Source organism: Spodoptera frugiperda, chromosome 31 (genome assembly GCF_023101765.2).
Source record: "Spodoptera frugiperda isolate SF20-4 chromosome 31, AGI-APGP_CSIRO_Sfru_2.0, whole genome shotgun sequence".
Lineage (NCBI taxonomy): Eukaryota > Metazoa > Arthropoda > Insecta > Lepidoptera > Noctuidae > Spodoptera > Spodoptera frugiperda.
In genome coordinates, this window is record NC_064242.1 from 2,197,777 (window position 1) to 2,341,955 (window position 144,179).

General features: G+C 35.1%; 1 protein-coding gene across 1 annotated transcript; it reads right to left on the minus strand.

The window, feature by feature from the left end:
* Window positions 1–23,262: 23,262 nt before the first annotated feature.
* On the minus strand, window positions 23,263–87,451 carry LOC118276476 (uncharacterized). The gene is made up of 9 exons (XM_035594811.2): window positions 87,289–87,451; window positions 61,149–61,457; window positions 46,497–46,597; window positions 36,275–36,483; window positions 34,427–34,567; window positions 32,711–32,913; window positions 30,233–30,417; window positions 25,773–25,896; window positions 23,263–24,432 (listed from the first exon to the last, which is right to left on the minus strand). The coding sequence occupies exons 2-9, from the start codon at window positions 61,338–61,340 to the stop codon at window positions 24,325–24,327; spliced, it is 1,263 nt and encodes a 420-aa protein (XP_035450704.2). The 5' UTR covers window positions 61,341–61,457; window positions 87,289–87,451; the 3' UTR covers window positions 23,263–24,324.
* Window positions 87,452–144,179: the final 56,728 nt, after the last annotated feature.

The following is a 144,179-nucleotide window of genomic DNA, read 5'->3' on the forward strand; positions in this document are numbered from 1 at the left end:
CCTGTAGATCCGCATCTACGTCTTCAGTTCCGCGACATAAGCGGCCTGTCATGGTGATTTTCTCCAAATCTGGAGACGGAATCAGCTGATAGTGCCTCCTTCGCGAATAATCCCTGCTAATACCTTGAACGCGACGCCTTGAGTGCGTTCTCTTGCACGGCTTAGATTATATCTGTCGACGTTTTTTACAAGACGTCGACTTTAGTTGTCAAGTTGCACGATATTTTTCTATAGAGTTCGCGTTTATTTTTGTGTTATTTAGTTTTGTTATGTTGTTATTTTTCTACTTTTTGAAGGTTGATTGTTGAATACAGCTTTGTTTTAAAACAATAATCTTGCATAACAATTTGTAGAATTAGAGTTTTAGGCAGAGTTATTATAATGGATGAATTTTGTTTAAAATATCTTAGTCAATATCATCCAAATGTATTGCATCATCTATTCTAAGTATCAATTTAATAGTTGTGGATATTAGTACATAAACATTTTCACTTTAAATAAATAATTGTCACGATAATATAGTATTATGAATACTAATCTAACAAGATTACTCATTACAGTGTAAGATTGTCAAACCAAACTCTTAATACCTTTTGTCCCAATATCACCAAAGAAATCTTACAGTAAATAACAAGTCCTTATAACGATATCAACATTGACTTTGATATAACACAATCAATCTTACCGGCAACGAATTACATAAACTTCCCATTTTTATCGGGCCGTCCTTCAAAGTTATTCGAAGAACAATAACGGGTCGCCGCAAAATCTGTCCAATAATAAATTATAAGGAAAGTGTTCTGTTATTATTTATTGATTTTGTAAATAAAACGGGAGACAAAGTGAGGATAATATAATGTATTGGAAGATATTGAGGACTTAACAAAGTATTAAAGGACTTGTCGAAGTAATGATGTGCTGTATTATGTTTAGGTACCTAATTAACAAGAAGAGAATTATGTAAATGAGAAGTATGTGTGTGGTGTAAGATTATTTAATTGCGTCGTGTTTAACATTAATTATAGGTTAGTGAAACATTATATGATTTCGGATTACTAATAGAGGAGCTGACAATTGAATTAAGTGCCTATCAAATCTCTACCACTAAAATAAGTAAATAATCATAGGCTGCATCACCACTTACCACCTGGTGAGATTGCGCCCAAACGTCCACCTAAATAATATAAAAAAGCAAAAACAACTCAAACCTTTCTCTCTATCAAATTTACCAAAAACCTAAAAAAAACGCGAGCCACCTTCAATTTTCTTTGGCGCAACCATTTTTTATGTCAATAAACCCCTAAAACCCCTAGAACTTTCTCCTAAGTTTGAAAAATACTAACCTGAAAACTGCAACAAAATCAGTTCAACCAAACACAAAATAATCGTGCTCAAACATACATACATACATACCAAACAGCCCTCCTTTTCTATTTAACTCAGTTAATAACTATCTATCTTAAAGGAGTTCCTAATCAAGATCAAAAACATGGTCGACAAAGAAGCCACTGTAGCCAATAATTAACAATTTTCCTGATACCGACTATAACGAGGAAAACGCCAAATTGGTTTGCAACCAACTGAATGTTCTAAAGAGCTTAAGTCAGAACCAATTAGTACGTTCTTCTATAATTAATTTTTGCACCTTCTGTTAGAAGGATTTTTGTATTAAAGTCTCTTGTGATTTAGATCTTGGGAAAAATCTAGACTAGGATTTTGAGGAAGATTTTTAAATTGTGTGGTTATATATGGAGATATTTTTTACTGATTTTTATATATTTTTTTTACAACCATTGTCTCATTTAGAGTCTTTTAGATAAAGTTTTATACTATTAATAGTAAAATACAGATTAACTAAAAATCACTGTTTACTGAAGTAAGTTAAAAGGTCTACTAGTTTCCAGTCACAGAGGGACTCTTCATCATGACTAGCGTGAGCACAGGCGCAGCCTGTAAGTATTGTATCTACATTTTAAGTCTAGTTCAAATTTTTTACCATTTGATAATTCGAAATATTTTAAAAGTCCCTCCGGCTTAGAATGACAATGTCACCAACTTTGTAATAATCATTACACATGCAAAATCAATAACAGCGACTCCATGTATCATAACCGAACCCCTAACAAACTTTAACACTACCCAACAAGCTTACAGAAGTATATTCCATACACAAAAACCAGTCTACACAGACCCCTGACATTTCAAACTTCAACCTTAGCTCTCTAAGAATAAGAGTGAGGTTAAATGTGAGTGGTAAGTGGTAAACTGGTGGTGTAACAACCTGACTAACTTAGGAATGCTGTTCGCTTGTGTCACTCCTTTCTGTTCCTAGCAACTCTTTAATTGGGTCAAGAACTGTAAGTTATCATGATATTACAAGGTAGGGTAGCAATAAAAACAGTTGTTCAGAAATGTTAATAAAATATACTACAATAAAGTAAACCAAGTCATATTTCTACACTATTTAGATTTGTCCTGGCTCGTTAGTCGAGTGGTCACAATTGCGAAAGGTCGGGAAAAGTATTGCTGGGTTTTTTTCGGCTTTTAGAAACTTTCTCGGTACTAGCACGGTGTCTAGAATTGTGCCTGGTATATGGCAAAAGGCTCACCTCCACTATTACATGGGAGTTATAATACGAAAGATGAAAAGTTTGTGTACATTGTACGATGGCATTACGTGCCGTAATGTATATAATTGGTGGAAGCCAAACGCATCCACAGCAACATAGCATAGAACATCTCATTTGGAAAAGTACCCTTATTGGAGATCTTAAAGGCCAATGAAGAATGATCAAGAATGGTTTTTAATTAGTCCCTATCTTTAGATACATTACAAAAAAGAATAATTTACATACACAAACATCACCGAACACATTCTAAAACGAACTTTATTAAAAACTTTACAAAGTTCCATTTTACTTCTTCCTAACCTGGCAATGCTCTTCGCAGTCACTTCTTATTTGTGGCCGCTTCCTTTTGAGTTTTATTACTGAATGAATGAACCGAAACTGCAGTAAAGGGCTGCTTTTATTACTTAGTTTGGACTCCACAGCTGAAAACTTCAGGAGTTTGCGGACGAAATATGATTACGTGGTGAAAGAGAATTATGGTTATTAAGTGACTTGTTTTTGATTTAGTTTGTGCGATTTTGAAACTTATTGCTGTTTATTTAAATTTGTATTTTGAGTTGCGGTGGATTTGAGAATGTTTATTTGTAAATTTTGTTTGATTACATTTAGTTGGAAATAGGTCAAGTAAGGTAGGTTAGAAATCACGTAAGTGATATATTTTCGGGGGGCTCTGGCTCGAAAAGCAGGAGTAAGAACGGGTGGCATTTAGTCAGTAAGAGTGTCCCTCCCGCCTCGCCCAAGGCGGAAGAAGTTATTGGATGACTTCTTAAAAAAGAGTGATACATTTTAATAATTGACTTTAGCACAAGAATAACTATGGAATCCTGACTTTTAAGCCTTTGATAGTCAAGAATCATTTATAATCGTAATACACATGTGTATTAAAAAGTCACGAAAAATATCGTGCCCACACAAATCCCTTTAGCAAATTTACAAAAAAGAAGAAACTACAAATATAAAATCTCATTGTTCCACTCGCACAACTCAAATAAAATAAGTTTGCAATAAAAATCATCCAAATTATATTGATACATAGTCCCTTGTTTACTCGCATTCTCGACGCGTTCGCTTGAACAAATAGCCGACTGTAGCCAACTTAAATATTAAACGCTAACCCAACACCGACCATTGACACGGTCGGTGGCATTCTGCCAAACCGTCCGCTGATAAGTTCAAATAAACGCCTTCGAAACTATGAACATTAAACATGGAGTATGTTAAAATGGAATGACAATATTATCTTGAGATTAGTACCCTTTTTAAAAAAATTAAAATCATCCAATTTCATCTCTCGCCAGGGTGAGGCCGAGGTGAGGGACTGTCAGACTCTTACTGACTAAAAACCACCACGTTCTTACTCCTGCTTGTCGAGCCGGAGCCCCGGTAAACCCGCTAGGTAGTTAGCAGCTGTGCGCTGTGCACGTTGTGTAAGCTGTGCCTATCACCATTTGTGTTATAAGTCCCATGTAATAGATGCCTATCGCCATATACTGGGCACTATTCTAGACTTCGGGCTACTACTAAGAAATTTTCGAATAAAGCGTTATACTTTGCCCGATCCGGGAATCGAGACCCTTGTGCGGCAGTCACACTTGCGACCACTTGACCAACGAGGCAGTAAAATAGTGTTATGGATAATAATATTGTTTATAATAAAATAAACATAATTATAGATATTAATCACTCCATTAACTCCCTATTCCATGTTCAAGAACATTAACAAGCCGGGCCTAATGTGCCACTAGCAACTTTAATTGCCAGTTTATAACATCGTTGTCTTTAGCACAATTCGGACTTTTAACTTGATGAGAAAAATAAGAAATTAGTCTCTGTTACTGTCGTAAAGTTAATTAGATAGTAGCCATAAAAAACTCATCTGTTCCTTAATGGAAGTGATTCTTTAGAGCCATTAAGCTTAAGGTCAATGTAACAAACAAACAAGGAAAATTTTGTATAGAATCGTTGGATGACAGGATTTTTCTTGAGATTAATGGTAATAGTGTTGCTTTTATGAAGTAGTCATTAGTCGCGGTAATGATGAACAAAGTAATTCTTCGCGCAACAGTGAGGTGTGTTGTGTTGTTAAGGATATGCATCACGAGTAGATGGAATGTTTTATTGTAACTTTCGTGAGACATACTGAATTAATTATTATGTTATCATCATGAGCAACATTCCGCGATATACGACGCGGCGATTGTCGCGGAATGCTGCTCATGAATATGAGCCTTTAGGATGGTTTGAAACTAGTCGAGTTCCTCGTCAAACCGTTACGTGAGTAAGCCGATAACATAATAATTAATTTAGATGGAATGTGTCCGATATAAGACTGATAGAAGTAGGTTGCTCGGGACTTAAAGTTAAATAAGAACGATATATGTAGATATTAGGTACATTCCATAAAATACTAAATGAGCCGAGTATTGATCGTGTGAGAATGTTATTTAACTTTATAGCTCTGATTCTGGATCTCTGGTTGATTTATAAACTTATTAGCCTGCGATGGGGTCGCCATACGCTGTGCGGCATAAAAATTGTTAATGGCGCGTGATGATAGCAGTGAAAATATATTTGTCACCATCTTCCTACTTTTGCTACTGGTCTCGTAAGAGTCGATTAGGAGACTATTAAAAACATTTGACAAAAACTGGCAACGCATCTGTGACTCCTCTAGTGTTGCAGGTGTCCACAGGCGGCGCTGATCGCTTACCATCAGGTGATCCCTCTGCTCGTTTACCTTCTATTCCATAAAAAAACTATTATAATGTTCTACAAAAAATGTAATTTAACTGTCTAAAACATCAGTAAACTACAATTTCCTCATTTCAGAATTTTCCAACACAAATTCGACATGAGGATACAGTTTACAAAAAAGCAAATAACACAAAATACTTCTAAAAGAAATGAGAGTCCTCGAAACTGTTTGATTCTGTCATGCTTGACCCTTGAGGCATAAATTCATGATTGGGGTCAAAAGAAGTCGACTGCCTCGATTGGTGAGATAAACACTTGATAAATTTTCTTTTACCCAACCGATCATGTTCTTAGAAAGAGGATACAAAACACATTTTGATTTACTCGTGAAATAAATAACATAAGCACATCAAAAGACTTTGGTTTTCCACATTTTGTTACCTGAAAAGGTTTCTAAGGGATGTCTGGGCTTACAATGTTAGGGTCGGTTTAGATTGAGGTCCTTGTATGTGTTTTCTTTAATAATATTATTAGTTTAAAAACATCATATTCTAAAACTGTATCCTATTATACTAATGCAGATATGGGCAGTAACTACGCTTACTATTGATTTATTACTAAGTGGATATCCGCAGAAAATACAATACAAAATCATGAACCAAAACTCATTCGACCTCATTTACTATGACCATCACTAAATATAACACCATTTGTTTCGCCAACCGACCATGACAAAGCAAACTAATCTCATAATATTTCCCAATTCCATTATTTCCACCGATACAAAGAAATATGACCTTCATCTACCCAATCAAAAACAAACAGGGAATTCTCGCAATTTCTTACAATCCTAGTATCGGATAACAATGACCATAATTCACATTTACGCGTGATGTCCACGGAGGGCAGGCCAGGCTTCGGCTTTCGGCTTTCGTCATGATTTATGACCGGTCAGAAGATTGTGGGCAGAGAAATAAATCTGGAGATATTAATACCCTCCGGAGGTTGATAGAGGTTACTGAAGAAAATTATGAATCGTCTCGTGTCTCTTCGCATTTTGGTCGTGTGATAGATTGACGGTGAAGTCGAGGAAATAAAATCTGTCTCTTTGTTGTAAGCATAAATACCACGTCGTTTATACTTTGTAATCTTTGCTAAAAAATGCTTTTATTGACAATAAATCTTAGTACTTTTTTCCAACACAAGGCTCAACGACTGACCAATTTACCTAAATGTAGAAAGCACTTCATAAATCAGACTCTTCCATCACCTCTCTCAGAAAATGAGAGAATATTTTCCAAAAAAAATATTCTATTACTCTCCCAATCTTCACATAACTGTCCACCATGAGATATTGCTAGTCCATATATCAGGACCCCATTTTCAATTGGACCCGAAAAAGATCTTACCTCATTAACAGGGTACCATATGTGTGGAATGCTGGGGAATAAAAAAGTTCCGATTGACCGGGCGCGTCGTAAAAACATGATGTCTCAATGTGGTGGAAAGTGGGGGAATGGAGCACTTTGCTTTGTTTAGGGGAATATTCCGAAGATGGGAGATGACCTCCATAAAACGTGTGTAACATTTAATGCTTTTGTTTGTTTCATTGTGATCAAACATCTTGTTTGTATGACTTCGGACGGACTGGAATGGGTGTCGTATTACGGGAGGCTTTTGTTTTTTTTTTATTTGGAAATAGTATGAAAGGAAAATCAACGTCAATCGCAATAAAATGTACACGCACTTTTCACCATTTGTGTTATAAGTTCTATGTAATAGGAGGTGAGCCTATTAACACAATTTTTAACTATCTGTAAATATAAAACAACCGCATCAAATGAGAAGATTATGAATTTTTGCCACCTTTCCATTTAAGAATCTTACAAACAAGACGATTACATTTAGTGTCCTCACTTGACCTCATAAAGGTCCACTATCGGCACTAAATTCTGTAATTGAATTTGAACCCTAATGACATTTTGATCGTGGCAATTAACACTAGCGTATCAGCGATGTACATAGAATCTAAATTAAGAAGAGACGTTAATTTATTTAATGCGTAAGGTTCTGAATACAAAATTGATTCATTTCAAATAATACGTATTTCATTGATTCGAGAATGAATTGAAGAATTACGTTTTTTCTGTAGCAAATTGCAGTTTGATGTATTGATGAATGAAACTATTATTTTAAATGAGCACTGATTTCTTTTATTCGATTGTATTTATATCTGAAATTGGTTTACGGGTAAGAAATGTTCTGATTCGATAGTAATAGTATTTTTAGGCTGAAATATTGAAGCTGTAATGTTAGTCCTATAATTTGGGGATTCGTATTGGATTTACTGACATGATGATATTAAAGAATTTTCAATTTCATTGATGTTATTTAAACACATTTATTGTTAACAATATGTTGTTTAAAAAAAAATAAGTGAATGAAAATGAGAAATGCTCAACGTCAAGTATATCAACTATTGAGACACACACAGATGTTTTGTATGTGTGTTTGTCGCAAAGTTATGACCGGTGTCGTTAGCCGCATATAAACAGTTTATGTACAATTATCTAAATAAATATTATTTAAAGTGATTAAAACTTGCGTGTTAATTTATGCCCTAATATCAACATTATGACACACACCAATATTTAAAACTTCACAAAAGCTACGCAAATGTGTTCACTTTCACTTGATACACATTTTTTATTAAAACAACACAAAAGTGCATCAGCTGCATTTTGTTGCAACGATACTCGTTACTCCTGGTCTACGAGTGCTATCATCATTTCAATATCCGAAAGTGTCGATCGTTAGCATAAAAATTCAAAGGCATAGCAACAAAGTGTCAATTTAACTCTTCTGTATTTATAATCTACTAAAACGAATTTCCTTAATAACAGTCTTTACTGAACATAAACATCATCTAGCATCAGCCCTACTGGCCTCCATCTGTGATGGCTCTTTGAAGCGCGCGCGGAAAGCGTCGCGTTGCACGCACGGGTCTGGTTCTGGTCGGGCGGCGAGCTACCCTTGCTCGCTGTCCGCAGACCTGCACTTAACACGTTAAACGCCATGGGGACACCAGGTGACCGACGTTAGCGGAGGATTTGCCTTCAATAGTTTTCTATTGGCAGTCAAGAACATAGACTGGTTTTAGTGTTATTGAGTATTATATTTTAATTTAGAAGTTATAAATAATATGAATAGTTTTGAATAAGAAATCAAGCTTAGTGAATTGAGCTTAATTATCATAACAAAACCTGCCTATTCCCTTGAAGGACTAAAAGCGGTGATAATATTTTTATTTCAATATAATATTAATATGACATTATTCTCGGTTATTATTCCGTAGCACCGTAGCAGATTTCGTAGCGTCGTAGCTGAATGCGCTACGTCGTAGTAATATTCGTCGTAGCAACTGGTTACATTTACGACAGCCAGTGTTAAAGTGGTATTAAGTTAATAAATAATTCAAATAACATAGGTGTATTAATTTTATGATTATACATATCGTTTTTCGTTATTCTAAACCATAATGGACCGATAATGAGTCATAACAAAAGTTTGAAGATCATGACTATTCGCTTTAAATATGGATTTGATAAAAATAATGCAGTCATAAGACCCTGACCTAATGAAAACCCTCTCGATAGTACTACCTTTCAAACAAAAGTATAATTTTAAAAACGTTTCACAATTGGCTAAGTAATCAGTGAACAAACAAAAATCAAACATCCGAACATGTAACCCCTCCTTTTTTAAAGTCAGTATAAAAAGTTTTTCTTGTACAAAACTATCCACATTCACAAACACCAATCACGTAATGACTTATGTAACATTAGGTCCTTTGCAAGCCATGCAGTACTATGTTTTGAACAACAGAACACACAAACAGGAACACGGAGTTAGTTCCAGTCCAGAACTTGAGCAACTTGTGTTACAACCACAATTGCAGAGTATCGATCCAAGTTGATCCAAGTTGATCCTAGGATCAAAGGACAACATGCTACTTGGCAAGGAAAGTGCTAAAAGTGCAACGTTGACTCGTACGAGTAGTAGAATTGGGAATGTATAGAATTTGAATTGAATTAGATTCTTACATGTTTTTTGGATTTCTTTGCCAAGTTTGCAGAAAGCGAGTTGGTGGCCAAACGCAGACTTCTCAAGCTAAGCAAAAAAAAAGTTTTAGTATTGTGAGTGATTTGTTGGCAAATGATATTTATTTCATTTTGCGAAGAATTTCTGGGTTATGATAAAATATTAGTCATGATATTTATGTATCGCATGTCACAGAACATTAACGTAAAGTGGTGACATGATGTTGCTACATTGTACGTCTATACTCTTAGTATGAGTTTGCTTTACGTTTAAAGTAATGGCGTTCGGCGCTCTGATTGGCCGGCTCGAATAAGCCAACCAATCAGAGCGCTGAACGTGCTTTCGTTTCGATTACTTTAAACGTAAAGCAAACTTGTACTAAGGGTACTGGTTATTAAGAGTTTTGAATGCCCAAGTCACTGTTCGATTTGAATATTATTTTAAGAGAGCCAACGTTCACAAAAACAGTCTCAATAAAACACTTTTATCTATAGTCCACAACGCACTTGACATTAATCATCTATCTATTAGACTAACAAGAATTTTCTTAGAGACATGCTTTTATTGTTTTTAATTTATTAACAACGACGCCGATGAGGATTATTTTTTCGACGCTTTAAGTTATTTTTTATTTCTTTTTAGGTATTTTTAAGTTGTAGATTATTTAAGTTAAGATGATTAAAGTAAAGTAATTTATTAACTAGCTATTTTTTAAGAAACTTTAACTTTACCGTGCAAAGAATTTTCAGTCTTATTTAACACAAAAAACTACCACTTACGAAAATAAATCGTTCGAACAAAGCACCAGGCCAACCAGTAAATCTCGCGAACTGTAATTAGCCAATTATTTTACAGGTGCGAGTACATACATATTTTGTTCAAGTATTTTTATTGCTGCCTGTTTTCTTAATAGTTATTATACACGTAAATCTTCTTAATACGCCTGTGAATAGCGTTAGCTTGATAGATCATTCTGTTTGTTAGTACACCTGGTACATTGGTGGTGTTAGAAAAGGCAATATTTATATCGAAGTGGAACAAAGGTTTCAGATGCTTCTTATGCATGAAGGTGTGTGGGTTTGAAACGCACCAACGATAGGTACCAATGTGACCATTTCCGAGTTACACGCATTAGTTACCACTGACGGTGAAGGAAAACATCGTAAGGAAAACTGGGCTTATAATTAGTAATAATTATAAGTGTAAAATTACTAAGCTGCATTGAGCAAGCGAGATAATTAATGTTTAAACCTTCTCGGTGCGAGAAGACGCCGTGGTCAGGAGTAGCTACTAATAGGCTGTTGATTTGAGAGTTTTAAACACTGATTGTATACTAAATTTCATCAAAATCTTTTCAGGAATTTCAGCGTGATTAACTTATAAACATCCAAACATTAAACCAATTATTCTTTCACATTTATAACATTAGTGTGGATAGTGTGGTGTAATACGAAATTTAAACCTCTGCCTATCCTTCCTTAAAATAACAAGCAATTTATTAAAACATAAACATAAGCAATATAAAACTTGAACCATCAAAAACAAGTGAACAGTTACGTTTAACAACAACGTTTTATTAAAGTATGTACCGAGCGCCGTGAGGCGTGAGATATGACGTCATTTCCGTACGCTGCACGCCCCCTATTTCCGCTAACAAGTGCAGACTTAGTTGGCGGTGCACGGCAGATTGAAAGGGGATATTTTTTGTCGTAGAGCTGTGTATGGAGAAAACTATTTTAGCAAGGTGAAATTGGTTTTAAAGTTTTGCTAAATAAATGAGCTAGCCTACAATACATATTATTATGTGTCCTTTGTATGACCATGAAGTTGAAAAATTATCTTTAGTAAGTGCCATCTGCTCTCCATGAACTAAGAAGGGTTACGATGATCACATTCTTGATTAAAACCGTTGTCAGCTAATTTAAACTACTGACCAACTATAAGAATAGAACTATAAGGATGTACTAGCTGAACCGCAAACTTCGTACAGCCTTAAACATTTTTTTTTACCTTTTACACCTGGACTTCCACAAATAATTCAAGACAAAAAAAACAGTCCAGCCGTTCTCGACTTTTAACGAGCCACGTACAAACAGCAATTGATGGATAGATTTAATTTAACAAAACCCAAGCAAACGGATCAACGTGCTCTAAGGGGCAAATCACACGCATCACCAAACTTCAAACTTCGTGCTAATGTTATGGGTTGTCCTTATTAATAAAAAGTATCAGATAGCCTATTTTTTCCATCGTATATATCGTGCTAATTAATGTTATGGGTGATCCTCATTAATAAAAAGTATCAGATAGCATTTTTTCCCGATGTTTACTTTATACTAATTTCACTATACATAACACAAAAGGTACCACATTATAATTTTCCCGATATTATACTGAACCCACGATACATTACAGAGTAACTTAAACGACCCTCGAAAAGCGAACGTTATTAAGAACCAAAGAGGCAGTAATGCTACTTAATATAAAGCTTAATTACTTAGGCAAATGTTCAAGAGCTTTTAAAAATAATTAAGTACAAAATGTTCCTATTAATAGATTGTGATCTCAAAGTAAACATAAACGCTGGTTTACGGCTGAAGCAAAATAAGGAAATCATCAAAAAACAATTTCGTTCTAGAAAGGGAAAGGAAACTTAAAATATTTAAAAGGTCGTAATTTGTTTATAATCCTTTTCAATTAACTTGGATGTAAACCGTGTTCTTTGTAGCTTACTGTTGTTCCTACTTTAATTTTATACTAAAATTCTAAATTATATTAGCGAGGTGAAAAATGATGTTAATGTATAAAGTTATGCTTATATCCTTGGGAAGGCTTGTTATATTCTTTGGAGAAACTGTTTTGTAGGATCTTGATCTTGAATTAGCAATTACGTCATTCTCTCGTCTATGTATAAAATGTACCTTGAAGTGAATTTCAAATCGATACATCATCGAAAGTATATTTTGTTTCCGTAAGACAAAATAATTAAAAAAAATACTTATCTAATATTTTAAAATAATCTACAAGACGGACATTAAAATAAAAATTAGTCATCCACCCTATGATCAAAACGTCTGCTCTAACACTAAACTGCGCATGCAATTTCAAACATGTCCCACGTCCCATAAAAGTCCTTTTAATTCCAAAGCCGTACGTATGATTTCGAAGACAATTTGCTGGTATCACACTGGCGGCACTCGTCGTGTCTGGCTTGTTGCCACATGTTCGTAACGTGCGCTACTCACACTGTTTACGATGCTATTTCACCGTCATATTTTGTAATACCGTTTTATAGTTTTTTGAGGAGATTGGATTTTTAGTTGGGGTAATTAGTTTTGGTAAAATTTGAGTTACTTACTTACTAACTTAAGTATTTAGAAAGAAAACTTTGATTATTCAACAAAGAAGTTAGTAATATTAACATTGTTTAGTGCTTTTAAAAATACACAGTACCTATGCGGTGATATGCCACTTGTCACATTTTTTTTGTTGAAAGTTTGTTCTAACAGGTTTCGATAGTGGCATAGTTTATATCAAATTGCTCGTTCAACGTCACGACGTTGTTCCCGAAGGCGCAGGCAGAGATACACATTACGACACATATTCCATATTCCAGGCACATTCCCAAATTTACAAACAAAAATTCGAAAATATTCGAAAAACCGAAAACCGCCCAGCAATTATTTATATAGTAATAGTAATAAAATTGCTAAATTGCTTACAATTTTACAAGTCACAAAGCCCGGCTACAATAAACATAATTCCCTAAAACATAACTGAATAAAAAAAGAACTAATATTTATCAGAACAATTCAATCATCCGTAAAAACCTCCAGCCATTTATTTTGTCACAGCAAATTAACGAAAATGCCACAAAACAAAACGATAAATCAAATGGAGCGAGATATCAAGCATGTGTCGAATTCCACATTTTATGCTTGGCATAAAACTGGCATTGTGCCAACAGGACTGGCATGCCATTTTATTTCCAAATTGGCACAGAGCTTATTGAGATCATTGCTTAACTTTGTGGCACATCCTAGTTCATATGAGGCCATAAATTTTGGTGGCCTTTTAGACCACCTGCGTGCAGTGGCGGGTTTTGAAGTCTTTATTCAGTTTTAAGTAGGTTTTAAAATTGTGTCTGCTTTTATTGCAGATATATTCTTTACTCTTCTTCTTTCTGTTATTTTTCTATTTACTCTTTTTTATTTTGAAATACATTATAAAGATCACCTGACCAGTATTTTTGCTCGTACCATTTTCTTGCGCAGCGTAAACTGTAGAAAATTTTTGCCTGGAAGAAAAATTAGGACATGTTACGTTGTTCTTATGTCGAAAAACCATTAGCATTATAATATTTTTACACATTTATTTTTATTTTTTATTTAAAATGCAGTTTCCATTATAATGACAAGATTGGTTTACATATTAAAGAGGGGCCAAATTAAAAGACTGTTGATGAAGTGAAAGAGGTATGTAAGATTTGTAGCAATTGGCGTTCTATTGTCTCTGCCTAACCTAATGGGAGACAGGCGTCAAATTATGTATGTATGTTATTATTATCTGATTCCAGAAAAAAACAAGCAAAAATTGCTGTAAACTTTAACACGGACCAAATTAACAACTTGTAAAAATTGCAAGAGTTTGCAATTTTAAAGCACCGTCGAGTACTGAGGGGTATCACTACATAAGTTCAGTTTTAATCTCCTCACATTCTCCGACATGAATATTTATGAAATATTAACTCGACAACAGAACACAACACAATAGCTCGTTTTTCTCACTTTTTCGAACTTGCATTAAAGTGGCTGGAGGGTTTTTTGTCATTTTTCGTGTCCTCAACGTGATTTTTTGACATTTCATTAACATGGTTGGTGGGTAACTAGCTTTTTGCGTTATTTTTTGGCCCACGTTTTAAATATTACAGAATTAATTTTCATACTAATTTTTACTCTACTAAAAGTTTGTGAACGACATTAGTTTGAGTTTAGTTCTGTCGTTCTGTAGGGTGCTTTTTTGCCAGAGATGTGGTATGCTACGCTGCTGTGAATGCGTATGTCTTCTACATTATATTTGTTTGTACATATAACTTAGCACTGGTGGAAATGGACTCAGTTAAGCTATGTTTTTATATGGAATAATGCGTAATATGAATGTGTTTTATGGATCGCTTCTCCACTATCAAAAATCGAATCAAAACAATCCAAAGTCACTATTCACAGCTAGTTTATAATCACTTTATTCGATCATATAATTAAGTATCAAATAAATTGTTAAATATAAATTCAACAAGTTAATCGCATAAACCCATTGACCGGGGTCAGGCTACAAACAGTAGTTCGGATTAACTAGAAAATAAAAGCCAAATTACGCAGTTGTGGGCTCCAGTTAAAATGATACGTTGTGGTTCAAATAAGCCAGCGTGTAACTGATAGCCCGGTTAATGGATTATGGGGTTAAAAAGTAGGTATAATAGTTTTATTACATGAATACTTGTATGTTTATGTAAAAAACTGGTTGGAATTTGAATTGGACTTAGACTGGGGCAACATTATAAGGGTTCTAAGTCTAGAATCCTAGCCAAGAGGTTATTAAGGTTCTTTTACATTCATGGAGCGGATATAAAAGTATAGGTACTATAAGTATAGAATTTCAGTGTCTATCTTCTAAATGTTTATAATTTAAAGGTAATAGACCAAACCTCTAGACGAATCGAGCTGAAATCGGGCATGCAGATAGATGTTATGACGTAGATCAATTCTAACTCCAAGGGATAAAATAGGCAACTTCACGCACTTCGCTTTACACTAAAAACCTACTCATTATTATAATTTATATTCATTTAATTCTTTTTAACAAAAAACAAACGGTGTACGGACAAAATTACACAGCATATTAATTAACAAAATGTTAATTACTTTCAAAAAACCAATCTTGCTTGAAAAGACAATATATATTTAATAAGGGACCGCAAGTGTTTCGAAGAACAAACTCGTTAAGTACATTCATTAAAACTTTCTTACTATTCAAGTAATACGCGGTGTAGCCAGGCTTTGGCGAAGGAAATTTGGGATACATCAAGCAACTAAAAAATCTTTTGACAAAAATTATTAGTTACCATTTTTTTTATATAATATATATAGAATCCGCTCCGCCTTATAATCCTCGAAGGGGTATTACACATTATGTACGATGTAAACTTACTTTTCAAAATTTAAGTTTTATGTCCTATGTAATAAGGGATAAACCTGCCATGTAATAGGGGGTGAGCCTGCTGCTTTGTACCGGGTCAAACTGTCATGGGCGGTATTTCCGAACCAATACGACCTTCAAACCTTCAAGAAAAGAGCGTATTCCTTTTAAAAGGCTGGAAATACCCCTGTAACTCCTCTGGTGTTGCAGGTGTCCATAGGCGGCGCTTACCATCAAATGACTTGTCTGTCTCTAAATACATAAAATCACGCCTGTCGCCCATGGGGGTAGGCAGAGACAATGGAACGCCAATTGTTTGCCACCTATTCCATAAAAAAGTCGTGATAGCCTACTAGGCGGTCTGCAGCTCCAGGTCAAATCTGTTAATAAACCTTGGCACCTTCCTATAAAATCCCGTCTTTTGGTGACCCTGACGAAACTTAAAGTTTGTGGAGTTTTTGCTTAGTAATCATGATTGTATGACACGCAGCAAATTAACTTGACTCAACTATTTAGTCTTATTATCTAAGGAAGTAAGAAATGGGTTCGCTTAATTGTGTTTTCTTGAAACAAGAAACCTCGACACATCGTTGTAAACTTTACATGTTTTAGTTTAAAACATTATTTTAGCTCTTCACTGGTTTAGTGGTCTATTAAACTCTGACTGAAAAAAAGGCGTCTTGCTTCGAGAGAGGGGGGAATCATCCAATGACTTTTCCCGCCTGAAGTGAGACGAGAGAGAGTGTCAGACTCTTACTGACTAAAAGCCCCCCGTTCCTAGACATGCTTTTCGAGCCGGAGCCCCGATAAACCCGCTAGGTAGTCCGCAGCTCCAGATACAGAATCAAACTAACTTAAAACGTCGAAAAAGTAATCCTTATCGGAGTTATGAGGTAGGGTGCCCAAAAGACTGGCAGCATTGCCACATTAAATGGCAATGCTTAACCTTTGACCAAGGCATTAGCCAGCCATTCGGTCATCCGAAGAGTATGGTTGAAAAATGAAATTACCTAATTAATTAATAAAAATATTGATATAAAGCAAATACAAAGACATTGCAAACAATCCTCTTTAATTACATTTTATACAAAAACAGTCATACTCATGTACCTACCTCGTAGATTTTGAACAAACATATTAACGGGACTACAATCTTGATATCTTGCAATTACAGAGAATTTCCGACATGTTAATTAAGGCTACAACCTGAAGGCACACATTTGTGATCACTAAAGAGACAATTAATTAGCTTTGATGGTAGTAAATTGCATCTTGAACTTAGGTAAATATTCCAGATAGACAAATTATATCAAATTTAGGCAAAAACCCTTTAAATTCGAAGGTTTTGCAAACACTACGTTAGCAATTCAGAAGAGTAAATTGCTGAGTAATTGTCTACAGCTAAGTTAAATGCTAATTTTCAACGTCTTATAAATTCTAGCTTGCAAAGGTGAATTTCAATTCTTTGGTTCGGCAATCAATTAAAGTTTGTACTATTTTAGGCGAAATCTGTGAACATGGTTACTAACATGCTAGTTAAAATATTATCAAAATGAATACCGAGTTTTGATATAAGACGGTTTTTAATAAATATACCCTATGCAGAAAACTCTTATACTGTATAAAATATGTTTTCTATTGTCTCAGGTATAGCACAGACGTCACTTCTAAGTAAGTCCTAAACTATGATTCGTTTTATCTAAGTATTGTTATGCTATATGACAAAATAAAAAAAAGGGACTAATATTTTTTCACCTGACGGACGAACTAGATTTTTAATTTTCATACCCCGTCATCATTCCTATTGTACCTAAAATCCCTAAACCAGCAGTTTCTCCTACGAAACTAACAAAGTGCGAAAACGGGACAGAAGCTAATCTTATAACAACGTAATAAGTCGTAACATGATCCACAATAGGTATTGTGAAAATGAGAGCTTTTGTTAGCCAGATAGATAACAATATTACACTGGTATTGGCAGTGTTGTATCAATATTGTTATTGGGACTTTGTTATTCGAGTTATTCAGTACAAAAGTCTATTTTTGTCAGTCAGCAACAGCGTTTGTGTATGTAACGTTTGAATTTATATTAATTGAGGTTCAGTTGTTTTGTTGTCTTAGTATTTTTAAGGAGTTTTGTTTCTGAGTTTCTGAGACCTAATTTTAACTTTTGGTTATAAAAATAAAAACTCATTATTATTTATTTTTGTCTCAAAGTAGAGAGTAAGAGCAGCATATTACTCTTGGTATTTGTAAATGAGATCATCCATTATTCTTCTGTTGTTTAAGGTGTCCAAGGGCGGCAACGTCATTGCTTACCATCAGGTGATCCGTCAAATCGTTTACCGGCTTATACCATAAAAAACTACGGTAAGTTAGTGCAGGTGATGCATATGTGCATGGAATCTCTAATTTAACACACGCACCGCCTGCACCAGCTTTCAGTATTCTTCCAGACATCAGTAATGTTAACAAAATTCATCAAAATCAATTCAACGGTTTACATACAAAATTTTAACACAAATAAATAGGCTTACATTTACAACATTCATCAAATTCCTTTGTACATGTTATTTGCTATTGTCTACCTCAGTCTCAGCGTATTTTTTATATTTTTTGCGTCAAAAGTCGAGGCTTAAACTTCTCTTATTTACATGGCTTCCATTTTGGTTTTAAAACTTTACGGCACCGTTTATTTTTATTTTGGAAGTTCAACGAGCAAAGCCGGTGGTTCCTGACTCTCGTTATTGTTAGTTGAATTTGCCAATTAATCTGGAACTGTATTTTTCTTTCACAAATTAGCTATGCATTAGGTGTAATTGGATTGTCTCATCAGAAAAACATTTGTGTCTGTATTTATCTATTTTTGTAAAAACACAGTACCAACTCTACCACATTTTGCGTGGTTACCACATGACTGCACGGTTGGCGCAGTCGCTGGGCAACTGGCTGTGGTACAACCTGTAGCAGGTTCGATTCCCGCACGGAGCAACGTTTTGTGTGATTTTTGTTTCGGGTCTGGGTGGCATGGTATGTGTGAAATTGTACACACCCACGGTTCAAAGAATAAAAAAGACAACCTAACTTTTACCAATTGTATTATCAAACCCACTATAGAGCCTTGAGTATATTTGCGAGTGTGCATGTTTTCTACGTAACCCACAGAGCGGCACATGCCCAAGAAAACATCCTTATATACCATTATCGTTCCATCACATTCACATTATTTGGTTACACACACACACATTGTAAAACCTCAAACTCAAATTTAAAAACACATTTTTACTTACAACTTTTCATTCTAAAATACAGTCAACAGCTCTATACAAAATACACACATCTGCTTATAATATCGTCAAACAATTCCGCCATATTAATAAACTAAAGGTTAGCTTCTAAGATTCAGATGGAGAAAACAAAGGCGTACATGTGGACCGTGTTTCTTATCTTAATACTTGAGACATAAAGGTCAAACAAGGGATCAAACTACTAGCTGATAATGTTAATAGTCATGTTGTATAATAGGTTACTATAATGTCTACATGGGGTCTTATAGTTTGTTAAAGTTTAGAGTCAGTTTTGTAAGGTATGTTAGATGATCCGGAGCTGCGGACTACATAGCGGAGTAACCGGGGCTCCGGCTCGAAATGCAGAAGTAGGAACGGAGTGGTTTTAAGTCAGTCAAAAATCAGACAATCCCTCTCGCCTCGCCCTAGACGGGAGAAGTCATTGTATGATTTTTGTCCTCAAAAAAAGCACCTTATACCTACCTATGCACCTGTAATTTACACGTACGTGTTATAAAAACTTCGTTTCTAATTAAGCACTCAATGCCATTAAGAATTTAAGTACCAAAGCATTAAACACGTCATATGAAACTTTAAAAGAACCTTTTTATTAAATCTCTAATAGGATTATTCACGACTTTTTTTATTTCTACTCAAGCAATTAAAGCTTTTCATTGCTATTGAAAATTCAATCAACGTTTTCAATTTTTTTAATGAAGTTTTTACTCATGTTCTTTTCAGTTTAATTTAAATTAAATTAAACTGAATTGATAAAATTTTACTAATCTTGCTTTACAATTAAAAAAACATCTTATCACTTGGTTTTTGATGATTCAATTTAAGATGTATTTAGTGAATTATGTTAGTACGCGAATATATATTCATCTCAGCTTATACCATTTTGCTGCAGACTACCTAGCGGTAGCACCGGGACTTTGGCTCAAGAAGCAGTAGTAGGAACGGGGTGATTTTTAGTCAGTAAGAGTCTGTCACTTTCTCTCGTCTCACCCAAGGCAAGAGAAGTTATTTGATGATTATCTCCTCCCAAAAATAAAATAAGTTTATACCATTTTAACATACAGTGTATATTATTATTTAATGTTAATATAACTCTAAAAAAATAATTAAAACACGTCTGTCATTACAATTTTAAAGGCATTGCCAACGTGATTTATTTGACACAGATCTACGCTCATAAGATCACAATCTCCAGGAGAATTCCAATTACGATGGGAGCGTGCGTGATAGGAATATAGACGCTATATACTTATAGCACAAGAACGAGAAACGTCTAGAATAGGCATTAGTATTGTTAATTCTGTTAGGTGTAGTCTAAAACAGAAGATTGGATGGTTTGAACGAAGTACGTACAAGGATTCCTGAGATCTGATCGAGTTTGGGGTAATTAGAAGACATTTGCGGGGTCTGAATGGATTGTTAATCTTATTAGGATGTTGAAAGGTACATATAATGAACAAGGGTTTTTATGTACAAACGTAAAAAAAATCTAATAAATTAGAGTCAATGCATTGAACTCAAGCCTGCCCCGCCGCATACTAAGCAGGGATTATGGTAAATTCTCTTATGTAGACAAGGGCAATTGTCACGATTTGCGATGTTGTTGATAATTATATTTTTATAGTATAAGCCGGTAAACGAGCAGACGGATTACCTTATTCGTCGTAAGCAATCACCGTCGCCCTGGCTCACCTGAAACACTAGAGGCATTACAAGTGCGTTGCTGGCCTGTTGGGGGATAGAAATCGGGGATTAGGTGTTGTTGGGGAATCGGGGATTGAGAAGATTGGAAATTAGTATTTGGGCCTCTGGTAACCTCACTCACATAATGAAACACAATAGAAGAGATGAATCAAGTCGATTTTCTGTGGCCGTAGTATTGTATATAAGCATTTTCTACATCAACCATTTAAAGTAACTATTTCAATAACTAACTAAGAAAATGTCCATATTTTCCTTAAAACATGAACAGACATGCAAATACTCAAGCACTATCTCCATATCTACTGATACCTTCAGGGAAAACACAGACGCCATTACATTACAGAATATCCAAAAAGAAAATTGTGATCCGACAAAATAACACATCTAGCAATATTTTGAGCATCATAAAACCGATTCGTCTCAGTAATATTTTATTATTGGATTTTCTACACATTCCACGAAGAAAATCTACTAAATCTGAGTTTGTATTTATGACGGGGACGTGTTGCCTACAGTTTTGTTCGTCGATTATGGCCGTTACCTAGCCTAGACGAGCGTTGAATGGCAGAATGAGGTGTGTTGCTTATGTTATACCTATCTGAATATTTTGCCTGTTGACGAGAAAATCGTCTTTTTATTGTTGCTGTATGTAAATCAACTGGTACTTTGTGTTATAAAAGCCTTTAACTGCTAACGGAAAATCATTTCAGGTAAATGAAAATTATCGGTGACTTGTACCCTTCGTCAAAAAATATTACCGTCAAAGTGTGATATTTTAACGTTAATTAGTAAAAAAATATATTGATATTGTAAAAGAAAATATTATAATTAATATGTTTTGTTCCATCATTTTCACAGAAAATTAAATAAAACCTACATTTAAAGTGTATTTATTTAATTTTTGAATGATTTAAAATGGTAATTTAAATTGTCATTTTCGGTAAATTGTCATATGTAAACTTATGCCTCGTTAGCCTTATTGGGTAAATAAATAATGTAACTATAATATTATATAGGTAGAAGAGGTTAACCAAAGGTACACATTAAACACATATACGTTGTAATTGCATTGACGCGATATCAAACATCAAGCACAATTTTCATCACTAAAAATTGTTTGTTTTACGCATTCACACACATCACATCACAGAAATCACTCCATGACTACTCCCGCTTTGGGCGAGGCGAGAGGGAATGTCAGATTCTTACTGACTAAAGTCTAACCACTCCATTTTTAATCCTGCATTTGAAAGCCTCGGGGGAGCCTCGGTGCCCCTCTAGGCAGTCCACAGCTCCGGGAGGTAGTCAACAAATAGGTAACCTACGAACGTGTCTCTTACAGTCGGACTTACAACTTATCCAACGGGTATACAAATTGTATTAATACTAGGTGTAATCCAATTGTTTACTTTTGTCCAATCGTAATTCTACAAAAATGAGTATTAATTCAAAAGCATTAAAAAACGTACAACGCGCAAAAATATCCCGTGTAAGCATTGTTATACAGGTATTTTCCATTTGCTTTATACATTTATTTTCATAATATTGAATTACTCATTTTTGTTTGTTACCTTTCAGGTTATTATTTCAATAGGTACATATTATACTTACGCTGTATATTTACGCTTAGTATTTCAATTCACAGAAGTGCTGACTAAAGCTAATGTAATTGCTTACCTAAGTCTGTACTCACATTGGCTAGAAAATAAACATTACTAGTACAAATTCCTTTAGTTGTTGCTTGGATTTTCTCTACGCTTTTATTTGTTCATACCATTTACCAATTCTCATAATGACGGTGGATTAAGAGTGCACACATTATCGTAAACCATACTTTAGGCCAGTTATCTAATTAACTCATATTCTTACTTAACGAAATTCCTAAATGTTTTTATAAAAACTTTCGTGAGACATACTAAATTAACTAAAACTAACTGTTTGACGTCACCGCGTCTGCGTACGGTGCTCATGAGAAAGCTCAAATTTTATCTTCAGCTCCCTTCAGCCATTTTAACGTGATTGAGAAACAGACATACACACAAACATTCGCATTTATAAATACTACCTAGTAAGATTGACGAAGCAATTTAATATTTTTGTGGGCAACATAAAGAAAGGTCCCTACTAAAGGTGAGCAGGTTTGATTCACGAAAAAACATTGTAATAACGAAACACGACAGGAATTTATATTAATATCTTTACCTTGCCTACTTATATTTCTATCTCTTTCCAAATGAGAATTCCAGAAATATTTTTGTAGATATTATTATATGATACTTACTTTTGTAATGGCTTTACGTATACTTGCCAAGTTTTTTTACAAACTAACTGATGTCCACGGCTTCGCTCACTTCGCTGACTTTGGTGACTTCATTTTCTAAAATAAAAGCAGCCCGAGGTACTCCTCAGTACATCAGCTACCTGCTAATAAAAGTGTCAAAATCGGTTCAACCATTTCACAGATTTGCCGGAACAAATAAACTGACAGACACAAATCGTAAAAAATGTGGTTTTGGTGTATGTATCGTGGTATAGATATCGTATTATAGATAGTTGTATGTATAAATTTGGAAAATTGGGAAGGGGGGTGGTGTAATTGGGCATCTGGTTTAATGCAATTTAAACAACGAAAATCATGTATAATCTTCTTTATTTAATAATCCAAGAGAAATATAAACAGTTCTTTTTATATCATTACTGTTGAATTTAAAGAATAATTTCCAAACATCGTTCTTGAACTAAATGTAGAGATCAACTGATTTGCTAAATAATCGTGTCTCAAAAAGAATTTTCCTATAATTATTTAATTACAATTATTGAAATTCACTAACAAAGTATATTTATTTACATTTTAGGCCAGCTAATGTAAGAAACGCTATTTTCTCAAATGCTATTTCCTATTACAATTATTCGATTTTATTATTATGTTTATAAATGATAAATAATTAATATAAACTTATGCTATAGAATTATAATTATTATTCGTCGTTATTTTACAAAATGCTGTCTCATTGATCTCTCCAGCGTTAATAAATTATAATAAATGTTGCATTTTTTATAAAATAATATTCTAATGCGGTTAATTAGAAAATAATTTTCATTTAAAATAAATGAATACACATTTTATGAATGCATTATTATTAACAAATAATTATTTATCGTAGCAGTTCACATGTAATCTATAGTTTAGTCTATACAGCATTATGGTCCTAGTTTATACAATAATTATTGAGCTTACAACATTATTGATTTATACATTTAAAGGTACAATTATTCGAGAACATTCCGAGCATAATTCAAAGCTTTTAATGAAAAAAGGTCCATTGTTCAAGAGAGAATGTGCTTATGGTAACAGCCATGTTTGAAATCATAAAATGAAAACGGTAAATTTTCATAAAGCATCAATTTCAGCAGTTTTCGTACGATATATTGTGTTCAATGCTGTAGGTAGGTCGTTAACATAACTCTTGTTACCTTGTGTAATATAATCTAGACCCATCCTTATTTGGTTTGACGTTTTTAATTACATATTTTGTTTTATATGGGGTGTTGTAAGATATATTGTCAATTGGTTATCGAGGTTAAATAATACAAAAAAAAATACAACAGTCAAATAAATACATACTCAAAATTCTGACGTAATAACTGTATTGTTTCGGTTGCAGCTTGAGATAATCTCCTAAGACCGGCCGGAGTTACGTCTCGTGTGTGACATAAGGCGTGGAGATGCCGACAACTTGGCTGGAACACTGCTTCTGTGCCTGCCCGGCTTTTGGCACCAAAACCAGCTGTTCTAGGTCGCCCTGTCAGCAGAACCATTGTGTTATAATCCGATAAGAAATTGTTGAAGATAGATTTGTTTGGTGTATCCGTGGAATGAATGAATGAGTAAAATAAAATTGAGTAGCAGCGCGACTGTCGTCGTGTCGTGTGTCGTGAAATGTTGCAGACGAATATGAGCGTCTAGCATGGCTTGAAACTATTCAAGTAAGCCGATAACATAATAATGAATTTCTATTTATTCATTTTTATAATAGCTATCGTGAAACATACAAAATTAACTAAAAATCCCGGTTTACTCACGTCAATTAATATAGAAAAACGTGTGTCGCCGAGTGCTACTCATGAATATGAGCCTCTAACATGGCTTGAAATTAGTCAAGTTCCTCATCAAACAGTTACGTGAGTAAACAGAAAAACATAATAAAAGTTAATGAATAAATAGAAATTCATTCGAAATGATTAAACCGTAAAATTAAAATATGAAGCTAAACTATTCGTTCATACATATTTTATTATAGTGTTATTCAAAACTAATATTTGTTAACAATTAACACTTTCATTTCAAATTAAACAAAATTCTGTTCAAATATTTGCCGTGGATAATAATTTACGCGTAATAAAATGCTTTTTGATATATTAATGATTGTATTTCTAGAAATTGTTTTGTATAAAATTCATTAAACATTTTTAATCCACGATTATATTTTTAAATACTCGTACTAACTATTAGTTTGCCTGACATAGCCTCCAACCAAATGTTTGTCTACAAATAGAGTAGGAAACTCTTTACATGGGATTGAAGTAAATTTTGACACTAGACAATGTCATCCGGCTATACCGGCTCGAAAAGCAGGAGTAGGAATGGGGTGGTTTTTAATCAGTATGAGTCTGAAACTCCCTCTCGCCTCGCACAAGGCGGGAGAAGTCATTGGATGATTTTCCCCTCTCAAACACAAAACAAAAACCTACATTGAGTTTTCTACCGTCTCGGTAGACAAGCGCTAAAGTGGCATTTGGCTGGAGGCTCTTAACTATATTAAATGTGGTAAACTATGCGTCAGTTTATATAAATATATTGCTATCTTTATTTAATAGGTATAAATTATCATTACTTTATTATACAAAGTTACGTCAGCAACGTCACGCCTTTTTTCCCTGAAGGAGTAAGCAGAGGTACTCTTTACGACACGTAATGCCGTTATACTGGACACAATTCCAGACTCCGTGTATCACTGAGAGATTTTCGAAAAACCGAAAACAGCCCAGCATTACTTTGCCTGACCCAGGAATCGAACCCGAGACCCCTTATCCAGCACTTGTGACCATTTGACCAACGAGGCAGTCTCGTTATTATACTTACAGAGAAAAGATATCCTATAATGAGATCAGCATCCCTGGGCGTGTCGAGAGCATCCTTCTCAAGGACATCGGTTCGAAGCCAGCGGCAGTCAACGTATGCGCGAACTGTGTTGTCATCGTGAACACTGTGGATAATATATTGGATTAATATTTGATAGTAATTAGCTATTTAGGAAGGTCCTGAGAATTTCAAACTTTTAGAGTTAAAACTGTTAGAGATAAAACCAAGTCTCAAGTCTTTTCTGGTTTCTTATCGATAAGGAAATACGCTGGTTTTATTTACTTTTATGTTAAATAATCATAAATGTAAATACTAGTCAAAATATGCCTCCACCAGACCCACGGTGGGTGGCAATAAGATCGCATCTAATAAAAATCGAATCTATAACCGCTTTTTACCAGTACTTTTACAAATACAAACTATTTCAGATCTACCTAAGATAGCAGATCACGTTGACATGATCCGCAATAACTTTCCTCAATACCTTACTACTACAAGTTCATGTAACTAAGCCCAAATACTTCAGGTCTACCAAAACTATAAGATAAACCCACAAAATCCTATCGCAAAGCAAACGAAACAAAGTTATTCGATGCCTCTGCTCTTATCGAACTATTTCTCTTACCAAACGTTATGCCTGATAGGGTTATACCTCCCTAGAGAATTAGCCTCGCAGTTCAGTTCCCTATAGTGTGATTCAATCGATGTACTCATGAAGTTATACAAAACCAGTGTAAACTGACCTTCGTATGTGCGAAAAGATCGTACAAAGCCATACCATGATATACTGGATTGTTTCAACTCTATGTGTAGCCATGTGTAGTATATAAACTTAGACTATATAGTAGTTCAAGCTTTTTTGTTCAAACAATGTACTAGAGGATTCGGTTTGACATTAAAACTCTATATCCTCCCTTGAGGACGTTTCAAAGTTCTGGGTATTTTTTTGGTAGGGATTTATTTTTAAAACTCTTTAGAATGTTTTTTTTTTGGTCTAGGACACGGTTTGTTTTTTGAAGTTCTTTCGTTGTTGTAGGGTTTTATCTATGTAATAAAATGGGCTATGTCATGACTTTGAATTCCCTGAAGGCTAGGGAAGGAAGGCTAAGGAAGACTAACATCCATTTTTACCAGCTATTTCACATGGAGTAAGCCTATTGTCATAAACTGGAAAAAATATCAGTCTCCATAGAAATAATGAGAACCTTTAAAAAAAAACGCAAAACCTACAACATTATAGTTCTTCTGTGTTCAAGGAATATGGGGCTGTTCATACAGAATTTAATACTTAATATTTTTTATATTGTGTGAATTTTTTATTTTAATTTTCAGTTTAGTTGCTTCTGTAGACTAGTAATAAGTACTTGTAGTTTCATTTAAGTCATATGAGTGATCTCCATATTGTATAGGTCTCCTATTGTACGGTACCTACTCTTACAAAACAGGTTAGATGGAAATGACGCGGCATTCTCAACACAGACGTTCTACCTAGTGGAGCGGTAATCAAATTATTGGACTCCTAACTGATGCCTTTAGGAGCCTAATAGCTGTCAGAGGTCTCAATACTGAGAAGTACAATGCTGCTACACAAAACACTGATTTAGTAGGTATCTATATATAAAGAGTTATAAAATTATCTGCCACGGCTTTAATGGCAGGTAAACACAACACGTGTTTGAACATTAATAAAATATTGATTTATGAGTATTTTTTTTCATACAAAAATCTACGTATATGTTTGTTTTCAAAGAGGTATCTCTGTCACTGTCTCTATTTATTTATATTATTATTCTTTATGTTCTCAAATTTCACTATTGTAATTTTCAAACACAACACTACCTTCCATTAAAGCCGTGGTGGATAGTTTTGCAACACCTTATGTAAATCACAAAAGAGAAGTCGTAATTTCCCCGATGAAAAGATTTTTTCAGTAGATGCAGATTCATTGAAAACCTTTGTTATCTCTATTAATTTAAATATCAAATTCAAATCATAATACAATTGAATCTCACTTTACCAAAATTAATTGAAAAAATTGCAATTAGAATTTTAAATTAAAAGTTCATATTTCAGCTAAGTAATTACTTTTCTGTCGAGCAATTCATTTTAATTCAAAATAAAAACATGTGCTGACTTAATTTAAAATGCTTTTAATAAAACTAGTTTTTATTGATTCCCTCATTTCTTTAGCTCGATTCTAATATTGTTTTAACACAACATACAAAACCATCGCTTTTTATTAATTAGTTTTTTACTCTTTCGGTAGATAAGGGCTTAAATGACATTTTACAGGAAATTGATTTAGAAATCATATTAATTCCCTCTTATTTAGTTTTTTTTTTTTTTGACGGGGGAAAATCATCTAGTAAGTACTCTCGCCTTGGGCGAGGCGAGAAGGAGTGTCAGACTCTTACTGACTAAAACCCACCCCGTTCCTACTCCTGCTTTTCGAACCGGAGCCCCGGTAAACCCGCTAGAGGCTCACGCAGCGCGCACTCTAGCAGCATGACAATCGCCGCGTCGTGTGTCGCGGAATGCTGCTCATGAATATGAGCCCCTAGCATGGCTTGAAACTAGTCGAGTTCCTCGTCAAATGTTACGTGAGTAAGCCGATAACATAATAATTAAGATTGTTGTTATATTTCATTCATCATATACTTGAACTTGTCTGGTCTGCCGCGAACAGTACAACGTGGTGTAGTTACCGCTTATTAAAAAATACAACATGTAAATTTCGTTAATTAAAACGTCTGAAACACTGAATTCTCTTAGAGTTTTCATTTCGCTGCTTCACACAAAATTAAATGAGGTTTTGCGGCTGTCTCTCAGTTAAACAAGTCTGTCTTAAGTTACTCTTTGTTTTTGAAAACTATGCTTTTGTGTGTTATCTTAAGTGTGTGTTCTAAAGGACTTGTATGCGGGGTTTTGTTGAGAGAATAGGTGTAGGCATCTGTAAAATGTATTCAAGATATTCGTATTGTTTTTTTTTTCGATAATTAACCTATTGCGCTATTGGACGAAGCCCTTTTATCCCATTATTGGGTCATCATCAGCCTATAAATTGGTTACTACTGACCAAAGACCTCTTCTCACACAGAGAAGGTTTGAGCATTAATTGCCACGCTTGCTCAATGCGCGTTGACAATTTCAAACTTATAAGCCAAAGTTTCCTCACGATGTTTTTCTTTACCGTTGGTCAGTGGTGTCTAAATAGTTTTAACAAGTAAATATAATTCGGAAAAAGTTACATTGGCACCAGTGCCAGCCAAAGGCCAGCCATTGTTAGGTTTCGAACCCGCATTATCATGCATAAAAACGCCGCCACGACATATTTTGGGTAAAACCCTTTTACCGCAGGGAAAAAGAACGAGCAGACATCACATAATATGTAAAATATCATTATCAATTGAGCAGTAGAGTTCAATGACATCACAAGTAATAAGGAAAACCGCAAAAATACAGATACACAAAAATAAACAAGTCACATCAAATTTTAGCTTAAAAGGTGATCCTCGCACTTGTTTATTTCGTGCAGAAAATATAAAAATCCGTTAAGCTGCCGAATATCCATAAGTTTATCCCTGATTGGATTACAAACATCGGAACGTATCCGAGCGTATCCGAAAACTGTCTCTAATAAGAGAGCCGCAAGTTTTTGATCTCATAAGGCGGGATGAGAGATCGGATACTTTCGGTAAATTAGAACGAAAATGGACCACCACTATTTGCAACTTCGCCAAACACGTAAAACTTGTTTATGAAGTCCGAGAAAGAAAGAATAGTATAAAAGAAGAAATAAAACAAATGAAATATAACATCAAGCCTTCCTTTTGTTTGTATTGTTGACTGAACATTTTCTCCAATGACCAACAGCTTTTATTATGATGAAATTCAAAATTAACTAACAGTCTAACGGTATAAAATGAAAACAATGGCATGATAAATTATCAATATTACTTTTCAAACTTTTGAGAGTAAAATACATTTCAAATACATAGGTCAAATATATAGCAATGACACCGTATTTTTTTCTTTTATGATGTACAAATTGCAAACGTAAGTGTGGGAGAGCATTATTCGGCACGAATGGGATGGCTCGACTGAAGTGATCCCACGGCTTCACAGTGAAACAACGCTTGCGTTGTGTGAGTGAGGTTACCGGAGCCCCAATTACTCTTCTTCCTAATCAGTGATTCCCCAACAACCCTTAAATTCCTAACCCCGAAAACCGGCAACGCACTTGTAACGTTTCTGTGGTTTTGGGTGTCCATGGGCGACAGCAATTGCTTATCATCAGGTGATCCGTCTACTCGTTTGCCAGCTTAAACCATACAAATGTGGATTCGGGTCTGTGTGTATTTCTCTGTCTCTGTAGTCGGCCTCTCATGACCGAGGATCGTGGTCATCATTGGATTCGTATTTAATTTAGGAATATAAATGTACGTGTTTGTAATTCATACCTGATAGCAATATGATGCCAGCGGAAGTCATACAAAGGTACAGCTAAGTATATGGAGCGTGACGACCCTGAACCAGCATGCACCAGCCTGGCTGCTCCTCTACCAGCCAGCTCCAGGGAGAGGAAGGATCCTGTTCGTCTTCGTGACCGCAAAGAGAACAGCGTCCCTTGCCCGTAGCCGCCGCTCTGTGGATAATTAGTTGTATTAGAAAATTGAATTTAATAAAAACAGGTTACTTTTTTTTGTCAGTGTCATAGCATTATAATTGCAACGTCATGTCTTTTATCCTCTAAGGGGTAGGCTGAGGTGCATATTACGGCACGTAATGCCGCTATTCAATGTACACCCACTTTTCGCCATTTGTGTTATAAGTCCCATGTAATAGAGGGTGAGCCTATTGCCATATACCGGGCACAAATCCAATTAAAATTTTCTCAGTAGTAGCACGAAGTATGGAGTTGTGCCCAGTATATGGGAATAGGCTCACCGTCTATTGCATGGGACTTATAAGACAAACGGTGAAAAGTTAGTGTATACTCTGTATACACTAACTTTTTAATTGCTGTATTTTTTATATATACACTAACTTTTTAATTGTGGCATTAAATGCTGTAATGTATAGGTGCACCTCTGCCTACCCCTTCGGGGTTAAAAGGCGAGACGTTGCATATAATAATAAAAGTGAAGAGTTTGTTTGTTTGTTTGAACGCGCTAAAGTCCGTTATTACTGGTCAAATTTGAAAGATTATTTTTGTTTTAGATAGTCCATTTATCGAGAAAGTTTATATGCCTTTGAAACCTAACGCTACCATACATCTGTTTAGTTAAGCAGCTAACTAAGATTCTTATTACAAAATAAAATATTATTATGAATGTTTTCAACTGAATTATTGTACTGTATAAAGTTGTAAAGGTTTAACAGATTCAGACAGGTTGAACAGCTAGCGTACATAAATGATTGTAATTACGATTCCTGAATGCAAAATACCGCCGCCATCAGTTTTAATCATCACATTATTTATGTATTCGTTGAATGTATGTATTTTAATGCAACGTCATTCTTGTAATTATTTTTTTTTATTGTGATGGTAAAATCTTCGAAGTGTGGAAAAACAATTCGGCATTGCTTTTATGAGAATAAATATTTTCTTCTCGAAAGCAAATGCTTTTATAATAAATTGTTTACTGGCTTCCATGTAAGGATGAGGCCACAAGACTGCGTTCTGGGAATATGATACACAACGGTATATGTACAACAAAAAATAAATTATAGAAATATATATTCAGAAATTATAGAAGAAATTATCATTCCAGGGACATACTAAAATAAATATCATGTTTTTCGCGCGTCATGCTGTTCACGTCGCAGAATGCTGTTAATAAGTATGAGCTTCTAGAATGGCTTGAAACTAGTCGAGGTCCTCGACAAATAATTACGTGAGTAGACCGAAATACATAAAAAAATCAACGTTTGAGTCGGAATGGGATACTTAACAATCAGACAGAAAACAGTATGGTTGCGGTACGATTATCCTTTAATCGTATATTTCGATTCGATGGACTACCATCGATGAATTTGTAATCGGAAATTGGCATTATGTATTTTCACTATTTGTAGTACGTTTTTTGGCTTCCACCAATCATATTCATTGGTACACCCATATAGTTCAGCACTGGTGGAAACGGATTCAGCTAAGTTTTTTATAGGGAAAGATGCGTGCTATAGATGCGTGCTATGGATGATTTCTCTACTATCGATATATCGCATACTCGAGCTGCGCATCTTTCTCGAGCAGTCACTTTGCGGCGGCGCATCTTCATAGCACATCTTACATGCACAGCTACTTAGCTTAGTATGAGTGGAAACGGGCTACATGTTCGTAGCATAACTACAAAGAACATCTCTGGTGAAATGTGAGATAGTTAAAATCCAGCTAGTTTTATTTAATATCATGAAATAACAACATTGGATTTATTTCTTCTATAACATTGTTTTAAATAATATTCAATTTACATCGTAATTAAAATTCATGAATAGCTTTGCAGAATTTGTTTATTGAGTTTAAAATTTTAATTTAATTCAAAATAAAATAAAATGTATTTCATTTATTTAAAAACATTAAAAATATTTAGGAAGGTAACTTTTTAAATTAGTAATTTCAATTTCGATAATATTTTTTATAAAAATTTAAATATCCAATTCATTATAATAATTATATATTCTAATTAATTTTTCACATGGAATTTATGGACTATTATAATGTCGACTGTCTTCTTGGTCAAATCGTCGCCGTAGAAGGGGACTCGGGTTTGATTCCCAGGTCGAGCAAATTATTACTGGACTTTTTTCAGTCGTATTTGCGACCATTTCGGTAGACTCTTCAGCTTTATTATATAAAAATATAAACAATAATACGAGTACAAAATATCATTATTTTACAGCAAAATTCAGTTTACAGCATTGTAATTTGTACTCACCTCCGGCCGCAATCTCAATGAGATGAACAATGTAAATTCTCTGGGAAACGTTTTCCCAGCAGAAAACAGTTCTGATGAAGCGATCCAGATGTAGGAATTTGGCCTGAGGCTAAAGGCATGTGGTCGATCTGATACAGGCCCCCACCTCGCTTGGGCTGGGTGGAAATTACGCCTAGCGCCCGGCGCTAGCGGGTTTATTGTACCTGCGAAGAATTAAATTATAATGTATGTTGACATTATTGCTTGCACAAATTGTTACCGTATTGTGTTGGGTTTTAATTTTAATTTTGTTTTTATGGTTTAATCTTTGTGTAGTAATAAGTAGGTAGTGAAATATCACGATGTCTCCTATATACGCAAATCTGATTGATATCTTATTGTGTTCTTTCATAATAAATAGCTTTTTTGTGTTTAACTGTACTGTAATGACTGCACGGTCGGGGCTTTAGCTGGGCAATCGGCTACACAATGTGTAGCGGGTTCAATTCCTGTACGAAGAAATTCTTTGTGTAATCACAAATTGTTTTTTCAAGTCTGGGTGTCATGTGTATGTAAACTTACTTGCTTGTAAATGCAGCTACGATACAGGAGAAACACCTAGTGTTGAGGCACGTTTAAAAAATATCTATAAAAATAATCGTTTTCATCAGCATTTCCAGCTCCACTAACAAAGTAATTAATTTCTAACATAACAACAAAAACATGTGCAACATAAATCGACACTTGTTTCCTAACTTTACAACAGAAATTTTCACTATACATTGCTTAGTGTTCAAACACACCCGTTCAAACCGTCAATCAGAATGACATGTACTGCGTCAAACTCTATTAAAAATTATACTGCAACAAGCTGTTTTCAAGCTAAAATCACTTTATCAAAATGTCACCTACATCCTACATACTTGTTTGGCAACTCCTCGCCGACCTATCGATTTCATGCTGTTACGATGTCAGTTAACTAGCTAGTCTGGAAATAATTTAAAATCCAATATTCGTTTACGTTTAGATTGAGAACAGTTTTCAAGTGATGTGGAACGTTTACTAAAACGTTTGCTTTACAAAGTTGAATGAATAGTTTGTGGATGTTAAATAGAAATTGCTTTTTAGCTGCGTGTGTGGTTTGTAGGTAAATTTGAATGCCGGGCCTTATTATGTAGTCATGATGGGATGTAAGAGCAGTTTATTGCAGCAGAGCGGGAGTATTACACGTGTTTTCAAAAGCTCGAATTTCCTAGCAATTATGCATCGACTCAAAAACATTTAGTATATGTTTATGAAAAGCGTTCTGTACAAAGAGTAATTAAATGTTTTTCCGCGCACCAATTACTTTGACTAGCATGACTACAAATAAGTGGGAGGACAGTCTGTTTAAATTTGAATCCGTATTTTTTTTAAACGTTGCCCCACTTTAGGATTTTCTCCTGTGTCGTGGGTGCATTTACAAACATATCATTTCACATACACATGACACCCAGACTCGAAACAACAACTTGTGGGTCACGTAAAGAGTTGTTCTGGGCGAGTATCAAACCCGCTACACGCTGTACGGCAGTCGGTTGCTCAACCACCGCACCAACCGTGCAGGCAAATTTTTAATTTAGCATAGAGAGTCACATCTCACCTAATAGTCACTCTAATAGACACACGTCAGAACAAAAATTATCCTCAAAATAAATTAATCCAATTTAAACCTTAACAACTAACAAATAGACTCACCTTCACAATCGAAAGAGTTGCAAGCCCTTCCCTGTTCTCCGTACCCTTCACAGGTAGGTTTCGAGCAGTATCTCCTCCTGGTCTGTCTCCCCACTCCACAGGTCCTACTGCAGGCCCCCCACTCTCCCCACCCTGCCCAACCTGCAATATTGATAGATGAACTCTCCACCCTGAGTTATTGCTACAGTTTTACGTAGTTTTGTTTGCAGAAAACTTTCGCTGGGCGCCATGAAATTACGTCTCGGTTAACGAGTAGGAATGGAGCTGATTTTGTTTTGATAGATGTTGTTCTTGGTTTTGTGAAGTTTTCCATGGTTTGAATTGCAATTGAAACTATTTGTCTTGTCATTATTCGTTTCATAACGTCACGCATTTTATTCCCGAAGGGTTAGGCAGAGGTGCACATTACCGCTCGTAATGCCGCTATACACGCTTCACCATTAGTGTTATAAGTCCCATGAAATAAGGGTGAGGCAATTGCCATATACTGGGCACAATTCTGGACTCCGTGCTACTAGTGAGAATTTTTTTAAAATCGAAAAAAGCCCAGTAGTAACCACTCGCCTAACGAGGCAGTCATTATACTTATTCTGATATTCTACTAAACTGAGATTCTCTACTAATTGTCAGACCTAGAAACAAAAGCCGGCAGTACTGGTATCATATTATAATCGTCACTTTTCTCTGAATATAAGATAACTTTATATAAATACAATGTGAACGCACTGATACATTGACAGCGTAAAAAACAGCGAAATAATTAACAGAATGGACAGATTTAAATCCGCAAACAAAGTTCTAAATGAACAAAGAATTCTATCATAAAACAAAAGCCAATAAACAATTTTTAAATACAAACAACAAAATATAAACTATCGAATCATTAAAACTTCATAAACAAACCATAGCCCATAAATTCAGCGTTTGTTATAAATTGTGATTTTCAGATCTGAAAATACAGACTCATTTCTCTTACTTTACTACTTCAAACTTTTGCTGTAAATCTCCAGAGTTGGTTGAGCTATTTCTTTTATTTCACTGTGTAATTAACAGGTAAATTTTAGTATTCATTAGCAGAATTTGTGTAAGTGGTCCACAGTGTTCCACCCTGGAACATCTCCGGTCGAGATTGAGTTAGGGGCAACGGAATTACGTTATTTTGGGAGCTAACATAGTCTACATTAATATTATGCCGCAAGAATTTAGTATCGTTGCGGACAATTACATTCTTGGGTCTAAACATTCTTCTGGGGACTAGTGACGGGGATTGCAAACTAACATTATTGTTGGTCTTGTTTGTCTTGGGGACGGCAGAGACAATGGAATACCAGAACTCTCTAGTTTGCCCAGACTGTTTTGACATAGTCTACAATGATTAATTGCCTATTTCATAATTTAGTAATCTATTACAATGTATACCCACTTTTCATCATTTGTGTCATAAGTTCCATGTAATAGGAGGTGAGCCTATTGCCATATACTGGGCACAATTCCAGACTCCGTGCTACTGAGAAATTTTCAAATAAAAGGCCAATAATACTTTGTCCCGAGACCCCTTATCCGAAGCTGCACTTGCGACCACTCAAAGTCAAAGTCAAAGCCAAAATTATTTATTTCTAATAGACCGGGAAGGTACTTTAAACATCAAAGCAAATGGCTGTCTGTCAGTCAGTCCTCTAGTGAAGTTATTTGCTCGTTCCAAAGTGTAGATTACTATGGAGAAGAACGAGCAAGAAATTCCATAAAGGTATAGGTATAGGTATTATTCTATTTGCTCGTTCCAAATTGTAGATTCCTATGGAGAAGAACGAGCATGAAATTCCTTAAAGGTATTAATCTATGTCTTACCAACAGCGTTCCATATAGCAATATCAACGCCAAGGCTCCATGGAACAGCGGCAGCCGTCGCCTCCAACCACGGTCCATCTGGTGGCGTGGTCTCCAAGTCTACCGCAGGATCACTGATCCGTGCGAAGACCACCAGCTCACTCTGGGAAGGCGCCATACTCCAATTGAAGCAGTCGCCCAGTTGTGGACTTATTTTTAAATTCACCTGTCTGTTGACAAAAAAGAAAAGGTTAATTAGTATTTTTTTACAATAGGGATAATTCTTAAAAGATTTTTATATTACACTAGACTCCAAAATTAGGACTTAGAACTCCAGGATACGGAATCATAGATTGAATTGAATGAAAGACAGAATTAATTTTGGTAAGAAGACAAATCTAATTAGTTTTTAACTCTACGTATGTCAATACACTGCGGTAATACGTAACAGAAAAAAAGTAAGATGTTTAAGTACAAATATTGCAAAAAAAATCAAATCTTATTTAGGTTATTTTTGAGGAATCATCCAATGTTTTCTCCCGCCCTGGGTAATGCGAGAGAGAGTCAGACACTTACTGACTTAAATTGCTCTGTTCCTATTCCTGTTTAAGACCGGAGTCCCGTTAAAGCAGTGTGTCTCATTGGAACAACTATGTAAACGGATAACAAATAAAAATCCCTCGTCCATTTTCTATCCATAACTTAATTAAGAAAGTCAATATTACACGATCAAAGCCTCGAACGAACACTAAACCTAGCTAAACAGTATACATACATGACAAACTCTCATTTACGTAATTAGGTCACACATGATACACGATATTTTGAATTTTCAAAGCAACGCCAAGATTAAAGCGATACATTTTCTTTGCGATGTAAGTTACTTTGGTAATCTTCTAAATACATCGCGAAAATAATTATCCCGTATATTAAATTACTTTTACAGCGTAGTATACATAAATGAGATACGAATTAATTTGTTTTTGTTGGCTAATTACTTTTCAATAATAATGTGAGCTTTAAAATCGTTTGTTGTGTTTTTTTATGGAATAAGTCGGTAAACGAGCAGACGGATCACCTGATGGTAAGTAGTCGCCGCTGCCCATGGACACTTGAAACACCAGAGGCGTTACAAGTGCATTGCCAGCCTTTTGGGGGTTAGGAATTTAAGGGTTGTTGGGGAATCGGTTTAGGAAGATTGGTAAGGGTGTTAATTAGGCCAATGGTAACCTCACTGACACAACGAAACACAACGCAAGCGTTGTTTCACGTTGATTTTCTGTGAGACCGTGGTATCACTCCGCTCGAACCGGCCCTTTCGTGCCGAAGCATGGCTCTCCCACACCTTGTGTCATTTGAACATCTATGTAAATGGGAAACAAATGGAAAACCGCTCTTCCACTGCCTTTCTATAATTAATTTAAGAAAGTCCATCTTTTGTTTGAATGCGAAGTTACAAATTGCTAACAAACTTCACACACAAGCGCCATATTGTTTAAAACCTTTGCCCACACTATTAAACACACAGAATATCTTGCTACAAAACACTACGTTATACACTCATATGGTTAGCTTTACACTCTACAATGCTCAAAACATAAAAGCTGGTGGAGATATATCCAAGAAATACTTCACAAATGTGCCAAGCATTCTTGGAAATGGAAACTTCAACGTAGATACTTGTGCTGCTTCTAAAAACACAAGTGGAGGTAATATTTTTTAAAGGAATTTTATGTCTTTTTGTGTTTTATATTTTAAACTTTCAAATTAAGTCTTGTGGTAACAGCAGAGTAGAATTAATTAGTCATAGTGTGGGAGAGCCATGCTTCGGCACGAATGGGCCGGCTCGACCGGAGTAATACTACGGCCTCACAGAGACGGACGTGAAACAACGCTTGTGTTGTGTTTCGTTGTATGAGTGAGATTACCAGAGGCCTTCCCAATCTTCCCGATCCCCGATTTCTCAACAAACAACGCGGGAATATGGACGAAACCGCTGTTAGAAGCTAGTTATCTTCATAAATATATTTAATAATATTAGTCCAGCAAAGGAGTGTTATAGATCGTAGTTCAAAAAAATCAGGTTTGTAAAGAGCGGTGCTACATATTTTCCATAAAATGTGTAGTTAACTGGTTCTTACCAAACCATATACGAGAAAAGGGAGAGAAAAGCGATAAATGCAAATAAATGTATTCTTCTTAAACCTTTATCACAATCGTTTTATTCTGCGAAGAAATACAATTTTATCTTCTAAAGAATACAATAAAAATTCAGCACCCGTTGGAATTCGTTTTATTACAATTCCTTAAACCTAAGTTAAATTGATAAAGTAACAATGTGCAACAAGTTTCTCGTTTTATTTAAAAACAAAATAAAAGAAACAAACTCTATTCCACTACTTGTCTGTTATTTGTGAGAATGCAAAAAGAAAATGAACTTTAAAGTTTTAGTTACTAAGATGAAAATTCTTCTGTTTTGTTTTTAGTAAACTAGTTTTTGCTAACAGATTCGCCTGCGTTCCCGTGGGTTAAAAAAGCACTGCGTGTCTTTATAACATGAAAATGCCTAAAACAAGAATACAAGAAAAATTTAAGCAGTCGGGACCCATAAATATTATGAAGACTTAGTGACATACGGCTGGCTTTCTAGAATGGGTCCCGACTGCTTAAATTTTTCTTGTATTCTTGTTTTAGGGTTTTTTCATTTTCATGTTATAAAGACACGCAGTCGGGTTTTTTAGTTTTTTAAATTACCTTTTTTATTTTATTTTCTTTTAGTTTTATTATTTATTATATATTATATTTTCATATATCTAGTGTCACTCTCACAGTAAATACCAATCACACGACACCTCTCAAGCCAAAATCCATCGAGTCGTTCAGGCTAGACAGTGAGCAATATTCGAATCTGGTGCCAAAAATCCGCTATTTTGTTTTTTTTACTATTTTGATACATCCAGTGTCACTCTCACAGTAAATATGAATTTAACGACACCTCTCAAGCCAAAATCCATCAAGCCGTTTAGGCTGCAGAGCGTGCCAAACAATTATACATACATACATACATACATACATACATACATACATACATACATACATACATACTCTCGAAAAACATAACCCTCCTTCTGGCGCAGTCGGGTAAAAAGTATCTTATCACTCAAGTCAGCTCATACCTTGTTCGTATACCAAATTTCATGATATTCCTTTAAGTAGTTTCAACATGATTGACGGACAAACATTTAAACAAACACACATCTTTAATATTAGTGTGATAACCTGAAACCGTTTTTCTGGAACCTTTATGCGATATGACAAATCACCAACCCTAGTCTTCTCGTGGGTTTCTAAAGAACTGACTAAGGGTTTAGACATTACACAGAGATGAGGAGATTGGTCGAAGATATAAAAGCAGCCAGCCATGGCCAGTGCAACCACTTTCATCAATTGACGTAGGTTTCATCGTGAAAAATTAGGCTACAGTAATAATTTTTCTTTTTTATCGAGGCACTAATGGTTTTGATATCTGATAGCAAATAGCATAAAACAGGTATAAAAGCTTGGCTCAAACCAAAATCTTTCTCAGCCATCCCGACGCAGACCTTTTTAAACTCTGTTCGAACATCCACTGTTTAATAAAATTAAACCTTATTATACCCTACAAGAGGGTCTAACTCAAAACTTTATACTCAACAATGGCATTTGTGTTAACAATGTACCAGACAGCAGTGACGTCACTAATAATACATCAGAGTAAAAATAAATTAAAACAAAGAACAAATAATACAATTTCAACTTTATACAAAAGCCATTAAAGCTCAAACGTGAATGTTATAAATTATTCAGAGACACAATCCTCGATAATTATGTTCATTTGTCTGGTAATTACGGAGCCGAAAAGTTTTTTATTATTATACAGGTTGGGTCATAAATATGAAATGATGTTATTATGTTATTGAAGTACCTATACCTTACAGATTTTTTACCTTGGCCTCATGAAAAGATTAATAAAATACTTTTTTCCTAAAAAAAAAAACATTTTAACGATAATCCTAGCCTACTACACTCCCTACTACATTTCGGAGCTGCGGACTACCGGGCGGCTTTACCGGGGCTCCGGCTTGAAAAGCAAAAGTGGAACAGGGTGGTTTTTAGTCACACTCCTTCTCGCCTCGCTCAGGGCGAGAGAAGTCGTTAGATGATTTACATCCCTTAAAAAAAGCCTAAATACACACCTACACGTCTACACTCACAGGTGTAGCTAGTAGGGTCCGCCCCCTAAATGCCCCATCGCGGGAATAATATCATCAGCGGAAAGAATTCACTATAAGTGTGGGAAAGAATTTATTATATCTTATGATAGTTATTATCAACTTGCTGTATAGGTACATTAAAATTGCCCTTTTTGATATTAATGCTATTTATTAAGGACGTTACCGGGGTACTTTAGACCTCCAAAGTAAGAGACGCAAAGAATATTTATGATGGAAATTTTCGCAAGTTTATTATCATAATAAATTGATGGCTTCAAATGATTTCAATGGTTAATGGTAATGACATTTTGGTAGTAAGATTTAAAGTAGCTACGAGATTTACGTTTCACTCTATCTTTGCGATTTTGTTTCATAAATTAATTGGGTATAAATAAACTATGACTGCGGTAACATAGAGCCGCTATACACGTACTGCTCGAGCAGTTATAGTCAATAGCTTGAAGCTGCCATTGATAACTGTTCGTGTATGTACCTATGTACGTAGAAGTCTACCGTTCACTATACAGTCGCAGCTTAAAGCAGTCTCTGAGATGACCTAGCGGGTAACCGGGGCTCCTGCTCGAAAAACAGGAGTAGCAACATGAGGGGTTTTTAGTCAATAAGAGTCTCACAATCTCTCTCAATCTGCCCAAAGAAGGGAAAAGTGATTGCATGAATATCCTCCTTAAATAAAGCTTGAAGCAATCAATACTGACTGCATTTAAAAAAGAATTGATAAATTACTTCAATCTTAAAAATTAATACCCCTTAAAAATAATCTAACACCACAAGTTAACTAAGAATAAATTTTTAAGGAACATAATTTTAAATCCAGTGGTAAAATTCGCAATAAACCTGGTTGAGTAAACAGTAATAAAAAGACAAACGTGCGCATGATATTATACGTATATGTCTATTTACCGTGGCAATGCTAGCTAAAAACTTAACGAGTTTTCCTTGTGTAGAAGACAAAGGACTCGGTTCATAATATAAAAGATGCAGTTACGTTGATTAATCTTGCTTTTTATTATCTTGCCTTTGTTTTAACAGTCGAGAGTTGGTTGGTTGTGATGGCTCCAGCGTGGTAGAAATTATAGTGCCGTCTGGTAATGGTTGAGAAGAATACATTTGTTACCATAGATTTTTTATGGAACAAGCCGGTAAACGAGTAGACTGATCACCTGATGGTAAGTAATCGCCGCCGCCCATGAACACCCGAAACACCAGAGGAACGCCTCTACAATACACAAATTCATTCCAGGAAAGATAAACAGACGGAATCTTAAGTTCCTACCAACGCCAACACTTTTAAACGATACTTTAAATAATTAATCTTAATAAATTTAATTTACAGTCAAAATTATTGATCTTGTTAGAAAACAATCTAACTAAAATTTCGGATATATTTAGACCGTGCTTACAAAAATAAATTGACACAGAGATTCGTCTATTGAAAAAAATATTACTTATTCATAGAATTTTCTTCTTTAAACGCCACATTTTAGAGCTCAAAAACCATTCCACTTCTCAAACCAGTCAAGGAAATAATAAACTATTTCAAAGAAAACGTTTTATTGCTAACCAAAGGTAAGGAAGGGAAGCAAAAACAGATCCTTCACTGAATCGTTACCCTCAAAGCGTTCGCTGAGAAACTGCTTTCCATTATTTTGTATCTTGAACCTTATTTCAATAAAGCTGAGTTTGCGAGCGATAAACATCGACGCCTGCATCGGAACCACATTCCGATCACGCAGCACTTTTGCTGGGAAAATTTAATTATACGGATCGCGATCTCTCAGAAACTTGGTTGCCTTTAATTGAGTTCCGCACTAATCTTTAACTTGCTCCCTCTGTGTGGCAAGACGCGAGCGATAAGCGTTTATAGTTGGAAGTCCTAAGATGTTTTCTAGAATGTTCTGCAAAACTAGTTTCAGTTTATAAATTACGAGATGGTTGTCTAAAGTTTTTTAATGTGTTTAAACTCTTTGTAAATGAGTTTCCTTCTTAACCGTTGTACCGGCTTTTGTTTGTTGCATAACAATTAGAGTTTCAAGTAATTTGTTTCGATTTAATAAATCGCGTTATCATCAAAAGCTATTTTTCTTATCTTGACCAACCTATTTAATCGATTGATCCACAATTCCTTATTTTTCCTTCCTCTATCTCAAATTAGGGTTAAGGTTGCTTTTACAAGTCATCTTTTTCCACAAGTTGTCCTTCAAGAAGTAAGTAGTTTTAATAAGCCGGAAAACCGACGTAAAATAACGCTTGCTTTCTGTTCCGTTGTGAGTGAGGTTACCGGAGGCCCACGTGAAATTACCTTCTTCCCATGTACGGCCCAAGTACCACCATTCAAAATTTCCCAAAATCCCTTAAATTTCTAACCCTCAAAAGGCCGGCAACGCACTTGTAACGCCTCTGGTGTTTCGGGTGTACAGCGGCGAATGTTTACCATCTGGTGTTACGCCCGCACGTTTACCGGTTTATATCGATGAAAAAGAACAATAACTAGTTAGTTATTTTAGTTTGTCATTTCACCACACAACTTAATTCTCATTCAAAACAAAACGAACTCACCAATAAACTAACTACGGAACTGTCCTGTTTTAACTACGATTAACCAGTGTTGTGTTAACAGATTACCAACTAACTACGTACTTACTACGTATATCTTAAAGCTTATAATTTGACCCATACTGGCTAAACTTGTGCGTGTTTGCTCCGGTCTTCTTGGGCAAACTTCAGCACTTTCAATACCACCGCGCTGACTTTCACTTAGTTTGTTTTGCTAACCGTTTTATTACGCTACACGGTGGGATTCACGTCTTACATTGAGGGACAACTCTTCCAGAATTCTCGGAATCATTTGTAATGTTTGGCTGTGCCGAACGGAATAGGGTAGTAAATGTTTTATTCACGGAAACAAATGTTTATTTTAACGTCCGTCTTGTAGATTATTTTAAAATAGAAACAAATACTTTCAAAGATATCTCGATTTGAAATATTGCGTGACGTCACTTTTGAGTACGTTTTATACTCAATAGTGACGTAGTTAACTCCCATTCCTAAACTTTGACACGTTTTAAGTAAGCATTGTAGTTTTTTATTTTGTCATATTATTGTATATGACAAAAAATACGTGTCTAATATTTTTCCATTACTTAACTGACGGACTAAATAGATTTTTAATTTTCATACCCCGTCATCATCCCTATTAGGTATGGCAACATTTGGTCCAAGTTTTGGTCAAATATTTGATGGGAATGGTACGGGATTTGGGCTGTTTATTTATGTTCTTTTCTTATGTAAATGTTTGGTTGATTTTCTTGGAAGATGGGTTGACAAATAGGGGCTTAGGTTTGACCTAGCCTTAAATAAACACTAATACTATACAGATGTTTTATAACCTAAAGTAAAAAAGGTATTGGTAACGGCTACTGTCTGTATTTTTCGAGACAATAAGACTATCTATAGGCTAAAACATTACTTTTAAATTCTTTCTTCTAGACGTTGTGTAAAATACAGTAACAAACGTTTACATCCTCACAAACTGGCTATTATGCTTTCACATTAAAATTACAAATGTGAAAATTTGTTTGTCCGTCAATCACGCTGACACTGCTAAACGGATTTTGATGAAATTTGGTACACAGATTAGAGTATAATCTGAAATGTGTGATAGGATACCTTTTATTCCACGGGAACTGTTGAAGGCAAAACACTAAGCCACTGGCAGAAGCTAGTTTATAATATTAACAGGCTCTCAAAAAATTCTCACATACTAAAAACTACCAAAGCAAAAGTAGTCATTAGTAGCAATGAAAAGATTTCCCAGCTTACGTTAATACTCGTTTCAAAGAGCCATCAAAGATGCCATTTTCGTTATGTAGGCTTAATGTTAGACACCTTAATGAGACAAATAACAATTACTTTAGCGTCTATTTGACGATGGCGACACGAGACTCATATTAGCGCGTAATATGTAACTCGGTAATGAACGCGAACGGTAATTAAATTCACTATCACGGCTCCCTGTGTTCCTTGTACACACTAGACAACCAGTTTACCATGGTCTCGCTTTGTATGATCTTTCCTCATATCGACGATCAATTTATACTGGTTTTGCATAGCTTGTTGTGAAGCCATGTGTTCGTAGAAGGCTGAAAACTCAATTTTAAAGTCACAGTATGAGGAGTTGATTAAATAATAGGCTTGTTTTGACGATAGAGGTACAAATAAGGGTAGTATTCCAAGAATATGTTGTGTTTACTTTAGAATTTCTACAAACTGTTGTTGTTTTTGGATAGTGTTAGATACATGTGTTTACGTAATTTGTATCACCGAGACGTACAAGAATACTATCCCTATCCCTACTCCAACCCGTGCGTCCAGCGTGGAAGGGGGAAAATCATCCAATGACTTCTCCTGCCTTGGGCAAGGCGAGAGGGAGTGTCAGACTCTTACTGACTAAAAACCAACCCTGTTCCTACTCCTGCTTTTCGAGCCGGAGCCCCGGTAATCCGCTAGGTAGTCCGCAGCAGCTATTGGAAAGTGGGGCCAGGATTTACATCCTCTTTTGACCCAAACAAACAAACTCGTCTAAATGAAACCGTTTAATAATAAAAGACTAGTACTAACATGATGGCTAGTAAAAATAAATATTTAAAAACTTTCATTTTTTATTCCAGTGAAAAACGCTTTTCCGCTCACATTCAAAGTTTTTATTAATTGACCTTTAGAGCAACTTTGTTACAATTAATGCTAAAAATACATTTCAAATTGGATTTATTTGGAAAGGTCTGAATAATTACAAAATTGGACATGAATTATCACCATTATTGTAATTATTTGTAATAAGTATAATTAAATAATTATGCTGTTCTAAGAACAATTATGTATTTTTCTAAAACGTTGAATATAATATGATTTATCTACAAATATCGCTTGTATGCAAAGTGTGGGAGAGCCATGCTTCGGCACGAATGGGCCGATTTAACCAAAGTGGCACCAGGCCTCACAGAAAACCAACGTGAAACAACGCTCGTGTTATGTTAGTAACGTTACCGGAGGCCCAATGATCCCCTCAATCTTCCCAATCCCCGATTCTCCAACAACCCTTTAATTCCTAACCGCCAAAAGGCCAGCAACGCACTTGTAACTGATTGTTTACTACCAGGTGATCCGGTTGCTCGTTTATCGGCTTATTCTTAAAAAAAAATGTTGTTTTCCCTTTAATGTCTAATAACTGATAAAATTACTTTTAATATAATCTTATTTTCATCATAACAAGACTATTTTCTTGATAATTTTCTAGATAAACCGATTAACTGTGAACAAAATATTTCTTAATACAAAATAATCTAGGTATAAAAAATAGGTCAGACATAAATTCCTTAAATCTTGAATATCACGGTAATACGGGAGACTTAAGAAAAACAACCGAGGCTTCACCAAAACATTCAGGTTTGATGTCGCGTTAAAACTTCGCAGACGCGTTAAAATTATACGGAGAAGTTAAAATGTACGCCGTATTTTTTTTTTTTTGGGAGCGAAGAAACTCACTAATGATATTTTACCTTGAAATGTTTACCTATTTGTACTTGTCTTGTACCTATTTCATATTTTGGATTTTATTGCTGTGCTACATTTGTAAAGTAGATAGATACTTAGAAAATATTATTTTTGTTACAAATTTACACACACATGCTGACGTGGACACAAATACTCTTACTTTCTCTATTTCTATTTCTCTTACACACACACTACATATACACACACGCGCCTACAAAGAAAGACACACAATCACACGTTGAGGAAGAGTGACAGAGAGAGATAGAGATAAATCTTTTGTTCACTGTACTGTATGCGTTTGTGTTTTATGCCCAAAAGAAAGACGGAAAGAGAGTGAGTAAGAACTCACCTCTTTCTGTCTTTCTTTCTCTATCTCTTACTCTTGTGAGAGATATAAATATTACGAGATGGAAACTTACCTATCTGTAGTGTTGTATGGTGAACCAGCATATTGGCTAATGGAAGCCAACTCTACGCCTCCTCTGTATATTGACACTAAGGCCAAGTCTAGTGTCTTACTCTGTAACAAAAGAGAGATAAGTATTTATTAATCATTAATTTCATACACAATTAAACAATTTATGCTGATATTTAGATACAGTTTTCGAATTTAAAATAATCTATGCAGCGTTTTTTTTTGTGTGAGCTACCGGCTTGTGAGCTAACGAACAGACCGATAATTTTTGACACCCGAAACACCAGAGGCGTTACAAGTGCGTTTTTGGAGGATAGGAATCGAAAGGTTCATGGGAAATCGGGGAGTGGGAAGATTGGGATGGCTAATTGGGCCATCATAACCTCACTTACACAATGAAACACAATGCAAGTCGGTTTTTGTGAGGCCGTGGTATTACTGTGGTCCAGCCGGCCTATACGTGCCAAAGCATGGCACAATTAATTTTATAAGATTCACATATCTATAAGCGTTGTTACGATACGATTGTATCTGGTGTTCTAAAACAAATCGGTAAAATCGAGCAAACTGAACGTGCCACATGAAGTCCACTCCAGAGTTACACGTGTTATGTTTTTGTTTTTTGTAACCTTTTCTGGTATTAAGGTTATACGTGCTCTCAATACTCAGTTCTACGAAAATTAATATCGAATATCCATCAAAATATTGACCATATTAAAGGTTTGTTTATTTAGGACATTTTAATTTCAACATATTATATATTATCCTTTGTTTAACACTTCCTCGATTACATTTTTTATAGAAACAGGAAAATGGGATTATTAATAATTTTACCAGTAAAATTAATGTTGAATTAATTTGCGTGTAATTAATTAAAATTTAATATTTTGGTCATAATTCTAAAGGTATTAATTGGTTTTATCTACTTCCTACTATCTACTAGCTACTTTCACACGGTTTCACCCACTCTGCTCGGCTCCTTTTAATATTAGCATGTTTTATATCCTTTAACCTTCTCTTTCTCTCTTTTTAACAAATGGATTATCCAACACAAGAAGAATTATTCTAATCGGTACAGTGATTTAGACGTAAAGAAGAGGTAGAAACATGAATGACTGACTTTCTATAATTTTTAACCTACTGATCTGCTCCTACTGGTCATAGCGTGGTGTTTTATAGCCTATAGCCTTCCTCGATAAATGCACTATCTAACACACAAAAAAAATGTGATGATAGAATACTTTTTATCCCATGAGAACACGGGCGAAGCCGCTGCCTGGCAGAAGCTAGCGTTTTATAATACGTCAATCTTTTGAAGCGATACCAAAAATGACACGTACTTGTCTTGCTTCTTATAAAATAAATTTTTATTAAAATAAATACATCTTGAATAAGAATAAAAGATATTATGCCTACCCATACTTATGTCACAACACTTATTTGTCTTTACAGGGATAAGGAAACAAAATGCGGATTTACCAAAATGACTGCGACATATCCATAAAACGTGAAGATAATCGCCGAACGAGTAATAAAAGTTCACACATCGGAAAATCTACTTTAACACCGAGTGAGAAAGTCCAAATTTCCTTGGTCACTGGATATCTGTCTTTTCTCATACATTTGGTCGAGTAATATTAATATTTTCTTGTCTGGGAGATATTTCTTTGTTGAAGAACAAAGTCAAGTAAGTTTCTGTTCGTACTTAAGTACTGGCCTTTGGTACTGCGGATGCCAGAAGCAAGATGCCGTCTTTAAGAGTTCCAAGGAATTTCCAGGAAGCATTTTGTTAGAGAACGCTGTTAAAGTAAATTTTTAAGTTAGTTGTTTGTGACGTTGAAATTGAAGATAGTGTTTGTTATGTACTGATAGGATTTTTGTACTAGTGTGTTGGTTGGGTTTTCTTGTTCTTTTGTAGGCTTTATACGGAAGGATGATGAGATTTTTTGGCAAAATATAATTAAATTTCAGTCAATTTAGACTTTGTTCTAGAACCAAAATCAATCTAGTATAATTGGCGAGGATGATGCTACCTACACAATTGAGGATCGGACGTCATAGGTAAGTTAGTCCGATTTATTTAATTTATTATCGTATAAAACACAATTATTGAGTACAAGTTCAAATAATAATTGTTTTTATACAATCAATCATCTATTTATCAGTCAGTAGTTGAGTTGACTGCACGGTTGGTCCGGTGGCTGGGCTACAGCCTGCCGTACGTGGGGAATAAGGTTCGATTCCCGTACGGAGTAACTCTTTGTGTGATCCACAAATTATTACTGTGTCGGGTCTGGGTGTCATGTGTATGTGAAATTGTGTTTGTAAACACACCCACAACAGGAGAAAATACTAGTGTGGGAAAACAGTTGACTCAATTGTTATGGGCGACCATACATTATTAATTTTTATTTTTCTAACATACCATTATTACCTACAACATTAAGAGCAAAAGTCTACGTATATATATAATATTAAGTGCACATAATACATAGGTATCACACAGCACATAGCGAAGTAGTTTTAAGAGAACCAACTTCTGGTCCCAAGTTACAGAGTGTCTGCGATGATGCTCTTAAAGAACTTTTTATAACAACCAAAGTATCAGTTCCGTGCAGACGTAGCTCAAAAACGTACCTTAAATGTTTAGTTGTAAGTTTCATTCTGCCTTGGGCGCCTGTTTTTTGGAGTGATACCTTTTTTGAAGCGAGTTTGTATACAATGTGATTATACTGGAGTGTAAAGGCTTCGGAGTTAGATGTGTTTCGAAAATAATGTCATATTTTCTTAGGAGAGAAATCTCCTAACCATCATAGAAGAAATAAAAAAAAATAAAAAAAATGGTGTTGGTAAGTCTGCGTTTGGCCACCAACCTGCTTACTGCCGAACGGCGAAGCGAAGATATGGCCTAAGATGAAGCACACAGACTTAGAAAGTACCTTTTCACTCTGACCTTGAAAAGACCCGAGTCGCATTTCTCAGAAAAATAGAAGCGGACAGATCGTTCCAATCCCTTGCTGCACGGATTTGTTCTTCAAACACCTATGTTTTACTGAAAATGGTAACATTATTTTGCTGGAATTGGTAACCAGATAATTGGCTCAACTTTTCTATAAAAACAGTTGTAGTGATACTTCATTAATTATTTTGCTAAATAAAGTTTGACTGCTCGGTTGGGGTGGTGGCTGGACAACTGGCTGCCGCACAGTGTGTAGCGGATTCGGTTCCCACACGAAGCAACTCTTTGCGTAATCCACAAATTGTTGTTTCAGACCCGGGTGTTATTTGTATGTGATATACGTTTGGTAACGCAAATTATCTAGTCGTATAGTACACGCAACTTCGCAACGTCACGCCTTTTATCACCTAAGGGGTAGGCTGGGAGGAGGAGATGCACATTACGACCAACAACATAGATAACTAATCTTTTTTTACAATAATATTAGCTATCTATTAAATTATTACTATGTCCACTACACCTGTGCTATGTACATTTAAACTCTAGTCTCATAGCCTAGCACATAGGTACTCTTTATTGTAAAACTCTCTGAAAATTGTAGACGCGATAAAAAATTTTGTCCTTTGAGAGATGAAATTTACCAAAGTTTTAGGTTTATGACTAAGAAAATGTAAACGACTTGTAGTTGTGCCTTCTTTGGATTTCTAAAGTACTGTATATTATGTATGGTAGATAGTTGATAGGTGTTTGGCCAACTTTTCAACGATTTGTAAAAAATGTGATAAGTAAGAATTTCGATAAGCTTTCTAAATATGTACAAGAGTAAAACTACGTTTAAAACTTCAAAAAAACATGAGCTAAAAACACATGCAAAAGTGCGAACCAATTTTTTTTAAATCGGGTAATTTGCCCAAAAGTCTTCCCATAAGTATGTAAAACACTATGCTTAAAACCGCATCAAAATCAATTCAAATATACATACATCATACATACATACAGGTCCAGATAAACCTCCTTCTTTTGAAGTCAGTTAAAAATAACCCTTACGTTTTTAGCCTTTTCGTGGTTACTTGATTTCTCTAATAAATAACCAGAATGAACATACACTTTCAAAATAAATTGCGTTACTTTAAAAGGCTCAAATATTTCTTTTCTAGATGATTGAACAGATGAAATCCATTATTAAAACGTCAAGAGATGACAGTTTTCACTAACAATTTTGTCATTCTTGATACAATATAAACCTTATGTGTCTGAAAACAAAGGCGTATTTACATACACCTAGTATTTGCCAGTTTATATGTCTTACGTAATAGAAAGCAAGACCATACCAATTTCCTTTACACCAAACGCCATACCAAAACAAATTTGCTATAACCCATAACATCAAACCAATGATATCACAAGATTACCCATAACCTTACATCTGATATCAAATTCACACCTTTATAGAACTTAGAATAATAAGAACATACTATCCCATAAAATTATACAGCAGGCCATATCTATAAGGCAATATAAACCTTATGCCCTTTATCATAACGTCGTAATCTGATACGCTAGAGAATTACGTGAGAATGTGTGAAATTTTACCAAATTCACGCTTGCAATCTGATTGAAATACACGTTTAATGTTATTAGAAAACTTTTATATTGAATAACGTATTTTCGGAGTGACTTTCAGTGATTTATGTATTTGTTCGAATGAAAATTTCGGTTCGACGTCCAAATATTGTGTAGGTACAACGGTTTTGAAGTTCAATCTTGATTTATTAGTTTCTTAAACTTGCTGTGGTTGCGTTGTCATTTTCAATATTGTAAATAGTTTTAACATAAATTCACACCTGGTGCTAATATAAGTGCTGGCTATTACTAGTTACTTATTATTAGACTAGTTTTCTGCTGTAATGAGCTGTATTGTATTACAAGAATAGATTTCATTTTTATAAGCTCACATCTGCCCTGGAGCTGCGGACTACCTAACGGGTTACCCGGGCTCCAGCTCAAAAAGTAGGAGTAGGAACGGGGTAGTTTAAAGTCAGTAAGAGTCTGACATTCTTTCTCTAAGTTGAGAAGTTCGAGAAGTCATTGGATGGTTTTCCACCTGTAAAAAGCTCACAGCTGTAGAAAGAAATGATTCGTTTCAGAGGTGTTATAAGAAACGTTAATGCGACCAAGCACCAAAATCTGTACCCTTAGTACGAGGTTGCTATGCGTTTAAAGTAATCGAAACAAGAGCGCGTTCGGCACTCTGATTGGTTGTTTTATTCGAGCTGATCAATCAGAGCGTTTCGGTTACTTTAAGCGAAAAGCAAACTCATACTGCGCCCCATCTGTGGTGGTTCACAATATATTTTCGCATCGTAACTAAAATCAAATACGATCTTCTACAATAAATCATAAAGAAACTTCGTAAATGTGAATAAAACAAAATTACAAGGTATTGTGCTACACTAATAATTTTCAAAGAAACTTAGAATTTTTTCACTCAAGCAATATAAGGGATTTGATCAACATCTAGACTAATAAATAAAATTGGAGTTATATGTTTGTAATATTGAAATAATTGCTTTTTACTATAAATATACATACGATACATACACTTACTACATACATTATTTTTTAATTTTTTGTCTCTCCGTTTGTTTGCTTTGACTAATTTCTGAAATAGCCGGCCCGATTTTGACGAGGAATTTATTGGCAGGTAGCTGATGTACTAAGGAATAACTGAGGTTACCGGAGGCCCAATTACCGCCCTTCCCAATCTTTCCAATCCCCCAACATTCCTTAAATTCCTAACCCCCATAAGGCCGGCAACGCATTTGTAACGCTTCTGGTGTTTCGGGTGTCCATGGGCGGCGGCGATAGCTTACCATCAGATGATCCGCATAAACGTTTACCGGCTTTTATCATTAAAAAAATACTTTTCTTAGTCAGAATCTCCATAATACACGTAAACGAAGCTGCGGCTATCAGGTAGTCTTAAATAATAGCTATTATTCAGTTTTCAATTCGTCTTTCGATACTTAAATAATCGCAAAACAAACTTTATCAAAATTGGATTTAGAAATGAATTAGCCTAAGTACCGATTTGATTTATCTTTTTTCTATCTACGTCAATAAAAAGACATATCAAAGTGAATCTTAATGCCTTTGTAATAGAAATTGTTATTAATAGTTTGGGCCTTGACTTTTTATTAGTTGGAACTTTTTGAATAGAATTGATTGTTTAATATTAGACCGATTGGTCTTTGATATAAAGTTTTTGATTTCTGTTATTCTTATAAACTTACTAAGAGTTTTTATATAAATGTTTAACTCTCAGTATACCTAGGTATGTATTATATGGTTTAAAAATTGATGTAAGAACTAACAACAACGACGTCACGCCTTTTTATCCCCGAAAAGGTAGACAGAAGTGCATAATATGGCACGTAATGTCACTGTACAATGTACACCCACTTTTCACAATTTATGTAAGTTCCATCTTATAGGGGATGAGTCTATTGCCTTATACGATCCCAGAATCCGTACTACCACTGAGAAATTATCGAAAAACCGAAAATAGTTCAGTATCCTTTTGTCCGACCTGGAAATCGAACCACAACGGAAATGTATATTGTTGTATTATATAGGAAACTCATTATTTAACCACATATAAAAGGATTAGGGACTATTTTTTATACGTAAATAAAAAGGTAGTTCTATCCTTGAGCTAAAAACACAAATATCTACCAGACAACCTTTGCATGCATAGGATATTATTATATTTGGCCTAAAATTTCAAGGTCTGGTCTTCAGACTTTATTAGAATTATAATTATAATATATTTTTGTGTCCAGAATCATAAATTATTTCATATTACATAAAACAGACATACGAAAGCCAGACGGGTGTAAATTAAACAATATAATAAAAAGTTACTCACGTAACTCATGACTCCCATTTTAGATAAAAAAGTAAAAAGTTTAATGTTGTTGCTGTATTTAGTATTTATTTTTTGTATATCAGTTTTTTCGGTTTCACTTTTCTGTTGATTTTGTGGTTGAAAGCACTGCTAAGTGTATACAAACTTATTGGAGTTGTTGAACAAAGCTACTGTTTATATTTTTGACTCAAATTTTTTGTACTAAGGGCCTGAATCACCACCTCTATGAAACCTCTATGGTGGTGAAACAGGCGCGGCACACGATGGGGCGACTGTCATGCTACTACTGATACTGAATATTAGCCTCTAGCATGGCATGAAACTAGTCGAGCTTCTCTTCAAATAATTATGTGAGTAAGCTGAAAAACATAGTAATTAATTTAGTATGTCTCACTAGTAATAACATAAACATAATAATTAACGTATAAGCCTATACTCCCTAATACTACTTTCTGAGTAATCTAAAAACTGAATTCCCCTTTTATCAAAGACCTCATATAATATTAGTTCTAGCCGCACATCTAAGTACATAAATCCCAATCTCTGCAAGTAATCTCACAAATAGCCCAAACCACTAAGCTAACAAGACTATAAATTATTTTTATTCCACCACATGTAACAGTACAGTATAACTGAGCCCAACCATACGATGTATTCTTGCACCGGAGCCAAATAGTTGAACATTGTAACAATGTCATTCACACAAATCTGAAATAACATTGACTTGGCAAAGTCCAGCCATTTTGTACCACGCTACAACGTTTAGCCGTATGGTTGAACGTTTTAATATTTTAAATTGGTTTGTCTAATTGCATGGTGCTTTGTGTAGTTATAGTCTGAATAATAACAAGATTGTTGGGTTGAAATTGGCACAAAATTGAGTTTTCTTTTTTTAGCTAGAATAATCTAACTTTTAATCTAAGTTTTTTATTTTAGTTTTGTTATATTTTTAAGTGTATGGTTATTATGATAAAAGTAATGGTAACATATAATAATTGACAGATGTACATAGACGATCAAATCACGTCACGATCACTACGTCATAAATCATACATCGCATATGTGAAGTTTACATACGAATAAACATGGATAGAAAATCTTTACGAAGAACTGTTGGGCAGAAAACTCGCCAGGCGTGATCACCTCGCCTGGTCGGAGGATCCTCCTTTTCTCAGGGAACTTCATTTCAAAACATTTTCACTTTACTGTATTACTTTCAAATATTTTTTGTGGATTGGAGGGGAAACCTGGTGGTAAACGATCAATGTGAACTCCATAACTTATAACCATAACACACATTAACACACGGTAAGTACTAATTATTTAACTGTTAATTCGACTAACTAAATTTTGAAAACGGGAATGTAATTGCTGTAAAGACATATTTTCTACCATACATTTTACAGCGATCGATGTTGGTTGTGCAAAAATATGTTAAAAGACTATTTATAAAAATAACTGGCTGACAGAACTTTATAACCAGGATAATTAAATACTGAATACCTACGTAGTATGTACAGCATTTTTTATTTACAATTATTTATTTTCAAGCTACGATAAATTAATTACAATTCTTATACTGCAGTAAATACCGGGGAAAGCAACGGTAATTAAAAATAAATCCTTGCGTCGGAGGCAGGCGAGGTATATTTAACAAGGCTTCCTTTTTCTGCACAGAATACACGGGAGATAGGTATAATATCTTTTTCCATTGGCTGTTGTACAGTGTGTCATAAGTTCGACTCTTGCATGGAACTATTTGTTGTGTGATCTATAAATTGTTTGTTTTAGTCTTGTAGATTACACCTGGGTGTGATTTGTATGTTTGCAAATGCAGCTAAACTATTTTAATATTATATAAGTGCCCCTTACCCCGCCAGGGAATGAATTAGTTGACATTGTGTAATGTGAAAAAAATATTTCATATTTCTACAAGTACAAAAGAATCCTCTCTCAATTAAAAACAGACTATTATGTTTTTTTATTGCCTGAGACAGTTAAGAAAAACCCCCCTTTTTCAATAATAAAACAACATTAAAAAGCATCAAAACCCAAAATTACCAAACACAATAAAGTAATAAAAGGATTACTATTAAATCCTAATAGCCACAACCCACTGCCTCCATTCAAACGGTCTCATTATTGTTTTTCATTTGAGATACGGACTTAAGCGTTCACTGCGCAAATAGCGGGTCTTTGTCAAACTGAATCCGGACTTAATTTGCGGGATCGTGGTTGAAAGTGACCAGATATCCCGCTCGTTAAAGGAAAGGTTTTAGTTCTTTTAAATCTACTGACGTTTTAGAAAGTAGCGTAGTGATCTTCACTTTATTTTTGTCTTGTTGATTGAGTACAGGGAGCTTATATTGAAAAGACTTTTTCATTTAGAAATTCTCAATAGTAACGCAAAGTCTAAAATGAAATATTAGTTGTATAATACTTCCACATGTTATTACTATGTAAACATATACTACTGATGCATATTATATTATTGACCCAACAGACAAACTAGATATATAGTTTTGTTGGACTGTACACTAGCTTATAAGTTTTAACCTGTATCTTTTCAATAAATAACAGTAAATTAATATGCTGAACACAGTGATTACAAGTTACTTCTAGATTAATAATGTAGTGGAAAATTGATAATCAATGACAAAATAATTGAAAAATTATACGAAAAGTATATATAAAGGTGGGGACCACGCGCTGATAGCGAGCTGGCAATGAGTCGCCAGCTAGGCGCAAGCGAAACAGCATCGCATCATATTCATATTGACTATTATAAAAATACACGCGTTGATAAAAAGCTTCCACCTCGCGGCCACCGCGTAATCTGCGAGCTTGCACTTCACGGGCCACGCGTTGTAAGCACGCTGGAAGCTAGAGGTTCAAAACAACGCCGTCTCACAGCGGACACAGAGCCGTGCTCGTTAAGTCTGTTGTAACCTGATATTTGGTTTGGAAATGTTTGTCAAAAGTTTTCCGCTTTCGCATACACAAATATGTTACTGATATGATAACTAAACCAATACTCATTAGAAGTAAAACATCCAAAAGTAATGTTAAACTTAGAACATTTGGAAATTGCTTCTTCATAATTTTCAGAACAATTCAAGACCAAAACTTAATACCCAATAACTTGAACGTCAAATATAAAGACAGAATTCAACACAAACTAATTCAAATGTTGATTCATTGTTGTGTCTAAGGCAAAGATAAGGCCTCCATTTAATTTCTAGCTATTTCAAACTGAATCCTATTTATAAAATCGGCTTGGCTTCGTAGATTTAGCGAAACATTGTAGACATTAGGCCTTATAATTATTATTTATTGTTCAAATTGTATCTTTTGAATGAAATTATGTCGTCTTAACATTTTACCTGGAATATTTATTGAGGTTGGTTTCCATTTTGAATTCTAATTCGGAATAATACATTATTATTCCTTATTTTCTACAGTAATGACCTTGATATTGCGACCTTTTGTAGTGTTGACTTTGTATGATTTTGTTATGAGAATTTATAGTTATTATTGTAAGAATATCATATAAAATAAATTTAGATAAATAATAGAGGTATTTGCACTTATTTTAAAATTAAGGAAAATAAGGAAGGGGATAAATTCCAATAACTTCAAATTTACTTTAAGTAAAATAAATTATTACTTTTAGATATGGAACTTAGCGCCATAGGAACTTTTATTCAGCTCAAAATTACCTATCCCCTGATGTAATATTAACACATAGTTATCGGAAGGTGGGCCTAGGATTTGCATCCTCCTTAGACCTAAACAACAAACAGGTTAATCTAAATAAAACCATAAAAATATATCTACTGACCTCTGCTTACCCCTTCAACGATTAAAAGACGTGACGTCACAACTGTACCTCATTCCTAATCCATTCCCAAAGAAATATATCTAAACATAAGTACATACGTATTAAGTCTTCATTATTTTATCCGTCTCTCATCTTATCGGGTCCTCAAGGAATCAAGACCCGTGTTATTATAATGAAATGTATGTTAGATACTGATATTGATGTTATATTTTTAGATACAGGTACTTGTGTGAAGTGCCCTCAAGTATATAGGTTGCCTTTATCATTCTATTCCGACCTATATTTCTAGAAATTGGTCTCTAAGTAAGTACTTTGGTAATTGAGAGGTTGTGTTCTTATGACTTGCTACGTTATAATATAGTAGTTTCTACCTACGGGTTAGTTCCTACAGGATAAAAAGTAATCTATGTGTTATTTCAGACTATAATCTACACCTACACCAAATTTTATTTTGAGCCGTTTTGACGTGATTGAGTAACAAACACACCTACACAAATTTAGAAACTTTCGCATTTATAGTATTAGTAAGATCAATATTCTTAATTGACGTTTCTTGCATGGAATTTTGTAAACTCTTTTATTTTTTTGAAGGGAGAGAATCTTCCAATGTCTTCTTTTCTCAAGGGAGTTTTAGACTCTTATTGACTAAAAACCACCCCGTTTCTACTCCTGCTTTTGGAGCCGGAGCCCCGGTAAACCCGCTAGGTAGTCTGCAGCTCCGGATTGGAAAAGCATCCTAAACCTGCGATTTCTGGTGAAAATTGTGGCGGCTGTGTAGATAAATCCAGCAATGGACTACCGATTGAGTCTGAAGTGTTTAAAACTTTAATATTTACACAGGGTATTCAATTAAAACAAGTGAGTTCCAATCAATTTAGTCAAGAGTTTATTATTGTAGTAATTAATTATATTATGTGTGTGTGTCGTTGTGAATTTTGTGTCCTATATTGTTTGTATGTTACCTAGTGTTTACATTGCATGCTTGATTTCTCCCCAATCGGGTAAATAGAGGTGTACACATTTCGCATCTAAATGGTATTATGTGTGTTTATATTATAATCGATAGCTCAAGTGTGGGAGAGCCATGCTTCGGCACGAATGGGTCGGCTCGACTGGAGTGATACCATGGCCTCATAGAAAACTGACGTGAAACAACGCTTGCGTTGTGTGAGTGAGGTTACTGGAGGCCCAATTACCAGCTGAAAGTATCGAGATAAGAAATGGTACATAGGTAGATTATTTTATAGAATAACACATACCTAGGCTGCTTTTTATCACACGGAAACGCGGGCAAAGACGTTGACTGAAGCTAGTAGTAACATGAATACACAATCATTATAATAAACAGTCATTATTTTTAATGAGGAACAAAATGAAAGCCAAATATACACAATTTAAGGAATAAACTTCAATACTGCGTGGTTAATCAATCGTAATAAATGAAAACCAAGTACCAATGGTGCTTGAAAGGTTGCCAATAAAATAATTATGTCCCAAAAGTATACTTACACATCAAGCTATACAGTCCAGTTTATCATGAACTCGCTTTGTAAGATCTCTCCGCATATTCGAAGGTCAGTTTATACTGGTTATGTGTAACTTGATGTGTAGCCATGTACTCGTATAACAGTCAATGGTTAATCTTCTGGAAAATTAATTAAAGTGTTCGAGTTATTGTTGTTGTTGATGATATATTAAGTTGGTTGAAATTAACTGTTAATTGGTTGTAAGTAGTCTGTTTTGTTTATGGAGTTAAGGAAAATGTTTGGCGGTATAATTGTTTATGATTTATTGTTTTATTTCTCAGATAAGAAGTAATATGATACTGGGTAGCATAGTGAACTGGACTACTGAGCGGGTTTACCGGGGCTCAGGCTCGAAAAGCAGGAGTAGGAACGGGGTGGTTTTTAGTCATTACGAGTTTGTGAGTAGGCTCTCGCCTACAATGTCTTTTAAGTAAGTAAAGTTGTAAGGGTTCTCGCCCTTACTAAGTTCTGGATGAAACATTTACATATGTTATAAGTACGTTTTTGAATAAGCCCTGCTCTGAATATACAGAAACTATTGGAACTGATACCTTGTTTAATTAGTTAAATTAATTACGTCTCGCCACAAAGACCGCAAATCTATAATGATAGTAAACCTATGGGTACTATAATATAGATACTTATAACGAATGATATCATTACATATTAATTACTGCATTAATTAGTATTTGACGATGATACAGATAGTAACAAACATAATTTACGCTATATAGGAAAAGTCACATAATCTATTTTATTTTTAGATTCGTCTTTCAGGATGACAAAAATTCAGGGCTGCGAACAACCTTTGCAGGTTATCGAGTTACCCATTCCAAGTAGGAGTAGGAACAGGATTGTTATCAGCCAGTAAGAGTCTTACATTCACTCTCGCTTCACGCAAGGCGGGAGAATAAATTTGATAATTTTACCCCTCAAAAAAGAAGGCTGAAAATAGTATTTTAAATTACCATTTTAGGTATATCTTGTGACCGTATATGACAATAGGCTCGCTCCTTATTACTTGAGGCTTTTCGTCTAAGACAAAGTGGGCGTTGTGTGGGATGCCTATCAATGTCATATTTGCATGCTCTGTTCACACAAGCAAATTCATTAAATTCCATCATACATAGTTTCCTTTGTAACATATTGTAATATACGTATATATACATATACTATTATATTGTATATTAGAAGCTTAAGATCAGATAATCCTGCACCATTTGTATAGTCAACATCAAACGCGACACTGGCTTTGATGTAATCAAGTGAAACTTCGGGAAATTGGATGTGCTTTTGATTGAGTAAGAGATAAATTAACGTTCTTATAATTTAATTATTATCACGTTTGTTGTTGCCTGAAGGGATAGAGAGAAATCTACTTGTGGTACGCAAACGTTTTGAATTTGTTTTCAGTTTTAAAGTCATTAGAGTCAGCACCCGACCAGCACCGACTCAAATCGTTGTCGACAGGTGAAAATCAACATAAAACAACGCTTGCGTTGTGATTGAGGTTACTGTAGGCCCAATTACCTACTTCCCAACACCAATTCCCCAACAACTCTTAAATTCCTGATCCCCTAAAAGGCCAGCAACGCCCTTGTAATGCCTTTGGTGTTTCAGATGTCCATGGGCGGCAGCCCTAGCTTACCATCAGGTGATTCGTCTGCTCGTTTACCGGCTTAGGTACACCATAAAAAAATAAACATGAAAAACTATCTTCTCTACAGAACTTTAAACAGTTCTATCCTGTATAATATCTTACAAAGCAGCATTGTAGTACAGAAATTTCATTTTATTTACAACACTACATTTTACAGCTCGCTAAAAAGAAACAGCGAGCTCTGTTGTTCTTTCATTCAAGATAAGAATGAGTCGGTGCGGAGAAGGGAGAAGGGGGGACACTACTTTAAACTAACAATGGGGTGAGACTGTTTGTTTCTGTTTTAAGGGGGTTTAAATAAGAGGTTAGGTGTTTATTTAATATTTAGTTATGTGTGTCAAGGACTGTTTTCTGTTACAGTTATCGATGTTATTGTTTTGTCTAAAATATTGATTACTAACGTGGTGTAAGATTTCCTAATAGAAGGTTACGCATATTTAAACAAGGTATAAGTTTTCATTTTAGATTAGTTTCAACGATGTCAGAGAAAATAATGCTAAATCTTTTTTACACCACGACGATGGTGGCAAGAACCACACAGCGCATCTGATGGTTAGAGGTTACCGTAGCCTATGATCGCGTGCATCACTTGGCATTAGATGCACTTTGCCTATTTACCCATTAACTCTTTTCTTGAAACTAGATCCTTGTAATAGAAAAATGAAAAAAGTCAGAAATATAGCACAAGAGCAAAGTCGGTTCATACCACTTATAAATACAACTAGTAACAAAACAAACTCACCTGATAATGTGTCTGTACGACCACAGCTCTAAAAACTATGGAGGCGTCCTGCACTCTCGTCTCAAGTGGCTTCTCCGCATACTTTGGACACTGACTGTCACAAACTATTGTCCTACACAAGAACAAAACTACCACCAACAAATAACTGTTCGTAAATCTACCCATTGTTGGCCACGATATCGCGAAACCCATTTTGAACTTTAAAATTTTCTGTCACAAATTACATTTTTCTATGGCACGTCCATCGCACGACACTAATTCTCTTCACTCGCCTTTTCCTCTGACGTTTCCTGGATTGCATCTTTTTATCTGTAACAAAGAAATTAGCATTTTAGTAATATGAACCCACTTTTCTTCAAGTTCCGTAAACGTCTCAGAATTTTTTCTCTTTGTTTGGTGTCCATTTATCGTGTCATAAAACGACTTAAAACATCAAACGCCACATAAGATTAAATAGCAGGCCCAACGAGGTGCGAATTCCTCATTTACACATCGAAACATAACGCAAGCGTGGTATCTCGGCGGTTTAAGACTAGAAAGACTCCTAGACTCAACCACGATTAACAATTACTATGATAAAATACGAATAAAATAAGGGGAGGCCTTTGTTCAGCAGTGGACGTCTTACGGCTGATGATGATGATGATGATGATGATGATAAAATACAGACTTTCATTACAAACACAGTAAAATATACTAGCAAAAGAAATATGGGTGAATATTTGCGCCCTTCGTATAATTGGGGTAATGAAGAAATTAATATTTAATGAGAAAATATTAGGGTAGCATGTCATTTCGCGAACTGACTTGTGTAATTACTGTTTATTGTGTTATGTAGCCATTTTCATTTTCTTAATTATATTATTGTTGTTTTTCTATGAAAGTTTAAGCAGAAGGGCATAATGCCACCTTTTATTATTTAGAATGAATTTTTGACTGATCAAAAAAGGGGTTTCGTGTTCGATCTTTTTGGGGCTGGAAAATCATCCAATGACTTCTCTCGCCTTGGGCGAGGCGGAGAGGGTGTGTCGGACCCTTACCGACTAACAACCTAGTCTTAGTTCTTCTTTCCTACTTCGGTTTTACTACGGTTTTTGAGCAGGAGCCCCGGTAACCCATTTGATAGTCCGACTTCGATCTGCTAGAGCAATATTGACATTTTCGATTTTCGAAAATTCTTAGTAATATGTATTAGCCTTCACTTTTTTGGGCAATTTACCTTCATAAGATTTAGTACGGTACATGATTTCTTTGTTGAGCAAAGTATCATTAAATCATTTTGATTCTGACATTCATGACTTATCAACAGTCATATTGTATCTTCCATATAGGATGCAATTTTAGACTAATACCACTTACGTCTCTACCTACCACTTAGTGAAAAATAGGTGTAATATTATATTAAAATTATCACTTATTGACGTAAAACAATTATAAGCACTGTAATTGCCAGCTTAAGTACACTGGAAAATCAAACTTAGACTGAGGTAATTGGGTGTATTTTAGAAAATTCGATGTTTCAAAAGATGTAATTATTTTTCGTAAAGACTATAATTTAAAGTTTACTTTACGTCAAACTTGGATAGTGAAATTGCGTGCTATTGAAACCTGTTTTTAAGTATTAATTAGATTTTCCTCTTTAATAACAAACGCTCAAGGTTCAGAATAATTTTGACAAAAATCGTTTGTAGCTACTTTGTGTTCTCAAGTGTTACAGGTCACTTAAATACAAATAGAACAACATTCGTTTATTATATCAAAGGTGGAAGTTTAATAGTCATTCTTTGGCAATAATGGGCCAGCTCGACCAGATTGATACCACGGCCTTACAGAAAACCGACGTGAAATAACGCTTGTATTGTGTTTTGTCGTACCGGGGATCTGGCTCAAAACGCAAGAGTGGGAACGGGCGGTTTTTCAGTCAGTAAGAGTCTAACACTCCCTCTCTCTTGCATCGCTCAAGGCAAGAGAAGTCATTGTATAATTTTCGCCCCCTTTAAAAAAAGGATTCTAAAATTCTCCAATACAGAGTTTTTAGTTGTACTCAACCCACTCGACAAAGTTTGTCGTAACAAAAATATCTACTACCAAAACATTTAATTTTCAATATTGAACTTAGACTCAATATTTCAACCAAGCCACTCTACATAAGGAAAATTAAATTACAATTCCACATACCCTCACATACCCTCCTCTTATCCAATTACAAGTTCTGTTTTGTATATTGAAACAGAATTAATTCAAAGGGTTTTCGAGCAAAAAATATTTACGTTGCTGTGTATTTTCATGAATATCTTTAATAATGAAAATAGTCGTATTACATTATTGTTTACTTTTTAACGTGGTTTTAAATTCAAATGACTTGTAGGTAGTATTACTTACGGCAATGTCTAAATATACATATTATATGCTTTAAATTAATTTTATCTCAATAAAATAGAGGTATGATTTGCTAGGTATACAATTAAACAAATATGATGATCAATTTGGTCAATTGAGTTATAAGAATGTGAGTTAGCTACTTCCGCGCGGTGTCATCCGCTCTGCTGGACTCCTTTTGATTCTAACGTAATGTTTTATAGTTTATAACCTTCTTGAATAATTGGACTATCCAACACAAAAAGGTTTTTTCAAATCAGACCAGTAGTTTCAAAAATTAGCGTATTCAAACAAACAATCTCTTCAGATTATACAATAGTATAGGTATAAGAGAAACTACAAAAATAAAACACCACAATTAACAATCTACAACAGCCTCATTGACGTAATAACATATTCAACAACCCCAAACACATAAAAGCCTCACAATAACACAAAACAAGATGACAACACAAAATCGATTCAACTAGAAACTAACGTATCGTAAATCCGTATTCACATAATCAGAATCCCTACAACTAAATTTGTTGACAAAGGTATTACTGGCGATCATTAAATAGGATGAACTCAATCTGCAGAACACGAATAATCCTTCAAACACAGCCTACTTAGGGCCTTGTATCCTGTTATATGAGCCTTTAATCCTCGAAGAGTGCTACTCCCCTTCTCATATTCAAGGATATACGAAATCCTTCTTACATATGTGCTAATAATACACCAGAGGTTTTGTGTAACAAGATCCTGAAGATTGAAGATGTATGTCAAGAGGTTTTGGAATCTGAAGATGATGTCAAGTATTTGCATCCTGATTTCGGTGTCGACTTAACTGAAGTGCGGTTTTATCTTTGATACAAAGACGGAGCTTATAATCTTGTTCATGTAACAGATGTTTTATGAGATTGAGGATCATCTGTCTTTGGTGATATTTTGACGAGTTTTGCAAAGAGATTTTATTACTGTGGTTGTGCTGAAGATTTTGGGACATTTGTGACGGATCTTGCCAAAGATTTTTTTGCTTATTTTGTTATTAAGAGCAACCTTCAGCAGATCACTTGCATACTTGTTTTAACAGCATACAATTTACAGTGTCTAGATCATATCACCTATCGGTTAACTGTGATTAATATTAAATAATTAATTCAACAATAAATATGACTTTGAAAAATGCTACCTAATCCTATGCCATTTTTTTTTTACCATAGCAAATAAATTCACTACTCCGTTAAATGGAAACATGGTATACACAAAATAATAAGCGCCCCACTTCCACTAATGAGCTTCATTAAAAGCAACGATTAAGGGATTACCTGAAGACGGATGGAACCGTTATTCCCCCATGATCCTCCAATAATCACCATATGCAAAGCCGAAGGATTATTTCCGACATTTCTTAGATACGCTTTGATTAGTAGGATGTTTAGAATAGGGACATGTAATTTGCTATAAACAATGTATTTTGTAGGCTTCGACTCATACCTCAATATTGATTTATGCTTAGTCATAATAATATATAATACCTATTCCATCATGTCAGTCTGATTTAAAGACAAAAAATTGCTTTTAATAATAAATTAAATTCAGTAACATCCAAAATTAATCGAATTCGCAGAAATATCCATCAGACTCTAAACTTAACAAAATGTCGACACTTTTATACATAATAATTCACCATCAGTACCCTTATTACGAGTTTGCTTTACGTTGAATGAAAACAAAATGAGAGCGCTCTGATTGGTTGGTTCATTTGCGCCGACCAATCAGAATCATCCAAAAGCGCTCTATTTCTAATTAATAGCAAACTCGTACTAAGGGTCATCAATGAAAAACATTCTAAGAAAACGAAAGGACACTTATCGTCCCTCTTCACAAAGTCCAGGTATTAAATCAAAGTGGTATCAAAGGACAGAAAGACAGCATTCAATATATCAGTATTATTACTTCAACAAAGGTTGAGGTCGTCATTTACCGATTCTGTTTCACTGGCCAAGGAAAATTGATTTATTGCCAGATAAGAGTCGCCTGTGGTATCTAGGAATAAGGTCGTTTTTCAAACAGTGTATCTAGATATTCTTTTGAACATGAAAGTGATAAAGTGGTACTCAAATGGGATAAGCATCCGGAGCTGCGGACAACGTAAAAGGTTACCGGGGCTCCGGCTCAAAGCAGGAGAAGGAACGGGGTGGTTTTTAGTCAGTAAGAGTCTGACACTCCCTCCCGCCTCACCCAAGGCGGGAGAAGTCATTGGATGATTTTCCCCCTCAAAAAAAAAAAAAAAAAAAAAAAAAAAAAAAAAAAAGCATTCAATATATCAGTATTATTACTTCAACAAAGGTTGAGGTCGTCATTTACCGATTCTGTTTCACTGGCCAAGGAAAATTGATTTATTGCCAGATAAGAGTCGCCTGTGGTATCTAGGAATAAGGTCGTTTTTCCAAGAGTGTATTTAGATATTCTTTTGAAGATTGAAAGTGATAAAGTGGTACTCAAATGGGATAAGCATCTTATTTCTCTTTACGTGGATACGCGGCGTAAAATATGTATACTTTGGTTATTTTGTTTTGTTTTGTAAAGTATGTTATTTTTAGACAAAAGGGCAGGTTAGGATATTTAGAGAAAAATATACCTACAGAATACAAAAACAGATCTTAAAACTCTAAAACAAGAACTCTACATAAAGAAGCTATTTTTACCTCATATTCAAAAGGAATACCTAACTAAATGTAGATTACATTTTCAATATTCGATAAAACATTACCTACAAGTACTTCCTTCACATAAAAAATTTAAGCACGAGACGTGCTTCAATTTTTATATTACAGAAGAATAAAATAAGGTCTCATTTTAGACAAAAACCGAATCTCGAACCGTACTCCGATGGCTGCGAAGGCTAATACGACACAAGTACTTTGAATATACTCTGATTTTCATAAGCTTCTCAGGATACGAGACTCTCACGAAATTACATATTTGTTTGTTCTAAAACTGCCTCGTTCTAGAGTGGTTGCAAGTGCGACTGCCGGGCAAGGTGTTTCGGGTTCGATTCCCAGATCGGGCAAAGTATTACTGGGTTTTTTTCAGTTTTCGAAAACTTCTCAGTGCTACCACGGAGTCTGAAAATTTGCCCGGTATATGGTAATAGGCTCACCACTTATTACATGGGACTTACAACATAAAATTGTGAAATGTGGGTACATGGGCATTATGTGCCATAATGTACACCTCTGCCTACCCCTACGGGGATAAAAGGCGCGATGTTATAAAAAAAACTTTGAATATACTCTGATTTTCATAAGCTTCTCAGGATACGAGGCTCTCACGAAATTACAGATTTGTTTGTTCTAAAAATAATAGGGAAACGTAATATACCTCTTAATATCGAAATTGGAGGCAATCACGTAAATATAATATACATATATTATATACCTGTCTACCTACTTACTGAATGAAGAAACCACAAAAATGAGACGGAAATATGTTTTTCGTTTCGTGCACTTTATTATGAGAACGAGCTTTTGGAAGCCTTAAAAATATTAAATGTTCTGCGTTCTTGGAAATGATTGATTTATAATGCTTTACGTTGATTTAAGGGGATTAAAATGTAGTAGAAAAGAAACTGATGTATTATTAAAGTGATGTTGTGGTTTAATTTTAATTCAACGGGCATTCTAGATTTAAAAAAAATAAGTTGAACTTCGTTTCTTTTTGTCATGCATGTTATCCCCGAGGGAGTAGGCAGAGGTGCAAGCTTATGGAACCTAATGCCACTGTACAATGTACACCCACTTTCACATTTTATGTTGTAAATCCTATACAGGGCACATTTCCAGACCCTCAACATTACATCTCAGTAGTAGCAAGCTACTGAGAAATTTTCGAAAATGCGAAAAAAGCCCAGCAATACTTCTCCCTACCCGGGAATCGTACACCAGACCAACGAGTCAGTCAATTAGTTCAACTTGGTGAATTTGTTTATCCTTAAAAGAAGAGCTTACTTTTAGTTGAAATTGCAGAACTTGATTTTAGAATCACCAATAAACAGTCGAAACAATTCGATAACAAGGAAAACCAAGCATAAAATACAACATACAAAATTGATTCATAGAGAACCATTAAAAGACGACAAAACATTGCACCTATCCACAACAAACAATAAAGGTAATCTGGTCAAATTTGAGGAAAATGGTAAAAGGTTGAAAGCAGACGGTATACGGGACAGATATCCTTACACCATACACAACACAGCTCAGCATATTTCCCGGTACATTAAGCTCTTGAGTTATATCCAAATAAATGGTCTGACAGAGGCATATGGAAGGAAATTAAACTAACATTTTTCAACATTAGGACGAGTCCAGAAGCTAAGAGAGGGTGGGATGTAACGCTAGTAATTTGTTTTGTAATATGACAAGCGGTGGTGTTGTGTTTTGGCTGTGGTAGATTGGTTAGGATATGTCATGGTTGTATTCCAGCACCTTTACCAAACGTTTGAAGCAATAGAACGCCTCTACCGATCACCTGTGGACCTAAAATTTGCCATACAAAAAAATTACGTCACCGCTAGCAACTATCGACAAACACTATTGCTTCAAACTCATGGAGGAGAGGTATATTTTGATTTCATTCTTACATTCCGTTCTAGTATTGTCATTATGCTAATCAATTATAGAGAAAACTTAGAATTAAATAAAACCTTAAAAGTCCAAATGTAAGCCCAAGCCTCATGACTGTTGATAAAGCGAAAGAAGTATGTAAGATTGACTTTCCATAGTCGCTGCCTACCCACATGGGAGTCAAGTGTTATATGTGTACGTATGTAGAATATTTGTGCTATTAAATAACTAATAATCAAGGAAATAATTATGTAAATTTCCATACTTTTTAGAAACAATATGATTATTTTCAATGTATATATTCATCTTAACTCGTTTAACAACAATTTTCCCTTTAAATTAATATTGGGCCACCGTTTTGCAAAAACACCTAAAACGCTGTGCAACCGAAAAATCCTATCCAATTCCGAATTAACTTCGCTTATACAAACAACAATGCAAAAAGTAATCTCTAAACAAAACAAACTCAAAAAAAAACCTTTTAGAAACTCATCTCACAATGTTAAAGGCAACTCAAATTTGGTCCCGTGTCTGCCCCCTTTTTTCGCCTTTACTACTTAAAAAACGACGAGTACTACATGGAAAATTAAGCCCGCTAATTTCGAAACGCTGAATCCACATGTCTGAACGCACAGTTATAAATGGAGTGATTTAACAGGATAACGGACCTTTTCAGTGTAAAAGTGAAAAGGGTTTTCGAGTTGGCAGTTTTCACGTGGTACCTACATATGGTTTTGGTGCAAAAAACGATGTGAAATTAGTTGAGAATTACTCCAAAGGAAGTTGGTTCGCTTTGAATGAAGCGGCTTTATTATGTGATGAGATGGATGTGATGGTAGCTTCCTCATTAACATAAGATAATATTGCGTTTGTTTTTCCTACAAAGGGGTATTTAGTACCCCATGTTTTGCGTTTAATGGGTTTAGTTAAGCCGTGTCACCAGGCAGTAGTATAGAATTTAGTTTGATAGCATCGTCACTCTTTACATGGGTGTCATAAAAACCACAGAATAGAGAAGAAGAGATAGAAATAGTATACCGCTTGTGTTAGTATCAGAACCAGCGTGGCAATTTTTCTGAAGCCACGCCCAAATTAACACATCTCCAGGATAATCACAGATAAAAACCAACCAAGAGACAACACATTTGATAAAAACTTTTTGAATCCTAAGCCGTTGTTAAGATTGCATGGCGAAGTAACGTCATTCAGTAAGCTTATAATTATCAGAGATTAAGTTTCAGATGTAATAGAACATTTTTGAGTGTGGGAGAACAATGCTTATACATTCATATACGCATACATCCTATGGTACAATTGGACCGGCTCGACCAAAGTGATACCACGGCATCATAAAAAACCGACGTAGAACAACGTTTGAGGTTACCGGCGGCCTAATTACATCACTTCCCAATCTTCACAATCTCCGAATCCCCAACAACCCTTAAATTCCTAACTCCCAAAGGGCCGGCAACGCACTTGTAACGCCTCTGGTGTTTCGGATATCCATGGGCGGCGGCAATTGCTTACCATCAGGTGATCTGTCTGCTAGTTTATCGACCTATACCATAAAATAAACATTATTTCAAAATTTTACCTTTTGTCGTCAAAACCAGATAATTATACGCGTAGTATGGTACATAATTAAGTCTTTCTAGAAACTCAGGCCCCAAGTAACAACGATTAATATTATGATTAAGAAGAGTATTGAATACTGATTAATTTCAGTCAATTGGTTTGCTTCCAAGATATTCTATATTTAGTTAATTGCTTTATTATAAGGGAATAATAGAAGTGCTTATTATTGAAAGAGGATTTCATGGTTCACGACGTTCTTAGGAAAAGTAATTATATGGATTTACGTTTTATGCCTAAGTACGGTATTCTAATATTAATTTACTTAGTAGCCAGGCTGGTGATAGCAAGAGTATTTAGTTAGGTCTGGTCTTGAATAAACCATTTGTAGGTCCCTTCTTAATTAGAAACAATAATGTTGGTTTAAGGAACGCTTTTTCGAAATTTTCGTCGGTTACCAAGAGCTAAGAGCTGTGTAGGTTTTTTAAGACGTTTATTCATGACTAGCTGACCCGGCGAAATTCGTACTGCGTCAACAATTTTTGGACTCAGGACTTTCACAAATAAACCAAGAGCAAAATTTGCCAAATCAGTCCAGTCGTTCTCGAGTTTTAGCGAGACTAACGAACAGCAATTGATTTATATGGAGAAGAACGAACATGAAACACCATAGGTTACTCTTTTTCAGACATTTCACAATACAATTCTTGGTCACATTGTCTTGTCGATTCAATGTAAGAGTATGAGCAATAATATAATTATTATAAGGTGTTCACATTATTTGGTCTTATTTATAATTCATCACATCGTTCCAAATCAAACTCATTATTAATTCAGGCCATATTTTATGTCAACAGTCGCAAAGGTCAAAGACCCTAATAAAATTGATTTCAACCAACCAACTGATGTCTTAAAATACGAAAAGGAAGAAACCGTTCACCCGACCTCAATGCCTTGGGATTCGAAACAAGACCTCTTTGTAATAAGAAAAAGGTTTTATGCGAGTTATGAAATAATCTATGATGTGCGGATATTTGTGATGTAGGTGAACGGCTTATGAATAAGGAAGGTTTTTGGCATGAACTAAAGTATTTTCTGGTTTTGGCAGAAATATCTCCCAAAATAATAGTAATGTCGCATTCGTTTTACTCAAAATTATTTATTTCAAATAGACCAGGAAGGCACTTTTGAACGTCGTAGCAAATATGATAATATTAAGAATCTGTCTGTCTGTCGGTCAGTTCTCTAGCTAGCTAGAAATGATAAACTTCTAGAAAACTAATGTTTACTAGGACTGTTCACGTTGAAATGTCACTAAAATGTTGTTAGTGGTTAGCTAGTATTCATGAATTAGATAGTCTACATAGATAAATAGCTCATTATGAAGAACAACCACAATTTATATGCCTTTATTTTGGAAAAATCCTTAAGCCATCAATCATAATTATTTCTGAACCACATTCAACTATTTCCTACAATCAGTTGTTCCAAATCAAAGAAAGCTGTAGTAGTTACAAAACTGAAGTCAAAAGGCTATTAATTTACTAAACAAAACAAAGTTCAAACTAAAATCAACATTCACTATCTCTAAATAAAACACAAATTTCGCTGCCGTAGGTAAAATTAGCACAACAAAAACATCACACGTGTTTAATCCAAATTCCTTTACTTTAAGGTGCGGAGGAGATTCTATACAATGTAAAATAGGTACCTTAAGGAAACAACAGCCTTTGGTAATACTCGTAGCTCTGCATAGAATATGTTAATGTCTGAAGACAGGTGGCATACACTGTGACGGTTCACATAACTACATACATACATACATACTTATATACATATGAAATTTATATTTAAGTCTGCCAGCCTTTCTAAAGGCGTTTCTCGTCTGCCGTTTTGTAATTGGTGATAAATTTTAATGAGGTACTTCATGTTGGAATTTTTAGGTAGGATTTTGTGGTTGGGATTTTAAGTCTTATTGGTATTAGTGCTTGTACTTATTGTTGCTTGTTTTGCGGTGTTTCTTATATTATGATAGGTGTTGTAAGTAGCGTACTTGTAATAAATACAAATAATAGAGATGTTGTCTTTGATCAAATGGTTTTTTTTCAAGGGTGGAATATCATCCAATGCCTTTTCTTGCCAGGGCGAGGTGAGAGAGAGTGTCAGACTCTTAGTGACTAAAAATCACCCCGTTCCTACTCCTGCTTTTCGAGCCAGAGCCTCGGTAATCCGCTAGGCAGTCCGCAGCTCCGGGTTCATCTTGATCTCTTTAACGATTTTGACAAACAAACATACATACAAAATCTCACATTGAAAATAATATTAGTGGGATTGATTCTTTACAAATTTCGAATCTGGGCCACCACGGCAATTGGATATACAAATAAAGGAACAATTTAGTTAACCATAGCTACGATCTTATCCTTACACCACACATTATAATTACGTACGGACATAATTTAAAGCTAGAAACTACGTCAATAAAGTAGTCGGGAATTTAGGTTAAGCCTAACGCTTATGGACAAACAAATTAATGTATATCCACGTACCAATAAAAAACCAATTTGAAATATTCCATTTTTCATTCTAATTTATATGTATGTGAATCGTGATAGAATTGTATTTGGCTATCCCTCTTTTTATTTGCATTTCATAGCGTTTTAGTTAAAATATTTCACTCAGTGATGGCAATCAAAAAATTTTCATGCGTGCATATGAATAAAAACATCAGTTACTGCGAAAATATTGGAGTAAAATGTTAAACGAGCATTCATGTTAACGTTTGTTTAACGATTTGTAAACGTTTCAATGGGGATGATGACGGGGTATGAAAATTAAAAACCTATTTAGTCCGTCAGTTAGGTAATGAAATATTAGACGCGTATTTGTTTATTTTGTCGTAAGGTAACAAATACTTAGATAAAATGAATCGAAGTTTAGAAGTGGGAGCAAATATGTCATTTCTACGTATAAAACGTACCTAGAAGTGAAGTTACGCGATATTTCAAATCAATATATCTTAGAAAGAATTTGTTTCCGTAAGAAAATAAAAAAATACTTGTCTAATATATTAGAATAACGCACTTGTAACGCCTCTGGTGTGTCGGGTGTCCATCAGCGGCGGCGATGCGATGGCTTACCATCAGGCTATCCGTCTGCTCGTTTACCATAAAACAATACCGTAATATACCTTAAGAAAAAACTTCTACGTTTCTTTCGTCACCTCAATTCCAGAAATATTGACTTCTACTAGCATATCGAGTAGAATATTCAGACAAAGGATCGATTTATTCGCCACAGTACCTAACTATATTCCACATTGTACAGCAAAAACTATCAATTCTCCTCAACAATAGCGCAATGGACACAATACAGCCAAATAGTTTATTCCGATACTCTATTCAGTTTCAAGTTTGACGGCTCAATTCCTGCGCTGGTCAAACTTTTCTTCTATTTATAAAATGTTACCGAGTTTTCCCTTTTTCTTCCATCCTTTTTTTGCTAATTTCATTTCGTTTGGCATTGAATGTTACGGAGTTTCATCGATTGCTACTTTTATTTTGGTCCGAATCAAAGACGTGAGTTAGTTTCGCTTCGTAGTAAATTTATTAGGAAAGCATTCTCCACTGCACTATGTAAAAAAATAAATATTACATCAAACTCATCCATTTAAAGCTTTACACAGGCGAGAACAAAAATAAAAAACACGAAAGCTACTCCATCGTTTGCCCAACGAACAACAACAAATCGATTGATTCCTGTTAAAATAATTGCACAGAACAAAAAAAGCTGTAGACACGCGCTACATAATAATGTATTTCGGTATATTTCTCACAGTGAAAATTAAAATTCCTCGCAGATACTTTTAAAAGCTTTCAAAGCGACCTCTGTAGTACGTTGGAAATTGTAATTTATATCGCGAAGTCGGGAATAAATAATATGATTCACAAAGGTTTTGTGTTATTCAATAACTTTTTCAATTATTATCAAACATCAGGCTAACTTCCACAATGCCATGCGTATAAGTGTTGGCTTATTATACGGTTTGGGAATCAGTTCTTGTTTTGTAAACGCCGTTTTTGGGTACAAAGGAGTTGAGTTCAGTTTAATAAAGTGTTTAAAGCTGTCGATTGTTTGTGCCATTCGCTTTTGTTGTTTCGCGTTTTGATGATTTGACGACAATTCCTGAGATTATTGTTATTGTGAGTTTGAGTGACGAGTGACAAGTGACGTGCTTTTACTTTTGTTTGACGGTGACGTCAATCGGAATATAGGGTCATTCTTGAACAAACGAATAGATATAAATAGGTGTACTTTTAGTAGTTTTTTGTCAAGATTTCGGTCGTAATTAGTCACTAAGCCTGAGTAAGACATCGGGAGCTGCGGCTTTTCTGGGGATTCGACACACAAGAGTAGGATTCGGGCAGTTTTTAGTCAATAAGAGTATGACACTCCCTGTCGCCTCGGCCAAGGCGAAATGATGATTACTAGTGATAAGTAGACGATTATTGTTGATTTTCCCCCTAAAAAAAAAGCTTGACTAAGACTATAATATTATACAAACTTTTATCCTGACGACCTTTGCAACTTATAAGACATAAAATATACTAAACTTCGAATAACCTAAAGTGCTCTTATTAAAAGCGAAATAAACTATGTTACAACTAGAAAAAGAAAAATGTTAATTTAAAAAAGTAAATGCAAAAATTCAAATGTCATGAGAACGAGTAATAGAATCAGACTATCACACCGAAGTGAACTTTCATTTTACATTTATTACGCAAAGAAATTCCCGAGATCTGTTTACTGAAGTTATATAAACTCTGATGCAAAAGGTGGTGTAATAAAAAAAGAATATAAAACCCTTTACTCCTTACTCAGAATCACAGTTCGGTGGAAATGCGACTGTTGAAATCAAATTCTTCATGACAGAATCTGGTATACCATTTTTCTTTTTATTTGTTTTTACTTATGCACTTTCTTTTAAAGACACCTTATTAGCTCTGGTTGTCATTCGAGCTTCGTTTATGAGGTTCTAAAAACCTTGATGAAGCTCTTTGTGAGGTTATTTTTATAGGAAGCTGAAGTCTTAGTCAGATATAGGTATAAAATTGATTTTATAGCTATTCAAAGGCTTTAAGATACATACATACATACATACATAACGTCACGCCTTTTTATCCCCGAAGGGGTAGGCAGAGGTGCACATTACGGCACGTAATGCCGCTATACAATGTACACCCACTTTTCACCATTTCTGTTATAAGTCCCATGTAATAGGGGGTGAGCCTATTGCCATATCCTGGACACAATTCCAGACTCCGTGCTACTACCGAGAAATTTTCGAAAATCCGAAAAAAGCCCAGTAATACTTTGCCCGACCCGGGAATCGAACCCGAGACCCCTTGTTCGGCAGTCGCACTTGCGACCACTCGACCAACGAGGCAGTCAAAGCTTTAAGATTTACCTCATTATCGGTCGTCAGCTACCAATAGTCTTTTTAAGCGTTAACTTTACCAAATTAGGATTTTCTCCTATGTCGTGGGTGCGGTTACAAACATACAAGTTACATATACACGACACCCAGACCCGAAACAACCATTTGTGGATCACACAAAGAGTAACTGCGTGCGGAAACCGATCCCGGTACAAGTAACGTGGCAGCTGGTTGCCCAGCTGTCATCTATCTTATCTTATTTATCAAATCTTAAAACTTCAGATATTTACTAAGAATACTTATCTTTTACGCTAAAGATAATACCATCTTCAAATCATAACTTTCACGTGATTCATTTAATGTTCTTTACAACTTAGATATCATTAGGGAAGTCTTATTTTTATCAGTCTACGACCCGTGACTGACATGGCGTGATGGTAACAACAAACACTGAATTATTTGTATTATGTAGTGTAAAAACAGACCAACATTGAACCAATCAAAACGCTATAGAATATCGGAATTTAAAAATTAAAATGTACGATGAATTTTACGTAACATAACATTAATTAATTAATATTCGTAAAATAGTAAGTATCTTTTATTTTAATACTTGGTAAAAATTGATTAAATAACAAACATACCTGATATTTTTAAATATATGTATATGCATATATAACTCAAAGGTGCCTGACTCACTGACATAGTGATCTATCAACGCACACTACAAACCACTGGGCGGATCGGCCTGAAATTTGGCATGTAGGTAGATGTTACGACTTTGGCATCCAATAAGAAAGGATTTTGATCACTTTTAGAAGTAATCACTAAGGGGATAACATAGGGGATGAAACTTTGTATGAAACTTTCTCAATTTTAGAGTGATGGGGCTGAGACTGCATGCATAAAGCTACTATGACGTAGGCATCCTCTAAGAAAGGGTTTTGATAAATCCCATTAATAATAATTCTTCTTAACGCGAGCGAAGCCGAGTAAACGCTTTAATAAAATTTTACTTGGAAGTAGATAATAAGTGCTTTTCATGTTTATAGAGAAACCAAAACAATAGTACTGCAATTACTCGAAATACATAGTTTATGTCAACACTAGATTTAGTTAAATAAAATTAACCTAAATTTATTTTAAGCTAACTGCCACAACCAGAGACATTTTAATGATTACTTAAACTATTCTTTAGTAATGTTTTTGTACTGAAAACAATTGCTAAGGACTGGGTTAAAAAAAATTAAATGACTCTGACCATAGTTGTAAGATACATAAACTAAATTATTACCATGCACTTCTTTTAAACTAAGATACACGGAAAATACAAGCACGTCCTTGATTAAGTACCACAATAAGTTTTCAATTAAAATTCAAGTAATACAAGTCTAATTGATTCCAAAGTCACAAATATTAAAGTTGTCGAAAGACGTTGAACAGAAATTCGCCATTGTTCTATTTGATTCGGTCCTCGTTTCTCGAAACAATAGTTGAGTGCCTTTGGTATAATAAATTGGTCCTCAGAATTGTAAGCGTAATAACTTTCATTGGTAATGTCAACGTGGCGCCCTCTATTGTTGCTACATCGAGTTATTCATTAATCTGTGTTGGGTTTTTAGGGTTTCGTTTTTTTGGATTATTGCGTTTTTTGTTGTTTTGTTTGTAACTTATATCGGTGTAACTTACTTGACTAATTGATGAAAATATGTCACTATAATTAAGTTCTACATTGTCTGAAATAAATAAAATGCCTAAGTGCAAAAACTGTAAAAAACAGGTATATTTTTTGTTGTTAAATAAAATATGATATGTGAATCTATTTGAGATCACGAATTTTAACTTATACTAGCTGGCCCGGCAAATTTCTTACCGTAACTTTTTTCTCACCTTTTAAACCTTCTAAATCGGTCCAGCCGTTCTTGAGTTTTAGGGAGACTAACGAACATTAATAGATTTTTATAAATAGAGATTAACAAGGTCTGGCCGTATATTAATAAGCTGTTTGACTATAAAAATTCTCAGCATTCTAAAGTAATCTCTCAGTAAACTAGTCGCGTATTCTCTTCATAAATGGCAGAAGTTTAATTATTGCATCTCAACCTATATTCTAGTTATTAAAGGCCATAAACACAAAGCCTTGTTAGGCACTTAAAATTGTAATCGCTCGCTGCTTGAAATTATAGAGAAGTGGAACTACTTGAAACAATTTTCCTTGACAATAAGCTCTTTTATTTCCACTTGACTAATTTTGTAGTATTTTCAGTATTATGGTAATAATTTCAATTCTTGTTACATGTAGAAGCTTAAAAAGAGATCCAATTAAGGGTCTCAGCACACATATGGGATCGGAAAGGGATCGTCACCGTATCGCCTCGAGCCGTTCAGAATGATTTGTATTAAACTCCCTACTGCAACGCACACTAATCGGAATAATAACGTATCGCCTCGCCTCGGAACAGGCTCCGAACTTGAATTCACGCGCTTACGGCTCATCGTCCCCGCGCTTACGTTTCTCCGTCCCCGCGCTTACGTCTCTCCGTACCGACTAACTATCGTGTTAGTCTAGTCGGTGTCGCCTAGCCGTAGCCGAGTTGACGTACAGGCGCTGCTGATACGCTTTCGTTACGTGCATACGGTAGGTTGACGCCTGGTTGACAGCGAGGCGAAAGGCGTTACGGTTACGATCCCTTTCCGATCCCATATGTGTGCCGAGACCTTAATAAAAGAAGATACGCTTTAACCCCATTTTTAGATTCGTCACGTCTGTCTGTCTGTCTGTCCGTCCGTCCGTCCGTATGTCACAGCCATTTAGTTAATAATAAAACATAAATGTAGAAAAGTCCCAAAACAAAATCATACACTAGTGAAAGAAAGAAAGTTTGTGAAAGAAAATTTAAGACTCCATAAATTCTATGACTTTATAATAGACCCAATAATAAAATAAAGGTACAGTACTAGTAAATAAAAATTAAGTTACTGCACGGTTGGTGCGGTGGCTGGGCAACTGGCTGCCGCGCAACTTGTAGCGGGTTCGATTCCCGCACGGAGCAACTCTTTGTGTGATCCACAAATTGTTGTTTCGGGTCTGGGTGTCACGTGTATGTGAACTTGTATGTTTGTAAACGCACCCACGACACAGGAGAAAATCCTAGTGTGGGGCAATGTTTTTTTTTTTAAATAATAGTACTACGAAGTAACTACATACATATACAGTTAAAAGGAAAGAAATATGTATAAAGAAATGCAAATATTATACAGAAAATCACAGAATTCAGTTTTCCATTGGAAATGCGGCCATATTGGAAACCTTATGGTGTGTGGAGGAAATGATCCCGAGTGGCTATCATTACCGACAATGGAGGTAAAATGTGGGCTGCTTTCTACTTGCATTTTTATTTTCTTGGAACTGTGATTTTTTGGAAAATATTTGTTTTATTTTAATTAGAGTCGTATTAATTTAAATTTTATATGATACTGTCTTTTTTTTGGAGAGACGAAGTACATATTTTTATTGAGGCAATACCTTTTCATAATTTGCAAAAAACCATGCTTATGGTCTTCTAGAAGCGTCGTTGAATCCTCTAGGTAGACCCAGAGTCCCCAATAGTAATAAAACTGAAAAAATGTAGGCTAGCTATTATACACTCTGTTTTAAACATCGGATTTTTCCCTGTGTCGTGAGGGCGTTTACAAACACACAAGTTCACATACACCTCACATCTAGACCCGAAATAACAATTAGTGGATTACACAAAAAGTTGCTCCATGAGCCAAACTCGCTATACGTTGCGCGGTAGCCGCTTGTCCAGCCACCGCGCCAACCGTGCAGTCAAACATACCCCTTTGATTACCACTTCGCGAAATAACGACTTTTCTATAACATATTCCAATACCACTTAATCATTATTTACATCAAAAGCGAACTAATGAAACATTCAGCAACACAAATAAATTTTCATAATTTAAATACAATAATGTGCTTAAATGTTTTCAGCGAACCTGAAACTGAAAATGCCATTCTGCTCAATTAGGTAAAATTATATGGAACATTCGCATTGTTCTGATTACGTGAAACTCAATCTAATAAATACAACATCATGACTTTTGATCATTCTAAGCGAAAAGTTGTTATTTTGTAATTAATTAAAACTGTTTCGGAGTTTTTTCAGTGATTTACTTTGTGCTATGTTACTATGCTATGAAGATATAATAGCTAAGCTGTGAAACTATGTGACCTTTTCCACTGATACTAAGCTATATAGCGGTGCGAGGAAGATGCGCAGCTCGAGTATGCGATGTATCGATAGTAGGGAAGCCATCTTTTCATATAAAAAACATAGCTTAGCTGAGCCCGTTTCCACCAGTGCTAAGCTGTGTTCCAATGAATATGATTGGTAGAAGCCAAACGCATCTATAACAATGTAGCACAGCAAATCTCTGGTGAATTTCAAACATATTTATTTCAATTTGTTATTTTGGTGATTGTTTAGATAAAGGCATACCCGATGGTTAATTTAATATCTTGATAATGAAATAACTTCTTTAGACTAAGTACTAGATTTAAAACAACAAATGTCACTAGTCTCACCACTCCAAAAACAACTTAACACTAATCACAATAACTACCTAAATGACTGTTTGTCCTTCCAAACTGAGTGTACAACTACACATTTTGTCCTAAATTATTGATCGAGGTTTATTTTTCCTAGACATGCGAACAGGTGATCAGTGATTTGGATATTGTACTACGTAAATTGATAGCTTTTATGAAGTTTATAGAAATGTTGAAGTTTAGTGACCGATAATATTTGGAAAATATTTAATTTTTTTATGGAATGCGCCAAAAGCACTCTAAATGATCAAATCTTATAATTATGTTTACTGTAATAGTACCTTATGTATAAAGTATGGATATACAATAGTATGTGCCTAAAAATTACAATAAAGAGTATCAAGATTTGAAGAATGAACACGTAATACTAAATCTCGTATTTACATTAATATTTTCTACCCAATATTTGTTATACAAACAGCTTTACGTCTAACAATAACAATAACAGGTAGAATATGTAACAATAGTCATCGATAAGGTTAGTACAACAATCGATTACTTATATTATATACTGACCTGCTTTATGTAGAAACCGCCCAATGATTACATAGGCTTCAACTCGATAAATGACGCAAAGGTATTGACGAATGATCGATTTTGTAATTCCTAGAATCGCTAAGTTATTGACTTAGGATGGAAACAATTGAGCTTTGTATAAACTAGTGCTTTCTAAAGGTAATATTGACTAAAGAACTGAATAGATTTTTTTTTGTTTTAAATTCAATTTGAAGTAGTCTGCGAACGTTTGGTTACTTTAGACTTTTATGAAGTCTTGAATCTGTGAGTCGGAAAATCTTTATTTGAATTCGACTGTCTAAATTTTCAATATTTGGACTCATGTCTGTGTTTTTTACTAGTATTTGAGCCTATGGGTTATTTAAATATAATAGAATAACATACATATTTCTCGTTTAAATAAAAGACGAGGAAATAGACCCATAATTCTGGCTCTAACAATCAGGAAGGCAATTACTTCTTCACGGAATTTCGATACCACACTTGGCACTTATGACTCGCCATATACAATGTGATAGGGTTGGGACTTCTAACCCGTTAAAGCTGAGTACTACATCTAATTATATCGACAAAAAAAATAATTTGGGTGGTTGAACCCCTAATTGAAAATATTGAAAAATAGTGATTTTTTCGGTGAAAATAATTCACAAATGTTTTTTTTTCTCACCAAAACATTATCAAACATATGAAAAAAGTAATGAATTAGTTAGCCAAGGTTATTAGCTACCGTTTGTCGTTTTTTTTTTGTTTCTATGACGCATACAACCTTTGATATCAAAAAAAGTAAAAAAAATATTAAAATAGCCATAATTTTTAGGGGGAGGGGATTCGACCCATTCGACCCTCGACTTTTGTCCATAAAATTAGATGTAGAACTCAGCCTTAACGGGTTAGAAGTCTCACCCCTATCACATTGTATAAGAAGGAGATACCAATTAATTGCCTTTCAGAGGCCGAAATTAGAATAGATCTGATTCAGTGCATGCTAAATTGGAAATCTCAAAAGGTACCACTGATACTTGCGTTTTAAGCTTTCATTTGACGAGATGCGTTTGGAATACTAACGCTAATTTTCAAATCAAATAAAAACCCCTGAGCTAAGATAGATGAACTTAACGTCTATTTTGTTTTCAGCGACATTTAAGTGACCCCTAAGGAAGGGGTTGATTTAGGTGCTACAAAACGACAAGCGACTCTGTCACTTACCTAAAGTAAGAATTTTGATTAATGAAAATGACATTAAGAGGTACAATAATTGGAGTAATTAGTGAAAACGCCATTAATACAACATTTAAGTAAATAATGAAACAGACACTATCATATATGGAACACGGTCTGAATATAATTATATGCTACTAACTTCTGCCGGCGGCTTCGCCCTCGTTCCTGTGGTATAAAAAGTATCCTATCACCCAAGTCAGCTCATACCCCTTTTTGTATACCAAATTTCATCAAAACCTGTTCAGTAATTTCAGCGTGTATGGCGGACAAACGTCTAAACATGCAAACAAAAATCTTTCACATTTTATATTTTAGTACACACACATTTGAAATCATGATACTAATAAAGTAATCAACTGCCATATAACTCAGCTGATGTATAATATAATCCGGGCAGTCTGTAAAGCTGAGAGCACGTACTAAAACGTTCCTATTTAAAATTCTAAAAGCTTAAACCATAACAAACTAGATTTAAACATCACGTTTTTATATTGAAAGCGTAGAATAATGAATTTTTCGTCGACACTGAGCGCTGAGTAAATTTTTGGCGTTGAAACACTCAATTCGTATGAAAAATAAGCCAATGTGAAATATTCTGGTGAAAACTTCGTTCGTGTGTTTGATGCATGGTCGTCTTTATATGAATTTTTGTGGTAGAAGTTTGAAATTGATTTAGTGTGAGAAAGGAAATTGTCGTATTGTTAAATATAAAAAAAAAATGTATTGGCTTTTAGTTTTCTAAAAATCTAGTGATCTCGTTTAATTTTAATTAGTAAATGATTATTAAAAGGTAGAGCTGTTGAGCATTAGCTCACCCACCCTTCTGAAAACCTTCGTACATTTTTGTTATAAAATGCTCATACTTAACACAAAATCTCAACTTAAGTTCCAATGTTCGTTTACACTGTGGCGATAAATGACAAGTGACAGATGGCAGAAGTCGCACATAGTCGATCGACGAATAAATCAAGGATGACATCATAAATCGTACATCGCACATATGAAGTTTAGATGCATTCCATTAAAAATATGGATAGAAAATCTCAACTAATTACAGATGGGTAGAAAGCAAGAAACAGCCAAGAGGAGAGAAGTCATTGAATGATTTTTCCCCTTTAAAAAAAAGCCACGATCACCTCGCCAGGTCGGAGGATCATCCTTTTCTTAAGAAACTTTACTCACTGTTTCTAAAACACCTATAGTATAGAACCTATATAGTTTTAGACTAATCCTTGACGTCAAACCAAGATCTCATCAAATACTAGAGTTTGAATGCTACTACCCTTGAACAAGGCAGACATTAATTAACAAAATCTAAGACCTTACCTTTAATAAACGTTCCAACGTCCACTAGACTCATAAATCTAGTGTCAAGATCCATTTCCATATCGAATAGTTTAATATTACTGAAGAGACTTAGAGCAATTAATCATTCAGTATTAAATTCCATTTCTGCTAGAAAATAAGTTTTTGCGCTGCCTCCAATAGATTTTTTGCTGATGTTCACACAAATATTAGTATCAAAGTTACCATTTATTTTGTTTAATGGTACAGTGGGTGTTTTTATTAAAGCTTTCGTGGAAAATAATCCGACTTTATTTTACACACGGGTCAGAATTCTAAAGCAACTAATGAGAAAATTAATAATTGATATACCTAATTTTATACTCAGCTCATGCCACAGGGCTTAGGCGCTTGAGAAACATAAACTAACGAAGGATTATCACTTCAAAAGACTTAATACAGCACGTGTCTACAGAAAAGAAGAATGCATTATGCTCGCCTTTTCACAGAAAGAAGCCAATATTGTAACATAAAAGGCTAAGATCTGCATAGTAAATATAGACTTAAGGCGAGCCAACCACTACCCTCAACTCTAAAGTAAAACTAAAAGCACTTCTTTCAAATTCCCCTCTTACAAACTAGTTACCTTAAAATATCGTATAACAAAATGTATGGAAGCCCATTATGTATAATATCAAAAGCAGCTTAAACAAGAACAGTGAACTTCATTAAAGCCCAACGTAAAGTCAGCTAACTAAGTGAAACAGTACCTGGTTTGAATGTGATTTACATAGTTGGTTAATTAAATTGTTACCTATATTAAAGAGTCCGGCCCCATGTACGGAAAGTTGGGACTTGATAAACCCGTATGAGAAAGTTTTGTTCGTAAAAGGCAGTCCAACTAGGCAGAATTTCCAGTTGGGTGAACCATCCATCATATCTAATATCTACAGGATTAAAGTTGTTAGCAAATAGTTGATGCTCTTGGGGCAGAAATTGATGAATTTATTAATTTACTCTTTGATATTTCTCTACGTTAATCAACAATATTTCACGTGCCATCTTGCTTTGTTGCTGTCGAAACTGATGTCAGTATTAATGCTTGTCAATCTATTATAATCAATCTTTATAATTAATGTATCTTCAACATGAATAATAGGCTCTCATTCTGATTCTAAGTAATTTTATGATATTAAAACATCATCTAGACAAATGCTTAGAACAAATTATTACGATCATACTTCACAATAAATGGAGGAACAAAAGCTATTTCAAAATGGATACTAATTAAAATAAACGCGTAACCTTATTTTTTCCAATTAAAAGTAGTCTCTTTTTATTCATCCTTAGTTATTTTCATTGTTATTTGATAAAAGCCTCGATAATTTCATAGCAATGGAATTGTTTAAGTCCATTGGGCTAAGTATTATCGAATTTATGCTAATAGAGCTATTTTACGCTTTATTCGTTTCATGTCCTATTCCAATATCGTTAGCTCCGACCTACTTTACGATTAGGTTAGTGCGTAGAAACGTCGCCGTTTTAATACTACAAATGTTTTCATAATCTCTAGTTAAAAAGCTATTACGTCGGCTAAAAATAAAGACAGAAATAATTCGTTTCGAGTCTGAAGAATTGAAGTAGCTATAGTCACGAAAATGATAAAGAAACTACACTGTGAATGTTTTACTGCTAGAAAATAAGTATTCTTCTAACTTAACCCATTTGCATGCCAATAATGGTAAATGTGCTGATCTGATTATATTGTATGTAACACCTATGGCATGTACCACATTTGAGCAAATAAATAAAAAAACCTACCATTGGTTTGTATCTGCATCACACAAAGGTTTGGCTGGTAGAAAATGCCTACGGCGTTAAGCCCGCCTTGTAAAATGTGTAAAATGAGAAGAAGATGCTTACGTATCTTCTCACACTAAAAAAAAACAGGTTGTGAACACCATAAAGCCCACGATAGATTCGAGAAGAGGTTTTTTTTTCTTTTTTATGTAATAAGGATAGAGGAGGATAGAGAATTATAAATCTAGTTGTCCTCAATACTCTTCCTGCACCACATTCTGATCAACTTTGATATAAACCAAACTTCTAATTCATAAATCAAACCACAACACAAATTAACAACCAGTTGCCATCATTAACGAGATCCACAATCAGCAATTTCCTATTATTTGACCTTTGGATGTTAATATCCTTCCCTTTCTTTTATTCCCAAATCAGGGCGGGGGTTCCGGCATCCGGTCCTACGGTAACATGGCCCAATTACATCCCTACAAAATTGGTGTGTTGATAATGCCATGGAGCATTCACACATGGCTTGAGTTTTACCTACAGTATTTGTTTTATCTTAGCGTATCTTCATTATTTGCTTCTGTTGTTTTGTGTTTTGGTGGTATTTGGAATGTTCAATTCTTTTGAATTATGTTTAATAATAAGTAATTCGTTATTTACATGATCCATTTCCATTATTAACGAAAAAGAATGATTCAAGTATTTATTGCATCCGTAATGTACACAGGTATTAGAAAATACAGTATTTAGTCACAATTATGGACCCTGTCGGGCACAGCAAAATTAAAATTCTTAGGAGAGAGAAAGGGCCAATATATAAAACAAATGATTCAGTATATTAAAAATTAAATAAGTTTGTGAGACAAATCAAACGAAAAGAAATTAGTTTTTTACATTACAAAGAAGGCTTTAAGATAAGATTTATTTAGTAATCACCAAACGTATTGTTGATAAAAATGAGCTTAGCTTCATAAATAATACAAACATGTCCAAGAACCAAAAAAATATAAGACGTCACGTTCTCAAACCCGTGCTGGGACCGCCAGTGGATTACAGCCCACTCTCTGTCATACTGAGAACGTCTTATTCCCAGCAGTGTAAACTCCGTAGAATAATAATTTAAGTAAAAAACAAAAAGCAACCAAGAAAAAATACTAATTTAGTTATTTTTATGGAATAGGGGGCAACGAGCAGAGTCATCTACGTCATAAGCGATCAGCGCCGCTCATGGACACCCGCAACACCAGAAGAGTTACAGGTGCATTGGCGGCCTTTGAAAAAGGGAATACGCTGTTTTCTAGGAGGTTTGAAGATTGTATCGGTTCAGAATGCGATGCAGAAAGTTTTGTGAGAAACGCATAGTTGTGGTCTGCCAACCATCTACATATAATATAATGGGGATGGAAGTTATATTCGACCAATGTAAAGGAAACAAGTAATACATAAAAAAAAACAGTTTCAATGAGCTTTATTCTACCGATTGAGGACTAGCGTTTGATATCCATATTGAAGATAATTGTCGAAAAAATTTAACATTATATTGTATGATCATCAATATTAAGAGTGTGTACTAAATCACGCCCATTATACACATATTACATGGGACTTATAACACCTATTGTGAAAAGTGGATGAGCATTCTATAGCGACATTACGTGCCGTAAAATGCACCTCTGCCTAACCCTTCAAGGATAAAAAGGCGTGACATTGCTTATGTACCAAATATGAGATCTATCTGCCGTCAGAAAGTGTGTAAAATACCAATAACTGGACCTAATCAAACTCATAAGATAGTGGCCAAACGCTGACCTCTTATTTCAAGTGTAACAAAAAAACTAAGCAAAGCAAAATGAAACCGTTTAGAAATCGAAATTACAGTACAGAGGTGTACAAATAGCAAATTAATTATGTTAAAATATTAGGTTTTTTTTTGAGGGGGAAAATCATCCAATGACTTCTCTCGCCTTAGGCGAGGCGAGAGGGAGTGTCAGACTCTTACTGACTAAAAACCACCCCATTCCTACTTCTGTTTTTCGAACCGGAGCCCCGGTAAACCCGCTAGGTAGTCCGCAGCTCCGGATCAGGAAAATGTTAGGTATAGAAGATATAAAGCAACATCAACGTCAGGTCAATTTATTTGAAATTCGTTAGTGAAGTATTTGGTGTATGAATAAAAAAAATTGTTCCCAATTTTCAGCAGAGTCACGAACGCTCGACTTTATTGGTGGTATGCGATAAAATGCTTAACTAATTTGTTAGATACCTGACGTGAAAATTAGAAAATTGCATTAAAATTTTATTTAGGATTTTTGTCATCATATTTTTGATACCTTTGTTTCATATCCCTAAATTATACAAATGAACAATGGAAATAAGTCCTATTTATACGAAAATTAAAGTACAATTTGATTTGATTATAAAACATGAAATATAAACTTTCTAAACAAGAACAAACTGCGTCATTTTCATTATATAAACCACGTATAAAATCGCAGATGAAATAACTATCTGTTTATTTGTATAATTCAAATTCTCGTTAGTTGATATCAGAAAATTATGTATAAAATACCTAACCATCACATTAAAATATCTAGTACATTAGTGTCGCTTTTCCATCCGCAATTAAACGTCCATTTAAAATAAACCAATTTACGTTAATAACAATTTAACTGAAAAAAAAAATACTACATTACTTACTTCGACACCTAAATGAAAAATCTCCGTTTTTTATTCACAAACACAAAATAAAAGTTAAATCACTGATTTTTATTCACAGTGTAACTCCCGTTGAAGTTGTTATAGTACTGGCGGGTGATCGGTCGAGACGTGCGACCGCTTCGACGCTCGGGCCACGACTGAAGCTCCCTCACTGTAATCTAGATACAAAAAGGGTGTGAAGTAAGGTTCTATCAACCCCGGCATTATGGAAACATTAGTGACTCCCTGATCGGTTAATTAACTAAACTTTATAGTTAGTCTAACGATAATTTTGTTACAAATTAAGTTGTCGTGATTTTAGTTTCATTCGCGGAAATGAAAATAGGGTAGTACACTAATTTTTATTTTAATGTCCGTCTTGTAGTTTTGTTTTAAAATATTAGACGCGTATTTTTTATTTTCTTACGGAAACAAATACTTTCTAAGATATATCGATTTGAAATATCGCGTGACGTCAATTCTAAATATTTACATTTTTATACGCAGAAATAACGCATTTGCTCGCACTCCTAAACTTAGATTAATTTTATTTAAGTTATTGTATTATCTTATATGAAGATATAAAAAAATACGTGTCTAATATTGTTTCATTATACGTGTCTAATATTTTTTCATTACCTAACTGACGGACTAATTATTTTTAATTTTCATACCCCATCATCTCTATTAATTTTCTATGGAATTGTGGAATAATTATGTTTTTGGTGTGTATCAAGATTAACTGGTTGTAAAAATATTTTGGGCGGTCGAGTAAGTAGTTTGGAGACTTTTTATTATTTTCTTGAGCTCCTTACTCCGTCGTAAAACCCTTCAGGTGAGAGTATGAAGCAGTTTTGTAAAATTCAGAATAAAATTTTCTAGTAAACCCCGGTGCCGGTTTATTTGCTCGTAATATTTTTACGTGACACGTTCCAATTTTCGTCTATCCTGAAATAATTTTCGGTATGAACTTTATACTATTTTACAGTGAACTTCCTGAATTTTATGGATTTGTGAAAATATAATAATTTAAAATCGAGGAAAATTTTAATCATTGAAATGAATAATGTATTCATAGCAAATTTTGAAAAGATCTTACTAATATTATCAATGCAAAAGTTTGTGAGTCCATGTATTTATTTATTACTTAATCACGTCAAAAAGGCTGAAGGGATCGGAATTTCGAACAAGGGTAAATAATAGTTTGAAATAACACACCTAAGGATAGTTTTTATACTACGGGATTGCGGGCGAAGCCGAATCTAGTAATATGTTATACGGTATGGAGATAAAGAGTGTTCAAATTAGATCAAAGAGAATAATGCACTTTTTGGCTTACCTACTGGGTTTATTTCGCTCATTTTTCGTATTGTCAGTAAAGATGATAACAAATATGTGGTTTAAATTAAGTTATAAGAGGTTTCCCCATACGGTATATTTATTGTAAAGTCACTTTCTTAATTACTAGTTAGAAATTTTAATACAAAATATTGGTCATAGTTACAATAGATATCACGTAAATCTAAGTCAAACCTAAGACCTTGTTTTCCCCATTTCCAAAAACTTTCAACAAAATATATAAAAGGAAGATTACAACGTAAGTGATCCAACTGCCTGCAGCCATATTATAATGTAAAGAACTTTCTTCATCTGATCCATACATTTGCAAGACACGAGTATTGTTAAACAGCGAAGTTTTTTTCTTTTTTTTTTTGTTCACTCCAGTAGACAAATTCTGATACTTTCGGACTTGTGTTTCTTTTGCACGTTTTCAACGTGTTTTAATGAAATGAAATAGGCTGAAAAATAGGCTACAAAACACTTAAATTAAATTATTATATATAAAAAATCTAAATGAGATCAGGGGGCCTACTCTAATTCAACGAAAAACGAAATTTCGTCCGAAACTTCGCAGATTGCATACTACAATTCTATTTATTGCGAACTTTCGTGGACAAAAATGAACGAATGAAATGAAGATAAATAAATAGATTTTGATATGAAATTAAAAATAAAACGTAATTTTACGGCCAAAGATTAAACGAAACTTCGCATTTGAGAACCGGAGTAGGCTCCAGTATCCGCTAGAAAACTCAGAGGTAATTGTCTCTTTTAGTCCAGACAAAATTTGAAAAAGGGATGTGTAAGAACCGTTGAAGTTCGTTTTATGGTTAATTTTACCAATGTAGAGTTGGTCCATGCGAATAATATATAATAATATAATATACCTATTACTTATTAAGAAAAACACTGAAAAAGTTTTTTTTCAATAATCACACTTTTATATACTTTACATTTCTAATGTAAAAGTTTGTTTGGATGTTTGTCCGTCAATCACGTCGAAACCACTGTACGGATTTTGATGAAATTTGGTATACGAACCGAGTATAAGCTGACTTGGGTGATAGGATACTTTTTATGGACTTCAGAATAAATATACCTAAGTTTGGCCTTTTGGTATTTAAACATAAGAATGTGTAGGTATTTTTTTTAATTTACGTAATATTAACATTCTCCATTCATAAGCAAAAGTAATTTTGTTGATGGCCTTAATCGTTTTACATTGGATTGATGAAAACAACTCGTTTTGATAATTATTGGATTTTTATTAAGTGAAGCGTTGTAAATTGGACTTTGATGGGTTTAAATTGGGTTTATTTTTAAATAATATTGGTTTCGTCATGTGTATTTTCAGTATTAATGTAAAGATACAGCGGGCTAACTTTATGTAAGTTATTTTACTATTATTTTTTTTTTTTAGTTAATTATAGAATACTAACTTATGCAATGGGCTTTGTCGCCGTTCCCGAGGTATAAAAAGTATCCTATCACCTAAGTCAGCTCATACCTGGTCTGAATACCAAATTTCATCAAAATCCCGTTAATAGTTTCAGCATGATTGGCGAACAAACATCCAAACAAACAAACTTTCAAATACTGTGCCTATCTTATCATACCTATTATGTCTATCTACTTGAAATTCTACAATCACATACCAAAAACAGCAAGTTTGGAAAAAACTCGAGCTTTGGAGCAACTAGCGCCTCAAACACAGACGGTTATCAAATACCTAACTCTTCACACAACCCTGTATTTTAGTAAAGAAACATAGTATACGTTAATATAATATTTGTACACGCTTGTTCTAGAAAAATATCTTTATTTTCAGCCTTCGTAGAATGAAGCGTGCAAAAATAATATAAAAAGGAAAATTGATAAAGAAAATGTGGGTGTTGCTGAAAAAGTTTTGATATGAGCCATAAGGCTTAGTCATGAAGTCTTACCAAGTTTTTTGAGGATATTTTTAGAACAAAAAATACGATAGCACATTGGACTATACTGCGTTATAATTTGCTTTCTCATTTTATTGAAGGTTTAGAAAATGACAGAAGGCGTCGAGTATCGCGTGACGATCTCCGTAAGTGCGGGTCTGCGGACGAAGAGCAAGGGTGGCTTGCCGCCGGACAGAACACTACAGATGGGGCTTAGTAGGTCTGATGCCGACCCGGAGCTGCGGACTGTCTAGCAGGAGTAGGAACGGGGTAGTTTTTAGTCATTAAGAGTCTGACACTCTCTCTCGCCACACCTATGGCAGAAGTACTCATTGCATGATTTTCCCCCTTACAAAAAAGGGGTCGATGAAACTGAATATTTCCATCACTCTGTTAGATACCTTTCATAACCTACCAACAAAGTCGATATTTTTTCACCTTGTCACTGTATTCTGCCTGTATTGCCAGGAAAAATGCAATGAGCAATTTTCATAGTTTTATTTTTTCCATTTGGTTTTCAGTAACTGATGTAGGTAGGATGCTAGAGAAAAGAATATATAGATTTTTTTAAACTACATTATACTTATTACGTATTCTTTTTGACATTACAAGCTAAAATGTAATATCAAAGAGTTTATTATAACTTTCATGAGACACACTAAACTAATTATTACATTATCGGCTTACTCTCGTAACTTTTTGATGAGGGACTCGACTAGTTTCAAGTCTTGCTAGCGTGGCTTGCAACTAGTCGAGTATCTCGTCAAAAGTGAAAAAATATATGTGAAAACCCCACACAAAATAATTAATTTAACTTATTAACTACATAGAAAGATATGAACTTATTTATTACCAATACTTATATTATAAGCAGGAAAAAAATGATTGATCAAGCCTTTTTTTGTTTGCAAAAAAGTAATGGTTAAAAGTGCAGTAAAAGGAAAAATCGTATCACATATTCAACATCAGCTTCTCCACATACATATAGGTAGGTATATGTCTACAAATATATAAAAGTTCACCTCATAAACTGATTGTTCAATGGCGTGGTCGCTAACTGTCGCCAGTAGATCTCATTGAATGGTTTGGCTCGCACCAATCACTGTAAGATAAATTGCCAATACTGCGTTGGTTCGTTCTCTCTTTGGAGCTATGGTGAATACCTTTGGGTAAATAAATACTATTTATATAATAGATGGGTTTTTGTGTCCAGGTCATTATAAATAGAGCATAATATATTATCATTGGTGAAATAATAGTCTTTTATTTTCTTAAGGCAACAAATACTTTCAAAGATATATCGATTCGAAATATCGCGTGACGTCACGTCGTATCTAGGTACATTTTATACGTAAAAATGACGTATTTTGTCCCACTCCTAAACTTTGATTCGTTTTATCTTATATTTTTGATTGCCTAACTAATGGACTAATTAGATTTTTAATGTCCATACCCCGTCGTCATCCTTATTGTTTAGGTTTCATTTCAGGGCCAGTTAAAACTAAATGAGTTTTTGGAAAAGATTATGAACAAATAAACATGTACGGTACTAATAATAATTGTATTTATTTTTTTATCTCTATTTCTAGTAAATCGTTATATATTTCAGTTCACTTCACCGTAAATCTAGTGTATCAAATACTTCTAACTAATTCGTTAAAAATACAGACAGCAGCTACCTCTAGGCCCCAGGACGTACATAAAATAAAAAATAGAGAAAAAAAATCAACAACAATCCGTTCCGAATAAAACAAAGCTCATTCCAATGTTAGATTTGGTTGGAAAAATAAAACAAAAAAAGAAGGATCAAATCGGAAAGTTAATAAAGGAACAAAATCGTACAAAACCCGGCTCGCTTCGATCAATCACTTGACAAGTTCGGATGAAGACCGAACGTGTGATTACCGCATAATGACGGTGCCACGAACCCACGAAATGTCCCACATATTTATAGAGTTTTCGCTTTCTGTATTTACTGGCCCACGCAGAATGATTTTGCTTGAAATAAAGTGGGTGTTCTATCATGCGTATCTTATACTTAAATGGTTTTGAACATATGAAATTAGACCATCTTCTTTCATACCTATGTGATATAATCAGAATCTTGTTTTGGAATGGTTTAAAAGTCAAAAAGTATCACCCTCATGTATATTGTTTTATTTTATGGTATAGGCCGGTAGACGAGGAGACTGATCACTTGATGGTAAGCAATAAAGCTCATGGACACTCAAAACACCAGAGGCGTCAAAATTACGTTGCCGGCCTTTTGGGTGTAAGGAATTTAAGGGTTTTTAGTGAATCGGGAATTGGAAAGAAGGGGGTAATTGGGCCTCCGGCAAACTCACTCACACATCGAAACACAACGCAAGCGTTGTGTCACGTTAGTTTTCTTTGAGGTCGTGGTATTGCTCTGGTCGAGCCGGCCCATTCGTGCCGAAGCATGACTCTCCCACACATTATAAAGAGCAATAAACTGAAAATTACAATAGATTGTCAAATCATTTCTATAACCTTGATCATTGTTTGGTTATGAATTATTTATAATCAAATCATCCATTGCTACGTGTTTTCAAAATTACAGAAATACTGTTTATAGGCTACATGATGAACAATAAAATTCTGATATACATCAAACATAACCTTTCAATTGTATTTCATTCTTATATTGCACAATACAAGTAACTACGTCTAGAGCCTCTCAAACTATCCTTATAAATCTAATTATACCGCAGCCTTATATCTTTATGCCGCACAAAGTTCCCGCTCTTCAACTCTAAGATCTCTCATTGTATTGCAAGTAAACCTATTCAGAATTCCTGCATCGTCAGCGAATTTCCACCCCCTGGCTTATTAACCGCATATAGAACCTCTTTGTGGAGTAGACTTATGGAGTGATCAGTTTGGTGGTACCTTTTCAAACTAACCTTTGATACGTTTTATTTTGTTTGGCGTATCATTATTATCGATGAAAACATTTATATTACAATAACGTCACTCATTTTATCCCCGAAAAGGTAGGCTGAGGTGCACATTAAGGCATCAACTGCCTCGTTAATCGAGTAGTCGCAAGTGCGATTGCTGGACAAGGGGACTCGGGCTCGATTCCAAGGTCAGGCAAAGTATTGTTGGGATTTTTCAGTTTTTCCAAAAATAATAAGTTATTATGTAAAGTGTCATTATGGCAATACGTTTTAAATAAAATAGATCGACTTGGTCATCGCTCGTTATCATGCAATACAAGTAGGTATACTTGTGTTTTCATTCCATCAATAAAGTCATTCTAAAAATAGAAGCTATATAAATGATCACGAAGTATTTCGGATATTGTAGAGATTGTACTGATTGTAGACTGATCTGATATGGAATATCTTTGCGGAAAGAAGAAAATATTTTGTCGTATATTTGTCATTTACGGAGAGGTATTTTACGTTTATAAGCGATGATTTTTCAACCAACCGTCAATTCTTATCAGTAGAATAAAATTTACATTTGACAATTTTAGTATGGTAGAATTGTAAAGTACGCAAAATTAGCGTGATTTTTCACCAGAGATGTTCTATGCTACATTGCTGTGGATGCGGTTGACTTCCACCAATCATATATACACTTAGCTAGCTTTAATCAGCTATTATATATTACCCTAAAGGTAAACGTCCACACGCCCGCATCGTACGCATCATACGCATCGTACGTATTCCGTATGAAGCCATCAGCACGCTTCGCATGTAAGCATTGCTGATGATGCGGTGCGTACGATGCGGATCAGTGAACGCAGTTGAATTCCTATACAAGACAAACTAATATCCGTTGTGTGCGATGCGTACGATGCACTTACCTAGAGTCGGAATACATTGATGTTTAAATGACTGAAATGAAAACTTCTATTTGTGTGGATACATAAGGTACAAAATTGCAGTATTCCCATTTCAAATTAATTTGTGTTTTACCTGTTTCGAGGTAGGTAAAGAAACGTTTTATTTTATGACAATTGCACACTCTATCTATAGTTTGTTTTAAATTCTGTCCAGCAGTGCGGTGTAGTATTTTATTTATAGTAACGTAGGTCACGCCTAGTAGTTTATTTGACCACAGGTGTTCAAAGTATTGAAACGGAATATTTAAAATGTTGTCTTATTTTGGTCTTGAATTTGAAACTTAGTCGTACATTTACTGGTAATTCTAGCACGTCTGTATAGGACAAATTGTATTTTACAAAAACTCTAGTACAGTAATAGGAACTTGTTACTAAGTGCCGCAAAAAGTTTCATAGACACTTTATTAATATCGATAGAAAATGTTATAAATTTTACTTCTACGGGAAAATGTATCAAATAATCGAAAATATATTTCCGAATTTCTGGGAATTGGACCTTTTAAATAATTAAAGTGTGATTTCCTCTTAACTACGACAAATTCACAGAAAAATTGTATCTCTATAAATATTATATACGAATATTCAGATCAGTTTCATGAAATAGGTTTTGCACTCATTTAATGTCAATTAAGTTTAAATTATTTAACACATGTACCTGAGAACATAACGTACATGTAACATATCAACATCAATAGAGATGATCGACAGGGTATTTGAAAATTCCGTGACAAAATTAATAAAATCGTGTCTAATGTTAGGTCACGAAAAAAACATTAGGCAGGTATTTTTTTATTTTGTCATATTATAGGGGTGAGCCTATTGCCATAGACTGTGCACAATTCCAGACTCCGTGCTGAACCTACCAATTTTTTTTCGAAAAACCGAAAAAAAACATAGTAATACTTTATCCGACCCGGAATCGAACCGCTTCTCCCGACTAAACAAAGATATTTCACTACACATGTTCAAGACGCGAACTACTGACTAATTAGTGTTCGCCCTGATTCCTTTCCACATCTTAGCGGTGAAGACTCAACGTGTTGTTAATAAATTATGCAGTGAGATCTATGTCTTAGTAATAATGGATTAACTCGGAGCATGCATGTTGTCTATACTAATTATTATAAGCTGGGAAGATTGTTTGTTTATTTCTAATTTGGATGAAATGTTGATTAGAGAAGAATTTGAATTTTTTACTGAAGTATCAAAATACGCTGTTTTGTTAAAGGTAGTATTTAGTTCAAGTTGCAACTCATAAATAATATCAATATACGCTATCTCGTCTCAGTTTGTACGAACCAGTAAGTGCAGTACAGGTGCAGTTAAGTGTGGGAGAGCTATGCTTTGGCACGATCGAGCCAGCTCGACTGGAGTAATACCACGGCCTCACAAAAACCTTACTTGTATCACTATACTATGCCAATGCCGTGATATAACATTGTCTTCAAAGAAAGAAACCATTTCTAGTATTGACTTTCCAACATAACCTCTAGGGCCAGCTAAAATAATCGATTCAACCCGTTGTGTCTCAAATTTATCTACCTATATATCCAAAAACACTAACCTAGCAACTCCAAAGTACCCAGCCGAACATAAACTGTATCAAGCTCAACGCAAATAAGAACATGTTACGGAACAACTTGCGTGGGTGACTGTACAACTGAACACACTTGTAACAGGATCGAAACGGAATCGTACTTTATTGAAAACTTTTATTTCCTTCTATTTTGTGTTTACGGAGTGCGAAGTTGTAGTCACACGGCGGGTAAGTCCAATGTAAATAGGTATCTACATATAAAGGATTTCTCTTCTCCGGGTTTTGTACGAAGAATTCCCTTTTATCATCATTTAGGTATGCTGAAATAGAAAATGCGAATACGTCTTTTATTTGTGACTTTTCGCTGTGTTGGGATCTTGTAGTACTCTTTTGGTTGTCTTACAGAAATCTCTGACGGTTCATACGAGGGTAGAAATCGAAATGAACGTGTTCTTGATGTTTACGTATCCCAAGGGGTTGCGGCAAATTATAGTTTTTCTAGTTTGGCTTGTAACAGATTCTGGTTGAACCTCAAATAAAATTATGTAATAATGCATTACATTTATAAGCATAAATATTTCCATTTCTTTCCATTACACATTAGTATTGGGAAGATTGGGAAGGAGGTAATTGGGCCTCCGGTAACCTCACTTACACAACGAAACACAACGCAAACGTTGTTTCACGTCGGTTTTCTGTGAGGCTGTGGTATCACTCTGGTTGAGCATTTGCAATCGAGATGCTTTATAGCAGCAATCGTCTGTACGAATGTAATTTGTTATCATCACAATATCTCGACTTAGAAACATCTTAATAAATTAAAATAGGATTTTCCTATTAAATTTTCCATAAACACGAAGAAAACTACAAGCAAAAGCCAGTCCATAGTAAAACCGACCTGCCTTTTACGTAACCACATGAAACTCGATCACAACCGTACACCTAATTTATTACCTAGACTAATACCATTGTATCAGCTTTTCTTATTAATACGAAGATAAATTAGAAATATCGTTCTCCGTTTCATATTTCTTACACGGTCATAAGTACTGAAATTGGCTTTTGTACAAGGATTATAAGACAAGTAATTATAGACGATGATCGGCTTTGGGACATTAATTTTTGTCGATAGATTTCTAGGTATTTATTTATAACATAATCCGGTAAACGAGCAGACGGATTACCTGATGGTAAGTAATCGCCGCCGCTCGTGGACACCCGAAACACCAGAGGCGTTACAAGTGCGTTGTCGGCCTTTTAGGGCTTAGGAATTTAGGGGTTTTGTGGAATCAGCGAATGGGAAGACGGGGAAGGAGGGGTAATTGGGCCTTCGGTTTTCTGTGAGGCCGTGGTATCACTCTGGTCTAGCCGGCTCATTCGTGTCGAAGCATGGCCCTCCTAAAGTAAGTTATTTCCAAATACTTTTGGATGGATCTCCTGTACGGCCAGTGTTTATAGTATTTCCGAATTCTCATTGAATACAGAACAGTATGTTTTAATAGGATTGTCCTATAATATTACTCACTAAAAGTGTCTTCTTAAATACGTTACGTCTACGTCTACCTACCATTTGGTATATAATGACCTCTTTGGTGACTAAAATTCATAAATGTCCAAAAGATAAAATAAAAATATATTTCAATCATTTAATGGCCCCTCCATAAGGACCAACACTACACCCCACTTCCATCAACCGAGCATTTATGACCCATAAAATTGTCAACTGTCATATATCTAAGATAGATGGCGGTGCCGTCGATAATGCTCCCGTTCAACTCAAACAGTTAACCCAATTACCAACTAATATTAAACTGGAGCATCAATAGATCATATCCGTTTCTCGAGTCTTGACCCATTACACTTGGAATCCTTATAAATAGTACTTATATGTCATCTGGGTAATTAATCAAATTGGTATCGACTATCTTTCGAGGTCCGTACAGATAATGCCAGTGAGTGATCGAGTGGTAAGTATTTTGGCTAGTAGGAAGTTGTATTGAATTTCTTAAGACGGGAAAGAAATTGTGTCGAAAAGCGGAAAAACACAGCTTGAGATAAGTGATTGATTTAAATTAGTTATAGTAATAGCAAAAAGTGTCGGAAAACCAAGCTTCGACACGAATGGGTCGGCTCGACCGAAGTGATACCACGGCCTCACAGAAAACCGACGTGAAACAACGCTTGCGTTGTATTTCGTTGTGTGAGTAAGGTTACCGGAGGCCCAATCTCCGGAGGTCCAACCACCTTTAAATTCCTAATAACCAAAAAAGTCAGCAACGCAAGTGCTTTGCGTTACAAGTGTAATGCCTCTAGTGTTTAGGATGTCCATGGGCGGCGCCGATTGCTTACCATCAGACCCGTCTGCTCATTTACCTGATTTTACCATTAAAACACGATGGTGGACTGCGTTACAGAATTCTTACAATGATTAGATTTAAGGATTATTTTGTAGTTGTTCTCTAAATATTTTTGAAGCCATGATACACGGCAATAGGATCACTCCCTATATGAAACCCACTACATAAACTAACTGGTAAAACATTAATGTTACATTGTATTGTATATGTACGCTTCTGTCTTCTCCTTAGGGGATCAAAAGGCGTGCCGTAATATTTACGTTATTTAAGAAGGAAGATATTCCCAGCAACATACATATTCATGCTATTCATAACATCATGCTTGCGGAGCGATGTATGCAGACTTAAATATTTGTTCCGCTATACGTTCGCGAACAAATTTTACTCGCTACGTCGCCGTCGACTTTCTAATACAAAATGCATCAGTACTTCCTCCATCCGACTTACAGTTCTATTGTAAATCGTTCAACAGGTCGATCGATAAATTGGCCGACATTTGTCGTGCTTCCACAAGGTCTTAATCAAGATCTAACCAACAATCCGACTGTGTAACACAAACAGCTATTATTTTGAGTCGACTGTTGTCTAAGCATGGTGTGTCAATAGCTCAACAATTTGTTGTATTGGTATGAATTGTAGTGTCTCCTCTCTATTGTAAAATGTTATCTAGATTGGTATTGTTAACTTACAATAACGGTTTACTCACCTAACTATACTGAGAAAGTCTCTACTAGTTTCGAATGGCAGAGAGACTCTTCCTCATTATTCCTAACCTCACGTAGCCCTCTGCTGAGCTCATGAGTTTTAATTTAGTATGTCTCATGATAGTTATCACAACATTGTAATAAATTGTTGTTGTTTTTTTTTTTTGTAATAAACAGTTTTATAAAGGTCTGTGTAGCTAAATTAATTAACAAATCCTTCATGCTTGGTAATAAATTTACAAGCAAATTTTAAACAGTTGGCCTTTAAATCTTGTAGTCCTTCAGGCTTGCCCGTGTCTAGCAAAACAATTTGGTATCAAAATTACAATACATAAAGAAGAGAATTTTGTCTGGAATAAAAGTTAACAAGTTGACTGAAAAAAAAAACAAAAATTTTTAACAGCATTTTCCAAAGAATTGAGATTACTAATCTGTCCATAATACAATAGTAACAGATAATCCTATAAAATATTTGGAGGTCATTCATTTCTTGCCCCTAACTTCGTTTGCGTAGAATATAGTTTTCTGACTGAATTTAGGTTTTAATTTCCTCCTTAGTACATAACCTGTAAAGCTATAAAGTTCCATCTAAATCGGTCGAGTCGTTTCAGAGATAGCACACACATATTGGACAGTGGATTAAAGGCATTCAATTCAATCCGTACTGACATTTACTTTATCGACAAATTCTCTCTTTCTCACTCTCTCTAATAATTAATCTTCCTGTGACATTCTACTGACATTCCTCTTGTGTGAGCTAATACAGGCTCGCACACAATCCAATTTTATTTATAAGCCTAGTCTAGAATTACTTTTACCAATTACCGGCTGTTGTTAACGTGCCTTATTTTTCATATTGGCCTGTTCATAATCGTCTTAACATTTCTGATGCAATTAATTTCGGATATTGTGCGGATTAATCTTTCGGTGTTCAATTATTATTTCCACTGGATCCTCATTATCGCGTCCCGATAGAACCCATGTTTAATCAATTAGTATGTATGTATATTGAATATTTGTTGAAACCTCGTTAAAGACTGCGTATCGCTCGGATATTTGTATTTTGATTTAATTATCAGGCCTGTTTATTGTTTTTGTATTACGTGTTTTGTTTGGTTAAAATTTATTTCTTATCTATATTGAAATAAGAATAGACGTATTCTATTCTAAGTAACATTCCGTGTTTTAATACATAATATGGCTTAAGTTTGTAACATTTATCTAATTACATTATTATGTTCCCATGTTTTGTTAGACTACGTCGTTGGTTGAGTATTCGCAAGCGCGACTGCCGGGCAAAGGATCCCTAGTTCAAGTATATAGCAATAGGCTCATCCCCTATTACATGGAACTTATAACACAAATGGGGAAAAGTGGGTGTACATAGTACAGTGGCATTACGTGCCGTAATGTGCACCTCTGCCTACCCCTTCAGAGTTAATAGCGTAGTGATTTTGCATGCGCAATGACGTTGCATCAATTTTCAATCCTTTTTGCAATAAGAAGTTTCTAGAAATCTCCAAATTCACATTCTATATCCCTGAAAACATTAACAAAAAAAGATCAATTACTCCAATTCACGTAACTAATCCGAAGTAAACCCATCTTTCGATACATCGGTCATGCAGAGTTTCTATAAGATAGATAGCGTAATATCTTGGGTCATCTTAATTGTCTCCCGGGAAAGCCAATCAATCACTAGCAAAAACAAGGTGGAAGGTTTTTGTAGCCAATCACAAGATTGGGTGTAGATTGTGAATATTAAAAGAGGATTTACGATGATAGCTTTTTGGCTCAGTTTTTGCTGCTAAAAAATCTGATTTGACCTTCGGATTTTTGCCAAATTCCATGTGCTTTTTTTGGAGGGTAGTCTGATGGGTTTTTCCGTAGAGTTTAATTAGTATTATGGGGAAAATATTGTTTCTTTTTTGTCATAGATTTCAGTCACACGGATTCTTCACATAATATCACTATCAGCTACAAAAAATATACTTAATCACGGACACGAATAAGAATTTCAATACTATTAGTAATGTAAAAAGGTTTATGGATATGAAAAATTAAAACTAATTCCGAATTAGGGTGATGACGGGGTATGAAAATTAAAAATCTATTTAGGCCGTCAGTTAGGAAATAAAAAATATGTTAGGGACGTATTTTTATTTTGCCATATAAGATAGCAATACTATGATAAAACTAATTATAATTAAGGAGTGGGAGCAAACACGTCGTTTCCACGTATAAAACGTACCTAGAAATGACGTAACGCGGTATTCAATATATCTTCGAAAGTATTTGTTTCCGTAACAAAATAAAAAATGCGTATCTAATGTTTTAAAATAATCTACAAGACGGACATTACAAAAAAAAAAATGTAGTCATGTGCCTCATTCTTGAAACTCCGACCAAAACTTTACAAAAAATACCAAACATTTATTCAAAAACAATAGTAAAACCGTGAACTAAATTCAATATAGGCAAAAACCAATGAGTCTCGAAGTTACGACGACAGTTCCGAACATCCCTAACCCGTAATCCCCGATACAAAACCGTCAAATAAAAAATAAAGGTGACTATGCCATTTGGTGACTGTCAAAAGAGCAGAATTTATGCCAGGCCGGTTATACACTGCCTACTTTCTATGCATTGTGTCTCGCCGAGACTTATGGCCGCTAGGGAGATGAGACACTTTTATTTAAGCTTAATAGCTTTTTGAAATGTTACACCGTTAAGTCAAGGTTTGATATTGGATCTGGGAATCATGGGGTCTGTCATTAGTTGAGGAGTGATTTGCCAGGTAGAATTAAAGTAGGGCAAGACGAAATGCCGTCTGCTGAGTTTTTATAGGTCTAGGGGTTACAAAAAGTTTGTAACTCTTACCTTGGCAAAGGGTGGTTTTCCACCAAAGATGTGCCATGCTACGTTGCTGCGGATGCGTTTGGTTTCCACCAATTATATTCTTCGGTACATATAGCTTAGCACTGGTGGAATCAGACTCAGCTAAATCATGTTTTCATATGGAAATATGTGTGCTATGGATTGCTACCCTACTATTGCTACATTGCATTGTATCAATGGAAACGGTCACATAGTTGCACAGCTTGCCTATTGCGTCTACATAACATAGCTACGAAGTACATCTCTGGTGAAAAGGCACCCTTGACCCCTTGGCTATAACCTTTGAATTTAAAAGTCATCGATCTATTTCGACGTAATCATGATTGATGTTAAATCGACGTTATACAAATCATGAAAGATTTCATAACTTTCCGAACTTAAATTGATTTTGAAAACAAATAGGTACGTATTTCTGATTATGATTTGTTATAAATTGGTTATTCATATTCGATATGGTTTCAATTTGAAATAATAAATTGGTATAATTTAATAGATACCAGCTTTAACAACATGCTATCGGGATTCCTAGGGCACACTTCATCCAAGTGATTTTTACGCCTGCTACAGCCTTTCAAAACCGCTTCCACTCCTGTCATGCAACATCTACAGTAGATATAACCATGAAAACACCCGGAATGCTGAAATGCGTCTCAGGGACATGAATGACTGTCTTGGATTCCGCAACGTAATAAATCAGAAGTTATTATTAAAAGGAGAAGAAAAGAAACCATCCAAATGATACCGCAACCCCTTCATAACTTACTGATGTCCATGGGCGGGCCATTTAACTTATTACCATCAGTTCAAGTCGTTTTCTCTATATCCTATACAAATCTTCAATAAATTATGAAATCGTAAGGCATATACCATTTCAGTATTTCTGCCTCACACAACAAAACTGTGGAATGAGTTGTCGTCGCTGGTACTTCCGACCGATACGACTTCCAAGAAAAGAGCGTACTCATTTTTAAAAGGCCGGCAACGCACCTGTGACTCCTTTGGTGTTGCGGGTGTCCATGGATGGCGCTGATCGCTTACCATTAGGTGATTCGTCTGCTCGTTTGCCACCTATACCATAAAAAGTCTCTCTTTCTCCAGTTTTGTGGAACAAAGCAATCCTGTTACTCAACGCCATTGTACCTTTCCACCATAAAACCTATAAAACACGAAACACCATTTCATTTAACTCCATCATTCCCCCTTATCATTTCATTTCATTTATGCCGGTGCCGTTTAAACGGCATTTCGACCAATGCATCAAACGGCGGTCACCTACAAAGCTCATAAATATATTATGGGCCATTTATCTCACTCTCACAGGGCGCCCTCTGGTGAAATATAAAGCGAAATAATTTAAAGATTAGATGTTCAGTTTTTTTATTATTATTATAGTCCTTTTTTATCTCTGTCAATAAAATTTTAGATGTTTTGCATGCTAAACGCGTCGCGATACTTGAGCGTAGGTACTTTCACTCACTCGTGTAAAACAGGTAAGTGATAAAGTTATATTATATTTTATTCAAATGTAAAATGAGCTCTGAATATTCTGAATATTGGGTTTATTTTTTTCATAGTCCTTTTTTACTGGGTTTTCTCCCACCAATGTTAGACTCTTACAAACTAAAAACACCTCGTTCTTTCTCTTGTTTCGAACAATAGATGAGCCGGCTTATGAATATTAATTACGACATTTTAACCTCTGCCACATCAATGATATCACTTATAAACAGTCGAATCTAATACATACAACCTTACTGATACTACACAGCATTTCATAATCAATACTACATTTCCAATGAAAATTGAACCTTAAAACCTTATCCTCAGAATTAAATTTATTCATCAGTCAGTATTCATTAGTCGTTTACAAATACTTCACCTGAATTAAAACAGTATGACCTAAATTCTGTGGCTCTAGTGAAAAGGGGTGTAAGTCTAAAAATGCAACTTTACAGGAGACGCAAAAAACGCTCCGCGCGATGTTTCAGAATTTGTAGCGGTCAAACTGCTGCCGAATTAAATACATGTGATATGTTTTATAGGTAAACGATTTATGCTCTTTCCTTTTATGGAGTTATTTTTTATGTAAACTTAGTAGTTTCCGAAATAGTGACTTATACCAACCACAAAATGAAAGCCTTAAGGGTATAAAATAAGTTATACCCCTTTACATTTAAATCAAAAGTTCATTTACACAAGTGAAAAAGGATACGCATTTGGAATATTTTTTAAGCATGCAATGGAATAATAAGTGTTTAACTATCAGAAACACGTGTATTCATTATAAACTTACCATCAACATGATTAAAATTTAAAAAATATGAAAAATAATTATTTGTTCCCTTTTTCACATTGATTATAGACAAGTTAAGGGGGACATAAAGACTTATGTGAATCATTTTGTGTAACTTATATCTATTTTTAATACAAGTTAAACTAATAAATTACTTTATAGTGTTTTTTAACACAAGTAAAACTAATAAATTATTACTTTATAGCGACCAGCCATTCAAAAACGAAATATTATTTACTTTAAAAAAATACCCCTGGGAAACGCTGCAAAAACCTTTGGCGTATAAAGTGGATGTAAGTACCTACAAGTTGACGAAATCGAAAAGGAAAATTGGTCTACTTATACAACTAATACTGAGTCATTCCCGCTCGTCCACACCCTGTCACCTCACGTCTAGTCTTAATAAAGAAAATATGAAAATTACTTTAAAAGTACATACCTACTAATTCTAAAGTATTTTTTGCGTATTCTATACTAAATGTATAGCACTGAGTATTATATCAATATAAATTTAAATACAATTAATATGTAAAAAGTTTTAAAAGATACAATCTCCTGGATATACTATTATTTATAATAAAAAATGTAAAATTAAAATGTGACACATTTTTATGTTATACATTTAGTAGGTAAAACAATCTTTAGATTTATTAGATAAATGTAGTTTTAAAGTAATTTTCATATTTTCTTGAATAACTCTTAGACTACACGTGAGATGACGGGGTGCGGACGGCTAGGAACAATACGTTCTATACGTCCACAGAGTAGATAAACAGAACGCAACATTCCCAGTCGTCCGCAGTGCGGGACGAGCGGCAATGACTCCTAATACTTAGTGATAACAATAATAACATAAAATAGGTCCGCAAGGCAGCTTGTGGCGAGCTGTTGGGCAGTGGCGACCCCACGGACCTGACTCCCGGGAGAGGCCCTATTTTTCGACTCCGGTTAGTACCTGCGACTAACCGGAGAGGCCTCTCCTACCTCATTCTTGCCTTAACCGGCTGGTTTGAGTGGAGATTCGCAAGAGTGGAGTTGCCTTCAACTCCAACTCGGGGGAAGGATGTATCCCAGTAAGATGCTGGTAGGGGTCTTGACCGTACTTCCAGGATTGCTCTAATAGCCGTGGGATGCCTCTCCTTCCTCAAGCAGCTCAACGTATGTTGCCCCCTTGTCGCTACATGCTAGCGGCCGTTTTCGGGGGCCCAGTAATTGAGTTTGCGAGTCACCCCCTGCCTGTTTATCCGTATGTATCAATATTGGTCAGGGGCAGGGGCCATAGTACCTCATAGTTAACCGGTTAACTATTTCACAGCCACCCACACCCATATCCCTATCATTTATTTTTACCATATCTCACAATAGTTATGCATCAACCGGGGATTGTCCTTTGGTGTACTTCCATAGTGCATACGGGGATAATCGCCGGCTGATGTCCCATTACATTTAGATTAAAATTTTTCAACGGGCCTCTGCGAGTTGGCTTCGGCTCCACGTATGCCTTCCAAAGGTCCGGGACCCTGTGGTCCCGAGATAGGAGAAGAACAAACATAAAATAGTAACAATTAATAAACGGAATAGCAAAAACAGCACCGAGTTATAAGTAAAATAACCTATGTCAACAAGTTACGACTCTTTACAGGAATAAACACTTATCATTCGTTTTTAATTTTATTATTGTAGGAAATATTATTAGAACAGAGACTAGAAACTCAGTGTAAAAAGGTACATGTTGACTAAAATCCATACAATTTTATGATAACATTGAAATAATCGACCAAAATAAGTGGAAAAGGGTACAACTCACTCGCGTAATTATCGATTTTCAAAAATAATAATCAATAAACGGAATAACAATAACAGCTTTGGTTTAGCAAATAAAGCATCGAGTAAATCGAGTTGCAGCGCGCTCCCCACCCACCCGCACTGTACCCCGAATCGTCCATTCGTAACTTTTTTCACGTAAAATGAAACATACTCGTAGGATATAAATACAGTTAAATCGATTTAAATGTATTAATTTCAATATTAAAAACGTGAAAACAGATGTCAACAGACTTGTTTTTGATTTTTCTGTTTTATGTAGGTGAAAAGAGATTTATATCTAGTGAAACCATTATTCACTAAACATTTTTTTAAAGAACAAGTACACTTAAGCCGTTTTACGCCAAATAAAATGAAACGCTGGAAATCTATAATTAGTTAAATTCCTACTCACAAACTAAAGATGTCATAGTTCTGTTTAAAGAAATTTGAATATACTTATACCCGAACTTTCCATTTTTTTTTGGTTGAGTTAAACCCTTTTGCACACAGTAACTTCTTTATTTTTAGAGATAGGTTAGATCCGTTTTCACCAATCGATAGAGCATTTTTTTCTGAACACTTTGATGTACTTAACTCATTTTCGGCAAAATCGGACTTATACCCCTTTTCACTAGGGCCACAGAATTATTGACACGTAATAAAGGTTCAGGTCATCTAATCTCTGAAGTATTACTGACCTTTCTCTGACCTAAAATCATTGACCAGTAACAGTTCTTCAATGAAAATACCGGTCACTGATTCAAACAGGTTTAATGAGGTGTCGAGATTAATAAATATAATTATTTTATAATGAGAAAATTATGCAATAGGGATATGATTCTCTTTTTTTGTGATATAAACCGAGTAGATGGATCACCTGATAATAAGCAATCGCCGCCACCCATGGTCACCCGAAACACCAGAGGCGTTACAAGTGCGTTGCCGGCCTTTTGGGGGTTAGAAATTTAAGGTTTGATGGGAAATTGGGAATTAGGAAGATTGGGAAAGGGCGTAATTCCAGTAACCTCACTCACACGAAACACAACGCAAAAGTTGTTTCACGTCTGTTTTCTGTGAGGCCGTGGTAACACTCCAAACCAGCTCAAACATGCATGGCTCTTCCACACTTAAATTGCAACAAGATAAAGTTTATTCAAATTACAAGAAATTGGCTCTAAATTCAACATTCATTCTAGTTTAATGTAAATAAAACAATATTTATTTTACGTTAAAAAAAAACATTATTTTAAAATAAACCCCTTTCCTGCAATATTCCGTGCATACTTAGCTCATAAAATAAATTGAACAGCAGCCAAATAGAACGTCAAACTATTTTATTAAGTTTCATTTAACGACTAAATGAAAATATAAAAGAAAAATAGAAATAAAATCTGATACTAACACTAAAAAGCATTTGTTTTTTTTTATGAACAAAGATAAAAAGGAACATAAGCTTGGTATTCTTGTTTAAGGGTTAAAGGCTACCATTTAATTTTTCGGAGACCCACTTTTTACTTATTTAAGTTCTTCACAATAGGATAGATGACTGATTTTTATTTTAATGTCTATGTCTAGGTCTCTTTTTATTTTAAATACCAACTTCACGCCTTGTTATCATTGAAGGGTTAGTTAGAGGTTCACATTACGGCACGTAACACCCTCTTTTCACCATTTGTGTTACAATTCCCATATACTAGGGGTGAGCCTATTGTCATATACTGGGCACAATTCCAGACTCCGTGCAACCATTGAGAAATTTTCGAAAAACCGAAAAAAGCCCAGTAATACTTTGCCTGACCCGGGAATCGAACCCGAGACCCCTTATCCAGCAGTCGCACTTGCGACTACTCAACCAACGAGGCAGTCGTTAGTGAATGCCCAACAGCATCGCTTTAAAAAGTTGCCGTGGGTGAGGACCCTAAAAAATTAAGAACATGTATTATTAACGTATGTGTATCATAAAAATAACTACCCAAAATAGGACATCAGACTCGACTACCAAAAATTCACTAATTCTAACCCAATTTAGAACAAGGCGTTATAAAAGGGAAAAATCCTTAAAAGTATTTTTGGCGATCCAACCATCATAATTCCAGTTACTACAACGAACTACGCCGAAAACTTTCGAAATCCATCTTATCGGTGCCTGAGAATTATTCTTCAGTTCTCATCGCGTCACTTTTCGAAACAACTTTCAGATTAAAAATCTGTCTCGGTAGTGAGACAAAGCTTTACCCCTTGCCTTTTTAATCAGACCTTCTGAAAGTAGGACAGAATACAGATACTCCTGAAAATATTGATGTTGGCCCACGTAGTACGATGTTTTGTATCGATTGTTTGGCATTTGTTATCGATTTTATTTTATTCGATTCGATTTCGTTTAGCTCTATTGTGAAAAGTCTTGTGAATTAATAAAGTTGTACTTACGTGTCTGTTCTACGATTGTATCGATTGTTTGGCATTTGTTATCTATTTTATTTTGCGTTTACCTCTATTGTGAGACGTATTGAATTAACAAAGTTGTACTTTCGTGTCTATTTTACGAGCAAACTTGACTTTAGAGTACAATGAACGACTAGTTTCAAGCCATAGTAGGGACTCGTAATCATGAGCAACAACCAACGCAGCGCACGTTGTGTAGTTGGTTGATTTATAATCCCATAGAGTAGATTGAAACTAGTCATGTGTTTTTTTACGGTATAAGCCGATTAACGAGCCGACGGATCACCTTTTAGAGGTTAGGAATTTAAGGGTTATTGGGGAATCGGGGATTGGGAAGGGAAGTAATTAGGCCTCCGGTAACCTCATTGACACAACGAAACACAACGCAAGCGTTGTTTCACGTCGGTTTACTTTGGGGCGATGGTAGCACTTCGGTCGAGCCGGTCCATTCGTACCAAAACAGGGCTTACCCTTCATCAAACCGTTACGTAAGTAAGTCAAGAAAAAGATTTTAGTGCTAGTTTTCTTCATATTTTTTAAACTTAAAGTATCGATATCATTGCCACAACCCTCGTACCTAGATAACCTACAAAGTCGAAGACAGGCACACTGTCTCAGATTAAATTTCTAACAAAAAGCTGTTTGAAGACGCTAGATTTTGGACTTTCAAGGATTTTAAGTCTCTGGAGTAAAACGATCGGTGTTATTAATTTACAAGTTTATCGAGTATTAAAACAATTAATTAGGAAATATTTAAGATAAAGAAGTTGGTAGAAATGTAGGCGTGAAAGTGGGTTTTGTCCTATTAAAGCATGTTTGGTTGCTAGGTCGTGTCTTATAATATAATTAGTAAAAGACTCATTGCCCTTTATCAAAAACACTTTTATTATCTATATCTATCTATACTTATAATAAATCTGTAGAGAGGTCAATTCTGTACATGAAATATATTTCCAAAATAACTATCAGCGGGTGATTAGTGATCGATACTGACGCCAAAAATGCAATCAGAAAATTTTTTGTCTGTCTGTCTGTCTGTCTGTCTGTCTGTCTGTCTGTCTGTCTGTCTGTATGTTCTTTATAGAAACAAAAACTACTCGACAGATTTCAACGAAACTTGGTACAATTGTTCTTCATACTCCTGGGCAGGTTATAGTATACTTTTCATCACGCTACGATCAATAGGAGCAGAGCAGTGAAGGGAAATGTTGGGAAAACAGGAGAACTTACTCCATTTTTTAAGCTTCCGTCGCGTGTGCAGCCTTAATGGTTAAAGCTACACAGAAACCATGTATGACGGAAATGTTCTCCTTAAAATTGTTTAAAAAATATTCCACGACAGCAAATGTCTATCTTTTATGGTTGACTCACAATAACACGTATAACTCCCGATAGCTCAGCAGTTTGGAGCTTTCTGATTATATATTTTGTCTACTCTTACGTTTATAATTATAAAAATAAGAGTAGAACACTCTCATTCATTCATCTATACTTATAATAAATCTGTAGAGAGGCCAATTCTGTACATGAAATATATTTCCAAAATAACTATCAGCGGGTGATTAGTGATCGATACTGACGCCAAAAATGCAATCAGAAAAATTTTTGTCTGTCTGTCTGTCTGTCTGTATGTTCTTTATAGAAACAAAAACCACTCGACAGATTTCAACGAAACTTGGTACAATTGTTCTTCATACTCCTGGGCAGGTTATAGTATACTTTTCATCACGCTACGATCAATAGGAGCAGAGCAGTGAAGGGAAATGTTGGGAAAACAGGAGAACTTACTACATTTTTTCAACTTCGGTCGCGTGTGCAGCCTTAATGGTTAAAGCTACACAGAAACCATGTACGACGGAAATGTTATCCTTAAAATTGTTTAAAAAATATTCCACGACAGCAAATGTCTATCTTTTATGGTTGACTCACATGACTCACAATAACACGTATAACTCCCGATAGCTTAGCAGTTCGGAGCATTCTGATTATATTTGTCTACTCTTACGTTTATAACACTCTCATTCATCCCTAATTAAAAAATGTGAACATTATTAGTTACCTATTTAATAAAAAAAGAATCATAGAAATCGGTACAGAAAAACCAAAGATATACATGAATTATACCTTATTATACTGGGCATAAAATAGGATACTTTTTATCCTGGAAAAATACGTAAAAAAAACTTGATTTTTTTACGTATTTTTCCAGGACAGGACAGAACAGCAGTAGCTCAATAGAGGAATCTCCCTAATTATTATGGGCCTCGCCATATTTGCGTCCAATAGATATTTATAAGATGTCATTGTCAGAGTTACTCAAAATGGAGAAATAAAATATCCACGCGAAGACCGACATCCGCGCGGACGGAGTCGCGGGCGGAAGCTAGTAAAGAATAAAATATAAATTTTACTTGGTACCTACTATATTTATTTCTTGTGGGTTTTAGAACTATAGACTACTTAAAACAGACTCACCTAAGCTATGTATTTTTATGCGGAAAGATGCATGCTATGAATGGCTTTCCTACTATAGATACATCGCGCATCTTCCTCCCGCAGCTACATATCTTAGTATCAGTGGAAACGGTCACATAATTTCACAGCTTAGCTATCATATCTTCGTAGCATAGCTACATAGCACACCTCTGTGAAAAAGCACCCTTAAAACGGTATTTGCAGATTGTTCTTTCACGGGTGTAGTTAGGTTAGGTAACAATCATGTTCATTTCTATAAAATTTAACTCGTATTTATATTACATTTGTTTGTTATTTTTTCAAGCGAAATCCCTCAAGGGATTGATTACTTTATACACAAAATTTAATACAATAAAATATTTTCAATAACAAAATTCTAAGAACAAATAAGTTAATATGTGTATATTTATCAAAGCACACACATATATAAATACAAATACCTATATTATATATGGCAATAACAAATCAATTTGATAGAATACATTTTAATAATGATGAAGATTGATCAAAGAGAATTAACAACAGCAATCGATTTTAGAACTTTATTACTGGAATTTAAGGTTGAATATCTTTTAAATTGTTTTGAGAATTAAGTATACCTTGATGTGCTGGCTTAGTAGACTGCTAGACAAATTGATGGGTAACTATAGATATATCAAAGCGGCTTTAAATCAAAGTCTGATATATTGATGAGACTAATTTCGTTACGTGGTTTTGATTGAAATGTATTGAACATTTATATTCATGTATTGAATGCATGTACTAATTAGTAAAGTCTGGTATTTTGATAACGAGTTTTGATTTTCTTATTGCTGGAATGAAAATTTAGTAAATATGTATTATATGTAGAAAAACATTTTTTTACATAATAATATGTACATTGTTCAACCAATAAGGTTGAATTGAATACCTTATTTTCTGGATCTTATTGTGATTTTCATTTTTGATTGGAAGGTTTAGTTTAACTTCACGATTCACTTACTAGGTTTTAGCTTTCAGTTACTGTATATCTGAACGTCATTACGTGGTACGGTGAGATTTTATACCAAATTAGAACTAAAGACTTTTAAGACTTAAGCTTCTCGTGCATAAGAGTGCGTCGTAAAGAAACCTGGGCTTATAACGCCTGATCCGGAGCTGCGGACTACCTAGGGGGTTTACGGGGGCTCAAGTTCGAAAAGCAGGAGTAAGAACGGGATGGTTTTTAGTCAGTAAAAGTCTGACACTTCCTCTCGCCTCGCCCAAGGCGGGAGAAGTAACTAAATGATTTTGCCCACTTAAAAAAAAAAAATACATAGTCTAGTACAAACCCAAAACAATTTCATTTAACCCTTACAATAAAACACGTTCATCGCATACTGTACACGTCTTAACAGTAATTTTCCTCAGGTACGTACCTCTAAGAAACCGTTCGTTGTCCTTGTGGACTCTTTGAAGAAGACATCGGCAATGAAACAAAGGAGTCGATTCTAAATGTCTAGCTTGATTGTAGGTGAGGGTTTGGCCATATTGACTAGATAGACGTGACTAGATAGACGTTATATTACTTTGCTCCTGACTTTGTACGTCTTTTTATAACGTGTTATGTGAGTTTTTTTTTTATAGAAAAAAGATAAAGTCCCAACAGGTTGCTCATAGGTAGGCGTGCTCTATCGTCGGCCACATCATCGCTTACCACCAGACGAGATGGTGGCCAAACGCCATCCTATTAAGTATATAGGGTGACTGATAATTAGTGACCGATATTTAAACACGTGATTGTACTCATGATTACAAACAACTTACCCAAAGAAACTTTTTTGTATGGTCAATAGTTTTATTTTTATCACCATAACAAATCAACAATTTCTTTTTGTAAAATAAATTCATATTATTTTGCGTACGGTAATTAATTTGTTTCTATTTAAATTTGCCTAATATCTTTGTCATCATTAGTATTTTTTGTAAGACAAAACAATTTGGTAATCAAGCAAGCAATAGTATGTTTTTCTACATCGACACGATTGATCACAGAAACACAAACAAATCCAAACCCAAATCCACTTAATCATAAAGCCTCAAATGAAACGATTCCTATTAAACATGATTGCATAAATATGTATGTGGTGTAGACGCAATCTCTTTAACACATTTATGATACTATACTAGAAATGCGCATAAAATAACTGTGAGCACTCCTTTTATCAATGATAATGATATTCTAGATTTAATGTTATGGCCCTGTTTTGTTTTCTTTTCGATGGTAAACAGGATTTGTTCAGAGGATTTAGAAAAGTTGGGAGTAAAAAGTACAGAGACAAACTTTGTACAAACAAAATGTTTCACGGAATTTCGTTTTGCTTGTTGGATTTTTGACTAAGCGGCTGTAAGGTTGTTTTTCCATAAGAGATGAGCTATGTAGCTATGCTACTAAAATGTAATAGCTAAGTTGTGAAACTATGTGAAATGAACATGATTGGTGGATTTTTCAATCAACAGATAATTCATAACTGTAGAGTAATAATGATATTTGACAGTTATTAGTATGGCCAAATTGACAAATATTCAAAGATATTACTCCAATATATTTTTTTCTAGCGTTGGAAAAATCGACTCTTGGAGTCATATAGTAAGAGAACGATAAATTAATAATGTATCTTATTTTATGATACATAGAACTTATTTTTGCACACATATCTCTTAAGATCATCTTATGAGATATGATTGTGTGTGTGAGATATAACATAAAGATCAAAGATGTCACATCAAAGTGTGACGTCATATCACTACTGACACACGGAAACGCCTCTAATATTAGGGTGCTCCCATACGGTAAGTGTGTTAAATATCTTAAAGAGAGTTTGTTTGTTTGTTCGTTCGTTTGTTTACTCGTTCATTACGCTGTCACGCCTACATTGTTGGACCGATTTAAATAAATTTCGGTACAAAGATTGATGGTCTCTTGGAGACGATTATTGCGAAAATGAACTTGAAGGGAGGGCTGAAGTTAATGGTGAAATATGTCATGGCCTTGAGTTAAATCGCGATAAAAAGTAAGTGTAGTAAAATATTGATACTTATTTAAGTAAATTGGTGGTTCAATGTAAACAAAATTATGTTTAATTTGATTATAACAGTATGGGTAGTAGCAGCGCGACTATCGCCGCGTCGTGTGTCGCCGAATGCTGCTCATGAATATGAGTCTCTAGCATGGCACAATTATCTTAATTATTATGTTATCGACTGTTTGACGAGGAATTCGACTAGTTTCTAGCCATGCTAGAGGCTCATATTCATGAGCAGCATTCCGCGACACACGACGCGGCGATTGTCGCGCTGCCACTGAGTATGCCGATAACATAATAATTAATTTATTATGTCTCACGCAAGTTGTAATAAAACACAATTATCTTCTAAATAACTTTATTTTTTTTTAATGTTAAACTTTATTTTGACAAGATCGAGTATTCGAAACCCCGAAATAATTAAAATTAAAAACGATGGCAAATATTTTCCCTAATCCAAGACCCAACCACAAGCCTATAGAAGAAATTCAAAGAATAAAATCCCTAAACGTATCCATTTCACATGTCACTGGTTCAGACCTTGTTTGACTTCAGACCTCAGGGGATATTATGGTGAAATGACGGGATGGCGTGGAGGGGATGATTGATAGAGCCTTGTTGAACCTACTGCCCCCATGGGACCTCTGTGCCTCCAAGTAAAATGATATAACCTCAGAATATTGTTGCTCTTGCTAAGTGGTTCTTGATCAATTGAGTGATTTGCTGGTCTATTAGCATTGTTTGTTTTGTTAAGAGTTTGATGATTGATTTTGATTTTGTTTGTTGTTTTAGCGCCTTCTGTTTAGTCGTCTAGTTCTTGATTGCTATTGTGTTGGGATTATGCAATTTTGGCCAAATTTTTGTTTTGAAGTTCATCATAATCAGCATAAATGGTACCATGAGTGTAAAGACACACGTCATTAAAACAAAATCAAATTTATCTGTTTAAATATCTATCTTTTTTTAATGGGACAAGCTCGCCGCAACCTCTAATACAGCTGCAACTTCTGTATGTCAGGATCTACAATAAATACAACCATTAAAATGGGAACATTGAAGTACCTATCTATCTTTACATATAAATATATATCCTTTTTTCATTGGCATTCCAAAACAATCTTGATTTTGTCACGGCCTCAAAAGATAAACACCACAAAATCCAATACTAAGAAACACCCTCAAAAACACAAACAGCCGAAAAAAAAGAAAACAAAAGCACGATTCCCTTGATTTTCCTTAACAAGTAAGGAGAAGGCGATATCGGGCATAGGTCGGTGACTTTGCGATACCAAAAGTACGAAGAGACAGTTTCTAAAATCCTCTAAAGTTATTCAAATAAGCTCCAGCCACAGAATTCCGAATAAATGCATATTGAATTTGTTTACGTACGTCGAAACGGAATAAAGACCATACTTCTCCATTTAAATTTTCTCGAACAATCTACATATTATTGCTGGCCGGTACGATACCTGATTCCCTGTGTAGATGCGTATTTTTCCTGTTTATATATTTTTGTTTTGTCTTGTTTTCTAAAGGTTTCATAATATTTCGGTTGTCCGATTTGATTATGAATGAATTATGGTAATATTTTTCCTTGACAAACTTATTGCGTCGTATGCAAACTAACTTTGGGCTATCAATGAACATTTTGGAAATTGAACAAGTAGATATCACTAACATACATACATGACCTCACGCCTGTCCCCCATAGGGGTAGCCAGAGGCAATGTAACGCCAATTTTCGTTGGCAGAAGCTAGTAATATTACATTTTTTACTTACACATAATAATATAATATTCAATTTGTAGTTACAAAAAATCTGACTTGTAACCTAGAATTTTCTATCTTCACTGCTTCTTACGCACCAGAAATCGAATATTCCGTACTTATACCAGCAAAACAAACGCAGAAGTCAGTACATAGCCTCCAAAAGTGACAAATGACTACCAGAGGCAGACTTCATTTATCTACCAACAAAGGAGTACGTAAAAAAGAAGAAAATTTTCATTCTTTGTACATTTCGTATTACAAGACGTGGTCACGGACTCTCAGCTTTACGATATCTCATAAAGTCGACTCTATTCATTTTACGAGTTGAATTTCATCACGGCTCCCGAATCCCACTTTCTAGTTATCTTTATATTTATTTAACGGCACGCACAGATCTGATGAAATTTATAATATTAAATTCTAAGATCCGAGTTTGTTGAAATGATTTTGTATTATCAAATAAAACAACTTAAGTGATCGTTAAGGAAGATAAAACAATAAAATGTTTTAGTGAGTGCTTTGTTGATTTTGGTACTCGTAGGCACGATCGTTGGGCTTAGATTAGATACTGGTTCAGTTTTATTTTGTAAAATATTGAAGAGATTATTGTTATTTTCCAGCCAGTTCAGAAACTGATAGTCCTGTTAAGAAATTGGGAGTGCGAAGGAACGAACAAATTGTTCGATTTAAGTTGTTTTTATCAAGAATAACTTTTTTTTGTAACGTACCGCCTCCATTATTTTAAGTCAGATAATATACCTAAAACCAATGCTGAAACCCGGATCTAAATCGGTTTAGCCCAAATGTGATACTACAACCAATATAAAAGCTTATGTACAATCATAAGTATGGAACATCTTAAAATGAAGCAATCTATGCTGAGACAAATATAAGATATTTTGTGCTGAGAAAATCCACTATGAATAGGACAATAGCAATTTTAATGTAACACGGATATAAAGTTGAAAATCCAATGCGACCTGTTGATTCCATCCGTTGAACGTTTTCGATAGATTTATAGCGCAGAGGGGCTTTAAAAAGGCTTTTCATAACTGGAAATCCTAGATACTGAAAATGATGTATACAATATTTTATATAGATGCATACAGAGCCTTTGATAAGCCAAATGCTTTTATTAACTGCCCAGCAACCCCTATAGTAGCACATTAAGCCTTATCAAAAATGTCAAAGTTGGAAGCATTAATCGATACACTAAGGACTGACATTGATTGTAACCGATTTCAGTATTTATTTATTTATTTATTTATTAATAAAGGTTTACCAACAGCTTCTGTATAAAAAATATTAAGTACAGTAAATACATATTTGTTTTGGACTTATACAGTTGCCAATTATAGGTTTACCAACAATTTAATACTAAGTGATAACTTAAAACTAAGAGAAATATGAATGACTACAGTATAAAATTTTTACAATACTTTTTTTATTACGATCGATTTTTGACAAAAACTACATATGACTTATGTCAATGGTCGATCTACAGATTCTGACTTAAGATTTTGGATTAATTTCAGCCGTAAAAAGTTTTTTATATTCCCGAACTTCAATACCTTGAGGTTTAAAGGTTTTATAGATAATAGCTTCTGTAAATTCTGACTTGGTTTCAAATTGCCTTTCATTCGTCATTTTTAAATTTAACTTTTCACCATTAATTATTACCATCTTCACAAACATAACCTTGGTACCCAAATTTCCTTCATCATACAGATTATTATAGAGACAAATCACCTCAAAACTGTAAACTGTAACCGAAACATTCAATATTAACGTCTTACCCTTTCGCAAGGAACTCAACACTAAACTTTATTTACCCAACAAGGAATACCTTGGCCAATATCCAAAATGTTAATAAACATCCCAATCCCGACATCTCTAAATTGCAAATTCGCTTGAAACATGTAACTACGCAGTATTAAGGATAAACTTTGACAAACTTGGAATACCTACGAACTATAGGCCGGATTAATTTCGAGGATTTCGAAACAACAATTAGTTCTTAGTTAAACTACAATTGATATGCATGAATCTATATTTGGTCGTGTGCTTGTGGTACAATCGAGTCTCTATCTTATCTCCTTTGTCTCTTTGTTCAAATTAATATTTCAGATATAGACGTTCAGACATTCAAATTCTGTTTCTAGACGTAAATAGAGACTTTGACATCAGTTTGTTTTAGGGTTTCTTCTGAAGGTTAACTTTGCCCACAACTTTGAGGAATGAAATGAATTTTGAATGTGACATCACATTTAGCGTAGTATTTCTTAGATTTTCGGGAATAGGTCCTGATTTTACAAGGACATGGAGCTTAAAATTAGTCTTAATTATCATAAACCAAGTTTCCAATAATTATACATAAACTTCTGATCTCTTTGGAAAACTCTACTTTACAAAGAAAACAAATCTTTTTAAATATCTGTAACTAGCTACTTCCGCACGGATTCATCCTCTCAGCTCGACTCCTATTCATCGTAGCGTGCTGTTATATAGCCTATAACCTTCCTCGATACATGGACTATCCTACACAAAAGAATTATTCAAATCGGACCAGTAATATCGGACATTAGCGCGTTCAAACAAACTCTTCAGCTTTATACACATGTATATTAGTATTAGTATATAGTATAGATTAAATTTTCTATGCACTAATGAATAAAGTTACTCCATTATAGTATCTCACCACAAAGAGAGACATTTTATACTATCAATTATGATAATTAATACCGAGTTATGAGCCAGTTATTGCATTGCCAACTAATATATTAATAGGACTTCTAATCATAACCATGACTAATTATACTAATGAAGCTTATGGTCCTAGATTTAATTTATTTTCATTTAACTTTATCATTTTATTACAACATGTGCATAATATACTCGCATAAAGAATTCTTATAATTTTCATTTAAGTCTGGATAAGGATAAGAGGCATAAAGAGAAAAATAAACGATACATTTTCGTTCATCTTGTATGTCAAGTTGAGAAAAGTATTATTTTATTTTCAGCCGTGATCGCCCCACGACAGGGCACAGTCCTCTCTACCCTTCTTACACATTTCACTCCTCTCTGTGCAAAACTTTCTTTTTTTTTTTTTTTTTTTTACATTTAATGGGTCGACGTTTGACCGCTATCTCACCTGATGGTAAGTGATGATGCGGCCTACGGTGGAGCACGTCTGCCCATAAGCAACCTATTCACTCGGGCCTTGAAGACACCCAGGTTATACCCATCAGGGAACACAGACTCCGGCAAGGAGCTCCACTCCCTAGCAGTTCGCACAAGGAAGCTTGAAGCGAAACGCTTCGTGCGAGTGGGTGGGATATCTACCATGAAGCGGTGACGCCTCGCCGATTGTCTTGTGGTTCGATGATGAAAAGGACTAGGGGGAATCAAGTTGTGCAATTCCCCGCACACTCTCCGAAATGTATCCGGTAAAAAACGGAAAGGCTTGCGACCTTGCGCCTGTGTTCAAGGCTTTGAAGCCGGGCCTCCACAAGCGCATCATCGTTGATGAGCTTCTTGGCACGCCTTTCAATGTGTTCGAGCGCATCTAGCTGGCATTTAGCCGAGCCGTCCCAAAGGTGAGAACAGTACTCCATACATGACCGAACCTGCGCTTGGTACAGGCTCAGCAGTTGTTTCGGTGTGAAGTACCGTCTCACCTTCGAGAGGATACCCAACTTCCTACCAGCCAGATGCGCCTTCGACTCTATATAAGAGCCGAAGTTTAGCGTTGGCGATAGAGTTACGCCCAGAAGCTCTAGATGATCCGATATTGGAACGGATACATTTCGGAAAGTAGGAGTCAGCGGAAATTGACTCCGTTTGGCAGAGAATAGACACGCCTGGGTTTTGGTAGCGTTGAACTTGACCAAGTTGGCGTCACCCCAATCGGAGACCGCCTTCAAGGACGAGTTCAACCGTTCGACCATGGATTCTCTTAGAGACCGGATCTGTGTTCCGCTAGTCCGCGCATCGGACACATACCTTTCAACAACTGTGCTGTCATCTGCATACCCAAAGATACCGGGCTTAAGCAGGTCGTTGATGTGCAGCAAAAAGAGCGTTGCTGAAAGTACTGACCCCTGAGGGACTCCGGCGTTGATACCAAATTGGTCAGACGAGCAGCCATCGATGACTACTCGAATTGACCGATCCCTCAGGAAGTCTGCAATCCATCTGCACAGATCAGCGGGAAGTCCATATGCAGGAAGCTTGCCGATAAGGCTGTCGTGCCAAACCCTGTCAAAGGCCTTCGATATATCGAGTGAGACCGCTATTGCCTCCCCGTGCTTCTCTATGGCCTCGCTCCAAATGTGGGTGGCATACGCAAGAAGGTCCCCAGTGGATCGGTTGTGGCGAAACCCATACTGCTGATCGCTGAGGAGGTCGTTACCTTCAAGGTATGCCAGGAGCCTGTTGTTAAGTACACGTTCCATACTCTTACAGAGTATGGACGTGACTGAGATTGGTCGGTAATTGTTAGGGTCGGCACGACTTTTTTTGGGCACAGGCTGCACGTTGGCCAGCTTCCATGCAACCGGCACTTGACCAGTCTCCAAGGAAAGTCGAAACAGGCGTGTCAGGATTGGAGACAACTCAGGCGCACAGGTTTTTAAAACCACGGCCGGGATTCCGTCGGGGCCACTGGCCTTGTTCACGTCGAGATTACGCAACGTCTTATACTCCTCCTTCTGTCGGATGCGAATTTTCGACATTTTCGTCTCGCATACGTTATTTAGAGAAGGAGGTATAGCGCCACCAGTATCAAGACGTGAAGATTCCGCAAATAGAGAAGCAAACAGGTTTGCCTTCTCTACCGCGGTGTGTGCCAGCGTCCCGTTAGGCCCCAGGAGAGGTGGGAGTGAAGGGCGGCAGAAGTTCGATTCAACCGCCGATTTGCATGACTTGGCAGCCCGGTTATAGGCTCTCTTCCTCTGAAGAGTGTCGTCAGCCCTACGACGCCTGGCATCCGCCCATGCCAAGTATGCCGCATGCTTTCGCGCTTCAGCACGTCTGCAGTCGGCATCGAACCATGGACGAGTCCCACCGAAAGATGTCGCGTCCGAGAATGGAATGTAGTATTCCATGCCCTGACGCAACACCCCTGTTATGGCATCCGCACAAGCTGACGGGTCTTCAGTAGAGCCTTTCTGCGGCTAATTCTTGTTATAGGTGTCAAATTTGTTCCGCCATCTCCTTTTGGGCCTGCTACGACGTCTGTTGCCGTTGAGTGGGCTCCACTAGGTTGTTAAAAAAGTAAGTCATGCTAAATTGAAATAATTTTTATCGTGAAATAATTTTCAAAACTCGCTTCACTACTCGCTCTTATTGAAGCCACACTACAACTTACTAAGACTTCTCAACACGTCATTCAGTAACGCTTTTGTATGTAAAATATTCACAAGCAAACGACAGTGACTTATGTTGTTGTTAAAACTACATTTGTCTTTGCTATATTCGTGTAACTATGGATATTATTTGGATAGAACTTTGAGGTATTATTAATAGAAGTATTGATCACTGAGTGGGTTGTTATCAACATGTATTTATCTATGATGGTCACTTAAAATGAACCCCTTCCCTCCCTTCCTTCGTTCCCTAATGGCGCATCCACACATACCGCCGGCTTATGGGTAATATAAGAATATTTTCACCTGCAACCAAAACCCGCGCGTGTCTCAGGTAAAAGGTGCAAAAGCCGGCGGGCATGTGTGTTATGCGCCATAAGAAAAATAGAATTCTCCGACTACGTGAAGTGATCGTGGCTAAAATTCTGGCAATGCACTTGTAACACCTCTGGTGTTTCAAGTGTCCATGGGCGGCGGCGATTGCTTACCATCAGATGATCCGTCTGCTCGTTTACCGGCTTATACCATAAAAAACATAATATTAAGAAAATCTATAACTCATAATATCGTCATCTGCAGAGCAATTCTAAAACCAATAAGACAAAAGCTTTGGATAACTACAATGCGATCAAAATAATTGTTTGTGAGCGTGACACAGGCAAGAGAATCCTTGCTCAAAGAATGTAAAGTGCACTGCACTTTTTGTACACATGGTTACATATCTATGCATAACCGGTCTATCATGGTCTCGCTTTGTATGACCTTTCCGCACATAAGACGTTCAGTTTATACTAGTTATGTGTAGTTTGATGTGGAGCTGTGTGTACATTTCCTTTTGAACAAATAAACAGTATGCATACTGAATGTTCATTGGAAATATCTTCTGTGTACCATTTCTTTTAAGAAATCTAGAATAAGAGAAATGTTGCAGATTCATCCGTTTGTTTGAAGTTTCGCTTTTAAATTATTTGCAAGATATCTTATCGACATTGTTTTCTTTATTTGATCGTTTGAGTTGGATCTGTTACTGTTAGTGCAATTTATGTTTTTATTTTATTTGTAACTTTGATTTTATTTAGCTAAGAATTTGTTTGCAGATTCTTGTCTTTCAATTTCTTGAGGAGTTTGAGAAAGATTGCCAACTTGTTTATTGCTTGCAACGTCACGCCTTTTTATCCCCAAAGGGGTAAGAAAAGGTACACATTACGGCACGTAATACCGCTATACAATGTACACCCACTTTTTACCATTTCTGCTTTCAGTCCCATTTAATATAGGGTGAATCTTTTGCCATATACTTATACTGGGCACAATTCCAAACGCCGTGCTACTACTGAGAAATATTTAAAAAATCCAAAAGAAGCCCAGTAATAATTTGCCCGACCCGAGAATCAGAACCAGAAGCAGAGACCTCCTGTCTGTGAGAGTAAAAAACGTAAAAAATACTAGGAAAATAATATATCCACTAAACCAAGCCCATTACATATAATCCGCAGTAACAAGCTTATTATTTCACTATCAAACTCACCACAAGAACCGCAAAACATAATTCAGAAACGGCCATTAGATAACCTAAACACACAGTCACGTAATGTGGCCCATATCGCCTATTTTCGGCCATTCCTACCTTCCGATATTTACTTAGGCAATATAACCCCGACGATAAAAATAATCATTGTGTTATTTATTAGAGCATATCTCCTGAAAGGCGATTGGTTGGTTTCTAGTATATTTATAGCTTCGTCCATTCTTGTACGTGATTACGGAAGTAAATGTTAGTACAATTAGGCGCGTTAGGGAATTTGTCTTGGACACGCTCCGGTGTGGGGCGAGAGTGGTAGCGGGGATCTTTGTAAAGAGGTACTTTCTATTTGTTGATTTAAACTTAAACTACTTTTAGTTACGAAAAAGTTATTTGATTGTAATTTCTGGAAGTATATTATTGGTGGAATGATTTTTTTGTGGAACAGATGGCAAACGAGCAGAGGGATTTCATCTAATAGTAAGCGATTAGCGGCACCCATGAACAACCGCAACACAAGAAGGGTCACAGGTGTGTCTCTTTTCTTGATCTATCTTACAATGGAAATCTGTTCGACCATAACAAACTATACTAAAATACTACTATCTGCTATTTTCAACCAATATAATTCTAACTATTTAAACCTCTATTTTCGTAAATTCTATTATAACCAATAAATGAACAAAACTAAACTTTGTTGACAAATTAAATCAAGATTTGTCTAGTTCAGTTGTCAGATTGAATTAAGTTGTGCAGTTTTCTCTCCCCAAAAAATCTATATAGTTACGTACTAAAATCGCTGCAAGTGGGACCACACTGGTTAGTTCCTTAATGGCTGTTTACACTGCAAGGCACTATTCGATAAAATAGATTATGTTCCTCATTTAGCCGTCTCTTTTATTTGTTCTCTTCCGTCCTTGTCTAGCACTGTAAATGTTCAAATGTTTGGCAAATATCTATATTGGTTTGTGTAATGGCTTAAAAAATATCAGTAAATGTAACGTATCGTCATGCTACATGCTTTTTGCTTCCCTCTTGGTGAAAAGTGGATGTTATACCCGTTTTCACATTCGAAGCTGCGGACTACTTAATAGGTTTTCCGGGGCTCCGGCTCAAAGACCAGGAGTAGGAACGGGGTGGTTTTTAGTCAGTAAGAGCCTGACACTCCCTCTTGCCTCGCCCAAGGCGAGGCAAGGAGCAGTAAATCAACTGCATGAAAAGATGAGGTCAACACAAAAACCACATATTATTACGCTATCACCTATGAGAGAGGAGCTATGACCACGAGAAAACCATACAAAGTCACTATTTATCACGGACGAAGTCGCGAGCACAGCTAGTATTATAAATATTCTATTATAACAAACAACAACTACTTATATTAGAAAAACATACAACATAAATATTGTCAAGTGTATAATTTCAATAAAGTCAAAGTCAAATCATAGCGTTAAGCGTAAAAACAATTTAGCTACACTAAATTGTTTTTACCTCTAGTATTAAAAAAAAGTCTTTCTCTTCTTTTTTCAAATGACTGTACACAACTGTAATAGAACAACGCGTCCAACACAGTGGCAATGTTCAAAAATATAACTTTGGTACAAACAACAACTCCACAGTAATCCCAGGTTACATCGAGTTAACAGACAGCTATCCAATGCAAACGAGTACGTTTCAGGTGTTTGTGTTCTTTGTGCAATCAAGGAAACTGTGCCCGGATTGTATAGAACCGACTATATAGTTGTATACAACTGACTATCTATACTAATATACAAATTCTAAAGCAGAAGAGTCTGTTTGTATGCCCTAATCTCCGGGACTGCTGCACCGATTTGAATAATTATTTTTGTGTTAGATAGTTGATTTTTTGGGAAAGGTTATGGGTTATAAAACATAACCCCAAAAGGAGTCTAATAGTGGATGATAAATTATGTACATAAAAAAATAAGTCTCGTCTCTGTCTCTTCTTTACGCCTAAGCCAGTGTTCGGATTTGAATAATTCTTATTGTGTTTGATAGCTAATTTTTTGAGGAAAGCTATAGGTTATAAAACATCACACTACGATCAATAGGAGCCGAGCAAAGCAGGTGAAACCGCGTGGCAGTATTTGTGTACAACTAAACTATGCCCGTATATAACTTTCGTACGCTGAGTTGTTAATTTCGCACTGATTGGTTACATGTTGTTTGATGTTGAATTATTCTTAGTTGAGCTTCTGAATTTGCATAATTTATTTTGATGGTCAGTATTTTTGTAGTGGGAGATTTTTTAAAACCATTGCACACATCATCAGCCTATAAGTGGCCACTGCTGACCAAAGGCCTCTTCTCACACGGAGAAGGTTTGAGCATAAATCACCACGCTTGCTCAATGCAGGTTGGCGATTTCAAACTTATAATCACGATGTTTTCCTTCACTATTTGTCAGTGGTGTCTAAATAATCTTAGAAACTACATATAACTCGAAAAAAATCACATTGGTACTTGTCGTTGATAGGTTTCAAACCCACACTCTCAAAATCATTGCACACACAAAATTAATAATAAAAAAATGATAATTCGTCGGCATTACGATCGCCGAAACGCTGTTACTACTTATAGATCGTTTGCGTATTTTGCTTAACACAAATCGAAATAGAAAACGTTTTGCTTACAATCACTAAACCCACAAAACATTAATCAAGACACAACTACCTGTTAATTATACAATAATTTGTTACGTACGGGAATCTAACCCGGGATGTTGCTGTCAGATTGATGAGGTCGGACGTCGATTGATGAGTGCGAGGGAGGGCTGGACCTCTCTTGACGTCTGATGGTCCAAAATGATGATAATGATTCATTAATTAGTCCCATTAATGTGGAGAAAAATTATCCAAGACGTTTTTCATTTGCTTGAGAAAATGGCGATTATTAAAAACGTCATTTTGATTAAATGTGGAAGACACTGCCTTTGCCTGCGATTCCCGGACAAGGGGTCTCGGGTTCGATTCCCGGGTCGGGCAAAGTATTTTACTGGGCTTTTTTCGGTTTTTCGAAAATTTCTCAGTAGTAGTACGGAGTTCGAAATTATGCCAAGTATATGGCAATAGGCTCACCCCCTATAACATGGGACTTATAACACAAATGGGCACAATTCCAGACTCCGTTCTACTACTGAGATTTTTTTTTTCGAAAAACCGAAAATTCCCTGTAATACTTAAATAAATAAAATAAAGAAACGTATGTGTATTATGTAAATATTAATTTTAATGAAATACTTACATTATAATATCCCTAAGAATGTAAAAGCATCTTAAATGGTAATTGTTCAGTAAAAACATTAGCTTAGATTTAATAAAACGGGTGTTTAAGTGTTTCGCTGATTTTAATTAAGATATCAACGTTAATGTAAACTCGTTGTTATCTTTGCGTTACATGTTTTGTAATCCTTATGCTTTTTGGAAAGCTAGTTGTATACACACATTATTTTTATAAATATATATCTTTTCTAAGGGGAAAAAACAGCCAATGACTTCTCCCACCTTGGGCGAGGCGAGAGGGAGTGTCAGACTCTTACTGACTAAAAACCACCCAGTTCCTACTCCTGCTTTTCGAGCCGGAGCCCCGGTAAACCTACTAGATAGACCGCAGCTCCGGAATAAACATATGCCTATGTATTATACTGTAGGTAGAATGGTGGTCACATCGTCGGCACACACGGCACCTGACCATGAATGTTTCCTTGCACTGAAGAGGTTTTATCTTTATAGACACTCCATAGGAGTTACAAGTGCGATGTCGGCTTTTTTGGGCCATGGGTTTGAATATTGGGGATTTGGAAGGGAAGAGGGGGATTGTACCTCCGGTAAACTCGCTCACGCGACGGAAGAAAATGCAAGCGTTGATTAACGTTGGGTTTTTGATACCACAGAATCAGTCCAGTTGACCCAGTTGATACATATTTCTCCTACATTTTACCCAGAAATTGTACGAGACAACAACTTCAACAGTTGTGACTGTCATCTACTCTAGCATCAAGAAAAACCGCAGTTATAATTCGTTACCTAACACTGATAAAAGCCATAAGGCTCTGCCACCATATTTATTGTAACAACAGAACTAAGTACAACTCTTAATCACTGGCTCGCAAGATTTACCCCCACTGCGGAACTTATTACGTATCACAAAGGCAATTGGGCAATATCCTCGGTCAAAAATAAATTATTACAACTTTTCAATACAATAAAATATTCAAAAATAATCACACTGTCATTCATAAATTTGATGAACTACAAAATTTTCGTTTTTTTTCTAGCTAAATTTCTAGAAATAAGTCTGCTATTTGACTTAAAATCTGATGACGTCATAATATCGTTTTTGACGTTTCGAAAAAAGTATTGAATTTGACTAGTAGGAAACTAGCCTATCGAAACTCCTTGATATTAATCTCTTTGTATTATATTCCAAGTTTAAATTTAAATGGCTACACGTGTAAAAAGTTTTGTTTGTGTTTATGTAGGGCTGTGATAAAATCTGCTTATTACCAAAATGTGGGAGTTTTACTGGGAATTTTGAGAATCAGATTATACTAAAAGGTTTTGCTTGAACAGGAAATTGAATTCAAAGTCTCGTTATGTGTTGTGTTCCTGCATGGTGATATTAATATGGTATAGATATTAATATTGACATTAACTGTATATCAGTATATTTCGCATACTGTCTAGTCTTTGCCAGCTATATGCTCTGTAATAAATGTACCTATTGGTAAATAAGCAACTTTGTGTTCTACACAACTACTGCAGACTATAATATAATCTAATTTCGTTTAGTTGCGAACAAATGAACCGGAGGCCCAATAATTCCCTTCCCAATCTTCCTACTGCTCTATTCCCCAACAATCCTTAAATTCCTAATCTCCAAAAGGTCGGCAACACCTCTGGTGTTTCGAGCGTCCATGAGCGGCGGCGACTGCTTACCATCAGGTGATACGCCTGCTCGATTACCGACTTATACCATAAAAAAAAAATGTCTTCACAAACTTTTCATTTATAATATTCGTAGATAGCGGTTAAATTCTATAAAAATCTATTTCAAAAACCTCAACACGTAATACTACAGCGTCAGAGCACTACGGTATCTGATTGTGACAGTAAATTACACGCTAACGACACAACACTAATTGGTACAGCACTAATGTGTCGAAGCTGAAAATATTGCGAAGATTAAAGAGAGACGACGTTGCTGGTGGCGTAGTGGCAAGCGGTTCCGTGTTTAGCAAAATGTTATTGGATAAAATAAAATTCTTAATAATTGTCAGAAGTTGGCTGAGTTAAATCAATAGGCTCACCCCATATTACCCGAGATTAATGGTATTTATACCATTACTGGCGAAAAGAGAATCAATATTATTGAGTATCACCACTAACAACGACGCATGATAATCCACAGCTGGACTATATGAGCGTCCTCCTCCCGAATAGTGGGTGTTCATTACAATAAGAAGTCGGTTAAAAATGTGCAAGGTATAATCCAGGGATTTAGGGATTCGTAAAAGTGTTACGTTTAAGAACATGACACGCACCGCCAACCAGTCAACTCAGATATTAAATTTGAACTTTAAATTGTATGTCGTATGAATTATTTCATAACGAAAAAACCGACGACGGTGGGTGGCCAGCGTACGATCCTCTTGAGTAGTAGTTGAGGCACCCGCACGCTTCCAAATTGCGGATCGCAAGTTGCATACTTATTACTCACAGGCGCAAGCGAAATAACGTCCAATCGTTTGCCGTCAGCGCGCTGACTGCAAGCTTGCACCTCGCGGGCGACGCACCGTAAGCACGCTAGAAGCTAGCGGTAGCCACAAGCCGTGCAGGAGCTGTGCCGGAACCGTGCTTGTTAAATGTGCTTTATTACATTTATTATAGAAAGATGGAGGCTATCTACCTTAAGTACGAAGAAAACAATCCATAACCTTCGAGAAAGTAAACAATATTTTTAGTAAGATAATATTTTGAGGAAATTTCCATACGTTGTCCTTGATCCTTAAAGGTTAAGTCTTATTAAATTTTCGTAGTAAACAAAAGCTTTTTACGTTGCGATATCAGCTTATACTCTGTCTCACTGTTAGACAAAGGCCTTTTTTCACATGGAGATGGAATGAGCGCTTATTATATTGCCATGTTTACTTCTGGTGGATTTAAAAACCATTAATTATGAGTTATTTATGTAAATCAAATCTAGTTCAGCCCAGTAATACTAACGTCGACCTGAAGCTGCGGACTGCTCAGTAGGTTACCGGGGTTCCGGCTCGAAAAGCAGGAGTAGGAACGGGATAGAAAAAAAAACTTGGACTAATAAATACAATTGGAGTGTCTATTTGCAATATTCAAATAGCCGTTTTTTACTTCATGCATATGAATATACATAACATATTTAGTGTGGGGATACATTACAAAAAAAAAATACATAACCAAAATCAGATTTATATAGTTTATGACGTCAGTCTGCCTGTCTGTCCCAATAATCTCTGAACTGGCTTAACCGACTTTGACGGGACTTTTATTGACAAGCAACTGCTGTTTACTTTATTAACTTGAACTTACTACTTACCAAATTTTGTCAGAAGTCATTATTCTACGCGGACGAAGTTGCGAGCAACAGCTAGTAATATTAAAACCTTACTTTGTCAGACATTAACCGCCATTGTATTTCAACAATTTCTTTATTTCTTTTTGTTTGCAGTTCCTCCTCTAGATAATTGGTTTCCGTAACAATTTCTCCCATTTCATTGACTTTAAAATTACAGCGATGTGTCCGTTTCTCAGACTTTGTTATCTTTTGTATCATCTTTATATTTTCTGCGTCGCAGTCGTTAACCTACTGTATCTGCTGAGGCCAGTAGTTCGATCTTTAGTGCAGACATAGTACCGATATTTTTGGAATAACTATTTCAAGACATACTAAATTAGCTAAAAATAACGATTTACTCACGTGAACATACTGAGAAAAGCTACATACTGTTTTCAGGTGGATAGACAAATAAATCCTTACCTCCTGGAAATACTTGTTATACTAAAGGATAACTTATTTAAATCAATTGTACTTACGTTACGTTTCTTGCTATTGAAGGGCGGAGGTTTTCACAAAACCTGGACATAATCCATAATGTATTGCCCAAAACTAAAAGCAAAGCAACTTACGAACTGCAACCAGTAACAGATGTTTATGCTGCAAGTGCACTGCCGATGAATAATTCCAACAAAATACGGGATTATGTTAATATTAGGAATCAGTGCTAGCTGTTTGCCGTCCGCTGTATATTTACAACACAAAACAATGCAGCCGAGTTAGGGAATAGGGGTGGCAGGCTGTTGATTTTTAGCTTACTTGTTTGTTTGTTTTGATATAGGTAGTACCCAGAATTTTCTACTAAAAAAAACCAAAACCACGTTTGTGAGTTTGTGTGTAAATGTTTGTTACTCAATCGCGTCAAAATGGCTAAAGGGATCGATATGATATTTGGAACAGGTAGGTACCCCTGTTCCTCTGATAATGGTCTAAAATAAAACATAAGGTTTTATTTAAGGTGCGAATATATCCAATAACTTCTCTTGCTTTGGGCGAGGCGACAGGGAGTGTCAGACTCTTACCGACTAAAAACCACGCCGTTCCTATTGCTTTTCGAACTGGAGCTCTGGTAACCCGCTAAGCAGTCCGCAGCTTCGGGTCATAACACATAGGCTAGGCTTTATATTCCATGGGTACAAAAGCGAAGTTGGCAAAAGTATCTCAACATTTATTACTACTTACACATTTTTGTCTCCAAAATCGCCGCGTATATTCAAGCGATTTTTATATTAAGTACAAGGAGCTTTTTCATAATGGAAAACGAAAGTGCTCCCATCTTTTTCTTTTGAGAGATTACGTGAAAAGACGCTTGGATAAAATCAAACACTTGTGTGTACTATAGACAAACGTTTTAAGGACTCTAGTACATAGTAACAAAGACTAATGAAGTCTTTTATGACGAAATATATTATTGTCGTCTGCGAAAAAAGAAAAAGGTAACTAATCAAATAACTTACCTGCGAGCTAGAAACTCCAATGTTAGGGGGATTTTGCCACACGAGATGCTATGCTACGTTGCTGTATATGTGTTTGTCATCCACAAATCATATTCATTGAAACACATAGCTAATCACTGATGGAAACGGACTCAACTAAGCTAGATTTTTTATAATATGGAAAGATATGCAAGCTATGGATGGCTACTCATGTTATTGATGTCTGCAATGGATGGCATACTCAAGCTGCGCATCTTCCTCGCACATCTAGTTTGCGGCGGCATATCAGGGAAAATGGTTACGTACTTTCACAGCTTAGCTATTACATCTTCATAGCATAGCGACATACCCCATTTCTGATGGAGAAGCCACCTTAATCTTAAAAATATGTGAGCCAAATCTGACAACTGAAAGACTGAAACGAATTCAGTTTGTTTTTTAAGACTGAAATATTGACAGGTAATTTTTCACAATAAAATTTATGGTGTATCAAATTGTACTCTAGATTTTGCAAGCTTTACCTCCTAAGTTAATTCCCCTGTGACAATGTGACTAATAGTCTAAATAGCGGATAGTGGTTTACACTAACTGAACCTCTCCGAAAGGGAAGGAGCATACAAAGGGCCTACTCCATTGGGAAACAAAGGCGAAACACTACAAATTATGTCATGATAATACATTAGTCTATAGAATAGTATTTGATCGAAGATTTCCCTACGATCAACATAATTTTTATATGTATTGTGTTCTCAATATACATATAAATAAAAAATGATTAATAATGCATAACATAGTATTATAATAATTGACCAGCCTTTCACGTTAAATCCAACCATTTATAGATGTAGCAACACCAAAATTCTTGAAAAAAAACTTCATAGTGAGTCCACACCATTTTTTTTATTTAATTTATTAAAGGACTTTGTCTCTCAGAGACAACATCGCCCAGTGCATTCATTTAGCTAATAAAGGTCTTAACAATACAGTCTACAAAGTCCATACCATAATGGGTTTTAAAAGAAGCAATAAGTACCTACTTAAAAAATAACAACAAAATAAAAGAAAATATCCTAGAAACTCAACACTAAACACGTAGCAAGCAGCCCTGAACGAATCCAGTCTAATATGGCGATATAAAGTCGGAAAGTCTCACCGTATCGGTAGCCAGCTGAATTGTACTGTAACACGAACCGTCATTTCGTATAGATGCAGCGAATTTAAATGACACTTCATTTGAAAGTTTAACAGATTACATTTTACATTCTGTCGCATGATTGCATGATACGGTCGGTCATTCTCACTTATTTACATACGATATGTTTAAAGAAGCGTTTCAAGAAGTTTTTTTTTGGTTTTCATTATAAAATAGTACGTTCATTAGCCGAGTAATTCTTATTTTTCTTGGACAAATATGAACAATATGTCTAAGAATATTTGTTTTTATTAACGTTGCCCCATGCTAGCATTTTTTCCTGTGTCGTAGGTGCGTTTACAAACATACAATTTCGTATACACATAACACCCAGACCCCAAACAACAATTTATGAATCACATAAAGAGTTGCTGCGTGCGGAAAACAAACCCGCTACCGTACGTGTTGGGTGGCAGTCAGTTGTCCAGCCACCGCGCCAACCGTGCAGACAGTTATACAAAAATGTAGTTACTAATCTATATAATTGCATGTTGATAGTGGAATTAAAAAAGGAAAGAATACATTTAAATCATAATGAAAAAGTGTTAAATAATATTTGCAAACGATAAAAAATAGGCAAGTTGGAAACAACAAAATGTCTTTCAAAATCCTTTTAACGAGGAAACACCTGAAACAGAATAGTCCATTTTATACTACAACCATATACACACATCCACAAAGGCGTCACAAATTTAACAGAGCAACTCAGAACATGTTGAGGCAGGTCGTAACGTGGTGACCACAAAGTTCCAAATGTATGCGAGAATGCTCTACTATGTACAATGTACATGTAAACGGCGAATTACCTTTCTATTATAAACTTTGTAACATTAGCTGTGATAGTGCAACTTTAGGAGTAATTTTAACGTGTATTATAAAGACTACAGCTTTTCTGGTTATAATACTTGTATACAGCGGTTGAATTTGATGAATAAAAAACAACTTGTCTTTACTAGCCTATAAGCATCAAACTAGAATCGTCTTAAATCTTGAGTACTATTGAACATGCCTAAGCAGAGTTACCATTTGCTCCAGTCTCGATAAACTAGGAGTAGAAGCCTTTTTAGTTAGTAAGTATCTGACCCTTTGGCCTCATCCAAGGCGGAAGATATCATTGGATGATTTTACTTCTCAAAAAGTCTTGTTGACACTACAGGTGACCCAAAGCCTGGCTTCTACCTGGGTCAAATGTGAGCATTGCCATTTAACGTGATAATGCTGATAGTCTCGCTGAGATGCTTTAAGTAATTTTTTATCTTAATAATTCCATAAATTTTGTTTTTTAAACTTTGTACCTAATGACGTGAAAAGTTACCTAAGTATCCTTAACGTAAACCAGCTTTAATCCTACAATCTACATAGACAATCCAGTATTAAACAGTGAATATCAATTGAGATATTACTGGTTTAAGTGACATGTTTCAGAATGCCTGTGGACAGTTGGACAGAGGGACATGCAACCACAAGACCGCAACACGTCACTAAATGTATGCAAGGATCGCTTCACGTGTACTATACACATTGAGTTCGTACACTAACGTACAAATGTTAAAATGAAGCTGCTGTTTAAAATTGGACCTAAAATACGTCCTTGTGGCAGTATAGATTTTCTAGTAAATTATACTAATTTTGGGCAGATCAATAATGGTCAAATTATGAATTTGCACGTATAAATAGGTCTTTGTGGTGTAGCTCGTAAACAGTTATAAATCAGATAACAAAATTAATGCAATACCGCCTCTATTTAGGTAGAAATGTAACTCAAACGCTATACAGAATTCCAAACATAGTTTCAAAATTCGCCGCGCATTAATGTTTCATCGAATACTTAGTAGTAACATTTCATTATTGGAACAATGCATTTAGATATTTCGTATAAACCTAGTATCTTACTGAATATTGGCTACTAAACAAGAACATTTATATAGGGATTCCAAATCAGAATTACCAAACGGCATTGTACTTACAGATTAAATGAAAGCTAGTAAAATGCATAGCGGTATTGCGTTAAATCGCACTGCTATCGGGGATTGCTATTTAAATTAATATCCGCGGTGAATGTTCGGCAATCTATTTATTTGCATTAAGCTTGGAGTTTACGTTGATTTCAACATTTTGGGTACATTCGTGATATTTGGTATGTTTTGGTGTGATGGAAGTTTTTGATATTAAAGTCTTCATTTCAAATTGAAATCCAGTTATATGAGACTGAAATGACATGTAAACGGCTTTATAAATACGTGATGTGACAAAACTAAGTAGAGATCACCAATAAAGGGACATAGAAATAGGCTTTTTCTAAGTGATAAAAATAAACCCAATTACTAATACATTAAGACCGAAATAACTTAGCTAAACACTATTACAATAACAGGTCAGTAGTTTTACCAAAGCAGATTAGCACATACGTATTCCTTTTAGCATTCTTATCGCAACACACTAACCTCCTAACATGTTTCACCTACAAAAACACAATTAAGTAGTTCCAATAAAAAGGGAATACTCACTAAATTTGTCTTTAATTTCCTCTCCTAAATACTCCTCGAGTTTCCTCGAAGTTCCGTCGACAAAGATAAATGGCAGGTAAGGTTTGCATCCAGATAGTATAATAAACTTTTGTTCATGATGCTACCCCCCAAACTTTCTTAGTGTTTTCCTCCATTTCAGGTAATACTATATAAATTCCTAGTTTCCACGAATTTTCTCCAGCTTATTCCGTTCTGTCAGTGTTTTAATTCTCCGAAATAAATATTCTTAAAACATTTTATGCTTTGCTGTTTTATTTTCACGTGTTTTGTTATACGCTTGGATACAGGTTTAGGTTTATATTATTTTTAAACAGACGTGTGAAGTTGTTTGTTAAATTTATTTTTAAACGGCTTTAATTTTAACTAGAAACTTGTAGAGCTTTTCTCAATTAATTTATGTGAGTAAACCGTGGTTTTTAGTTAATGTAGCATGTCTCACGTTAGTTATTATAAAAAGTTTTAATATCAGTATCGCACACTAACCAAAAATCTAATTTTTTTGGAAAGTGGCTTTGGAAAAAAATAGTATCTTCGGGCTCTAAGAGATAGCACTGTAGCAAAATACATATTTTTTCGTATAGTGACGGTCATCTTATTATTGTACGATATAACGTATAATGTGTGATTTTTTTTAAATAGAAACGTGTATTTAAAGGAATAACTAAAGATAGAATAACGAAAGAATCAAATAATATGGCACGAGCATTCACTCCAATATAAATACAATTAAATATAATCTAATTTTACCACCACGTTCCAGTCCACCAAAACACTTCATAAATACTAAAGTGATCATAAAACAACAAGGGAAAAACTCAACAGCCAAATTCTAAAAGCGATATTTAAAATCGAATTTATCCCTTTAATGGTTGGATTCTAAAGTGAGAGCATTTTATCTCCTCTCCCTTGATCAGATAAGTTAAATAAATGTCTCTATAATAAGGTTTCACGGAGATTTCGCTGCTACGGTACAACTGTAAACTCCATAGCTTTTCAAATTAATGTTTTGAAGAATTTGAAACCTTATTCAGCACTTACTTAGGTAGAGTTTGGTAGTAATCAAGAAAACTTTTGCTATGATTCGTTTTTCAAGGAGTTTTGTTTCTAATAACTGTTCAATTGGATTTCGGTTGCTAAGTTATGTGATTTGTTCATTTTTATTGACGGTTTGTTTAACTTTTTCATTTAATAATCCACTAAATTTCAAATTAGTTTGTTTGTAACCGTACTATGAATTTCTTATATCATGACTTTGATTTGGTGTTATCAGATAAAGATATTGACATAATATTATATTTAATGAGGAACATAATATGTTATAATGGAATCCTCTTATGTTTTTTAATAACAATAATAAATAAATAACATCACGTCTTTTACACCCGAAAGTGTAGGCAGACGTTTACATTATGGAACGTAATGCCACTGTACACTTATTTATTAGTTCAATAATGTAACAATCATTGGTTGTTATAGAAGTTTTACATGATTTTTTATCAGACAAAAATATAATATTCAAATATTTGATAAACTATAATGTAAGCTAGATAACACAACAGTATCACAAGCTCACAAAAGCCTACATATACAACAAAAACAGTAAAGGCAGACTAAAAACCTAGTGTAAGCCACTCTAGTCTAGACGAAGTATAAAAATAATAAAGCAATATAAACCTATTTTCGCCACAGTATTACATTCTAACTTTTGTACAAGAACGATCAGAAAAAGGCATGTAATTGCCTAAAGTTTGCGTTGTAGCAGATGCTATGTGAGGAGGCAAACATTAGTTTTTTTTCCTCCATGTAATGTATTGAGTTGGAGTCGGTTTGTTCTAGAAACATACTGTGTTTATTTCAAAAGAGTTGTGTTGGATGAGTATCGCTGTTATAGTCGTTAAAGTTTTTAGTGTTTTATTTGTTTGGCTCACCAACAATTGATTACACAGATACAATACACAGGTTACATTAATAAATAACTTAAATACTAGTGCATTAATGTCTTATAGGTAGGTACAACATGCATTATGTCTTAAGTGGTGTACAAATTAAACCGAAGTCAGATATACAACAACAACTATAGATAAATAATCTGATACATACTTGGTTAATGAATTATATTAAATACCTTTAGATTTGTTTTAGCAAAAGTAAAAACAAATCATTTATGAATTGAACTCTATCTTGTTCTCAATGAGTAAATAGTTTAGTTATAATTTAACCGGAGCTGCGGACTACCAAGTGGGTTTGCCGGGGCTCCGGCTTGAAAAGCAGGAGAAAAAACGAGGTGAAAACCCACCTCGTTTTTTCTCCGTCAGTAAGAGTTTAACACTCCATCCAAAAATTTCAGTTTTCTACAAACACAAGCAATGAAAATAAAACAATCATAAAAACACACACACATAGCACACAGCACACATAAACCCAAAACACTCGTAATAAATCTACAAAAAACTACAAACGAAGTTTCAATAAACGACCATACACACGTATCCGTAACGTGTAAGGACGATATGTGTGCAGTAAGCCTAATAGGAAAAGTTAGAAATTGCCAAAGTTTAATGGAATCTTTAGGTATTGTGACACTTTAGTAGCAGTGAAACTGTTAAAGTGCTTTTATTGCAATTATACTAGCTCTACGTCTCGTCATTGCTCGTAAACGGTTTAAGAGTTTTAGCACTTGTTCGCTAGTTTTATTTCACTTTTTATTTCTTGTTAACATTGAGGAGGATCTTCAATTTGTTAGTTTCTCGTATTTAGATTGCTTTTAGATTTTCTTTTCTATCTTCTTATTTAGTTTCTTTAAAGATGGTAAACAGAGGTGCGTTGACTTCGTAATCTGTTGTTTTTTGTTCATAAATATTTAATTTATTCTAAATCAAAGTCAAAGTTAATGCATTTATTTCAATTAATTCTAAATTAGGCACTTTTGAAACGTCAAATTTAATTCTCCGTCAGTCAGTCTGTCTGTCAGTCAAGCTAGGTGCTCGTTCCAAAGTGTAGCTGCAACTACTAAACAGATTTTGATGAAATTTGGTATACAAACACGATAATAATATGAACTGACTTGGGTGATAGGATACTTTTTATCTCTCGGGTGAAGCCGCTGACAGAAGCTAGTACTTAATAAACAAAAGATCACATTTCCCCATCACACCGTGAAATTACACCCACAACTTCTTCATTTGCCTCCTCTGGTTTATGTCTCCTTCACACCGTACTTTATAATGAATCACGTTCAAACTCCAAAACTTTTAATTATGTACGTTTCGTGATTCGAAATGATTCATGGAAACCATTCGTCGCTCCCATCATCCCAGTCTTTGTTCAAACATAAAAATTCGCAACTCACACGGCTTAATTAAATAAAATCATTAAAAATCTTAATTACTTCTCTGCTTGTCTTCCGTAAGACATGCTTACCTGTCTACTTTGGAACTTCCAAACAGGAATGGAACGAAGTTTTGTGAAATTTATTAATAACTTGGAGTTTAACGTTTCCTTGTTATATGTATATTTGTACGTACCATCATTTTCCTTAAAATCATTCTTCTGCGTGGCTTTATGTTCTTTTGACTTCTCAATGCTATTTTTTGGATTTTGTTTCAAAACAAAAATACGAAGTTTTATTGGTAATATTTCAAACAGTGACCTAGAACTTTTTCTGGAATCCGACCGATTGAAATTGATATTGTGAAATTTCGTACTCTTGAGTTGCAACACTAGTGACTATTGCATACCACAGTTGGGGCCCATTAGTGTAGTTTTTAGTGAGTAAGAGTCTGACACTTCGTCTCACCTCGCACAAGGCGAGAGAAGCCATAGGATGAAATTTTCCACCTTTAAAAAAAGCGCCAATTGTTTTCGTATTGCATGGATATTGAATAAAACTAAATGGTTTTGAGTTTAGTTTTATAATCCGTACTGTGAATACTATTTTAACAGCTACGGTGGGGTAGTACAATTTTGACATTGAAAAAATATTGAGATTTTATTGGACTGAAATTGCATTAACATTGAGTTTGGTTTCACACGTATGCTCTCTTATCATCAATCCACAAACAAACGGCTATTCAGTTAATTACACATTAAAGCAGGTATTTATAAGATAAAAAGAAACAAAACATTGCAACATTTAATTTCTTTGCTACCTGCGAGTATACAATTGTATAAAATGCCACTTTCATAGAAAAACATTAATTTTGTATCACGCTGGACTGTAAGAAGTTTGGTACGTGACTCGAGGCGAGGTGTTGGATTCTCTATACCTACTTGTATACCTACCTGGTAGACAATATTAACTTGTACACGATTCTGCTCAAGGAATTCAATTTTAGTTTCAGGTTGGTTTATTGTTTAATTGTTTTGCCAAATGATTGTAGTAAATCAATTTCTGTGTTAAATTTCAAAATCAATAAACTAATGCCTTGTGCTCAGTAATCATGATACGATAATGTCTGCACGGTTGGCACGGTAGCTGGGCAACCGGCTACCGTGCAACCTGTAGCGGGTTCGATTCACGCACGGAGCAACTCTTTCTGTGTGTAATGTGTATGTGAACTTGTATGTTTGTAAACGCATCCACGACATAGGAGAAAATCCTAGTGTGGAGCAACGTTAAAATAAATTTAAAAAAAATACTATATAAGCCAATCATTTCAGGAGAATATTAAAAATTATTGTCATCATAACATTAGCCACAAGACTCTCATTGCTAAACTATTTTCAGACACTAATGATTGAATTAAATAGGTCAACAATTTTTTGCTATGTGCTAGAAATAATGAGAGCGGTATTAATTATTTTTATAAGAACATTCACAACATAATCTGCCCTAGATACTGCCTAGTCACTGGGCATCGTTAATTTTCGCTGACAGACACACTTGTATGTAAGACAATATTTGTACTACATAGTGACAATAAATACAGAAGATCGGAAAAAAGAACACTGGACATGATCAAAGATATAAAGAGAACTGGATGCCGCAAAGCAAGTCAGTGTATTAAAAGTGTTCTAGTATACGATGGTCAAACTGGGGATTCTTAAAATGAAGTCTGTTACTAAACTAATAATACAATATCTAAAATATTATCTAAGCATATCAATCAATTCATAAGAAATAGAATAATCTACATTTCAATGTACAATCTTGAAATAAAAAACTCTTTTAAACTAAACGCAAGATACTCGCGCACACACATGCATACATATACAAAGGTAAAAAATATCTTACTTTTTGTAGTAGCCTAAAAATTCAAAGCAACCACATAAAGCGTTGTGAACTGCCGATAGTCCTACAAATTGGGTGCACTGCATTAATTTTGACTGTTACTGATTCGCATTTCGTTGACCTATTCTTAGTTCCGACACTCGATCGAAACATCGAAGCTACGTTGTAGCAACTAAATTATTTAGTTACACCGTGTTTCCTAAAACTAATCGAGACCGGTAGCCACCTGTCCTTTCGAGTCGTCTTTAGTATTACCATTGGCTTCAGCATTGGGCTTCCAAGAAGCTACTAAATCGTTTATCGTCAATGTTAGGTGGCCCGTCTACTCTATTAGGTGACTTTACTTGGAAAACCTTATTCGAAAAGAACTGGACAAATGGTATAAAAAGTTATATAAGTGTGAGTTGCTAAGATAGGTTTCTGTTAATGTTGTAAATTTTGAAATTAAACCAGACTTGACAAAGTTCATTGTGTGAGCGGAGTTGAAACCAAGGAGTTTCTCTTGATCATTAATAGAAAATAACCTTGATGAATCAAATAATCTAAATAACAAGCATCGTATCAATTTGGACAATCATACGTCCTCTTATCTCCAATTCACAAATCATAAAATAAATCTTTTTTTTAAATAAGGAAACTGAGTACTTTTTTTAAAATCTCTAAAACTCTCCCACTTTTTTAAAGTTGTTAAGAAACTAAAAATGAAAGAGATTCAGGAATTTATTGTCATAAAAGATAAATGTTATCATCTAGTAAAAGTCTTATTCGATATCAGTGTTGTGAAAAGATTAGTAAATAAATAGTATTTCTGTACACAAATAATTGCGTGACTGTTGCTATCTGTACAATCAAGTTTGTTAATATTACACTTGTGCTTTGTCAGTAGGTTGTTTAATCAACGCATAACATCGAATGCAAACGTCATTCATTTATGATTGTCTTAGAAATTAATTAAAGCAGGTACTGTATTGTGCAAAGTTATGACATTTAGCGCCTGTTTCACCACCTTTATATATGTGCCCGATAAACTTATCTGACAGATAGTGTATACAAATTACATTCTTAATTCAAAGTTATTTGATACATAGTGGCTATCTAGATATTGTGAAACAAGTCCATAGGACGGACGGCGTCCACGGGACGGTATGGCAAGGGATTTTGCCATCAGTCAGCATACACTAGCCGCTTAGATTCCGTGGCACGGCATGCCAAAGCGTGATATATTTTCGACGACCACTGCCTATCATTCCCCGCTTCTCTACCCCTGCCGCAGTACCCTGCGATATGTAACAACGAGCTCCGATGTCTTTGGCAAGGCGTTGCCAACCGCGGCATCCCGCGCCGTAAGAGTCCGTGACACGTCTCTCAATACCGTGGAAGGAATACCTTGGCATCAATTATTAAACACAGCAATTTATGTTGTATTTTTCTATTAATATCTTTTAATGTCCATTAGTAAAAAAAAAAAAATCCCTTGCTATGCCGTCCTTAAAAGCAAAATTGATAGAAAGTCTGCGAAGGTCTGCGAAATATTTTGCGAATATGCCAATGAATTAAATGGTTATTTCTTTGAAACAAGTCTTTAAAAAGTCGAGAACATTTCTATAGAAGTAATCTTGTGTAATACCAATCAAGTTTACAATTTAAAGAGTTCACAGAAACCAGTCATAATACAAGATGGGATTATCTACTACAAAATGATCAAAATACTAATATTTCTATCTCATCATTCTTAGAACTAGTCCTATTCTTCTTAAAGTCATCTAAAACTTTGTCACCTTCTATTCTAACGACTATAACAGGTTCTAGCATCTTAGCAAAGTCTTCCAAAGATTTTCTTTCATTAAAATTTTCTTCGAAACTTCCCCAACTAACTTCATCTCCAGGATTTTCTTGCACTCTTAGACTGTAAGGGAAACTAACACAATATTATATTTTAATTCGTTCTAGCGTTATTGAATTCCTTCAAAGGAAATTCCAGGGAGCAATAAAGGAATTCTTTGGCGCAATGCCATTCTCAGGGTACCGTCGCACGATCCCAGTTCCCACTACGTTGATTTTTATTTTTAACTACCCGCATTTTAAAGGGAGCTGCAGTTATTAGTTTTAAAGTTCTTACTTAATTTTTATATTTTGTGGAGTAAACTGTTTTGAGTTTACAGTTTATGAAGTTTTGAAGAATTTAGTTTGTGTATTGAGGAATAAAGTAGGGCTTGTAGAGTGATATGAAAGAACGTGGTTCGGTCTTTTTTTAGGGGAGAAAAATCATCATTTGACTTTTCCCGCCTAGGGGGGTTGAGCAGGAGTATCAGACTCCTACTGACAAAAAACCACCCCGTTCCTACTTCTGCTTTTCGAGCTGGAGCCCCGGTAAACCCGCTCATGAGACCGCAGCTGTGGTAGCCTGATGGCTAAACGCAAGGCGCTATATTTAAAGTATAAGAGAGAACTAACTTGAACTAACATGTACCTAACTAAATGAGTATAGATTTTATGCAAAATTTTCATATTGGTAGAAAACAAACCATCCATAATCAGACAACGTTAACTCAACCAAAAAACATGCATCCAAGTAAACAGAATCACAAAAAAAATATTCCAACAACATTTTTGTTTCATTCCATTCCACCAAAATGAAATTCACATTCATAAAGTAATAACATACGAAAATCTCCATTAACTCGAATGAACGTACTTTGACACGCCGTGGAACGAACATGTGTGACATACGTTGTCGAACAGGGCTGCGAGTACGGGAGCTATCTGCATAATTAAATTGAATTTACATCAAGACTCTATTCACAGAGGCACACCCCTACCTACTTATGTACGGGACAATTAGGGCCTTTTAACGTAAGCCCGCTTGCATTTAGCGTGGTTCGCGAAAATTTCAGTTCTAATGGAGTTTTGGTAAGGACTCTTGGTTTCTGTTTGCATTTTTTATGATTATGATGTGCGTTATGTATTGAAAGACTGTGAACTTATTTTTGGATCGTTTTTTGTCAGGATGAATGTGGTTTGAAATTTTTGTTACATAGGTTCCTTAGGTTAGGTGTCATTTGTTCGTAGATATTGTTATTTTTTGTAATACATACTGTGTAGAACTATTCTTAGTGATCACTATTTGTCACAATGAGACTATAAAATTTCTGAGCACTTCTTAAATTAAGCAATCAAGCAAAAACCTGCAGATTGACTTGTGAACTAGTGTTGTTCTAGCTACCGTATCAGAAAAACGTAAAACTATTCTACTGCGTACGTACAATTAAGCAGATGGCACAAAAAATATTATTAACACAGAATATCTAGTTTCTATGCAAATACTACAATCAAACCACTTTCAAAACAACAACTATCTTGATCACCCGTCACATGTTTTGCCAATAATTTATTCTCAGGTCGCGGTCCACATTTAGCACCCAATAAATTTATCCGTTGTCAAATAAAGCCGATGGGAACTCGATTTATAAGGGATAGGGCGACGCTTACCTTGCCGTTTTGTTTCTCAAATTATTCGTGTGTTCCTACGTAGCAGTTGTGGAAAGTTTTATGGAATTAGATCCTGTTTGGTTCAACTGTGATAAGTGTGGGAGAGCCATGCTTGGGCACGAATGGGCACAGAAAACCGGCGTGAAATAACGCTTGCGTTGTGTGAGTGAGGTTACCAGAGGCCCATTTACCCCTTTCTCAATCCACGATTCTTAACAACCCTAAAATTCCTTCCTAAATCCCGCAACGGATGTATAACAGCACTGGTATTTTGGGTATCCATGGGCGACGGCGATTGCTTACTATCAGACAATACGTCTTCTCGATATCATAAAAAAAAACCGTAGGTACTAGTACACCAAACTACTCCAAATTTTATGGGTCTTTAATCTTTTTTTAAGCAAAACTGTAAAAATAAACGTCAGCAATTCTGATAGATTCTTATTAACAAGAAAATCCCCTTTTTTTAACATAATCTTATATAATCTCTTAATACAATTAACTGTTTAGTAGACCATAAATAGCTACAAGAAATCACACTGATTTCTACCAAACAACAAAGAACAGATAAATTCAATTTCCATCCTATCCATTCTTTTAACAAACAAATAACGTAGTTTCTAGTAGTTTCACCGAATCCCCTCCATTAAGACAATCCAACTATAGAATTTCTAGCACTAGATTCAATATATTTTTTCTATCTCCTAAAGCACTAGTAAGGCTATAAGTTTTGGTTTAGAGGTGTATAAATCACAGGTTACCGCAAGGCGGCGGCACACCGCTGCATTTAGTGGTTAGATAACAATCTAACTATGCTTGTTTATCTATAGCTGTGAAGGTATATAGTGCGGTTGTGTGGGTGGCTAAGCTATAAGATCGATCTTCAACGATGAGACGAATTAGTTGGGGGAAAGCGTTTGATGTTTGGTTTTCAGTATTTACTTACAATATCTTGGCTCTCTTAGATTTCAGAAATTGGAGATTACAGTATTATCTGATCAGGGAGATAGAAATGGACAGTTTCTTCGAAAGACAGGATGA

Excerpts from the sequence above, each read along its gene's own strand:
- LOC118276476 (XM_035594811.2), bottom strand. The coding sequence starts at position 61,340 with ATGGGTTTCGCGATATCGTGGCCAACAATGGGTAGATTTACGAACAGT. Across the intron at positions 32,914-34,426 it reads CAACTCTTTCGATTGTGAAG|GTACAATAAACCCGCTAGCG; the intron begins GTGAGTCTATTT and ends AATTCTTCGCAG. Across the intron at positions 30,418-32,710 it reads CATTGAGATTGCGGCCGGAG|AGCGGCGGCTACGGGCAAGG; the intron begins GTGAGTACAAAT and ends AATTATCCACAG.